Genomic DNA, 126,701 nt, shown 5'->3' on the forward strand with positions numbered 1-126,701 from the left:
TTCAAATGTCCTTCAAACGAATACCAGGGTAGAATGTGGAACCTACAGGTTGTGAAGTTCTCAGCGGTTTGAGTTCATCTCAAAGGCTTATCTATACTACTATATTAAAATGATAGACTCGAATTATGGGCTTTAGTACCGAGAAATCGGAAGTATACTGTCTTTTGTTTTATATATTTTTCACATCATTGGTACTTGGAGAGACTACCAATTTGTTTTTATTTTTTCTCAATCAGGTTTCGCTAATTAATAATCATCGAAAATTCCTTTTAAAAATCCGGAAATCGTCCGAATTTTTCGGATCTTACAATCTTGTGCATGCGCATTACATTCACGCTAAATCATGGGATGCTATTTAGTTTATATATCCACAATGTCACATTTGCATGGATAAACTCAAAAACGATAATACAAATACGTGTGAATTTTTATAAAAAATATGCAAAATATCCTTTTCATGAAAGAAAATACGGGAGATAGCTCTAACTCTGTGCGTTTAATATGAAAAATTCCGAGATATCTGAATGTCAACATGGTGTGCAAATTTGATGTATCTATTTCGTAAATGCCCGACATAATATGCAATGCCAACCTGTGCATGCATGGGTCAAAGTCTAGTATCTTGTTAGTTTTAGATCACAATACCTTAAAAGATTTTTATCACAATATAACTGCGCTTTAGAAGTGGACGCACAAATGTATTCATTTAAAAGTCATTTCAAATTCTTTTAGGGGTCCGAGATGACTTAAATGCTTATTATGGATACAGCTGAAGGCCCACTTCAAAACCCTAGTGATTAAAAGCTCTTGTGGTAAAAATCCTTTGAGTTAAAGACTTGAAAATGAGCCCAAACCTCTGGAACCCCTGATAGTACCCCTACATGCCAAAATCTAAGGGTGAAAAATGATAGCCCTGTAGTTTCCTATACTTTCGTGACATTAGTTTGATGCACACTTCAAAGATAAGGGGGAAAATGGACCACCTTAAACCCCTATATCACAGTGAAATGCTAAAAATACATTAGTTCGGGTGAGCTTACTGGACCTTTTTAAGGGTTATAGGCACCCTCTAACGCTCATTATTAATACCTATTGAGGTCCTCTACATAATCCCAGTGTTTTCTAGTTCTTGTGATCAAACTTAAGTGAAATAATTATAACCACTGAATTGAGCCCGGACCCCTGGGAGCCACTTGATGGTACCTTTACAGCCCAAATTTTAGACCGGGAAATAATAGCCCTATAATTCCTTTAACCTGCTTTGGTATCCGTTTGATACACATTTTAAAGTTGAGGGAGAGAATGGAGAATTGTTTACTCCTAGATCATTGTAAAATGCTAAAAAATGCCAAAGTTTGAGTGAGCTAAGTGGACCCTTTTAGGGGTCATAGGCGCCATGTAAGACTAATTATTAATTAAGAAACTCAGGTGAGATATAAACCCCTGAAATGAACCCGAACCCCTGGGAGCCACTTGGTAGTACCCAGTGGCTCCCAGGGGTTCGGGTTATTTGGGCTAGTGATCTGCATATTCGGCTGTTGTTTTTGTCTACACATGATTGCCACAAATACTACATATTTACACGTGTCTGATACTTACTGATTTACTGGTCGTAAGAAGGGAGTGGCGAGATATCGTCTACAGGCGTAGTTGCTGTCGCCCAGTAAACCCCATCAACATCAATCCCTCTGTGATGTACCTCAAGGTCTGTTCCAACATTGGATCCTCGGAAAATGAAAGAATCATGGTTTGACACTGGCCACTTGGCAACTATGTTGGTGAAGTGTAGGGAGAATCGATTAATTAATTAATTAATTGAGAGAGAGAGAGAGAATATTCTAAAATTGTACGATTTAATTTTTTAAATTAAATTATTATTTATTTATTATTATTATTTTTAGTTATTTTCTTTCATATAATTATGCAAACCCCGCCTTTACCCAAACAGCTAGACACCATTTGCGTTATTGATGAAATTGACTATACATTACGATTTGTAGTGTTACTATAAACAAAGACACAAGAAAAAATATATATATTCATTTCGAATATTTTAGGATATATTAAAACGTATTGCTAATTCACCTTCATGATCACAGATGGCCTGGGTATTGATGGAATGAAATCCTTTGCGGTTAACATAAACCGATTCATGCTCAGAGGGGTCAAAAATTCTAACATAGGTACCATCAACCGCTCCGATTACAGCGGGAAATCCAGCAATAGCACAGAAACCCATCTTGATGGCCATCTTTTCCCTGGTAGTTGAGGGCCACTTGATGAACTTCGAAGAAACACCAGTCAAGGCCTGCGAAACATCGCGCACGCTTCTAGATACACTTGACTTGTTGTAACCAAGGGTATTCCCCACAGTTTTCATATTATCACCTGTGGTAAAGTACCTTAAAGCGATTTCCGATGCATGTCATTTCTGAAGAATAGTAAACCGATTCGGGGGTCAATTTTTAAGCATACAAATAGACAAATACCAATGTTGAATTGAATTTCATTAGACAAACACACATTTATAATTGTTATCCAGGCAAGCTTTACTGCATCCGAAGTTTTCAATGCTCATAGAAATTTTTCATGGATAAATCCACTTGATATTAGTTAAAATATGACGATAATAAAGTAAAATGTAATTTTTTGTTCGAGTACTCTTAGTACTTAAAAGATTTTCTTCTACGGGCTTAGTGGCTGCTTATAGTGGCTGCTGGCTTCAGCCTGGTGAATATAATATGGAAGACTTAATATGTATTTTTCTAGAAGTTACATATACAGTAACGGTCAAACCCAACCTAACACCAGAGTAAACCCCAACTAAACCACGGGTGTACTTTTGGGTTTTATTGCGGTTTTACTCTGGGTTTACTTTTTGAAAATTTAATTGGGTCCACTTGGGGTTTACTTTGGGTTTACTTGGGAATTGCTTTTGGGGTAAACTGTACGCACTGAAGTGTGGGGCAGACTCGTCTCTTATCTAACCATTTAACTGTCTGTAATTCCTGCCCCTTGTATATTCCGAATACACATGTAGCATCTGCTTTCAGGGTAATACATCTGATCGGGGTTTACTCTCTGTGTCCACTCTGGGTTTACTTTTGGTTTACTCTGGGTCCACTCTAGTAAACTCGGAGTAAACCAAGAGTAACCCTGAAAGTAAACCCAGGGTTTAGTTGGGATTTACTTTCTGTTAAGTTGGGTCTGATTGGTACTGTAAGCACAGTGACGTGTATTTTTCTCCTTTCATATATAGGTAAATTTTGACAAAATACATTGATAAGCTGAAATAGAAAAATGATAGAAATAGAAAAAACACCTATATATGTTTTTAGAAATTAAAAAAAGAATCTTAAAACTTTCAATTCGACACTTTTCCAGAACCAGTTACCCCCTCATCGTCGGGCTCGTCGGCAACAGTGGCAAATCTTATTACCAACGCCATATTGCTTTTGTTTTACTTAACCTACCGATGAACAACAATGTGATTGAATTTTTTCTTGGGTGAGAAAAAGGGTTCTTTATATATATATATATATATATATATATATATATATATATATATATATATATATATATATATATATATATATATATATATATATATATATTCCGGTATCTACTTTTGCCTATTTACTGGAGTCGTATTTCACATCATCTGTGATTAATGCTTATCAATTTACACAAAACGTTAAAGGGGTTTGGACACGATTTGACTTAAAATTTTCAAATTTTATTTTTTCATTTTCAATGTTTATACTGATAAATATGAAAGCTTATAATGCTATGTAAAAATTTGAAACTCAAATATCAAGTTATAAGCAAGATACAGAGTTATTAATTCTTTGTATTGTAAACAAAGCTCGAATATTGTCATTTTTACATCTTCGTTGTATTGGTGTAAACAATCAAATGTTACTTTCTTTTGTTGATAACAGTATTTTAGAAGATATTCAATTAGTTTGAATTGTTTTTTTATAGGTTATTTTGTCTAAGAAATGGTAATTCTCTACATTACATTTTTTGTAAACAACTAAACTCGAGCTTTGTTTACATAACTATCAATTCTTACCACTGTATCTCGCTTGTAACTTGACTTTAATATCAAATATATTGGTAAATCATTTAAAATGCACCAATTACGCATTTTATGCATAAAAAATAAAAATAAAATTTTTGATCTCAAATCATGTCCAAGTCCCTTTAACTTGTGAAATGATTGTACAAAACTGGCTTCCAATATCCGATAATAATTTAATTCTGGTTGTAACGCGCTTTCTGATTGGCTAAAAAATTATTTTATATTGTATTTTAAAAGAATGTTGCCTACGTCATAGTAAGACTAATGTCAAAAACGTATCAATACGCCTGACGTACGTTTGAATTTTGTACAATTTTACGTCATTTTAAAGGACCGTTTTTATCTACAATGAAGGGTAAACAAATTAAATTATAAGCAAAGAATTAATATTTATTAGTTTAATACGATATAAAATGGTTTGAAACAGTTTACGTTTTTTTTATAAACCGCTGTGCGGTTTATAAAGCGTAGGCTGCCCCAAACCATTTTATATCGTATAAAACAAATAAATATTGAATTCATTCCTTAAATATTGATAAAGATTCAACATATTCATGTATATATTATTGAGTTCGAATTCATTTTATTCGCTCAAACCCGGTATTTTGGTTCATGAGGAACAAATATACTATCAATTTTGTGCTTTTTTCTTTCTCTCTTTTTTTGTGAAAGAAAATAATACATTTGCGAAATAAAATCAATTGAAATGTGATGCTGGAAATTCTTTTAGCTTCTCTTTTTAAAAATGGATTGAACTTGAAATTTAGCCAAAACATAACATTATTAATGAAAAAGTGCATCCACATAATTGAGAGAATATTTCCTTGTAAAGCGGATTCTTGAAATGTTTACAGGAAACATCATGATTCACAATATCTACATTATTTCAGATATAAGTTTTATTCTAAATTTTCGTGAAACAATGCTGAAGAAATGAGGACCCTATTTTGAAAAAAAAAACAACTTTTAGAAGTTCACTTTATATTACATGTACAAACAAATACAAGTAATATAACGTGAACTTCTAAAAGTTTTCTTTGAAAAAAAAGCGCCCCTATTTATTCTGCATTGTTTCACGAAAAAAAAAAATAATAAGAATATTTCAAGCAGAGATAATGCAAGAACCAACTGTAGAAAAACGATGTACATGACTACACGGTCCACTTATGAATAAGTTATAGGTAAGCGTTATATTTCGTGCTACTTGTTCCCAGGAACAACTTTGTCGCTGAACAAGAAGGAAAAACTTCACGGTTCATGATTTCTTTATTGATTACAACTTTTAAAAAATGTGATTTTGCCTAACAAATGTATATTTTAAATGATGCTGACTCGCACAGAACATTCTGTTATACCTTGAAGTTACATGTAAAACTACATTTTTGCGCTTTTAATCGATTCATCTTTTTTTTCTATTATAAATAGAAGCTCAATTTGCATAAGAGCTCACGTTTTCGGCGTGTTTGTTAAAGAAGAAAATAGGAATTTCACGATCCACTGAATTCAAATTATATCGAAAGTCGACGAGAAAGAGGAAGTAAAATGCATTATTTTTGAAGATCAACATTTCGTTGGTACTACAGAGGATATTAACATAAGACACTTAAAGGTATGTTCTAAATGCTGTAACTACTTGCACTTTTCTTTGAATATATTTTTGTGTGAGTGCATGTGTGTTAACACATTTATAGCGAGCGCAGCTCGCCGGCGCGCAGCGCCGGCGCGAAGCGAGCTCTACCGGCAAGGCGTGTGTGAATAGAAAATTCGGACTAGTTGCACATTCATTCAACGGATTTTTTTGGCGTCAGTAAATCGGACCAGTAATGCATCGTTTTAATCGTCCCAGTAGTTCCCTGTAATCATGGCAATTTTTATCACTTCACACTCTCACGAGAATCAGCAAGACAAATTTAGACAGTAAAAACAATAACGATGTAAGCGACATACAGTCAATGTTACCTCTAAAGTTCACCTCAGTACACTTTCAATCAAAAATAATCGTGTGACGTCACAAACGTTTACACATTGATCCGATATATTTTTTCGGAGTCAGTAAATTTTGACCCACAATTCATAGTACCAATGGTTTCCAACCTCACGTTCCAACATCACGTTCTCCCGAGAATCAAAGTAAAACCTTTGAAAAGCTTATAAGATGTGTAATTTTAGCAACATCATGCTTTTTAAGTAAATAAAACAATATACTTCGCATACTTTTATTTCTCAGGGGAGTTTTAAAGAGTAAGACGACACTTAACCAACGTCAGCTTTGACGTCACAATAAGCACTGATAAGGGGAAATTACTCTAATTGAAGTTATTGTAAATCTGCTGAAATGACCAAAATCCTCTTAAAATCTTGCAAAGGCTAAGATAAAGAACAGCTGACGAATAAGGACATTTCTTCAGATACAGGAAACGGTTGTAAATTGCACTAATTTGGATGAATGCTCACAAATATTTTATTCACTATAATTACGGTAATTTCCTGAAACGTAACGTTATACGTAGCAACGCCTTTTTTTAAAGGGGGTGGGTGGGTGGATGGCAGCCTCATCCAAAAAATCTTTGCAAGCAAAAAGAAAAATAAATCATGAAAATTCTAATCCTTCAGCTCTTTAGCAGTTCAATGGTTTCTTTATTTTCACTTCCATTTATTACATGCGGGGGGGGGGGGGGGGGGGGGGAGACAACTATGAATAATGAAAATTTACTGAAAAATATGTATGTTTTATTTTTTGGCATTGAAATTTCACGTTGTTAATTTTATTTTATTAATTTATTGTAATTCATTGTTTGATCACATGCTGTGCTCGCCCCAACGGTCGCACCGTAAAACATATTACTATTTGTTATTAAAATTCATAGTCAACCGTTTTTCACGAATGATGTGTTTTCGTCCAGTTTATTTTCGATAAAAGATTGGCGTGCTTGGAGTTCCCTTTCATAAATTTTCTTTGGAAGATACTCGGACAGTTCAGCATTACTTGTTATAAATTCTTAAAAATCAATACCTTAGGGAAGGTTCATTATTTTGTACCTTCACGACACAAACCATTTCTTTTTAATTGGATTTATTATATCGAGTCATTTTGCAATCTTTAAATTGAAACAGGGTTAGAACAGGGGCGTACAAGGCCTTTAAAACTCCCCGCATTCAGAACGTAAAGCGACTATGTGTAAAAGAATTTCTTTGCAAGAAATTTGAATAATAAGCAATAATATATAAGGTCAAAAAATATGTTATGAAAATAATGCATCAATGATTCATTACGGCGGAATTCTAGTGTAGAATTCTTTCGCTACGAGACAAGACTGACAATCAAAATAAGTTGAATGACCTCAACCGGACGTTAAACAGTAAACGATATTTACACTTTCCAGTGCCTTTGTCTGTGATAATACAAGAATCAATTTTGTAACATCAAGTTCAATATAGTTCATCAGTTTAATATCATCATCTCGTAACACTCAAGGAATGATTCCTTATTCTTTAAATAAATCAACATTTTCAGATTAAAAATTCATTCTAACAATCTAACACCAAATCACTTAGAAGCTTACATACTTTAGTAGACCACTAATTAAAATTGTGCATGTTTGAGATGTTTAGAAAGAGTTCGTGGAATGATGTCTTAAAAATACGAAGTCGAGAGCAATAAATTTTATTGTAATACTATCAGTTTTATCTGTCTATAAGTGTAAATTTTTATATAGTTGATTCATGTACAAATTAATTATTATAATACGTATATTTTGATCAGTGACATAGTAGCAAACTATTCGCTTGTTATAACGTCATGCGACATTAAAATTAGCAATTAAAGACACTACTATAGCATTGAATCATGATTTTTTGAAGTATACACTCTCATAACTGCCGCGGTGTGTGCATACAAATTGAGTAACGCGCGTTAGCGCGTTATGAAAATTTGTATGCACACACCGCGGCAGTTATGAGAGTGTATACTTCAAAAAATCATGATTTAATGCTTATATTTACATTTTTTAACTTCTTGCCTTGTCTGCAAATGTGAATTATACCTTAAAATTCCGATCTTATCCTAAGGGTAAGTTAATATTAATGGAAGAGCCACAGTAACAGCCACGAGCGTGCACTTTGATTTTCGCTTGTGACGTTGCAGTTTACAGCGTTCAACGTTTGTGACGTCATAATAAAACTCGTCAATTTGACCTTTGACTACTTGTTGCATTTAGAGGCATTTGAAGATCACAGAATTTAATGGAAAAACACAGTAGAATGTAAATATATTCATTTATGGGAAACAAATTTTAGATCTTTATTTAACGGAGTCACTCATAATAGTCTAAAATAGTGTACATGTATTAAATTGACATTAAAATTTGCAATTATATGTAATAAATGAAGTACTTTATATTTGTAACGTTTCACAAACCTTCGTCAGATTCAAATAATATCCCTAGATTATATCTTATCACTGTAAACAAGATATTGGAGAATGGATTTGAGGTAAAACCAAGTCGACGTAAGACCAATTGTTCTAAAAGTTACCATAAAAAGTGTATACATGTAAGTAAAGAATTTGATAGTGTGTAATGTCAATCTATAAGTCTGTTATTTTCCTTTTATTTCTTTAAGGATGTGCAAGTTTCTCATCTCTAACATGCATATAGTGACCATAGTATGGATGATCAATCTGCAGTATGTAGTGTCACAAACAGGTATACATGTATTTTGATTTTGCCATACATGTAGATTTGAGCTCATATACGCAAATTATTCATTTTTTTTTCTGAAACTAAATAAACAACACCCTTAACATAGGAAAAATCTAACCTACTTTTTCTCCAACATCGGTTCAAACCTTACCTGCAGAACTGTAGCTCTCTGGGAAAAAAAAATATTGACAGACCGGAGAGCTACAGGGCCACCCATTGAAAAAATTGTATATTTATTGCGCAGAAAAACGTGCGCTAGTTTTGGACTGATTTGCCTTATTTATACGCAAATTCTGTGAAAACAATTAGTACCATTAAATTCTTCATGCAATTTACTACTGATATCGTCTCTTCACTTGCCTCGGATAGTCTTTTAAACACCATCACCAGTCCTCCCGTAAATTCATGTGGTGCACTTTGTTTACATGTAAAAATGGCGACTCTCGATCTCGATGTAAATTCAACATACTTGATTTTCCGAGGTCGGTAGCGTGTTTCGGAGAAAGTCTGAGGCAAATAAAGAGGCATTTAATGGTCCTTTCAGTGTATTGAAAATTGAAAAAAATAACGGCAAAATTTGCAAAAAAAACCACTTTTTCTTCTCTCTTTTTTAAAACAAATGTACAAATTACAGTTGTATTTTGTTACTCACATGTAACTACACTTTATACAATATATTTAAACAGGAACTTCTCAAACCACTGTAGCTATTAACATCAGTGAAGATAAAAATGCACCAGTGTTCCTGAACTCTCCCTACTCTACCACAATTAATGAGAACTATGTGGTAGGAAGAATGGTTATTGCTGTGACAGCTGTAGATTCAAACCCACTGGTGAGTAGCTTTCATTTCTTTATCAATAAACAATAAATAATTAAATACTAGATGTTCTAATTCTCTGCATGAGTTGTTTTTTTTTTTAAATAACCAAATTGTTCATGGTTTGCTCATCATTCATTCTCTAATTTTAAAAGCATTTTGAATCTGTGAATTATTTCAGTAACAGTGTCATTTATTTATACAGAATTATTTTATTACCAGATCTGAACTTAAAAATATATTGTTCTGGTGTTGTGCCATATTATGCAAGTCAATTTTGTCTATTAAAGGATTTTGTACCACTGGCCAGCACACTTATAATCATTTTTTTTTATATTATAAGAAAAGACCATCTTTTTATGTTAGAATTTAAATAACAAGTATATGTATTTGCCTTTTAAAAAATAAGATAGAATCTTTTTACTTGTTAGTAATTATAAAGTAGTGGATTTTTTTTGCTCAGGAGATTATATTTTTAAAGATATAAGTCTATTACTGATGCATTAACATTATTTAGGTGATGAATAATTTCGGTGTGTATTTTAGCAATGTCACTTTAAAGAACTGTTATACTAATGAATGTCTCCTGTATTACATGATTAGGATGGAAGTGTAAGTACTTCAATGTTTAAGGACAAAAATACCTCAATCATGTACTCAACAATATGTACCGTTACACCTCTATAGATAATGATCCAGTAGTTCAAGGAACAAGCCACTGCCTGGAAATATCTATTGCAATCGCCTTTTTCTTTCCATTTACTTCATGTTGCTTTTTTGGTGAATTGTGCATAATTGTTAAGACTGAAAGAAGTTGACTGTTAAGGAGATGTACTGTTGCAGTAAATCGGCCATCATGGGATTTAAGAACAATATGGATTAATAAAAATGCATGAATTTTGCTTTTTAAGATCTACTGCAGATTTGGGTGATATTTGCATGAGAAAAAAAAGATGCATGAGTGCTTTGGAATAGAAAAAATTGGGATTTTTCAAAATATCCGTTCAACATTCACTTTAACATGAACGTTACATCCAGCAGAATTCCATAATTATTATGGTTACCATGATAAAGTGATTTTACTTAAATTGTACTTTTTTCTGACTTCGTAGATAACAAAATAAATAAATGTTTATATTTGTGTTCCTAAAACAGTTTTATGTTGCAGTAAAATTTTATATTCTGTTAAATGATTGTAATCACTAACACTTAATGGTTTGTCCAACCCTCCATCATTTTCAATTAGTACCCATATATATCGTATACTGATGTCCACAAAAGAGTTCTTTCAATGAAATCCAATTCCTTTTTCCATACTTTATATAATTCCTATAGATCTGTTTTCTACTGGATAATATAAATTTGTATACACTAAGTATAAAAATGATATCCTCTTTCTTAAATCCCTTCTAGAGCAGAGATTTCTGATTATCAATAAGAGAGTCTTTTTTCCAATTTTCGAATCAAATTTATTGACATAATGTTTGGCAATTAAGTTTCAAGATGTCAAATTTTGATTTCCAGTCTTCCATCCGATACATGATAGAACCCCCTGGGCCTAGATATTTTACTATCAACGAGGCAACTGGTAACATAACAGTGGCCAAGGAGCTCAACACATCACTGGAAACCACATTCCAGGTAAGTCTTCTCTATCTTACATAGCCAGTAGTGCTAAGTACTTCGTAAAATGATTGGCTATGTGTGTCATATTTTCTATCAGACTAATGTGTCAGTACATGCTGTGTAAGATTCCACTGGTACATGATGTCCCTTTATCTTTTTCATTGCCGGTTTATTCGAATTTATGTTTACACGCAAAAATTAACGACTAGATCAATTAAGACACCCCCCCCCCCCAAAAAAAAATCGAGTTGTTTCTCTTGGCCACCACTTCAAGTCAAACTTTACTGCTATATCTAAATGGGAGAAACTCTATATTCCCCCGTGCAAATCTTGAAATTAAACATTAAAATAAAATACTTTGATTTTCTTTTCTTAGTTTAAAGTTTCAACATATGACAGCGGAGAGCCACAGTACAAGTCGACGGCAGATGTCACCATCTTTGTCATTCGAAACTTGAATGCTCCTCGATTTATTGAAAACCCAATCAGTGTGACAGTGGATCAGAATGCGAAATACAATTTCATGGTGGCTAATACCACTGCAGAGGATGCTGATGGGGTACGATTCAGTCTCAGATTGATGATTTCTGCTAACCATAGTTTAAAAAAGATTATAACTGAAAATAATTTGAAAATGAAATTATTCAAAGAGAATTGTGGTGCATGTGTTGTGTGTGTTTTATAGGATATCCTTCGGTACACTATGACGGGTAATCCACTGTCTGAGGTACAACAATACTTTGGTATAGATCCAGACAATGGAGATATTTTCCTCAGAGAGTTATTGACTAACCCTCCAAGGCAATCTTACCAGGTAATAACACTTAGTTTGCCCATTTCATCTGTTATTTTGAACCTTTTTGGCTCTATACTATTTTGCTGTCAAATGCGAGAAATTTTTTTTCGTGATCAAAACCAAATCTTATGTCTTTATTCAATTTTTTTGTAGTTGTTTGTGTTTGCCAGAGATCAGCGTCTTGTGAATGAAAAGACTGGCACAACCACAGTAAATGTTTTCATTGACTTTGATGATGCACCACGCTACCTTGATAATCTGCCATATACCGCCAACATTCAGGAGTCTCGGAGTATCAATTCAGTTGTTACTCAGATGCGCGGTAACGACCCAGATTTGAAGGTAAAAAACTTGGGGATGTGAGTTTAACAAATATTAACTTGTAAATGATATTATCAAGAAGACCAATAGATATGGAATATGCCATTTGTTCAGAAGAGATTTAATTGACAGGTACATGTATATACATATGTGCTTTTGATCGCACAAAATCTTCAGTACTATGTAAAAGTAACGGTGCTGTCCTAAATGTAAATGCATGTGGTATGCATTAGCATATTAGAATTGAACATATATTTTATTGATTAAATCAGATGGATTAAACACAAGTTCTAAATAACTTATATAGTCTTCTCCATTGATTTATAACATGTTAATGTCAATGTGAATTACCCGCACTCCTTCATTAAGGAAATTATTAATGTGAACATCTTCAAATCAATACTTGGATTATAAAGGTTGTTTGTTTATTTCAGTTTACTTGTGTTTTTAGGGTAATTTGACATATGAATCCATTGGAATGTATCCAGCAGAAGATTATTATAGTGTTGATCCGTCATCAGGAACAGTTTCCTTAATCAGAGACCTGAAATCAGACCCATCAGCATTGCAGACCTACACTGTAAGAACTTATATACCTTAACACATCTTTTTATTAACAATGATAATATCTTTTTGATAAATGGCTAGGCTTTCTAAAGCCCTTGCATATTTGACAATTGCATTTGTTTAAAGAAGTTACGTACAGTGGCATTATTACATGTAACATCTATCTTAACTTTGTAAAATAGCAAACCCAATGCAAAAGTTTTTGGGGAACGTTGGTTAGACAACTTCTTTTAACAGATTTGTTTTTGGCTATGTTTTTACAGCTAAGGGTTGTGATATATGACTCGATGTATCCAAGATTAAAAGCAACAGGAGACGTAGTGATCAATGTGGCCAGGAATCCATTTGCCCCGCAGTTCTCTCCCAATGCAGATTATCGTGCCACAGTCCAAGAGAACGTCACTCTGGGATACCAAGTGCTGGACATCGATGCCACTGACTCTGATAATGTGAGTTGAACCCATTGTTTATTAATACAGCTAATGATTGGTTTTTGTACAGAAATTTTAATGAGAATCTAGACTTCACTGGTAGTAGATGAAGAATGAATTCATTTATTGTTTTGGTGGTACATGTAATTGTTTTTTATTTGTAGGATCCAGTAACATTTGAGATAGTCATTTCTGCTCCATCGGGTGGTGAAAATTTCTTCTATCTCGATCCTAACACTGGAGTTTTGATGACCAAAAGGTTGCTGACAAACACACCTGAAACTTTCTATCAGGTAAGAAAGAACATTAATTTAGTAATTTTATAGCCCACTATACAATAGAACTTTTGTCAAGTTGAAAAATCGATCATATTCAAAGCTTTACATGTTAACAGAGTTTAAAAAAAAATATTTTCAGCTGACAGTCCAGGCTTCTGATGGCAGAGGGAGAGCAGCCAATGCCACGGCCAGTATCACGATTACTCGTATCCCGTCAGACCAGAGGCCAATCTTTACATCTACTCCCAATGCAACCATCACATTTAAACAGCCAGTCAGCAGCTCTATCATAACTGTTGCAGCTCAAGATCGTAATCCTGTGGTAAATATTATGTATATTTTGTGCATTTGAATTGTTTTCTTTCTTATACTCCATTGAACAACATACTGTGGTGTCATCATTGTTTGTGGGAGACCAATGTTCGTGGCTCTCGTGGTAACCCTTGCCTCCAAATTCACATCCGTACGAACCTTAACCAATAATTTGTTGAATATATACTAAAATTATCCCGATAACACTACTAACGAAATTACATCTCCACTAACCAGAAAGATTTTGGCTTTTCACGAACATTGACCCCCGCGAATAAAATGAATCTACGGTAATTCTTGTAAGGTGTTTCATGGATTATATAGTTATTATGCAATCATAACAGTGACTACCTTCTAAATCTAAATATAACACAAAAAAAAGTAATTTACTGTTCATATATAAAACAATCAATAAATCATTTAATGAACCTTTAAAAGTACATCAATTACAATTATCATCGAAAAGCCTGTTCCACAAAAAGAACAACCAATTTTTGCATAGATGTTACCATTTTGTTTGCCACTACTTCTTAGACGTCTTAGGTTGTTAAGCAATTTGTAGCCTCTAAATTGCTAAAATAGTAACCCTTGCATTTATACTGGAGCTCCAAAAAGGGTTAAAAATTTAAAATAGAAATATATACGGATAATATTTCAAATCTTCTTCTCAAGAACAACATTGCTACAATTTGTGAAATTACTATGCAAGCATCCTCAAATAATGTAGATTCTAAATTGTCTAAAAATTTTCCACTCAAAAAGTACAATGCTACTCTTTGTATGAAAACATTCTAAGAAAGTTTATATTATAAATTGTTTAAATTGTGAACCTAGACTGCATGTAATAATTGGGCTCAAAGAGGGTTTCAATGTTTAACTTTGAAATAGAGAAATGTTTAAAAACTACAGTAAAAGGATATGATAAACTGTTGTACACGCGAGCGATGTGGCTCAGAGCTATCTTGATATTCTTCTAAGTTCGATCTCAAATTTTCTTAAAATATGTTTAAGTTTTCATTTTTTCTTCATATCGAAAAGCTTTTTATTAGGTGAATGAATTGATTTATTCTATTTATTTGTTCTTTTATGAACAACAAATCTTGAACGTACGCTATATATAATTATCGATTTCGCCAACAATTTACCCCCGACAATTTCAGAATTGAGGCGTAAATTTTTAATTTTTTGGGTTAGAGTCAGGGGTTATGGTTAGGGTTGGGGTTAGGGTTGGGTTGGTAAGGGTTTTTAAGTCTTTTCAAATACACAATTGGATTTATGGTAATTTGGTTGGTAATTTCAATGGACGTTTACTGAATAGAAAATGCAGTTCTTTACTAGTATATTATCAAAGTTTTTTCTTCATAAAATAGTAGAAAATATAATACATAATTTTAATCTTTCATATTGATAAACATATTTTCATTTTCTACGTTATAGTTCATCATCCCTCTTAGCTATTAATATAAATGAACTTAGGGGTCTAACTTTCATTTTAGAATAAATAGTATATGAATAATTTGTAACCGAATAATTGTTTTGAAATACTGAAAAGGTTTTAAAGCATGCAATAATATAAAGCAGAATAAATCTAAAATAAACAAAGAGTCAATGATGGAAAAAAATTGGTCAAGGCCCAGTTTTATTTTAACGTTTTAGATTCTGACCATGCGTTTATCTCCGGTTGTAAAAGGCTATATCGTTTGCTAACAAATTTTGAAAACTGTAAACCTTATTTTTTTTATGGATAAATTGTATTAAAACATATCGATCAAATTGCGGCTTAATTGCGTAAAAATAGTTCCTGTAAGATTTCCAAACGAGCCCTTAAATGTCATTTTCTCATGAAATTATTACGCCCAGTCACTTGCTGGCTGATCAAAAGTAATGAGGAAGTTATTGAAGATCCCCAAGCTTTGCAGTTTCAACTTCAAACCGATTGCCCTCTCCCTCTTACAAACCGAATTAAGTCAAGAGGGTCAGAAAGTTTTTAAAACGCTCTAATTCATGTCTTTTTATGAGTAATTGATGTCATCTCAATATTTCGAAATATAGCATGACTGGAATGGAAAAAAGGGAATCTACTATACAGTAGGCATTCTGTTTGGGAAATCTGGCTATTAAAGGTGGAACATCTCACAAAAAAGCTACCTTTCCATCTCAAAAAATCTAATATATAGCCATTTTTCGGATGAAAACTTCTAGATACTTCCTTTTATCAGGGGAAAAGGAAGATGGATAGGGGAAAGACTCGATCTATACAACACATATCATAGCTGAATCATGTAGATACCTGTGATCAGCCATATTAGTTTTTAGTGGTTTACAATTGATTTTTATAAGAAATATAGGATATTGATGTTTATAAATAATTTGATTTTAATAACACTTGTTGTAGTTGTACATGTAAGTATGGAAGAAAAAGCAATATTCTTATAATTCTAATAATTCACAAACAAGTACACATTTATTCTATAATTTTAGTCTTTAACCTAGAAATTTTTCATTTTCCCTGTTACTTGTATTCATTTAAGCAATAAAGTGCTTTCTTTGGTGAATCATGCGGGATATAAAGGTGGCAAAATTGCAGAAAAAAATATATAACCCGCTAACGCGGGTTATGTTAATTTTTTATGCAATGCTTGTTACCTTCATTACCCGCATAAATCATCAAAGAAAGCACTTAATTGTTTTTATTGTGACATTCTTCTAACAAATTACATGTTATAAATGGATTGTAAAAAGTAAGTTTAATTAACTAAATTACTTTTAATATTCATCAGTACTTTTTCTTAGGTCGCTGAAGGTCTGACCAATCGATAAACGGGGTGTGTAGATTTCAGTTCTCTTAGTTTCTATATAGAGCTATGAATTAATAAAAAGTTTCCGCAAGAAATATAGAGAGAATCATACTCGGTAGACGTTAATTTACAACTTTATAAGATACAATAAAACAAATAGGTATCGGTAATGGTTTGTTAGAGAACATGCAAAATATAGTTGTACAGGTAATTATTAGAAAACATGCAAAATAGTTGTACAGGTAATTATTTTTCATCAGGGTAACATAAGGTACGAACTTGTTGGAATTTTCCCAGCCCAGGATTTTTTTGCTGTCAACCCAACCACTGGATCTGTAACTGTCACACGAGACCTTGCTACTGATTCCTTTGAAACCATGCAATACACAGTAAGTAGAATGTCAGTTTTATCATCGGTAACGTATTGAGAAATTGCATGAGGAAAAAGTTGTTTTATTTTTCCAATAAAAAGAAATACCTGTTTTATGGCATACTTTAGCTCCGACTTGAAGCCTACGATACAAACAATCCCAACTTACGAGCTGTCGGTCTTTCCTTCATCACAGTAATTAGAAACCCTGCCGCACCTGTATTTAGTGCCGGTGATTACAGCCATGTAGCTGAGGAGACTCTACAAGTGGGAGCCAAGTTGTTTGATATCAACGCAACAGATGCTGATGGGGTGAGCATCTTTTATGTCTCTGTCATGTTTTGATAGATTTAAACAAATGCTTATAAAATTTTACAGAACCTAAGTTATGATGTCTTATTTTGTGATACATGTATGTATCTGTAGGACCCTATTCTGTATGATATTGTACAAGACCAAAATGGAATAGCAGGCAATGAGTTCTTCTTGCTGAATAGAGACAGTGGAAAATTCTATCTCATGAAGGATCTTAGACTGACTACTCAAAATGCCTTCTCAGTGAGTAGAATTATTTGTATCCGACTCCTTAATATGGTTCCAAGAATATAGAGCAGGCTCTGAACTGTTGTAATTCATTGTTGAAAACTTCGTCTTGTTTTTCATCAAATCAATCATAATTTGGTTTGAAATATGCAAGCTAGAATTTTCAGTTTGCTTTTCTTCTCTGAATAAGTTTTCATCCATTCTTCCGACTTTCATAGTTCCGAGTCAAAGCCCGAGACCAGGGACGTCCTGAGAAATTTGCAACAGCCAATGTTTTGATCAGTGTTACCAGAGACAATGGTCCTCCCACTTTCATCCAGAGAGATTATATCTTTGAAGTCTCTGAAACAGAGCCAGTGAACAATATAATTCCATTTGCCTCCATTAAAGCTCAGGATGTTCCCACAAGGGTAAGATGGACTTTAATTTAGATCTGATAGTGAATGTACTATAAATGTAAGTGATCCACAATGGAAGAAAATAGTACCCTCATTTCAGTGCAGAAACCCGTATGCAAAGACTGTTATTATACGTTTTGTATTAAGGTGATATGGGACATCTGTCGATATTAATGTGGATTTAAGTACATTTTAATTAAAAAGCTTCACTGGTTTAGAATTTTCAAATTTAACAATATTTAACAAAAAATAGCTTTTAAATATATTTGGAGAGGTAAAGTGCAAAACCCCCAGCAGGATTCGAACTTATGAGTTACAGATTCTTAGTACACCCTCTAACACACTGTGCTATGATGTTAGATGACAAAGAGCTTTGGGAAAGAAACTGCTTATTTAATTACACTTGGGTTTATTTTTATTTCGATATACAGTATGTCACAACATGGAAATTGCCCATACCACCTTAAGTGCATTGATTTGCATGCTCTATTTTTTGTGTAAATGTGTCAATACTATGCCTCTGTTAATTCTTGTAAAAGTAAATAACAGTTGATTGAATTTTCAGGGGTCTCTGGTTTATGAAGAAGATGGAGATGGATTTGCTATGTCCTATTTCGCATTGGACAGAAATACCGGAGCCATCAAAGTAGAGAAGAGTCTCCTTACCACCAATGAATCATACTTTGAGGTGACTAAAAAAAACAATTCTTTTCAATTACATTTTTAGCTCACCTGAGCTGAAAGCTCAAGTGAGCTTTTCTGATCACCTTTTGTCCGTCGTCCGTCTGTCCGTCTGTCCGTCTGTAAACTTTTTACATTTTAAACTTCTTCTCTAAAACCACTTATCCAATTTCAACCAAATTTGGCACAAAGCATCCTTATGGGAGGGCGAATATAAATTGCAGAAATAAAAGTCCGATCTGTATTCAAAGCGGAGAAAACCTTGAAATTGTAGAAAAAGGGGGGTGCATTTTTAAAAATCTTCTTCTCAAGAACTACCGAGGCAAATTCAACGTAGTTCAGCATAAATTATCCTTATGGGAAGGAAAATATAAATTGCAAAAATTAAGTGGTAATTCTGTTTCAAATCTGAGTTATTACGAAAATAACAATAAAGGAAAGGCGTGTTTCAATCAGTTTAATAGGTTCGGGTTCGGCATACAATAACATGGGTAGACAAGACTTGGCCTGGGTAAAACAAAATATTAGCAGTTATTAATCTGCCAATCTCATTAAAATTTCAGGATATTTGATGGACTAGTATATTTGTATTCGCTGTAAATATTGCTGCAAAATAATGCGTTTTTGGAATTGACGATTGCCGATCTGCCCCGGCTTTTATTTTGCAACGGCCCGGGTTTGCATACCCATTTTACCAAGACTCGTATTCCATACTTCTAAAACGAGGTTCTTTGTTTAAAGCAGCCATGACATTATACGAAAAAAGTTCGATCTGACTATGATGAATTTGCTTGTTGTGCAACAGTTCGCGTATGAAGGGAAATTTTGAAACATGCAAAATATATTGGTGCCGATTTTGTGAAATAAATTGAGGCTAGATATTTCAATGCGTTGACAGTTTTCACACATGACGTTGGTGCTAGCTTGTTCTAATTTTCGTTTCGTTTTCATTATTTATGCTTTGTTACCTGGAAACTATCGTCTGTATTTCGTGATTTTTACGTATTAAATCAAACAGAGAATTCGTTAAATCAAACAGTTAACTGTTTACCTGCGCAAATTAAGCAAAATCTGATGTAGGGGTAGGTGCCTACTGAAATACAATTCATTCTATCGGTAATTCGGCATTATCTTTTGCGTAATGGCAGATTAATGCAATAGGTTTTGTTGAGATGCTCGGCATTTTCTCGAGTTTATTCAGTTTAAATAGAGTTTGATATCGCTGACGGAAATATGTAGGTATATACATGTAATATATATATGAATAATTTCGAAAAAATAAATTGTGTTCTTTATTTGTCATACATGTAGTGCATGTTTCTTGTGTTTAATTGTTTACAGTTTCTATTTACTAACCATATTTGAGTGTTAAGCTTCGAATTATAAGCAAGATACAAAGATTTGCTCACAATTCTATGTTTGTACACATATCTTAAAAACTAAAGATTAAAAAAGTAAAAAATTTGTCAATATTTATTAAGAAAATTTTCAAAGTCTGTTCTTTCAGAAACCAACGTATTGTAAACTTAACCTTTTTAGCTCACCTGAGGGTGGGGCCACAATGGGGGGGGGTCGAAGTTTAACAAATGAATATATAGAGTAAATCTTTAAAAATCTTCTTCTCAGAAACTAATCAGCCAGGAAAGCTAAAACTTGTGTGAAAGCATCATCAGGTAATGTAGATTCAAATTTGTAAAAAATCATGACCCCCGGGGGTAGGGTGGGGCCACAATGGGAGATTGAAGTTTAACATAGGAATATATAGAGTAAATCTTTAAAAATCTTTTTCTCAGAAACTAATCGGCCATGAAAGCTGAAACTTGTGTGGAAGCATCCTCAGGTAGTGTAGATTCAAAGTTGTGAAAATAATAACCCCTGGGGGTAGGGTGGGGCCACAATGGGGGTCGAATTTTAACATATGATTATATAGAGTAAATCTTTAAAAATCTTCTTCTCAGAAACTAATTAGCCAGGAAAGCTGAAACTTGTGTAGAAGCATCCTCAGGTAGTGTAAATTCAAATTTGTGAAAATCATAACCCTGGGGGTAGGTTTGGGCCACAATGGGAGGTCGATGTTTTACATAGGAATAAACAGAGTTAATCTTTAAAAATCTTCCTCTCAGAAACTAATCAGTCAGGAAAGCTGAAACTTGTGTGAAAGCATCCTCAGGTAGTGTAGATTCAAAGTTGTGAAAATCATAATCCCCAGGGGTAGGGTGGGGCCACAATGGGGGTCAAAGTTTAACAAAGGAATATATAGGGTAAATCTTTAAAAATCTTCTCAGAAACTAATCAGCCAGATGATTCTTTATAATTGTTAAGACTTTGGCCCCAGGACAATTCTTTGGCCTCACGAGAAGGTTCAGAGGTTGATGTACGTTTATATCCCATATATAAACTATTGTTAAGGGTCTTTTTGAGAACTGCAATACTCAACATATGATATGACTATAAAATCATCCTGTTAGAAAAGGGACTAATGATTATAAACATAAGAATATCCAGGGGAAAATGGATTTTATTTATACAGGATCTACATGTATTATTGTACATTGTCCAGATAGTTTGTATTATGACTCCATTAAGCTGATTTTACCATACCTTTTGTTCCTCAGGTGAGCGATGTGGCCCATGGGCCTCTTGTTTAAATTTTCTGTTGGTCCATTTTGTTATGTTAATTTTGTACTATTTAATTTTATTGTGGTTCGGGAAGTACGTACTACGATGAAACAATTTTTTTTGTTTATTAGAATCAACTTGCACCTGTATAACATAATTATTACAAAAGTATATATAAAAATATTTGTATTTTTTTATTAGTTGAAGGCAACAGCTTACGATACCTTCTACCCTGATAACAAAGCCAACACTACAGTCAAAATTACTGTGAGGCGCAATCAGAATGAACCTCAGTTCAGCCAGAGTGCATACAATACTGAAATAAATGAGTACCATCAATTTGGTGTGACGGTATTTAGAGTATTAGCTGCAGATGCAGACAGAGTAAGAATTCAAGTCAATTCATATGTTTTAGACATTTTCCAATAACTTGAAGTATGTTTCTTTGCTATCTAATTAAAAAAGAAATTGGAATGTAGAAACAGTTTGACAATTAAACCCATTTTTAATGTTATTGATTTTTCCTTTCAAATAGTGCTTAACTTCTGACACGATAAGTGTGATAATGCATTTTTCACTCATAATTTCCCAAAAGGCTTTAAACCTTGAACCCAATAAGGTGTTTTCACTTCACCTCAGTTGGCCTAAAATAAAAAAATCCACCAGGCAACAGTTTATGGACGATATAATATACTTGATTTTTCAGGATGTTGTGCTTTTTTCCATTGAACCACCCAATGACTTCTTCTATATTGAGAAATACAGTGGCAGAATCTACCTTCGCAGGTCTCCGAGTATAAATCCTACAGTGTCAGAATATACTGTAAGCTAAAACTTGTTTTTTTTTTTACATATTGTTAAAACTATTGATAGATTTTATGTTTATTTTTTTTTGACTCATGAACAGGCCTCATGGCTTATGTATACTTATATACATGTACTGACTTTACCTTATTAGATAAATCTGACTTTCCAAAACATAGGACTAATTAAATTTTGGAGACTCAGCATTGTCTTCTGTATTATATAGAACTATATATAGTGGGTTTTTTTAGTTCCTGGTCTTAGCCAGTGATCAAAGAAGTCCACCAAGGATCGCCAATGCTACAATGACCATCAGAATTAGACGAAACCAACCACCCGTGATCTTAGAACTACCTTTAGTAAATTCCCAGTCTGAAAATACTCCTGTAGACACAGTTGTGTACACAGTGAAGGCTACAGATCCAGATATGAGGGTAATTATTTCTAAAGATTAAAAAACTTACGTGACAGTAAAAATTTGAGGACCTTTGAGGATCTTATTGTGTTAAATAGAAGAATGCATTTTGAAATTTGCTACATTTCTAGGAGCTCCATTCTATTCCCCCCCCCCCCCCCCAATTTTGACCTTTTGGAATAAAACTGTTTTCTAATTTTACATGGAACAAAGATTATGAATAATAAAACAAACATTGTTTCTGTAGCCTGGGTCCAGACTTGTGTACACATTGATTGGAGATGGCTCAGGTCCTACATTCTTCAGTTTGAACAACTTGACTGGAGAAATCCGCATAAAGGCAGGATTTTGGAATGACATAGCATTGCAATATGTGGTAAGTCTTACAGGAATATAATATAGGAACCAAAAAGATGAATGACATGTATGTTCAGGTAAAATACCCTGAGATTTGTCTTCACACAAGAACAAAGAAGGTGATATCTTATTCTTTTAATTTGTTTTGTTTGGCTCTTTGCAGTTGCGGATATCTGTGTATGACCAGGAAATCATGGATATGCGAACCACAAGCACATTAACTATCAATGCACTGAGAAATACAAATCAGCCCCGATTTAATCAGCGTTTCTATGTGTACAACATCACAGAGACAACACAACCAAGTACTGTTGTTGGTCAACCAAGCGCCACCGATTTCGATGGAGTAAGTATTTTATTCTTACTGTGGTGACTGAGAAAGTGTATCAAGATAGACCAGTAGAATTAGGTTTTAAAGAATTTAAACTTTGAAAATGTCTAGGTAAAATCAGAAGTATTTGAGAGTAGTTTGGAATGTACAGATATAATCATTAATGTTGGATTGTGTGGTTTTCAGGATTGGTTACAGTACTTTTTGACTGGAGATGCCACAGCGAGGGAATACTTCTATGTGAACAGAGACACTGCCGAGATCATTTTAATCAAGAACTTGGACACAACAACTGTCAATACATTCAATGTTGGTATCATTTCAGTGTAGACCTATCTAACATAGCTAAAAAGCGATCAGTGGGCTTAATTGATTTTTTTTTAAGATTTGAAGTTGCATGGCACTTGGTCAAGTTTTGAACTTTATATATGTGTCAAGTAGTTGATGATATTAACTGGTGATAGGTTGATATTTTGTTTATAGACCAAAGTATTCCAATAATTACTCCTTTAAACCTGTCCTTTTTCATTAGAAGCTGTGTTGTTTATGAAAAGTTCTTCTATGATAAAATTACAAACCAGCAAGCTTGGGATATATTGAGATATGCACAAACTACAAGATATTGTTATGATATGTGTTTCAGCAATAATAAACTAGTCAGAAGTGTGTACAGAACGCTTTATTCTTTCTACAGCTTCAGTTAAGAGTTGAGGATGGACGAGTGCCTCTAAAAACGGACACAGTTCAAGTGACCATCAACGTGGCACGTGATCTGGAACTACCAATCTTCATCAATGACCCGTATAACTTTAACACTGATGAAGAGAGACCTGTAAACCATACCTTAGGAACTGTCACAGTTATAGATCCTGATATACGGGTAAAAAATATCCCTGTTTACCAAATACACTTAGAACTGGAATATTAATGGGCTTTTTTTCATCTTAAACATTATTAATATATGATTATGTTATTGATAATAAAGATGTTTGTTTTCAATTTAGCTGGATCCTTTTCTTTTGATTAATGCATTAGATTTAATGATTATTGATTGTTGAACTTTGCGTGACATCTTATGATACGATTATTGATTTGCTGTGTTTGATAGGATGGATCAGTAAGTAGTAATGTCTGTCAGGATGGCAGATCAGGCAACAAAGCCAAAGCATCTTGTATACACTTTGCTGCGATAGAAAAGTATCTGTTCCATGTGAACAACTCCACTCAAACAATTTATAGTTCTTATCTTTTGTTTTAATAATGTAATGTGATTGAAGGAAACTAAACATGAAAAAAAAATGAGTAATTGGTTTTTAAAAGTGGAGATGTCCATGTGTAAATTGGCTTCCTTTTTATCTTATGGTGCACATATACTTGAGTGCATCTGGTCTAGCGCTTTCTGGCTTTATGTAGGTCCTTGAATGAAAAACTGTTTTATGAGAATACTGTTAGCTGTCAGACCTGCTGTCAATCTGTCAATGGGGTGATAGTTTTGGGAATCTTAAAATTGCATGTCCATCTGTATCTCATGAGAGATTGGACTTTGGTGTCTTTATCAAGAGTTTGAACGTTTCAACTGTTTGAAATGATAGTGGAAAAGGTTTCTTATGTAAATGTTTCTAATGTTATGCATGACTAGCTACGATATAGCATAAATATGGATAAGGTTGCATGTTAAATGATATATTGGTAATTGTGCATACTATGTGGAGGTTTGCATGATGAACGGGTACTAGAGTTGTTAAGTATGAGCTATTGTAAAAAATTTCCCCTTGTGAAGAAATAGCATATTTTTTTTTTTAGATATGAGCGACTTGAATTGTGTTTAATTGAAATCCATGCATACTTAAAATTATACAGACTATTAGACTTTTAAATATAGATGATATCCTGTCATCTCCCTCTTTGTAGACTATTGCAACTAGCTTATAGATACTGTGTACATATCAATTCCAATGTCCCATGTTATTTACAAACTTCCTTATATCAATCCTGCTTGATCATGTCAGATTACAATTATTTCAATGCATTCAAGTTTTAAATAATATGGCTCTTTCCCCAATCAGAAAAATTCTTTCAAAATTCTTCAATTTTATATGAGCAAAGGGGCATAAGAAAATATGAATACTTTCATAAACCAATTTTCTGTTTATCCGCTAATTACAAGAAAAATTCATGCAGCTTTGGATTTGAATTTACAGGTGTTGTTTTAGTTTTTTATCAACATTTCACTGTATTTTAGGGCCGAATACAGTATGAAGTTGTTGGAATTTATCCAGCACCTTCATTTTTTGATGTGGATAAAGATTCAGGAGTTGTCAGAATTATCCGTGATCTCAAGGAAGACAAATCCGCAACTGGAACCTATGTGGTAAAAAAAATTTTTTAACTACTATTCATCAAAGACATTTTTGTACATATGTATAAAAAAATTTGATTGTTTAAAATTGTAGTGGTTAATAAAAATTTTAATAAATGGTATGGCATGCTGAAATGCCTAATCAAAATACATGTATTTTTTTTAACAGTAATTTTATGTTCTCTTAAGAATGATACATAAAAAATGCACATTTAAAAGTTAAAATATTTTTTTTTTTAGCTGAGAATATCTGCCTTTGACTCTAGAGATCCAAGCAAAAACACTTTAACAGATGTAACAATAACAGTGGCCAGGAATGTGAACCCACCTGTGTTTGATAGAACTACGTATTCTACCAGAATCACAGAGTTATACTCTATGGGAATACCAGTTCTTAACATCACAGCAACAGACCCTGAGGGCGTGAGGATCAGATGTTATTTTACAAGATTCAACAATTCAAAAAACATTTAACAGCAAAGTCAATTTTGAAAATGATTAATTAGTGAGCAATTTTTAAATAAGAACATGTATTGAAATGATTTGGAAAATGTTAATGGTAAAGATCTGATATATTTTGTAGACTCAGATCTCATACACCCTTGTACGAGATAACACAGTGGGAGGCAATGCCTTGGTCTACTTCAACATTGATGCAAATGGAGGCCTGTATCTTAGAAAACCTTTGACTGCACCCGATGTACCTGGACAGTTTAATGTAAGATTTTATTGGAAAAAGAAAATAATATTATACGAGGGTCAATCAAAAAATACGAAGACAATGCGGCTGTCTATCATATATTTTTCATGAAAGTCATACTTAACAGATTAATCTGTGCACCAACACTTATGTTATTGATATGCGAAGTTTTAGTCCATTTGATGAAAGGGTATTTTTGTTACCCCTTAATAAAAACAACATGTTTTGTCACCACGGCGCACGGTAACGTTCAAAACAAGACGTCAAAATTAAACACGCACAGTCTATAGATATACCCCATCTTTATATCACGCTTAATCTCTTGTGCCTTTCTTCTTACAATTTAAAATGGCACTGAACCACTTAACATCTTATTTGCTCATATTTGCTCGAGAATCATAAGTTAGTTCTTCAATGTTTTCATTTTCTAACCGTGTATATCTTAGTTTACAGTAAGGATAACCCTGAACGTCGGTTGACGTTACTTCTTTTATGACCAAATATTTACAGATATTCTACTCTCTTTCGGACTGTTTTATATTCAAAATACAATGACCACCACCCCCACACAATTTATTACAGTTAAACACAAACTTGCAAATAATTGTTGACTTATTTTTTGCACCATTGAGCATTTTCACAGCTTGTATCGGCTTTTTCCTGAGTTAAATCCATTTTATTTGTACTTCTCGTTGCGCCGTGACGTCAGGCGACGTCGATGTTTTTAGTCAATTCTAAAGAGGACAATCTGACTTTAGTTGCTAATATCTGTTCGACAAAACAATATATCCCATCATTATTTGGTACATAGAATACCATGACTATACTTAATTTGAAGTTTCAATATAATTTGGTTTTAAGCCAAATTTATAGAGATAATACTTTCAATATTATATGGTTTATTTTTGACATAACACACATTTTGACCGTGCGCCGTGACCGCATTTTTGCAGGATTAAATTTTAAATAATTTTTAGAAATAAAGAAATTTATTAACTTTTTTTCTTGCAAATTGTCTGAAACTATTGCTAAATTTTGTCTACCAAATTTAGTAATGATATGACGTTAAGTTACATAGCTATGACAAAAGTCTTCGTATTTTTTGATTGACCCTCGTATGTCTCAGAAAAAGCAAATAAGAATAGTTATACCCGCACTTTCTAAAGAAAGTTCGGGTTTATAGCTTGATTTTATTGTTGTTTGCAATATTCTTTAATAGATGACAATAATAATGTCATTGTCAAAAATAAGCAAATGTGGAAAAGAAAATCAGATTCTGCAATTAATTATGTACCAAAACTGTTACAGTTTTAATTTTTTTCATTGGCATAATGTAATGTTTTTTCATTGGCATAATGTAATGTCACCCCCACCAACCCACCCACTCACCCCCAAAAACAAGATTTTTGATTTAATTGTGTCGCACAACTTATTTAGATGGTGGTTGCAGCCACTGATTCAGGAAGACCATCAAGAACAACGGAGGTCAATGTTTTCGTTGGTGTGGACAAAATCAACCCTCCAGTATTCCTGGGCATCCCTTACACTAGACGGCTGGAGGAGAGGACACTCAATGGAACCAGTATCATCACCGTTAGGACTAGCCCCTCTACCGACATTTTGTATGAAATTGTGGGAGAACCACTAGCTCCATATCTATTCTTTGTGGAACAGAACGGAGACATTCATATCAAGAAGGATTTGACCACAGACAAATCAATGGAATACAAGGTACTGTATTTAGGTGAAATATATTTTTTATGTGATGCAATTTAACCACTAATAATGTAAATATTTTATCTTTTTTATTTTTTTAATTCTTTTACTGATATTTGGTGAATGATTATGAACAATGTTGACGACACCTGACATTTTTTGATATAGTATTTAAGATGATTCCAAAAAGATAATCTAAAAAAAACTTTTTTTATCTCAACTTTCTTGTTGGCTAAAAAGAAGGGATAACATGCAAAACCAAGCAAGCACATTTCCTATTAAAAGTTAAATTGATCCTCAAGTTGTGTATGCATGAGGTAAAATGTATATATTTTGTGGAAACATTTCAGATAAGAGTCCGGGCATACCAGAGGAACACTCCCTCCAAGTACGCTGAAACAGATGTGGTTGTCATAATGCTGAGAAACATCAATCCACCAACATTTACCCCTGACAGCTTTAGCACTTCAGTGAATTATGATGATCCCGTCGGACAGCGAGTCCTACAAGTTCAGGCTGCAGACGTTGATCAGGATAGTACTGCACAACTTAATTATAGCATGCAATTTATACTTTGAATTTCCTTTCTATATTGCCTTGAAAATAAAAAGGAATCTTTTCGCATGAATTTGAATTAAAGTTATTTTATGATATCAAAACTGAAATCAATGTGTTTTGTTATCAACATTTGTTAAAAGAGAGAAATGATACTTTTAAATGCGATTAAAAAAATACTGAAAAAATAATGTGTTATAGATACAGTATAAGGACGATGAAAATGTTGATGTTAACCCTTATCTCATCCCATTATTTAGGATGTACTTCAATATAGCATAAGTGGCGATGCAAATTGCCAGAACAGTTTCTACATAATCAGTGCAACAGGGGAGATAATTTTGGTCAAAAGTCTTAAAACCACCAACGATGTCTTGTTCCAAGTAAGTCATTCAAATTATCTTATTTTTTTCAACTTGAAAACATGACTATTGATTAAGGTGGCTCTAAATACCTACAGTTTATTCCAATTTTTAATAGAAGACCACAAAACATATACTTATTAAATATTAAAATGATGATAGGGATATTCTAGGTATTTTAAAAGAATTTTTTAATGTTTTTTTGTCGTGTTTTTGAAAAATACAGCAATTAACAAATTGAGAGAAATTTTTATGTCATATGATGAATATTTCCTTCGGACACAGAAAAAAATATAACACTTCTTAACATTCAAAATTGTTCTTGATGTTATAAAAAAATGTATTTTAATAAATGTGACATAACATTTTGAATGAAAATCATTGCAAATAAATACAAAAAATATTTAAATTTTATTTGGTATGAAATTTCCTCACGTAAGTGTTATCGTTCTTATGTCCCAAGGCCCAAACACCTTGGGGACTTTTCATTTCTGAGTTGAAGAAAATTTCCTAAATATAATGTTGGAATGATATATACATGTTTCATTATATAAGTGAATATATTCGCTTTAATGCAAAACTAAGTCAAATAAATAAAGGGGGAACTTGACAAGGCTAATAGGATTTATGTATCCAAAGCTAAGAGAAATTCAAAGCAACCCTCCCATCCCCTTAAGGTGTCGATATTAATGTGCATTAAAATTATGATTGAAATAATTTCACCGGTTTAGAATTTTCTTTCACAGTATTCAACCAAAAAAATACGTTTTAGAAGTTTTTGGAAAGTTAAAAAATGTATTGTTCTCAACCGAACCGAACTCATGGCCTAGAGGTTTGTAGTGACCCACTAACCCACTGCGCTACAGTGTTAAAAATATCGATGATGGGAAAGATACTATTTAAAAATTATACTTGATTTTATTGTTTATTTCGATAAATAATACCACACAACGTGCAGGTGTCACATGCCATATTACGTGAAAGTAATGATTTTCCAATTATCAAATGAAATCTATTCATTTAACAATTTTTTCAAAAGAGCGGTCCCCATGCAATTCGCCTCAGTTTAAATCAGCCAGTACCTTAATTGCATGCTTCCAGATATACTTTTTTGAGTACTGCGTCATTAAAAAGTGGTGTATAGAGCCACCTTAAAGTACAATTTAGATTTGTGAAACAGTCGGTAACATTTTATATTTGGCAATTGAACTTATAATTTGATGGAATTAAAGATACATGGACATTGAAATTACAACCAAGCAATTAAATTTTCTTTGTTTTATTAAATGTGTGGGTTTCCAATTTCATAGTTCTCATCTCTGCTACAAAAGACATGCATTCCCACTAAAATGACTTGCCTCTCAGTGATAATATTTGACATTTCAGTGTACTTTGAGTGTGACAGACAATGGTTATCCAACACCCAAAACAGACACAGCTACCCTGGTGATCAATGTAGTAAGGGGAACTAATCCAGTGTTTGGTAACCAGAATCTGAACGTTAATATCAGGGAAGATGTGCCTGTTAATACCGTTGTAGAAAATCGTATTTCTGCCACCAGAACTCCAGCACCTCATAGTCCCGTAAGCCAAACATTAGTGTTTCTGTTGTCAAAAAGAAAATTTAAAATTTAAAAATAAGATTTATTTGAAAAGAAACTGCAGGCACTGTATTGGTTCTCTCATCTCTCATAAGCACTTTCAGGATCAGCATTACAACATCAAGATGTTTATGCATTTTGATTCTTCAATGTACAACAACAGAAATATAATATATACATATGAAGATTATGTTCTAATAATGTATTTGAAATGTTTTGGTCTTAATGTTACATTATGAGTGCTTTTTCCCTTCAAAGGATACATTGGTCTATGAGATCAATGGTGAATATCCAGCTCAGAGCTTCTTTGGCGTCGATCGTCTCACAGGACAAATCAGTGTTATTCAGGATCTCCGCTTGGATGGATTGAAGACCACTCAATACAAGGTAATTCATGCTTGTGAATTCAACAAGTCTTGTTGAAGTCAGAAGTGAAAATCTTTATAACTCTTTTTCGAAACTCATCATTAAGAAATAAAAAAAATATTGTTTTTTATCATCTATAGTTTCTTAAATGTGCTGTCATAGATTGAAAACCAAGAATACAGTACCTTAGATAATAATAATGTGCTGTGGATTGAGATATTGAATAACTGTTATGTCCTGCAATGTTGTGAATATATTTTTAGATTCTAATATTGACCTATGGAACAGATAAGCCAGACCTTAGAAGTACAGCTACAGTGACAATAGATGTGCAGAGAAACTTGAATGGTCCCAGATTCTTTCCACAGTCTGACTCTATCGAGCTTCCCGAAACAACAAGTACAGACTTCTGGTCCATGCCACAAAATGTTACTGATCAAGACAGTGTCAGTACCATTAAGACCTAAGATTTAATTTACCACTTGTAATCTGTGATTTTTACCCCCCCCAAAAAATTTGTATAAATATTGAACGAATGGATAATTTTTCTGTGGTTGGAAATAGTAGTGTAGATGCACTCTTTGACAGCCAAATTACTAAATGAAACGTGCATACATTAATTTTGTTATCTATTTATCATTCTTTTTTTTCCTAGTCCAAGATCACTTGCTCCATCATTGGAGATACCAAATCTGTTGAGTACTTCCAAGTTGATCCCAATACCTGTGTTCTCTCCCTGAAAAAGTCTCTTAAAGATGACCCAGACCTTACTACAACTTACAATGTAAGTTGAGGTTTTTTATGTGGAAAAGAATTTAATTCTCCCAACTTAAAAAAACTTTTCGCCACTGAGAATGGGAATTCATATATGTTACTTTATTGTTTCATTCATTGATAATACATTTTTTTAAAATCTGAAATTGTCCTTCTAGGTTTTGATTGAGGCTGTAGATAATGAACAATCTCCACTAACCAACAGAAAGACCATAACAATCACTGTTTTCAGGGATGCCAGCCCACCAAGTTTCCAGAATCTTCCAGCTACAATTACCATTAGTGAGACCAGGACAGTTGGTGATTCAGTTTATGCTGCATCAGCAACAGAAAATTGGAGGGTTAGTTGCTAAAGATTACATTCTAATCAACGTTGATAAATATATTAGGATTATATAGACTGCTCCTATAACATTTGAAAATATGTATTTTATAGGTCAGATATTGCTATTTGATTTCGTCCTTCCTCTGCATCGTCTGTCGTGCGTCTTGTGTTTATATTTGAAAGTTGTTAAAGTTCTTCCCAGAAGCAATTAATGTTAAAAAGATTAAACACCGCTCTTTTTATATCCTCCCTTTGAGTATCATTTAGCTTTTTCGCTCACCTGAGCTTCTCAAAATCTACTCGACCAATTTCTACCAAACTTGGCACAAATCACCTTTAGGCAAAGGGAATTCAAAGGTCTGAAAACTAAGGGCTACGTCCTTTTTTCAAGGGGAGGTAAATAGAAGTTATTGAACATTATTGAGAAAAATTCAAAATTTTTTCAAAAATCTTTTAATCAAGAATTTCAAAGGTGTGAAAACTAAGGACCACACCCTTTTACAAGGGGAAATAATTAGAAGTTATTGAAATTTTTTGAGAAATTTATAAAACGTTTTGAGCTTTTTCTCAAGAGCCATTAGACCTGGAAAGCTGTTTTACATAAGAATATATAGAGTAAATCTTAAAAAATCTTCTACTCGGAAACTAATCATTCAGGAAAGTTAAAACTTGTGTGGAAGCATCCTCAGGTAGTGTAGATTCAAAGTTGTAAAAATCATTACCCCCGAGCCGGCAGCCCGTGGGTAGGGTGGAGATACATGGGGGTTCGAATTTTTACATAGGAATGTATGGAGTAAATCTTTAAAAATCCTCTTCTCAGAAACTAATCAGTCAGTAAAGCTAAAACTTGTTTGGAAGCATCCTAAGGTAGTGTAGATTCAAAGTTGTGAAAATTATGATCCCCAGGGGTAGGATGCGGTCACAATATGCGGGGGGTTAAAGTTGTACTTGTATAAACAATTGTAAAGGATATATTTGAGAACTGCAATACTAAACATGTGATATGACTATTAATATCATCCTGTTAGAAAGGGAATAATTATAATAAACATAAGAATAACCAGGGGGGAATTTACTTTAATTTATACAGGATCTACATTTATTATTGTACATTGTCCAGTTTGTATTATTACTCAATTACGCTGATTTTATTATATCTATTGTTTCTCAGGTGAGCAATATGGCCCATGGGCCTCTTCTATCTTTTGGGACATTGATATCTCGTCATGTTAAATTTGAAACAGTTCAGGTCCCGGGGCTGGGATCCTAAAGGGATATTGTCAGTGGTTGTTAATTATAAAGACTGTGAAAACAACATTGCCATGTCTGTACAGCTTTATCTAAAATCACTGTTTAGTATCATTATAACTATCGTTAGTCAACTTACTTTCAATGTGTTTATTTTACATTTGTTTAATATTTTGTCTATGTTTTAGGCAATCCTGTAACTATGATCATAAAGGATAATAAAATTACTTCCTTCAATTTTCTTCACGCGCACCATCAATGTACATCAATATGTTCACATTTGTTGGTACAAAGTCAAAGGTACAGTATAAATTCTAAAGATGCGAAAAAAAAGTTGAAATATTCAAGGAGGGCTATCCGATTAACAAATCTTAAGTAAAAGTAAACAAAATTGAGTTTATAAAGTACTAGTATTAAAGTGAACATAAATTTAAAAAGTATTGGCCCTTCTCAAAATCTAGGATCTAAGTATTTTTTTTCTAATAAATAAAAACGCATTACATTTAGGTACAAAATGCATTTTATCTGCTGTATGATTACATGTACTAACTCAAGGTAAAGCGTCTTTCATGAGAAGAAATGCCCAACTAGCAACAGTTTCTTCTGAAATTTGACGGTGATTTGACGTTTGAAAAGTAAACACTTTTCGAAATTTTTATGACATATCACTTATGTACTTTTATCACTTCATCAAATGATTTTCTTACTCAAATTAAAATTTGGCACAGCATTACCACCCTCCATATTTAGAATACCACTTAGAACAAGGTCAATATACACATATACTCAGTACCTTTTTTAAATCCTTACATTGTAAAATAAGGATTGCTTTTTACCCAGTAGATAATGAGATAGTGTTGCTTAGTAGAAGAGTGCATGATTGAGATTTTCACAGCACAGCTTTATAAAATCCCTTGCACGTACGTGACCCCGTATATTACTTTACTGTCAGCTAAAGATTTAAACCGGAATTGGCGAGTAGAACACATCGATTGAATCTATGCAAAAGAAAAGAGTGCAGAAAGTTTTAATGTATTTAAGTTATTATAACATCAAAAATACGCAAATTAAATCCTCTATAATCAGAAATTTATTTCAGACAATAAACACTGTTATTGGTTAAAATATTCTTGCCCGGGTTTAGTAGTTGGATCGATTTGTCGATTTGTGGAATGAGATACGGAACTTAAGGCAAATAATAATTGACCGTTTAGTTCGCGGATGAGTTTCTTAAGCATTAAAGGGATTGACGGTTGAATCGTACATCTCTTCAACCACAGCAAAGTTCACAACTCATTCTGCTATTTTATTATTTAATCACATCAATACTAACCAAACTTCATGATTGAGCTTTGCATCTGAATAGGGTAAACACGGCTGTCTAATATATCAACAGTGTAACGGATAGAAAACCCGTGGGTTCTGACGATGGAGTGATCAATAAACCAAACAATATACAAACATACAGATTGAAGAACCTCGTTTTATGACCTTGTTCATGTTATCCGGCTCTGTGGGAATGTCTATGTAACTGTTTTACATGTTTTGAAATGTTTGTACTTAATGATAAAACGAGTCACATTTCAAACTAATGTAAAATTAATTCCTTCAAAGGTGTCTTAGTGTTAATCATCATAAACTTACCTGATCTTTCTACAGTTGATGAATATCTCACACCAATATAATCCTATGAAATAATGCATGGCTGTTGCATGTATGTTGAAAATAGAATTTACCTTGTGGCAGTAAATAAAAAAAGTTTTTATCTCAATTCCATGTTTATGAAAATTGAAATTCTTAATTATATCGTTGTTTTTAAATCTGATTTTGAATTCCCTTTTTAACAAAAACAACAGCAAATCAGGAACAGTCTACCTCAGAGTATACCTTGAATCATTCACTGTCGTCCTCTTTTGCAGTTGGAATTCTGAGTATGTATAGTATTTAATTAGAAAAGGTTGTCGTCAAATTCTGTGGATAATGCTCAAGTTTAAACAGAAAGTAGTAGGTAGTGAACCTACGAAGTACTTATCAAATATGCAAGAATCGCAGCCAGAAAATTGTGGCATATAAGCTTGCCTAAAACCAATCAAACTTGCGACCATGACGAACCTTGTTATTATTATAGGACGGGAAATCATTGTATTGTTAAAAGAAATATTTCTAAAGTCAGGCGCCTTTGTTTGTTTACTTATCTATATACAAATGCAAACTTTGTTCAATTATTCGGCAATTTTAGAGCGACAGTCAAAGCACTCTCACCACTACATACCGAAGCAGCGGAATTTTGTATAAGTTTCGGAGTTTTTTATAAATCTTGTAAATCAGATATCGAGTTGTGGACTTTCTGTGGATAACATTGTTATACAAATCTAACGATTTAAATAATCTAGCTAAATGAATATGATGTTTTTGGTATTTCTGCTAGGTGTTTTTTTTCTCTTTTGGGTCTTATTTTACATAAAATATCATTGTGCCAATTTTCTGCAATTATAAAGGAGTGTCCCGGTCGGGATGAAGTAAATATTTCAGACAAAATATGAGGTAGAAGGCTGTCTTCAAATAACATTATTTAGTTGATAAATATTGATTCACATCTGTGAACTATAATTTACATTTGTTAACTATAGTTAAAGCAATATAAGCTGCAATTTTCATGCTGAAATTTTGTTTAACGAAAATATTATTTACTACAAAAATGACTGAAAATAGCGTGTTTTTTAAAATTTCTGTTAGCCCTATTTTTTTTTATTTTAGGAAAAAGCCATTAAGAAGCTTATTTGAAGTAAAATATAATTATTGTCGTCCTGTACAAAAATTGACTTGCTATATATTATTTAGAAGAGAAATCTTTCTTTTGACAAAAATTAATGATATTTTTTTATTATAAAAGTTCAAGTTACATGCAGACTTATCCTACAAAAGAAGTTTTTGCAGCAAAATAAAATTATAAAAAAAATACAGCTCATATTGCTTTAAGAGTGGTTAATCATAGTTTCACAATCTTGAAACTATAATTATCAGATAAATTATGTTTTGTAATCGCAAATGGTTTTATTCAGTTTAAATTATAGTTTTTCACTTCTAAAACATAGATGACTGCGTTTAGTGTTGTTTACAGATGTGGAATATAGATTAACGGCGTTAAATAAGTTTTCACATATGATAAACTTGGTTTATCGACTGTTAACTATACCTGTAGTTAACGTACGCTTAACTATAGTTAAAAATAGTTTATTGTTAACTATAGTTTACGAACTGTAAACTATAGTAAACGATTCATTTACTATAACTAACGATCCGTTAACTATAGTTTTCATCTGCAAAACCATATTTAACGGTTGTAAAGTTTATCTGTCTGTGAATAACGTTAACTATAGATTTTTGTGATAAATGTAGATTCACATCTGTAAAATAATTTACATTCGTTTAGTATAATTAAGAGTTGTTAATCATAGTTTCACAATCGAGAAACTATATTTATAAGATAAACTATGTTTTGTAATTTAAATTGGCTGTTTTCAGTGTTAATAATCGTTTTATTATAGGGTGGGGTTACAATTGTGGGGAGGGGTGTGTGTTAAATTCTTGCAGTGTAATTTATAAATAAAAAGTAAGAAAGGAACCTTCGGGTCAAAATCCAATCAGCCAGAAAAACTCTTACTTGCATGGATATATCTTGAGGAAGCTTGAATTCAAGCAAGTTTAAATCATTATCCCGGAGGTCGGGTGGAGATAGAAATTAGAGTTTGAATTTTTTGCATAGGACTTTATAGTGAATTTTTAAAAAATCTTCTCAAAAACTTATAGGCCAGAAAATGCCGAGGGGTAGTTTGAGGCCACAAATAGTGGAGGTGTCAAAATTTAACAGAAAAACACATAAGAATACATGTAATGTATTAAAAAACTTTAAAAAACATTTGCATAGAAAGCTGTTACTCTAATGAAAGGAACAGATAGGGTTGATTCAAGTTCATGGGGGGGGGGTGTCAAATTTACATTAGAATTTTATCTCAATTTATCTCAAAGACTCAAACGTTATTATACGTATGATACATTGTTTTCTTAATTTTTTGACATATTTTCGATTCACAATCAGTTTGGTTAAGATCTTGAGAACTGTAGTGTTCAATATGAATTCGAAGGATCTATTCTACTACGTTGTCAAGATATTTAATATATAAGCTTATAGTTTTATGGCTATTATGCTCAGTTGAGCGATGTGGCCCATAGGCCTCTTGTTTAAGAAATTTGTCTTACTCTTTTTCAGGGCAAAATTCAATATGAAATTGTTGGCGTTTATCCAGCTCCTTCATTTTTTGATGTTGATAAATATTCTGGAGTTATCCGAATTATCCGAGACCTCAAAGAAGACCGAATTGCAACTGAAATATACACTGTAAACCACATTTTAAAAATATTTATTTTAGAATATACGTGTACATACTATTAGTTCAGTACTGCGGAAGACAAAAAATTGTTTCAAGCATAATAATAACACGAGAATTTATTTCATTATTAAGAAAATTATACTGAAAATAATGTTTTGAAAATGCATAAAATATTTGTGTAAGACTGTTTAATTATATTTCAGTTATTAATTGCTGTGTATGACACAAAAAATCACAATAGCAAAGCAACATCAGAAGTAATAATCAACGTCAAGCGCAAGCCAGCAACCTTTGAATTTTCTCAGACAATTTATGTTGTGCAGTTACCGGAAATCACACCTGTGGGCAGCAGAATTTTACAAGTCTTTCCAGCAAACGCAAGTGTAAGTTAGAGAAGTATAATAGGGTTGTCCAAAAAGTTGCGTAAAGTGTGTTTGGGAGGGGGATTCGAGATAGTGTTCGATTAATGTTATAGAAAAAGAGAAAGGAAAACAAATTCTGAATAATCAAAGTAACTAAAGTACTCACGAGATTTTTTTTATTTATTAGTGAATAATTTCTGGTTTAAGGAATGAGTATTCCCATAATGTACAAATAATGTGACTCAAAGCTTAGGATTATACGCATCCAAAGTATTACAATGAAGAATTCAGTTGTTTACTCAGGGTTTGAGTTCTCAAATTCGGATTGTTATAAAGTTCAATGTCATGAGTAAAATTTGTTCTAAACACTACAAGTATTTATGAAATGCATTATTACATACATACCAATCGATATTTTTACTATATTATGCAATTAGGCTAAAAAAGGTTGGATTTTAGCCAGAAAAGAGAAGATTTGGACTGAAATTTTCAGATAGTGATTTTCACTGAAATATTGTTGGTAGTAGTGTAGTATTCAAAGTTGGGATTTTATTTGTTAGTCAATATAATTTTTCATATTTTCTGTTGGCTTTATCTCACTATTTTGTTTAGATAATTGAATGGCACACACTACAAAAATATTGAAAAATGTTTAAGAACGATAAAAGAGACAATATATCAAAATTTTGATCATAAACCTCATATAAGTTTTCTACCTGCAGAGTAATGTCAATATACCTAGTTAGATGATATAAATGTTTTAGTAATTTCATCTTTCACTTTTATGTGAAAGTGAATCAAAATGGTAGGAATTTTAAAACTGATTGAGGAAATTCGGACTGGAATATTTATAAAAATTGTAAAAGAAAACTAAATGCTTTGTGTCTGTTTAGTGTCATTGACATACATTAACTGTATTTCATATTTAAAATAGTTAAGCAATATGTATTATTTTCACAACTACGAAAATCTCAACTCAAAGTGTAAATTTTTTTAGGGATTTTCAAAAAAAATATTCAAAGGCTATTATCTCAAAAAGTAGGTCATTGATCTACTTTTTTGAAAGTGAAAAATAACACTACAATGATAGGTTTTTAACACACAATAGATGGTTTTTATTATTATCAGTAAAATTCTTTTTCATTCTGAGTAAACGTATACCTTATTAAATCCACAAACTATAGAAATTTTGTGATTTTTTATAGTTAGGAATTTTATGTTTTGATGAACCCTTAAATTGGCATAAAAAAACCCTTTTTCTAATGAATATTTATAGAAAATATGTGAAGAGGGGGGAGTGGGGGTTTAGTGTTTTGCGGCCATATTATTTTTAATCTCCTATCCATAAACAAACGAAAATTGAACAGGGGCATATTTCAAACCCCCTCTCTAATAGCAATAACAACGAGGGTGGGGGTCAATATTATGTGAAAATAATATGTTGAACCCCCAATCGGACTGGAATTCTAAAAAAAAAAATGCATAGGGTGGTCAATTCTTCACAGCTACCACGGACGGGTTCTAAAATTTAAAATAAATGAATTATTATTAATTATTTAAGGATTAAATATCTTGCAGTGAAATATTGAACCTTGATAGAGAATATCGCATGATATTTTAATCCCAGATTCAAAACTTATCAAGATTTAATGACACTGGTATAACAGATCTCATGGCTTTCGAATATTACAGAATAACAATGCACCAACAAATTAATGTATATATAGAAACGTGTCTAAACGACAACATTTTTTTTCGTAATATTTAATATACTCTGTAATTAGAACTACGAGAGTTCGAGATATGTAAAAAAAATGCCTTCAAAAGTTAACGGATATGAAATATATGAAACTAAAATTCTAGGACTATATCAATACAAACGTATAAATAAACTGCTTACGTATGAAAATTAATCCTAAAATTGTACATCCTTTTGTGATATTTTTTTTTAATTTTTGAACATTACAGATTTTTTAATCCACCAACAAATGTAACATGAAACATAATAATAAAAATAAATGTCAATTTCGAAAACTCTAGTTTTTAGCTTACCTGAGCCAAAGGCTCAAGTGAGCTTTTCTTATCACAATTTGTCTGTTGTATGTCGTTGTCGTCGTTGTTGTCGTCGTTGTAAACTTTTCACATTTTTATCTTCTTCTCAAGAACCACTGTGCAGATTTCAACCAAATTTGGCACAAAGTACCACTAGGTTAAGGAATTCAATCTTCTTCAAATAAAGGGCCACGCCCTCTTTAAAGGGGAGATAATTGTGAATTATTGAAAATTTGTTGGTATTTTTCAAAAATCTTCTTCTCAAAAACTATTAGGCCAGAAAAGCTCAAATTAAAATGGAAGCATCCTCAGGTAGTGTAGATTCAAGTTTGTTCAAATCATAGTCCCCGGGGGGAGGGTGGGGCCACAATGGGGGGATCAAGTTTTACAAAGGAATATATAAAGAAAATCTTTAAAAATCTTCTTCTCAAAAACTATCTGGCCAGGAAAGCTCAAATTAAAATGGAAGCATTCTCAGGTAGTGAAGATTCAAGTTTGTCAAAATCATGGTCCCCGGGGGTAGGGTAATGCCACAATCGGGGGATCAAGTTTTACCTAGGAATATATAAAGAAAATCTTTAAAAATTTTCTTCTCAAAAACTATCTGGCCAGGAAAGCTCAAATTAAAGTGTAACCATCCTCAGATAGTGTAGATTCAAGTTTGTTCAAATTATGGTCCCCGGGGGTAGGGTGGGCCCACAATTGGGGGATATATTTTTTTACAGGAATATATAGAGAAAATCTTTAAAAAAATTTCTTTTAAAAACTTTTTGGCCAAGAAAGCTCAAATTGGCGTGTTACCATCCTCAGATAATGTAGATTCAAGTTTGTTCAAATCATGGTCCCTGGGGGTAGGGCAGGGCCACAATGGGGGAAACATTTTTATATATAGAGAAAATCTTTAAAAATCTTCTTCTCAAAACTATTAGGCCAGGAAAGCCCACATTTGAGTGGAAGCATCCCCAGATCGTTTAGATTCAAGTTTGTTTAAATAATAGTTCAGGGGTAGGGTGAGGCCACAATGGGGGTGAATTTTTACATAGGAATATATAGAGAAAATCTTTAAAAATCTTCTTTTTAAAGACTATTTGGCCTGAAAAGCTTAAACTTGTGTAGAGGCATCCTCGGGTAGTGTAAATTCAAGTTTGCAAAATCAGAGTCCCTGGGGGTAGGGCGGTTTGAATTTTTACAAAGGAATATATAGAGAAAATCTTTAAAAGTATTCTGGGAAAGTTTTCGGTCCAAACTTCATTACTTAGTGTGAAAGCACAGGTTATGCAGATTTAAGTTTGATGAAACAATGATTCCCTAGAGAAAAGTGGGGCCACGAAATGGGGGGGGGGGTATATAAGAATAGAGAACAATCTTCTTACAGGTACAACAACAAAAGGGGCTTGGTATTTACAAAAAAAAAAAAGAGGTGGATAAAAATTGGCAGATTTTCAATTTTTTTAAGCAAGATCTACTGTTCTTAGTTGTCAAGATATTTTGATACTGTTATGCTAATTTGATCAGAATTAAGACAATTGTTGCTCAGGTGAGCGATGTGGCCCCTGAGCCTCTTGTTTAAAAACCAACGATATTCATATGCGATTTTTGTTCGTATGCGAAAAAACCGGAAGTAACTCAATTTTGTTTGAATTTTTTCACACATTTTTTTCTTACATGAATAGGATTCGGTTTTTCTTACATGATTTTTTGTGTATAAAAATGTAATTACGTCATCAAACTTGACCATGCATGGCGCATCAGTAATCAAAATATTTCCCTATGGTGGATAATTGATTTATTACACGTTAAAAGATTAAATTCAATTTTCAACAAACAAATAACAGTGGTTTTGTAGATAAAGGTTTAATAGAGTGTTCGCCAGTCACGATTTTATATTAAGATCGGATAGTATGCCAGCGGCGCTTTCGTAATCAATGACAGCAAACGATTTTTTTTACCTCACCTGAGCAGAAAGCTCAAGTGAGATCTTCTGATCACATTTTGTCTGTTGTCCGTCTGCCCGTCCGTTTGTCCGTAAACTTTTCACATTTTCAACATCTTCTCCAGAACCGCTGGACTAATTTCAACCAAACTTGGCACAATGCATTCTTAGGCAAAGGGAATTCAACGTTGTAAAAATTAAGGACCACACCATTTCACAAGGGGGGATAATTAGGAAATATTAAACATTTTTGAGAAATCTTTAAAAATCTTCTCCTCAAGAACCATTTGACCAGAAAATCTGACACCTTTGAGGAAGCATCCTTAGGTAGTGTAGATTCAAAGCTGTGAAAATCATGACTCCCAGTGGTAGGGCGGGCCCACAATGGGAGGGGGGTCGAAGTTTACAAAGGAATAAATAGAGTAAATCTTTGAAAATCTTCAAAGAAACCAACCAGCCAGGAAATCTGAAACTTATGAGAAGACATACTTAAGTAGTGTTAATTCAAAGTTGTGAAAATCATGATTCCCGGGGATAAGGTGGGGCCCACAATGGAGGGGGGTGTTTGGAAGTTTTACGTTGGAATATTTATGTAGAAAATCTTTAAAAAATCTTCTCAAAAATCAATCAGCCAGAACCATTTTGCCAGGAAAGCTGAAACTTATGTGGAAGCATCTTCAGGTAGTGTACATTTAAAATTGTGAAAATCATGACTCCCTGGGAAAGGATGGTACCACAATGGGGGCGAATCTTTCTGTATATAGTGAACAGTCTGTTAAAATCTTCTTCTCAGAAACTAATCAAACAGGATAGCCGATAATTGTGTGGAAGCATTGTCAGGTTGTGTAGATTCAGGTTTGTTAATATCATGATCCCCGGGGGTAAGATGTGGTCACAACGGGGGGGGGGGGGGGGAGGACAAATGTTTATGTAGGAATGTATAAAGAAAAATCTTTACATCTTCTAAAAAATCGTTTGCCTAGAAAAGCTGTAACTTTGTTGAAAGCAAAATTCAGATAGTGTGGATTCAAATTCGTTAAAATCAAAATCTTGAGGTGTAGGGTGGGGCCACATTGGGGATCTAGTTGTACAAAGGAAATCATTTTAATCATTCACAAAAACTGAAATGTTATCATGTATGGTTTTACTTATATGCAAGCATTTTGACAGATCTGTAAAATTGTTTTGACTTAAGCTCATGGACGATTCCGAGACCTCACAAGAGGTTCAGAGTGTAATGTAGGTTTATATACCGTTTATAAACAATTGTTTAGGAACTTTTTGAGAACGGCAAGGCTGAACATGTGATTTGACTAGAAAATCATCTGGGACAGGATGATAAACACAAGAATATCCGGGGACTTTTATTTATACAAGATCTACATGTAATACATACATTGTCCACATTTTTTTTATTATTACTCCATTAAGCTGATTTTATCATGCCTATTGTTGCTCAGGTGAGCGATGTTTGGGAACCAACTTATAGAACTTGATAAATTGTTTGTACCATATAAAAAAATTGAATATTTTCAATGTATTCATAAATAGATTTCCTTGCAAAATGTTTCTATGTACAATACATCGAATTTATCGATTATTTTCAAGTATTATATTTTGTCAGCCGTGATGATTTAACATGATTTGTGATTAGGTCCAAACATTGCTATGCTTCCGTTTTGTCAAAATAACTGAACAGGAGGGTTGATCAAAATTAACTCTCAAAAATGTTTTGCATTTACATATATGACACCATTGAAAACAATGAAGGAGAACCTACCCCACCCATCTGTACCACAGTACCATAATATATGGATTAAACTTGAAAACAAGTTTTTAAAAGGTTTAGTTAGCTGCATTGCAATAATAAATTTGTATTACAAGATTATAAAATATTAAACTTTTTTGTTTATATTTGTTTTATTATGCTTATCAGATATCTGGTTAAAGATCGCATGGTTTTAGCATACATTTCCAGTAATTTTCTCAAATCGTGTCCATCTTGCCCAACTTGTGCTTGCACGGATGAATGTCTAGTGTTCAAAAATACGTTGGAACTAGTATTTCACATCTTTAAACTGTTTCGTCAGTTTGTAGGAAAGGTGACACTAAATGTATTTTTTAACACTTCTCTCATTTATTTGTGATAGAAAACTTTAGTTTTTCAGTATAATATAAACATATAAATTCATTTTAGCTCCCCTGAACCGAAGGTTCAAGTAAACTTTTTGATCATCTCTTGATCGTCGTCCGTCCGTCTGTCCATCCGTCTGTCTTTAAACGTTCACATTTTTTACTTTTTCTCTAGAACCACGTGGCCAAATTAACCAAAATTAGTACAAAGCATCCTTATGGGAAGGGGATTCTAAGGGTGAAACTCTTTTTAAAAGGGAGATTAATGCGAACCAGTTAAAAAAAAGGGTGTGTATCATATAAACAACTTTTTCCTAAGAACCACTGCAGCAGAAATGCAAATATTTACACCAAATTAAAGCTTGTATATATATAGTGAAGAGTTTAAATTGTTAAAATTGTGACCCCTCGATCAATACTGGGGCTCCAAGAGGGAGTCAAAGTTAAACATAGAAATATAAAAGGAAAATATCTAAAATCTTATATAAGGATTACGTTTACTCAGGGGCGAAAAAAATCCACTAATAGGAACGAAAAACTACTTATTGTTCATTGTAGCCCCACTATTGTGGTGCTATTTTCACTTTCAAATAACTAGGTCAATGACCTACTTTTTCTGCTAGTGACCTCTAAAGGTTTTTTAAAAAAATTGTCAAAATTTGTCAATATTGTCCACCATTTTCAAAGTTTTCTTTATTTTTTAATTATCAAAAATAATAAATCAATTTGTAGGTTGGGAAAAGATAAAATATGAATAGCTTTACTAATTTTATAATTGAATGAATCGTTTTAAGCTCATATTTTAAGTTTAATTTTGTCAAAATTTCCTCTATCAATTTTCAAAATTGTACCTATTTTAGATCGAGTTTTACAAAAAAAAACTGACTAATAGGAGCTCCAAACGATTGATTGCTTAAAACTGTTTTAATTGTCTGTATTATTTTGTCATTTACATTATATAAGGTCAATGATCAAAATTTCGAGATATTTTATCTTGAATCGATTTTATGTATTTTAAAGATATTTCCAATCGCGTGCCAGCCAGTGATATAAATTTATATACGAGTAAATACAACCATAAAATATGTAAAATGATATGAAAAAACACATAAAACCTTAACTTTTGCAATTACACTGCAACAGAAAGTTTTTAAGAGAAAACAAGAAAATGAAAAAATGAAGTCCGAATTTCTTCTGTTTCAATTTTAATCTACCTTTGTCGGAGCATATCTTCCTCAAATAAACAAATAATGGATATTAATATCGATATTTGTTAATAACGTTGTTGTTTTGTGTGTTTAAAACAACTTTGGACTTCAGATATTGAACTTTGTAAAAATATTTTTCAAATCTCAAACCCTGAGTAAACGTAATCCTTAAGAACTACAGCAGTTAAATTTGTGAGATTACTATTTAAGCATCTTAAAATAATGAAGATTCTAAATTGTTAAAATCATGACCCCCGCACTAATGCTGGGGCCTCAAGAGGGGATCAAAGTTAAACATAGAAATATATAGAGAAAATGTTTAAAATCTTCTTTTCAAGAACTACAATGATAAAATTTATGAGGTTACTATGCAAGCATCTTCAAATAATGTTAATTCTAAATGGCTACCATCGTGACTCCCGGACCAATACTGTGGTCCTAAGAGGGGTTTAAATTTTAACGTTGAAATATAAAGGAAAATTGTTTAATAAATCCTCTTCTCAAAAAATACAATGCTACAATTTGTGATATTACTATTCAAGCATCCTAAAATAAAGTAGATTCTATATTGTTAAAATCACAGGGGATCGACTTTCGGATAGTGGAGTTCTGTGTTATTTAATCCCGAAGACAAAAACGATTAAAATTGGTAATTTTGTGTGTATTTCTGTCGATCGCAAAAAATTAAGATTTTAAATTGTTAAAATCATGATCCCAGACCAATACTTGGGCTCCAAGAGGGATTCAAAGTATAACAGAAATTTAAAGGGAAAATATTTTTTTAAAACTGATATAAAATAATTCAATAAACTGTTGTTCAAGTGAGCGATGTGACCCATGGGCCTTTTGTTCCAATCAGAAACAAAAAGAACAGACTCCAATACAAACTTTTTTCAGTCATTATTGATCTTTTTTTTTTCTTGGATAAACGCATCTTTCATGTGTACAGTGTTTTGTCCAGCCTACCCTCAAATGCGAAAAAAGAAACTATCTGAAAAAAGCAAGTTTATGCCAGTTTTGTTTTTCTAATTTTAGGTAATAAAAACACAATGGAAATCTAAATTAAGTTATAAACTGTGTACATATAGGAGCATGTAAGCCATAATCATGTACAATCCTTATTCTTAGTAAAAATGCAAAATAGTCACAACAGAAACAGGATCTCATTACAAACGCTTTCGGCATTCCTGTATCATTAGGCAGTGATGTTCAAATTGTACATGATAATTATTTATATAATTTGTATAATTTATTAGTTATGTCCACAAATTTTGCACAACATGTTTTGAAAGACTAAACAATTTTTATCATTGTCTCAAATTTTCCACAAACAATTAAACATTTCTACGCTCATTTCTTTTTATTCTTTCTATTTCTAAAGGATAGTGCAACATATGCCATTGAAACCTCATTTCCTTTGTCTGGAGTAAACATCTTTAATATGGATGCATTTAATGGGATCATTACTACAAGGATGTCCCTTCACAGTGGAACAAATTACTTTTATCAAGTAATAATTTGATTTTAGTTATAACGTGCTATTTGATTTGATGTAAAAAAAAACAAAACAAAAACCGTGAATGTTACTTACGTTACAAGAAGACGACCGTCAAAAACGTACTCATGTGCTTGACTTTACATTTGAATTATGTACATTTAAGTATCCTTCTTAAAGATGAAATGGCTTTATTTTCTGCACTAAATAACAAAAACAAATGAATGAATTATAAGGAATGAGGTAAATAGCTACCAAATGTATATTATTCAATATAAACTGTCCCCTCCCCGTCACCAACATTTTCAAATCACACAAATTGAGGTCAATATTGATTTCACACTTTAGGCTGAGTATTGACTTGAGAAAAGTTGGTGACATGAGGGTTGATGTTTAAAAAGTGACAACTTCGTGGTTTTCAAAGCAGTGACTTCCTATGGAACACAGTTTATACTCTTATTAACTTATTTACCTATTAAATTCATTTCCTAAATATACTTTTATCATATAAACTGATGAATAAAGATATGCCCTCACTAGATTAATTGCTTACACTGTTGGTATTTTAATTCTGTCCGTGAACTATAATCGAATCAACCCTGAAGTAATTATTGTGAAATTAATTAAAAGCCTAACTTTTCGTTTTCGATAAACTATCCCAAACTGAGAATAAAATGGCGGATCAAAGTTTTTACCAAAATATATCCTTGCAATGAAATAATATTGAATAATTGTGCAAAGAGTAAATATATTTAGCGGAATTATTTTAGACTTTAAATAGAATTTAAGATTTGTAAAAATAAAATGAGCCGATTTGTTTCTTGATTGCGCAATTTAAGTTTTGATGGAAAGAACTTTCCAGAACGGAGTAATCAGGACTGCAAGCTGACTATTTAACATCATGGAGGAAAGTGAAGGGCAAGTTCATCATGCATCCGGCACATACTTTAGATCTGACAAATTAAGTTTAAGATATTCACATAAATAAGCGTTTTTAGATTGAATACATGTACAATTTTTATACCACTGATTGTTAATTAATGAATTTGTGAACAAGAAACATATTGTGTTGACCACTCTACGGTACATATGAAATACATCCTATATTCCTATATGAATAAATGATGTACGTATAAAGAAGATGTTGCGTTAGAAGGAAGGGAGAGGTCAACCACCTCCCAACAGTTTTTGTTTCAAAAACATGCTTTTATATGGAATTAACATATAGAAAACTTATTTTGACAGTATAAAAAATTAAAGTGAAATTTGACATAAAGAATGAAATTTAAAAAAGAGATACGACGCACTATTTACCCCCCGTTTTAAAATAAAAATCTTTGGGCATGTAATGCGGTTGACATTTAATAAAAAAGATAGTGCAAAAAATAACAATATGTTTAATTACAGGAACAAACTGCATGCTAAATACACAGTTAAAAACCCAAAAGTTTGTAATTTTTTCTGTCAGGTACAACAAAAGAAATTTATGCAACATAAATAATCAAAGTCAGTTTAAATTTTCATTCCAGGCCGCTCTTCTTAATATCATGCATGATTGCTTTATGATTTTAATTTTTGAATTATAGGTTAAGAAAAACAATTAAGAAAAAAATCAGACATGGTAAATAGCAAAAATGTATACAGAAACTACAAAGCCCATTTAGGATGTGTAAAGTGTTATTTTTCACCCCTGCGCAGGAAATTATTTATAAAAATGGTAAATAACATGATAAGGCAGAAGTTTTAATATAAAAACCATTTTCCTTTTTCTTACAGGGAATTTAATCTGATTTTAAATATGATACAAAGTATGTAGAATATGATAGCACCCTTTTAAACGTTTAAACACAATGAAATTGAGCGGGCAAAAGCAGGAACAAACTTAAGGTTTGATTTGTAATTACATAACATGATATGTAGTATGATAATGTAACTGAATTGAATGGATAACAGAGATGTTTGTTTAAACATTTGATTTAAGCTGGAAGTAAAAGCAACGGACAAATCCAACCCTCTCCGCACTGGTGTAACCACTGTATTTGTTATCGTGGAGGATTTCTGTTGTCTATCCAACAACAGGACGTGTGAACTGAACAGCAATGCACCAATCTTCAGCGCACCACTGTATTTTGTTAACGTGATGGAAGGGGACTATTCGACAAATAATTTACCGCTTATAGAGGTTTATTTGTGAATTCAAATTAATGATTACATGATTTTTTAAGTCCTATTCTTAATTTTTTCTCTGCTTTTGATAAGACATACATGTAACTAGTTTATGTAAATTTTCTTTCCTCTTTACACAGCCAGAATGAAAGGAATTTGTGTATTTCAAATCCCTTTGAATATAAAGTGTATCTTTCTCTGCACTTAAAAGAAATTAATTGCCTTTTATCTTGTTTAAGGTATCGGCAAGTGATAATGATTTTGGACCTGATGGTAACCTTGTGTTTGAAATACAAAGTGTGTCAAATAATGGGGATGGAAAATTTCAAATTCAACAGAAGCCGTCAGAAAAGAAAGCAACTCTTATTTGCATCGGTAAAATCTCAAGAGACTTGACCTATGTAATTGTGGTTCGTGCCTCTGATCAAGCAATCCACGTTTCTAGAAAAAGGTGAGTCGGTTGCTAACGTAAATCTTTTTTTTTTTTAGCAAATTTAGCATCATTTATTCTCATAAATGGGTAAAAATAACGCGTGGAGACCCCCTTAAATAACTAAAATTAGTATGTACATGTTAAAGAATTTTCGAAGAGATTTTAAATTTTTTTTGCTTTATTACCAAATGATAACTTTACATAATCACTTAGCTACACATACTTAATTTTTTTATTTGTAGAAGTTCCTCTGTTCCTGTAGAGATTAAAGTAGTACCATTTAGAAAATAACCAACACGTTCCAGTCTTGTAAACTTTCATATACCAATTTTTTTAATTTTATGGGTAATGCAATATGTGTAAAAATTGACAATTTCGACAGTTCTGGGTGATATCTTTCAGTTGAAATTAATATAAGATTGCCTTTTAATAGAAATCCCGCGCAAACATGGAAAATAACACTTAGCCATAATAATTAATTATGTCACTTCCTGAAGCAACGTCCTCGTTTTATGCGTATATCGTTTATCTCTATATATTTCATATATATACAGTAGAGTTGTGGAACACAATCTGTTCTAAGTTCACAAATTCATATTTAAGGCTAGCTGGGTCAGTGTCAGTGGTGTAATATTGTAATTTCAACAGGCGCGAGCGCGCATATTAACTGGTAATTTTAAAACAAAGTTGCCAATACAAAGTATCTGCCCGATGCATGATTAACTTGCCTTACATTATCCGCCATAACATTATAGTTAGTCAACCCGCGGGTTTGTGTACCCCGTTTTGAAAATTTCTTTTTATCAACCTAAAATCGCGTACTCAAGAAACGAATTGGCTCAATTTGATTTTTCAAATTTTGTTTAATCCTAATTTCTATGTATACTAAAAAAAATTACCGATGAATATATCTACCCGTTGCGTAATCATTCAATTTTTTTTTAATTGCAAGTATACAATGTGATACAAACTTTAACAGACTTGGATCTAGGGTTAGGGTTAGAAGCGTTTAAAGCGTGTCCACCACCCTCCTCTCATTTTCGATATTTCGGGCCAGTGTAAAGAAAATTAAAGTAGGTTTTTAAGATAACAAAATTATTTCTCTCTATTACCATTTGATTATTTTGTTTTACTTTTTACCGATGACTGAATTGATACTGGTTTCCACAAGAAGTTTTTATTAACATACTTGTATTAAGATTAAGAAGTACAATTACAATTTAGTATATATCCAAAAAAGTTCGAAGATTTTTTTTATCTCGTGTGCAGATTAATTGAAAGTTAAGAGATGACATTTTTAATCTCTATAAAAATGTTTATATTGTATATATGTTCAAAACTTATCCAATATACCTAATGAATAGACTGAGAGATATTGATTAGGACTAAATACTTTATTATGGTTTGGCGATACTGGCCGCAGTGACTTAAGGCTACCAATGGGCTGCCTCATAACAAATAAAAAAAACTACAATACGTGACTGCCAATCAATAGACTCATTGTGGGTAAGCGCAAATGCACAAACGTCACACAATATAATATTCTGTACAATAGGTAAGCGAAAATGCACAGATATACAAACGACAAAGTTATACACAAGGTTTGAGCTGGTGGGTAAACGGAAATGCACAAGTTTCAAAGTTCTTAACACATTAAAATTGTCAAAGTTATTGTGCAGCAAGTATGTGCGCGAATGCACAAGCATGAATAAACACTATTTGAAACACATTATCAGCATTATAAACACAGTATACGGACAATTGAAACTGTACACTGTAAAAGTCGGTTATAGCGAATTCCTAGGGACCAATGTATATACTTCGTTATATCCGTTATTCGTTATATGTGTATAACGAATTCGTAATAATGAATTCCTTAAAAGTATATTTTCTTTCACCAGACTATAATCTTTGCTAATTGAGGCTTAAAACAAAAATCCATTACTAAAATACCTTTAATAATCGGATTGTGAATTGAAAAATTTATTTGAATATACATTCATTCAAACAAGTATCTTAAATTGTAGTGCAAACTTTTTAATTTTTACAGAAATTCGTTATAAAAGTGTTAAATTTTTGTTATTCCTCAGATTTATGGGACTCAAAATCAGTCCGTGTTCGTACTAAACGAATTTTACTGTACAATGATAATTTGAATGATTGCGCTATTCAATTGGAGTATGGTTGCAACTATTGCGTCACTTGCAAGGGTCATGAACGTTTGTTTATGACACTACAACCGCCACCAATGGAGTGCACAACTTTCCGAAAGTACATTGGTAACGGCAGCAGGACCGTAACTCTAATGGTACCACGAGCCAGTAGTAGTTAATTGTGATGTGGTTGGGCCGGAATGCCAACACCGCCACAGTTTAGTTATTCTTGCAATGCACCTTTAATGGTATTAAAAAGGTTATCATTACCCAGCTGGGTTAGATGTACTCCATCAAGGTCAAACAAGGTAGGTTGTTTTGGGGAAAACTGAGGATATTTTATGTAATGACTGCCCCTTATTGATACCAATTTTATTGCTTTTCGGTTCCTTTGACCCCTTATTTCATTCATTGCTTTAACATTGTCTGAAAAGCGCCATATCAATCTAGGCAATGCAGAAGACCAAACTATTGTTGTGGTAGGGAACGTGCCACAGATTCGAGACAATGTTGTGGAAAGAAGCTCCTGCAACTCCTCAGTTGTTTTTTGGCCAACATTGTTTGCTCCACAATGAATGATAAGAAACCGAGGACGATCTTCTAAAGTTAGTTATGTTGAAAGCCTTGTGTAAAGGTCTTGTAGCTTTCAGCCACTGTATCCTTGCCATAGGACTGAAGTGTTCTCGAGAAGGATTAAGCCTCCCCTTGATTTTGCACACATGGCTGCTCTTTTGACGATAGACGATCCAACAATCCAAACTCTGGCAGGACCTAGAATTAGCTTGTGTTTGGTTAGTAAGATAAATATTGTTGGAATGGTAAAGTGACCGAATTTATGTACGAAATGCGTTAGATCGACCCTTGAATGATGTCACTGTGAACGCCTTGAATTGCAATGGTTGTAGCTGCACCTATTTTAAATGAGTGCGAACTATAATTGGGACTATCAACTCCTTGTACATTAAGACAGCGCTTCAAAATGGTAATAAATTGATAGCAGTGTATTGGTTGACCTTCAAAATGAATGAACAATGGGTCAGATTCAGATGTTGATATCTGTAAGTGGGCATGCAGGCGGTGAAAGGACAAGCAACATCATTTGGAGCAGGAATGTGCAAGTTTGCCCCCACACCTTATTGGTTCGTTTTTGAATGATTGATTGTCAATGAATTTTGATCTGCTGCATTGAAATATCATCAAATAGTAAGATAGTTGCTGGTGTGTTGCCTTTAGACACGGTGAATTCACCTATGCGCAAGAGGGCATGAAATGCTTTGGTGAATGCTGCAGTGAATTGTTTGGTTTCATATACAGTGTTGCATACAGTTTGCAGAGTTGGCATAATTTTGTTTAAGAGGTCTAATGTCATTAAATTAAATGCAGTTAGACAAATTTATAAGCATTTGCACATTTCGAACGAAAATTAACGTTATCATTTTTGTAAGGGACTGTAATAATTATAAATGATCATTATAAAAGGCAAATGCTTTTTTAAAAATGGATGATTCTTGTAAATTTGATGTGGTTAAAGTAGTGACAAACCTTCTCTGTACTAAATGTGATTTTTGTACAAAAATAGTTTTAAACGACACCAGTAAAACGGCACACTCCTAAACCAAACGAACACGAAAATGAAACCATTTCAAGTAACTGTTTTAGTGACCAATGTAAATGGTTTTAATTTAAAGCACAAGTGATCTACAACCTCACCACAATATGAAACATACGTTTCAATATCGGTACACCTGCCCGGTTTGTCTAAGAGGGTTTGACAGAAAATGGAATTTCAGCGGACATCTGGCAACGCATCATGAGATCTTAAAGGAATGAAATATTTTTTTCAGATTTTTAAATCTTCAAAATATGTCTGTTGTCTGCAGCTGTTTTAAAAAGGCATTGTCCTGTTCTTGTATACATAATTTGCATACAAAACAACATGTAGATTTTCATATTCATTGCTTTTATATTTTTTGGCAACAGTTTTGGTCAGTTTCGGACAGAAACAAGCTAGTTCAAGAATGCCTATATTCTTATACTCAAATGTAAAAAAGAGCCGCACATCCCCCTTAAATACCTATTCCACACAAACAATTCTGTACGCAGAGCAACTTAACTTGTTCGCTCGCTTTGATGAACAGCGCTACCTGAAACTGTATACTTCTCATCTTGCACTGTCTACGTGTGCTTTGGTTGTAATATCAATGGTTATCTAAGCATGAACGTTTCTTTTAAATGTTCCCTTTTAAACTTGTGTTGCTATATATTGAGGATACATGATTTTAAAAAATAACCTTGAGGCATGGCAAAGAGGAAGTAAAGTAGGTGTTACATTCACCTACCGTTTAAAGTTCAGCGTTTTTATTCGATACATCAAGACACCGAGTTCCAAATAATTGCATCAAGGTAAGTTTTATTTTTGTCTTCTTTTTCACTTCAAAGAAATTAAATATTTGGAATTAAATGGGTTAAGGCAAAAGTTCTAAACATATATCTCAGACAACCAAAGGTGCATAAAAGCTTTCGATTCTAAATACACATATGAGGATTCGCTTCTCTTTTCATTCGAGAAGTCAATACTAAAATATGGCCGTGATGCGTCTAAATTTTTGTTGTCATCTGACACTTATATCAACTTGACCTAGCTAAAGAATTTTAAACCCCGTTCTACTTTTAAATAAGATTCATTTAAAGGTATTACCATACAGTAGTTTTCTATTTTACATTAAGAATTTTTTTGTTGCAAAATTGCGATCTTACACTTGTTTACGAATTCTACTAGCTGTGTATGCATGTAAATGAAACAGCCTTGCATTTTTTTAGGATGTGGACGAGTTCGGTATTATTTTTACAAACTTTGATATGGACAACAAATCTGCAGAGTATTACAGGTATCTTAGCATTACTGTTTGCTTACTATATCGTGTAGGATATTTAAAGGTATTCCCTTAATGAAACTAAACCAATTAAAAAAATATACAGGGAAATTGCTTACAAACTTTGTCTATGTAATAAATGAAAAGAACGAAGGCTTTCAAACCAAAAAGTTAAACTCTTTGCGGTATACAATACAATCTCTAACAGATTCTTTTTCTTTAACGAATCCTGAATGCTTAAATACTTTTTACTAGAACTAATCTGTAAGTATCCCAGAAACTTCAGAACAAATCATTGATTGGCTTTAATGAAAATAAGATAACAAGAACATACAAGAAGACGCAATCCATAAACGTTTTTCTCTGTCAATGCATATACATTAAATAAAACGCCATGTATAATGCCTATACACAATTCAAATCACGCATATCAGAATTTGTCATTTTGTTCATAATAGGAAACAGTTTTGCACCAGAGATTTTGTCTGTAAATGTCAACGAAAGAATTCCAGAAAATACGAAATTTGGCGTTATTGTGGCAACTGTGTCAGCGTCAGACAGAGACACCCAATTTCCTGACAACGACATCAGATTCCAGATGTTTGCTTCACAATTAGCATCGGAGTTTTTTGCAGTAGACAGCCTGATGGGAAATATTTTTGTGAAAAAAGATTTAACTTTAGATACCTCTAAAATATATCAGGTACAAGAAAAGTTGAAATTTCTAAACTACAGTAAAATAATTTAACATATTTCTTGCATGTAGTTTCTAGGGAAATGTCAGTAGAGTATGCTCACTCCTTCTAAGCACCTGATCCCACCTCTGTCTTTTAGAGGTCCGTGTGACTCTGCGCTGAATTTGTATTTCGTTTTATGGATTTTTGAGATGGTTGACAGTTTGTTATTGCCATTTTTTATAGAGAATAAAACCTCTCCTCAATTGACAATATTGTTACAGTTGACTGAAGGTTAACAGAGACCTTTTAACTTAAAGAGTCATGGTTACAATTTTATCTTTTTATTTTTATTGTTTACATGATGATATACCATGCTTTAGGAATGTGTTTATAATGATGAACTAAAATGTGTCAGTCAAAGAGTTATACATGTAAGCAAGACACAAAGCTCACAATTCTTTGTTATGTAAACGAGAATCGTGTTATGTATTTGTTAACAATAGTTCGATTCCGATAAAATTTCTTTTTCAAGCTCATTTTCTATCTTCTGATTTCATTTTAAAACAGTTACTAGCGTTTATTATATTCATTTTATGTCCAAACCTGGAGTTTTCTTTTCAACATTCAAAATATAAACAAAACATGACATAAGCTTTGTTTTGATAACAAGGAATTGTGAGCTTTTTTATCTGACTTATAACTCAACGAATGTCTTTTCAATTTGATTGACTATTAGAAAAGCCTATCTGAAGTTGTAAACAATTAAAACGGTAAAATGAATTTTGACCAAAGTCCCTTTAAAACCCATTAGATATGTCTATTTTCGACAATATTAACTTAATTTTCCACCTGTTGTTTAAGCACTATTCTGGCTAATGGCTAATACTATTTTTAGGTATTTGTACAAGCCTATGATATGGGATCACCCTCCAGGTCTTCAGCTATAAATGCCACAGTAACAATAGATGTATATAGGAATTTATTTCACCCATATTTTACTGGTGAACCATTCACCACAAGTATTACTGAAAATATTATCGCCAACACTTCAATACTACAAGTCAACGTTGGGGATGACGACACTGACGTAAGTCATAAATCTAATTTTGTACCAGCAGGTTTTCTGCAAATTTGCATGATTTGTTTTGCACAGCATATGAAACTAATGCAACTGTATACTAACATTCTCATTTTTGTTGGAAAACATACCAAAACAACTATTTAGATGTTTTTAGTTACTGGACACGTTGAACGAGATTAAGGGTAATCTGCAGCCATCTTGTACATTTGAGGACAAGAATGTAAACATGCATTTCTTGACCTGCGTTGTTTCTGTCAAAAACTGGCCTAAATGTTGCCAAAAGATATAAGAGCAATAAATATCGAGTCCTACATGTCATTTTATTTAAAAAGTATGCATACACGATCAGGACAATGCCTTTCTAGTCACTCGGAACAGCTGTCGAACTGCGCAGCTACAGACTTAATTTGAACATTTTAAAATATGAAGAAAGTTCATCGGTGTCCTCTCTACTACCATTTGTTGAGAAAAAATGTGTGACTTGTAAAACCATAGTTTTGATCCACTGATCAAATCAAATGCTGGAATAAATAAAAGCACAAAATAAACGTTTATAATAAAATGCAGTGCATCGCAGAGGAGGGGGGGGGGGGGGGTTGTCTTCAAGCACTGTATACAGAGTTATTTTCGCCCTGTATAATTTTCGTCCTTTGACCCTTGCAAACTAATTTGCCGCGTCTTAAATTCCTCTTGACACTGTTGAATATACAGATATGTATGATTTTTTGAATTCTGGATGTGTGCCCAAGAAATTTTATCACTTAACTTTTTTTTCCATTGATGCATGTGGTGATATGATTCTCTTGAATGAGTATTGTATGGCATGGGAACTTTCTGTGCAATCCAAAATCGTAATTTTTTGTAAGCGTGGTCCGTATGATGAAAAATTAGTTTTCAGAGACAAAAATCTAGGATTGTTTAGGAGTTTTACATATTTAGATATAGTTTTCAAGTGTACAATTAAAAATACTAGCCCCGAAACAAAGACTTAGCGAAATTATTTAAAGAAAGATATCACAGAAATGATCTGAAGAGAAAAATGAAGTGGTCATACATATCAAAACCATCAAAGTCTTGCTTGCTTTTGCATCGGAAAACCTGTATTGATTTAATCTCTCTTTGTTTTTTCAGTTGCATTTCGTTCAATTGTTTTTTTTTACTGGAATATTGTTGAATATTATTGTTCATGTTTAATGTATAATTTGTACCGTTTTTACAACAATAAAAAAAATTAAGATGTATTATTTTCTATAGTTGGTCCTTAACATTTTTGCTTAATTAAGGTCTTCCGTTTCCAACGGAAGACCTTATTGTTTTTCTTAGGTTTCTTTTTCCCTATTATTAGGGTCTTCCGTCTTCAGCGGAAGACCCTTCTATTATTGTAATGTTTCTTTTTCACTTTTCTTATTAAGGTCTTCCGTTTCCAACGGAAGACCTTATTGTTTTTCTTAGGTTTCTTTTTCCCTATTATTATTATTATTTTTTTTTTCTTACCGATTTTGTGCACGCGATTTCTCGGAAACGGCTCAACTGATTTACGTCAAATTTTCAGTTCTGATAGGTATTGATCTGAACCTTGTTGGAAATTTTTTTTGTTTATGACGTCACTTCCTGTCTTGAGATATCATGGATTTATCGGTTTTTATAGGGGTATTTTGTCACGAGAACTCCTCTTTTACCATTTAAGATATGATGTTGATCTTTTCAGGGCTGATAGACGAAAGACTGAAATAGTGTCTAATGGTCATTAATCATCTTTATCTCAAAGAGCGCCGAAGCTCGCCCGAGCTTGAAAATTAGGATAAAAAAGGCGTCGTGATTTTTCTTGGTTTTCTTTGAATATCCCTTTTCATGAAAACATTTTGTTAAAACATGTAGAACAAAAAAACTTAAATAAATCAAGAGCTTTCATTTGAGATCATGAAAAAGGGGCTGGCCCTTCAAATAAGGGGCTGAGGGGGCTCTAAAGTATTTTAATGATAACTTTTTACCGTGAAATATTTTGTGATGCATTATAGAAGCAATTATGTTTATTCGTAGGTTATTTACCTATACATGGCAATCATTTACTTCTATGTTACGTAATTAGGGATTTTAAGGGGCCAAAAGTCCAAAACTTTGATGCTCAATATCTCAAAATGAAGAAACATTTGGATAAGCAATATATAACAAAAGATGCTCAAAATATAGAGCTTAACAACCTGAAACCATAATTTCCTTGTTATGCGGTCCCTAAAAGGATTTACAGGGTCGGCCCCTAAAACGACCCTCTCAAGATATCTCGAGAACGGTACATAATTTGTAAACACTTTTTGAACAAAATGTGTTTGAATTGACAAAAGCTTTCATTTGAAATCAAGAAAAAGGGGCTGGCCCTTTAAATTAGGGGCTGAGGGAGCTCTGAAGTCTTTTAATGATAACTTTTTACCGTGAAATATTTTGTGATGCGTTATAGAAGTAATTATGTTCATTCTAAGGTTATTTACCTATACATGGCAATCAATAACTCCTATGTTACGTATTTAGTAATTTTTAAGGGGCCAGAAGTCCAAAACTTTAATGCATAATATCTCAAAATGAAGAAACATTTGGATAAGCAATATTTAACAAAAGATGCTCAAAATATAGAGCTTAACAATAATCAACTATAATTTCTTTGTTATGCGGTCCCTAAAAGGAGATACAGGGTTGGCCCCTAACACGACCCTCTCAAGATATCTCGAGAACGGTACAAAATTTGTAATTACTTGTTGAACAAAAAGTGTTAGAATTGACAATAGCTTTCATTTGAAATCATGAAAAAGGCGCTGGCCCTTCTAATAAGGGGCTGCGGGGGCTCTTAAGTCTATTAATGATAACTTTTTACTGTTAAATATTTGGTGATACGTTATAGAAGCAATTATGTTCATTCTAATGTTATGTACCTGTACATGTCAATCATTTACACTTATGTTACGTAATTAGGGATTTTAAGGGACCAGAGGTCTAAAGCTTTGATGTTTAATATCTCAAAATAGAGGAAAACTTTGGAAAGCAATATTTAACAAAAGATGCTCAAAATATTGAGCTTAACAATGTACAACCATATATATTGTTTTTATCTGGCCCCTAAAAGGAGTTTTAGGACCGGATATCAAAACGATTTTTCCCAGATATCTCATAAACGGTAACCAATTTCTAAATACTTATTAGTGGTACACAAAAATACCTTTTGACTAAAATGAATGAAAAGGAGCTGATCCCTCAAATAAGGGACACCAAAGGGATAGATAGTCTTTCACCCATTACTCATAGATCCCGCCTCCTTTTCCGATTACGTTTCGTTGATGAAGGTCAAGAGTAAGGTCATTGCATATTCTAAAAATCGGACGGAAGACCTCCTCGATGCTCGCAACGAGATCGTGTCTAGTTATTATTTTTTTTCTGTCACGTTTTCTCAAAAACGCTTCAGCCGATTTTCGTGAAACTTTCAGATCTTACTCATGACAAAATTTGTAAGAAAATTACACGAGATTTTTTGGTCGTCACTTCCGGTACCGAGATATTAAAGATTTTATGTTTTTGCTTGTTCACAATTTTTCTCAAAAAGTATTCAAGAGAGGACTTTCAAATTTTCAGAGAAGGTAGAGAGTGAACGGCCGCAGTGCCCTTCGCATATTCGAACGTCCGCCGTCACTTCCGGTCGTCACCGGAAGGAAATGAAAAACCTTAATTTTTTAATTTTTTGGATTTGAATTTTTTTTAGTTTTTCATTCGATAGAGACGCTCTCAAAACTTCAGAATATGAAATTCGTATTAAAATCAATCCACGCATTCTTGAGATTTTGGACTCCAAAGTTCTGAGTGCCGAATCTTTATTCTCTCTCATTTGTGTTTTGATGAATGGGTTTATCTTTAAAATGATGGATTTGAATATTTTCAGTTTTATTTTTGTCATAAATAAAAAAAGATAGCAGCTTTTTTTAGTACAAATATAGAGCTCTTTTCTGTCAGCAGATCTCTATATTACGACGCTCGTCGCATCGCCGACATCAAAGACATGCCGCCGAAGTGCAGTTCGCCCGCATTAGAGTTCGCTTGGTCGCTTTGCCGGCATCAAAGAAATGCCGCCAACTCAATGACTGTATGCACACAACATTTAGCAATGCACCCAAGTTATTCTACTCGGCTTAAAAAGGAGGACTGCTTAGTATTTAATCCCATATATAGATACACACATGCATATATACATGCGTTTATTGACAAAGGTTGCTTATATATTGATTTCCTGAACATTATAAAACGCTATGTAATCTCTCTCTCTCTCTCTCTCTCTCTCTCTCTCTCTCTCTCTCTCTCTCTCTCTCTCAAGTACAAATGTTTTAGCATTTGAATAAGAACTAGTACAGGTAACGTGGAGTAAATTGGAAAGAAGCTAAATGTACATTGGCGTCCAAAAACTATACATATTTTATATCAAGTTACGGGATAATGTCTATGGATTCAAATAATTCGAGTTTCGATTGGCGTGCTTGACATGTACTGTAGAAAAAATTCTAACTCCCGAGCCCCTTACTCAATCCGAATGAAATTTTGTGTAAATGTACCTCGGACCCTATTCTTATTGTCTGCCAAATATGCAGCAGATTCAACAATTAAGAAGAAATTCCTGAGATCAAACGGCGAGTATAGCCTGTACGGGGACTTAAAATTTACACAGTACATGTAAGCTGCCGCGTAATATTTCTGTTGCGTGTATATTTCTTGTTTTCCGTTTAATCTGTATCTACGATAGCGTGTGAACTACTTATGAATGTTAGAACTGTGGAAATTACTGTCATCAAATTTTTACCGAATAAATTTACGTGTTACTGATTTCGTTATTTCTACATTTATAAAGATGTTATCAATCCTGCTGAAATAAAACAGTCAAGCATAATAGTAAACGACACGAAAAAACGTTCTCAACACTGAAATACATGGGTAAAATGCATCAGTCATTGTTTTAGGACTTCCCCTAATTGTTGTTAACCGAATCCGAGATCCACACCTAAAAATTCTATTTTCGATTTATTTAAGACGAAAAATCAAGCTCGGGTCTTTTCACCCCCCCCCCTCCAGACACAAACACGCATCAATATTTCAAATGACCTCGCACTGTTACCAAACCTGAATAGTCAGACATCTTACACGTTGTTTTTCATCTCATACAAAAACTCAACTCCTCTCCCGGGCGGAAACTCCCAAAATTCAAAGACAAATTCGGGAATTATTTCGCGTCAGCAATGTTTTGAGACACCTGCAAAGGCTGTGTGTTCTAATCTCGCCAGAGCCAAGATTTGTTCTTTCTCTCTATTTCTTTCTCTCCTTTTTGTCTAATTTTCTTACTAAAATGGGAATTATTTCGCGTCAGCAATGTTTTGAGACACCTGCAAAGGCTGTGTGTTCTAATCTCGCCAGAGCCAAGATTTGTTCTTTCTCTCTATTTCTTTCTCTCCTTTTTGTCTAATTTTCTAACTAAAATATTCAACATAAAAGGGTGTTTGACTGTAAAACAAGTTGAAAAACACTCTTTAATTAAGATTTAGACAAAAACAGTGTTTTATTATTAGGGTCTTCCGTCTTCAGCGGACGGAAGACCTCCTCGTTGCTCGCAACGAGATGGTGTCTAGTTATTATTATTATTCTTTTTTTGTCTTACAAATTTTGTGCAGGCGATTTCTCGGAGATGAATCGTTCGATTTCTTTCAAATTTTCAGGGCTGATGCCTAGTCATATGAATTTTATACTTCCGGTCCCGAGTTATCGTCGTTTTACGATTTTTAAAAGTCAATTTTGTCGGCGATGTTTCTCAAAAACGAGTAAAGATAGAGAACTGAGATGATAGATCTAGCAATATCCTCGTGTACCTCGGTCAAGAGAATGTTGACCGTCACTTCCGGTCGTCACCGGAAGGAATTTCAAAAATGAAAATTTTGAACTTTTTGTTTTTATATATTTTTTCCAAATAGATGATAGTGACCCTTTCACTGATTCAGAATATGTAATTTGTTTTAAAATCGGTCAAGGCGTTCTCGAGAAATTAAGCGTCAAAGTTCTGAAGCGGAGTCCGAGTAGCTCAGTCGTTATAGTCGTGGACATGGCCCAGGCGACCCGGGTTCAAGCCTCGAGTGCCGCAATTTTTTTTTTCGCTTAGATCTACGATTATATGTTTGAATTGAAAAGTTTAAACTTATCTATTCAATAATTGGACGGAAGACCCACTCGTTGCTCGCAACGAGATCGAATCTAGTTATTATTATTTTTTTTTTTTCTTACCGATTTTGTGCACGCGATTTCTCGGAAACGGCTCAACTGATTTACGTCAAATTTTCAGTTCTGATAGGTATTGATCTGAACCTTGTTGGAATTTTTTTTTGTTTATGACGTCACTTCCTGTCTTGAGATATCATGGATTTATCGGTTTTTATAGGGGTATTTTGTCACGAGAACTCCTCTTTTACCATTTAAGATATGATGTTGATCTTTTCAGGGCTGATAGACGAAAGACTGAAATAGTGTCTAATGGTCATTAATCATCTTTATCTCAAAGAGCGCCGAAGCTCGCCCGAGCTTGAAAATTAGGATAAAAAAGGCGTCGTGATTTTTCTTGGTTTTCTTTGAATATCCCTTTTCATGAAAACATTTTGTTAAAACATGTAGAACAAAAAAACTTAAATAAATCAAGAGCTTTCATTTGAGATCATGAAAAAGGGGCTGGCCCTTCAAATAAGGGGCTGAGGGGGCTCTAAAGTATTTTAATGATAACTTTTTACCGTGAAATATTTTGTGATGCATTATAGAAGCAATTATGTTTATTCGTAGGTTATTTACCTATACATGGCAATCATTTACTTCTATGTTACGTAATTAGGGATTTTAAGGGGCCAAAAGTCCAAAACTTTGATGCTCAATATCTCAAAATGAAGAAACATTTGGATAAGCAATATATAACAAAAGATGCTCAAAATATAGAGCTTAACAACCTGAAACCATAATTTCCTTGTTATGCGGTCCCTAAAAGGATTTACAGGGTCGGCCCCTAAAACGACCCTCTCAAGATATCTCGAGAACGGTACATAATTTGTAAACACTTTTTGAACAAAATGTGTTTGAATTGACAAAAGCTTTCATTTGAAATCAAGAAAAAGGGGCTGGCCCTTTAAATTAGGGGCTGAGGGAGCTCTGAAGTCTTTTAATGATAACTTTTTACCGTGAAATATTTTGTGATGCGTTATAGAAGTAATTATGTTCATTCTAAGGTTATTTACCTATACATGGCAATCAATAACTCCTATGTTACGTAATTAGTAATTTTTAAGGGGCCAGAAGTCCAAAACTTTAATGCATAATATCTCAAAATGAAGAAACATTTGGATAAGCAATATTTAACAAAAGATGCTCAAAATATAGAGCTTAACAATAATCAACTATAAATTCTTTGTTATGCGGTCCCTAAAAGGAGATACAGGGTTGGCCCCTAACACGACCCTCTCAAGATATCTCGAGAACGGTACAAAATTTGTAATTACTTGTTGAACAAAAAGTGTTAGAATTGAGAATAGCTTTCATTTGAAATCATGAAAAAGGCGCTGGCCCTTCTAATAAGGGGCTGCAGGGGCTCTTAAGTCTATTAATGATAACTTTTTACTGTTAAATATTTGGCGATACGTTATGAAGCAATTATGTTCATTCTAATGTTATGTACCTGTACATGGCAATCATTTACACTTATGTTACGTAATTAGGGATTTTAAGGGACCAGAGGTCTAAAGCTTTGATGTTTAATATCTCAAAATAGAGGAAAACTTTGGAAAGCAATATTTAACAAAAGATGCTCAAAATATTGAGCTTAACAATGTACAACCATATATATTGTTTTTATCTGGACTCTAAAAGGAGTTTTAGGACCGGATATCAAAACGATTTTTCCCAGATATCTCAAAAAACGGTAACCAATTTCTAAATACTTATTAGTGGTACACAAAAATACCTTTTGACTAAAATGAATGAAAAGAGCTGATCCCTCAAATAAGGGACACCAAAGGGATAGATAGTCTTTCACCCATTACTCATAGATCCCGCCTCCTTTTCCGATTATGTTTCGTTGATGAAGGTCAAGAGTAAGGTCATTGCATATTCTAAAAATCGGACGGAAGACCTCCTCGTTGCTCGCAACGAGATCGTGTCTAGTATATAATTATTATCAAATAGAAAATTTATTTACACAATGGAATGTTTTAACATGAAGAAAGCTCTTCATTTTATTTGCATGAAAACAAACATTAGTACAAATAACATGGAACATCTTTAAAACCATTTGAATGTTGGCTTCTAAATAATTGCTTTATTGGTTTAAATTTTACACTGATTAAAATGCTATTTTAAATTAAATCAAAGTACTGAAGTACTGACGGGAGTTGATTTTATCGATTGTCAATTATTCAAAATCAACGATATGTGATTTTGCATGGCAAGAAGTATCAGTAATCGAAATATTTCTGAGAAATTGTATGGATCCAGGCAAGATTGAACTCTTGTATTGTTCAACCAAACGCTCGGCTGTCTCCGTTTATTTCCGACAAGCAAGAGAGACTCTGTTTTGTCGGATATTAACGGAAACAGCCAAGCGTCTGCTTGAACGAGACTACATTGAACTCTAGCGTAGGAATACATACGACTTTAAAAATATCTAAACTGTTCGTACTATTTAAAATCTATCTATTTCCAAGGTATTTATAAATAAGTTTTTCTTGAAAAACAATGCTCCAGAATACATAGCATCGAATTTATCGTTTATTTTCAAGAACTAAGTGTTGTCAGCGGTATTGATTTGTGCTTAGGTCCAAACACTGTTTCACTTTCGCTTTGCTCGAGTAAGTGCATAGGAGAGTTGATTAAAATCAACTCCCAAAAAGTAAACGTTAAAATGTGTACCCTTTGTCACAGAGAAGAGAAAACTATAGAACATATATTATGGGATTGTGATTGTGTTCAATCTGTTTTAGAAAATTTTAAACAATATTTAGAAGAAAAAATTAATTTTCAGGTTACATATACCAAAAAAAACTTTCATTCTAGGCATCCTTGGTAATAGCAAACATTTCCTTATCATCATTTTTCTTTGGTTTAAGTACTATATTTAGACAGCAAGGTGTACTGAGACACAGTTGGGTATTTCTTATGTAATGTAGTCTTTAAAGCTCTTCTATGAAACACAGAAATTTATTTCTTATAAAAATGGTGAAAGTGAGATTTTTGATAGTCATCAGAACATCTGGAATCCAATCTTTACTTGAATTCTCCTTTCCTCTCTCTCTCAAATGAATTTTTTCTGAATTATTATATTTAAAGCATCATAATTATGCATGTATGTCTGCAGAATGTAAGAAATAATGTAGTGTTTTACATCAAGGAATGCAAGCTTTAAGATGTTTGCTTTTTTAGGCACCATTCAACACAGTAACTCTATCTGCCATTGGAGATGACAAAGCCCCGACTTATTTCAGACTGGATAGTGATGGGCGCATTGTTGTCATCGGTGATCTAAAGGCAGATTCAAACACTCATTACCTGGTGAGTTGCGTATCATAAACAAATATGATCTTTTTGTTCCTCTGATAACTATACTTGGGTCTTCAACTCACCTGAGCTGAAAGCTCAAGTGAGCTTTTCTGATTAGTTTTCGTCCTTTTGTCTGGCCGTCTATCCGTCCAGCTGTAAACTTTTTACATTTCCGACTTTTTTAAATAAAAAATTACTCGGTCGATTTCAACAAATCTTAGCTGAAAACATTATTGAATAAAGGGAATTCAAGTTTATTTTTTTCAAATCAAGGGTCACTGCCTCTTCTTAAGGGAGATAATTAAAAATATTTAAAAGTTGTTGGCATTTTACAAGTCTTCTTATGATTCCTGGGGTCGGAGCGGGGGATAGAGTTGGACCACAGGAGAGGGGAGGGGGGGGGGGCAATTTTTCTTTGAACATAGGAATATATTCGGTACAATCTTAGAAAATCTCCTCAAAATTAAAGCGACCAGAAAAGATGTAGCTTGTGCGAAAGCATCCACAGGTAGTGTAGATAGAAGTTTATTAAATTCATGATTCCTGGCGGTAGTGTGGGACCACAATAAGTGGGGTCAAATATTTGCTTAGGAATATATTATTTTTTTACATTTTTGTGGCCAGAAAAGCTGTACCTAGGTTGGAGCATCCTCTGGTAGTGTAATTTGAGGTTTGTTAAGATCCTTATCTTTGGGTAAGGGAAAAATTGGTCTACAATTGGCAGGGGGTCAACTTATACAGAAATATATAGTGAAAAATCTTTTTAAATGTGACTGGAGTGAAAGTATTTTCAGGTAGTGAATATTCAAGATTATTCAAATCATATTCCCCGGTGGTAGGATGGTGCTACAATTGGGGAGGGGGCGAACTATGAAATAGGAATATACTAAGAAAAATTTTCCTCCCAAAATCCAGGTATCCAGAAATGCTGTTACTTATGTGGAAGCATGCTCAGGTAGTATAAAATCAAGTTTTTAATTCATTATCCCTGGTGTTAAGGTAAAATTCGAGGGTAGGATCAAATATTTGTATTGAAATATATGTATATAAATTAAAACTAAAAAAAAATCTTTTTATGAAAAAATCCTATCAGTCATAATTTGTTCAAAGTTTTCCATAAGATTATTCAGAGAAAATACATCTTTAAAAATCTTAAAATATCAATAATCCAGAAAAGCTGTAACTCCTGTGATAGCATCCTTAAATGATGCAGATTGAAAGTTGTTCAAATCATGAACCCCATGGGAAGGTTGGGGTCACAACAGAGGTTAAAGTTCTACAAAAAAAGTGTAATAATCTATGGTATTACTTATATACAATATTCTTGACATATTTTTGATTCTGAATTGTTAATACTGTAGACTGACAAGAGATTCAAAGTCTGATTTATGTTTTGTACATGTGTACACAAGCATTTGTTTAAGGCCTTCTTTTGAACTGCGATGCTTAACATGTGATATTCCTTTAAAACCATCCTGTTACAAAAGGGAATTAATGCTAAACACTTCTTATACAAAATGTATTCTACTACATTGCCCAGATATGTTTTATGACTACATAAAGTTGATTTCATTATGGCTACATGTATTGTTGCTTTTTTGAGCGATGTGGCCCATCGAGCTCTTGTACATTACATTATATTTAGTAAGAAACAAATAGCTCTAGAAATGAACAAATGTTAATAAAAGACAGCAGTATCTACGTTCCACATAAATTACTTGTGTGGAGAGCTACTGCAGATAAATATGTAACACCATTAAAGAGAAATGATACCTAAAGGTTAAATGATAAGTCACAAACGTTAATCACAAGCAAAAATGAAAGTTCATGCTTGTGGATGTAATATTGGATTTTCCATTAGATAGCAATTCCTAAAGCACGAAATTTGAGGTATAAATCTCGTTTGCAGGAAAGAAAAGATGTAACATGTAACAAAATGTAAATAAAATGCATTAAATTGTTTTATTTTAACATATATAGTTACATAACTGCAACGGTGTGTGCATAGAAATTGAGGTCCGTTTCTTAACATGCATACACACACCGTTCGAGATATGATTTGATTCTTAAATTTCATTTATAAAATTGTTATTTTTTGCATTCAGTTGAGAATTTTGGCTCAAGATGGTGGATCCCCTTCTAGAACAGCAATTACAATAGCTTCCATAACAGTGCAGCGCAATCTTTATGCTCCAGTCTTTCAGATACTGTCTAAAAATGAGACAATACTTGAAACACGACAGCTAGGCCTTCCAATCCTTCAAGTGAAAGCAACTGATGGTGATAGAAGAGTAAGTTCTTGAACATCCAAAATTTTCTTAAATAAACATTCATTGTTACAATTTGTTTGGGTGGTTGTTCTACGTTACTTTCGTCCAAAAATATAAATTTCAGCAAATTTAGTATTAAAAATAAACTATTTTCTTATGAAAAGCAAACCTGGAAAAACATTCAGATGATTTTTAAGATAGAAATTGAAGTGACAAATTGATTAGAGAAAACTTGTTATACTGTAAATTTAAGGCACTTGTAATCTTTCGTGAATTTGTGTCATGAAATGAATTTCATCTTTCTAAAAATTGAAAAGGTCTTACAAAATAATTTAAAAAAATAAATACTCTACATTATTGTAAATTGAAAATATAATGACCAAATTTCAAAGTTGCTTTACACAGAATTTTTAAATATTTTTACATATTCTTGTTCACTGCATGAAATTATTTAAACTTTGACTCTAAAGGTGCAATATATGATATAGTGAATATAAACTATAGCACAGATGAATCAATTTTTACGATGAAGCCAAGGTTTCTACAAACTCTGCTGCAGTTTTCTTATTTGTGTTTAACAGGCACCAAACAATGTTGTGAGGTACTCTCTGACAGAAGGAGCTGATGACATTGAGTGTTTCCTGATAGATGCCCAAACAGGCAGTCTGTCTTTGAGGCGATCCCTTCTCTATGCTCCTTGCACTGGCATTAGATATCGGGTAAAATGGAGTGCAGAAAAATTAAGTCATTGAAAATGCTTACTTACAGATCTACTTTAGTGTAATGTACAATCTATATTGAGTTACTTTGTTTGATTATTTTCACAGATTTTTAGATACCGGTACTAAGTGATTTTTTTTAACAGATGACCGTCACTGCCACGGACCTAGGTTTGAATCCTTTCTCCAGCACTATAACTGTTACTGTGGATGTTGATCGCAATGCCAATCCTCCCGTCTTCGAGAACATCCCAGCAATTGCACCAATCAATGAAAATCAACCAACAAGTCAAGGCTTTTTCACTGTCAGAGCTACAGATGCTGACACAGTGGTATGACAATACCATCAATGGCTACAATAATCTATGAATAAAATTGAAGGAGATTCTTCATCTAATTATTTGAATTAACTTTTTTTACAGACTCCATTCGGAGATATCACATATTCCTTGGTTGGTGATGGAACAGCAACCATTTATTTCCAAGTGGATTCTTCCACTGGTGTATTGAGTCTTAAACAGAGCATACAGCCTGATACAGCTTCTACATACAGGGTAAATATCTCTTGACAGGCTAGTCCCATCATAAAAAATATTTGTAAAAATATTGTTACTTGATTTTGAGAAAACTAATTTTAACCATGAGGTTGTAGATAAAACTTTAAATTTTGACATGTGTTTTTATTTGATTGATTTTATCAGACATCCCATGTGTGCAATTTGAATTATTCAAAGCATAGCTTCAATCAAAAGTAAAACATTTTATATTCCACAGAGATGTAAACAGTTCCAAAGTAAGTTATACATGTGTTTATGATAAACGTATCTATTTTTATAGCTAACATTCAGGGCTACCGATGGAGGCAACCCTCCTAAGTATGATGAGAAAACTCTAACTGTCAACGTCAATAGGAATCTCCTTGCTCCTGAGTTTGTGCACCAGATCTATGAGGTTACAATCTGGGAAATTCAGGCCTTGGATATTGTAATACAAGAAGTTTCTGCACGTGACAATGACACCAAAGTAAGGATGGAATATATGACAGTTGACTTCTAATTGCAACTGATATGTTTGAATTAAAATTTTAAATTTAAATTGGTTTTCAATATATAAGAAGAAGTGATGTTAATTAACTGCTATTTATTTTGAACAGGCTCCCCACAATGAAGTAACTTATGAAATAGTTGGTGATGCACTTGCTCAGACTTACTTCAGAATTGACAATGAAGGAAGGATTTATGTCAGGAGGCCTCTTACTGATGACAATGCTGACACAGGACTCTACACTGTAAGAGTTATAGAATAATCATGATCTGAGTGTTTCATAAATATCAGCTATCAAATATAAAAAGCTGGAAATTAAACTGCGCGAGCATTCTTTGAATCCTAGTAACATTCACACCCTATCAAAATTTTGAGAAATGAATTGCTATTAACTACAATTATTATTGAAAGACTCGTAAAATTTACATGTCGGCTATCGTCATTGTTTTCAGGTATCTGTACGAGCCAATGATAAAGGAACTCCTCAAAGATCCAGCAGCACTCTGGCCACAGTGAGAGTGAATGTTTTAAGAAACAGGAACTGTCCAACATTTGCATCTTCTGTTGTCGACATTTCCATTGACCAGTCTTCAGTCAGCAGGGTTATTTATGATGCCAATGCCACTGATCCAGATGCAGCAGTAAGTCAAGTAGCAATTAAGATAATGAAAAATGTTATTGCTACAATATTTCAGAATGAAAGAAAAAAAATTAAAATCATGTTAATTTGCTTTCTTGCAGAATACTCCATTCAGTACAGTCAGATACAGTCTCATTGGAGATGAAAATGCCCAAGTATTCTTTAGAGTTGATGACCAAACTGGGCAAGTTTTCACAAATGGGCCCTCATTATTCTCAGATCAGGGAACCATTTACCAGGTAAGAAAAGGCTGGCTGTTGAAGTCAAAGGCACTGTTTGTTACTTATAGATCCATGCATGTTTATCTACAAAGCTGTCACAGTGCATTTTATTTCACAATGAAAAGGCATCTTTAAGAGGTATTATCCTTCGTCCTCCTACGTACATTCATAGCTAAATATGCAATATCCCACGCATGCGCAGATTATGACCACTAATTCACAGAAACGTAGACGTAAACTTTTAAGGTCTGCAATATAGTTATACGTACATGGAATTGGCAATTTTTTGGATTGACTGATTTTAATGTATTTTTACAGTTGAGAGTGAGAGCCGAGGATGCAGTAAATACAGTCACAAGTTGCTCGGGAACCCTTGTGCTCCGTGTCGCTGTTAACAGAAACTTGAATTCCCCACAGTGGACAAATGTGAACACAGCCAATAACTATGTCACAACAATATCAGAAACTCACAGTGTATCCCTATCTGTGTACAGAATTCAGGCAATAGATGCTGATGACAAGGTTTGTGGATCTAAATACTCTTAAGAGTGAGAAAAAATGTGCTGGTTTCATTGTTCCTTAAGTGACTTACAACTCATGAACTGTTATTGATTTGTTGTCAGTTTGTAATACCGGTATGTTTATATAAAATTTACATTTTACCAGTATATAAAATTACAAAGACAATTGGTTTTTTTTTGTACCACAGGTGCCGAACAATGTTGTCAGCTATGCTATGACAACAAACTCCCCTAACAGGAACTTGTTCTTTGTTGATGTGGATGGCTTTGTTTATCTGAGAAACAGCCTTGTGGGAATTACAGGAGACCCATTCACGGTAAGATTTCCCCATCTCTTAATGAATTGCAAAGCAGTCAAAATGCTTATGTTTGTAAAGCAAAGTGACAGTGGCCTATTGTGCATGGCATTGATTCTAATGTGTTGAGTATAAGGTTATATATAAAAAAAAAATTATTTGTGTAAAATGTGCAGAAAATGAATGAAAGAGTTATCTTAAAGTTTTTAAATACGTATTGAGTATTTGTATACATGTATGCATGCAGTGTCCTGCAAATTATGTCAATAAGAGGCAAGGAATGTTATGAAAAATACCTATCATTAAAGCACCGGGCTTATGAATTTGTTTTTTTTATAATGTCTGATAAATACATTTTTGGGAGTAATGTCTAAACTTATTTTCTGTTTTGAAGGTAAGGTTTGTCGCAACTGATGGAGGTAATCCTGCTAGAACCAGTCCCGAGGCAACTCTTACAGTAAATGTGAATCGTAACCAGTTCCCACCAGAAATTCTGAATCTTCCCGCAGAGAAAGAAATCCAAGAAAATCAACTCGTCAATGAGGAAATTTACAGGGTCAATGGCAGGGACAATGATACTTTTGTAAGAGTTTCTCTCTTTCTCTCCCTGTATAAGTCAAATTTTCATTGATGTCAATTCATGTACAATCAAACATAAATATGATCTTCGACTGTTATAATACTGTAAATGTATTACATTTGGCTGTGTATTCTTTTTAATGCTTTTGATGGAATGCGGATTCCACTAAAACAAGTACATCGCCAAATGTCATGCACACACACACACACACACACACACATATATATATATATATATATATATATATATATATATATATATATATATATATATATATATATATATATATATATAAAAAAATAGTTATATTCAGGAATATGCTAATTCAAATCTACGCCAACTTGTTCCGCTTAATATCATACGTGCCAAATATAATACATTTACAGTAGTACTGATTTGTATTTGAAGGCTCCATTCAACGCCTATTCCTTTGAACTTGTGGGAGATGGCTCGTCAACGACGTTCTTCCGAGTTTCACCAAATGGTGCAGTAACATTGCGACAGTCTATCTCATTAGACCCTGCCAACACATTCCAGGTTGGCAATATTTTTGAGTACTGTCATGGATAACACAATTTTGAAAGAGTTATTTGGGATGATTGAAAAAATTTCAAGTTGGTTATATGTTACTGAATTCCTTTTAGGTTCCTTCTTTTGTAAAAAATGCTTCAAATTTGTCTTAAAGATTTGGGATAGGGGGACTCTTCACACTTGGATATTGATGAACTTGTACAAAATGAGATATGCATAATACTTATCTTTTTATTGCTTGGCTTAATTACAGCTGCGTGTCCGCGTGCAAGATGGAGGTACTCCTCGAAAGCAAGACGAGGGGCTTCTAACAATCAAAGTGAACAAAAACCTTTTCAGTCCTGTGATGACTACCGGCCAATACAGCAGACGAATCCTGGAAACCCAGACTGTTTCTCTGCCCCTGGTCACTGTCCTAGCCACCGATGGAGATCAGTTTGTAAGTTATGTTACATTGTGCAACTTGATGCTGGTCCTCAGAGACCTCAACTCTCTCTCAATATCCTGATTAGTGAATTTTTTAAAGGCATTCCTCTAGTGTTTAATTTAGTATCAACAAAGTTTAATGTTATATGAAGAATTCCTCTAAGGGCATAGTTAATGATAACCTTGACTATCATCATTTTATAATTTTTTTGTTTCAAAGAACTATTACCACTATCAATCAAAAAACTTATATTGTCATTTGAAAACTTTTTAGATAATTGAAATGCATATACTAGGTTCAAAATGAAAGAGAATATGGAGTATTAGGTATATCACTATGGGTGATATTTACCATGCACAGAAAATTATTTAGTTCTTGGGTGAAAATAGAAACTGATTAAATAATTACAAGGAGTTTTGATTATTTTATACTTGTCTGGAATAGATATACTTCATTTTTTATGTCAGAAATTAATAAGTAGTGATAGTATGACTCCTTCACAACACAGTTACACAGTGTCATGTTGTATCAATATAGGCACCCAACAACCAGCTGAGGTATTTCATAGTGGGTTCCAACACAACTATAACTGATTTCTTCATGGTGAATGAGGACTCCGGTGCTGTTATGTTAAGGAGATCTATGCTTGATTATCCAAACACAGCTACAACGTTTACAGTCAATGTAAGTAATTGTGTACAAGACTAGCTGTCTAATGTACATTGTACAAGCATGAAAGTAAAAAAAAAATAAACATGTATGCAACTAAAGCTATGACTTCTTTTACCTTTCAGTTCCAAGTCAGTGCAGAAGATAAAGGAAGTGTACCCCGACAAGCCAACAACCCCCAGCTAGTGGCCATCACTGTGGTCAGAAACACAGCCCCATTCTTTGAGAATACATTCACTTACAATGCTGAGGTTCAACAGTTTGCACCTGGAGGTGCCCCGGTATTCACACCTATAGGAAGAGATGCCGACAGTGATGTAAGATTTCTAAACTTTATGTGAATTCTTAAACTGTAATCAATTTTAATTTTCTTGCATATTGCTTTACATGACAGACAGCTAGATGTAAACACTTTAAATTGATATTTTTTATTTTAGTCAATAAATTATTTGCTCTGCCCACATATTTTTCTTCCCACAAACTTTTGAATACATAGTCAGATGCTATTTTTACATGGACTTGTATATAAATTCACAGTTGGATATAAAATAACATCCCCACAAACCAGTTATTACTGGTAGTTAGTGCTATTATAACCCAGATAGATGAGAAACTCAATTACTTCTTTCACTTTACTTTTTTTAAGTGATCAAATTTACCTTGTGCATGTTTATCTTATCCTTATTCAATATTTCCTAATCTTGACCATTTTACAGAGTCCATTCAATGTTTTGACCTACTCTTTGATTGGTGATGATGCTGCTACAACCGTGTTCCAAATCAATCCAAACACTGGAGCTATCTCTACTAGACCAACAACAAATCTGACTCAAACTATTGGCAACTTTGTGGTAATTTTATTAATATCATATATAACATTGGTTTAATTTAACAAGATTATCCAAATCTTTAAGACAGTGGCAGCAAACTGTAGTTTTATCAAATACGTAGAACTCCAATTCAGTTGGAAATGATGTACTTGAATTACCAACTTGTTAAAGTTACTGATTTTGAATCATTTGTGATTGATGATATTAAATAATGTGACAAACATTAACAGTAATTCACTAGTCTATAGAATTGACATTCTACTTGAACTCTAAACAGTAAACCCTTTATCTACTTTAAGGCTCGTGTACAAGTGACAGATGGTGGGTCGCCTCCCTTGTCGGACACAGCCACGGTACAGATCACCGTCCAAAGGAACAGGGAAAACCCTCGTTTCCTACACGCTGTGGATCTCACCAGAAACATCCCAGAAACTCTGCCAGTAGGATCAGAAATCATTGACCTGAATGCCACCGATGATGATTTCTTTGTATGTAATGCTTTCAATTAGAGATTCCTTCATCTATGGATTTGTTTTTAGAGCATTATTTATTTTACAACAATTTGTTCAACATTTAGTAGATCCTAGTGTTTGTAGGGATCAAGTCTTTCGACAAATTTACTTTGTTTTTGTACTTTCCATATTAAATGAGCTGTCAATTTAATTTGTTGAGTTGATAATCTTCAGGTTCCAAACAATGTGATCTCATACGTGATAACTGGGGGTGATGGAAATCCACTGGAGTATTTCTTCATACATCCCAGCACTGGTGTAATTGTGCTCCTGAAATCGGTTAAATCAATCTCCATCAGTAATTTCAGGGTAAGAGTTGTTTGCCTCTCTCTCTTTCTCTCTCTCTCTCTCTCTCTCTCTCTCTCTCTCTCTCTCTCTCTATATATATATATATATATATATCGGTATATTACATCAGTGTTAATTGAGTTTTATATCATTTTCTTCTATGATTAGGCCTGTTTAATGATCATTGCTTGTTTTTTGATTAGAGAGCTTGTTGTTTTGATCTAGTTGAGTGTCGAAGCCAGGGATCAGGGAGCACCTATGCGCTTGGCCACTGCCACGGTCCGTATCAATGTTCTACGAGACACAGGGGTGTTAGCATTCAGTGCCAATAACTACAATGTGACAATCAGTGAGAACACCCCAGTAGGATCCTCTGTTACCAACACAGTCGCTTCACCAGGGGTTTGTCTTCTCTTTTTATTTTATTTGTCTTTAGCAACCATTGATGATAATGAAAAAGAAGTTGAAGTTTTAAAGAATTTTTAAAATAGTACATATTCTGTGGATAACATTGCTTAAAAAATCTAAAAATGTTTTGTATCACTATGAATGGCCAAAATAAAGCAACTAAAGACGTTAGGAAGTACAGTACATGAATTGAATTTAATCGCTAGTCTCCATAAAGTATCCACTAATAAATTGTGTTTTTATCATTTCTAAGGACCTTATGGTTTTACTGCAGATACTTTAAGTTATTGTTATTTACTCGTACTATACTTTTTTTCTAAACAGATTAGCATTGAGTATTCCTTGCTGGGCGTTTCAAGTGGACAAGATTACTTCAGTGTCAATGCGGCAACGGGACTAGTCACTGTCAGACAGCAGCTTACCAGTGATCCAGCCAGCCCTACCTTCTACCAGGTGAAGTCCACCAAAACCTCTATATGGCCTAAAAATCTTGTGACTCATCATGTTTCTCATGCACGGATCGGGGGGGGGGGGGGGGTCAAGGGGGTCCAGACCCCCCTTCCTGCAAAATTCAAATTTCTTAAAATATAAAGTAAACAACTACCGAAAATATGCTCAGACACCCACGGCGACCCGCTCAAACATTGATCGGAATTCCCCCCCCCCCGGGCATGCTTTTATAAAATGTTTGCCAAAATAAGGCCTTTAAAAATGAGAATTTCTACTTTTAACTTTGCTGTTATTGCTATTCATAGCAAAAGTGTGTCTTTGCTTGCTTCAAAAAGTTAAATAGTATTTTATGCATCTTCATTCTATCCTGGTTTTTTAAAGCTGCGTGTACAAGCCATAAATAGAGGAGTAACAACACAAACTGCAACTGCCACAGTCAACATTGGTGTCGTTCGTAATGAAAATGGTCCTGTGTTTAGACCCAGTAATACATACTCCACCACTGTTGAGGACACGATTCCTTTGGGTTACAGTGTTATTTTTCTCACTGCAACAGATGCTGATGGTGTAAGTGCATATTTGTATGAAATATAAAGTTTTATTTAAAATGTTTACCTATGGGGATAAAGATTTGACTGTATAATGACTGTAGAATGATTAGCATACCAGTTGGTCAGTGTAAGATTTTATCTGATATATATATATATATATATATATATATATATATATATATATATATATATATATATATATATATATATATTCAACATAAAAGTTTAAGGGGAATATGCGGCCATCTTGTACATTTACTTTTGAGAATTAATATGTAAACATATCTTGAACTGGCTTCTTTCTTCCAAAAAGTGACTTAAAGATGAAAATGCAGTAAATTTTACGTTCTACATATTTTTTTTGTATGCAAATTACGCATACAAGAACAGAACAATTCCTCTTTATTTACTTAGATTAGCTGTAGAATTGTGCAGCGGCAGACTTTTTTTGAAGGTTTAAAAATCTGAATAAAAGAAAGAGGTTTATTGATGTCCTCTCTACAACCATCTGTTGAGAAAAAGGTTAAATCTTGCACATTATTGTAGTTACTTTGCCTCAAAAGAGAGTACTTTTTTTCAGTCGACATAGGGCCTATTTTTAGAACGGGATAAACCCAGTTTACACATGTATTTAGAACTTCTGTGTCTATGGACTCACGTTGACGTTATATCTTTATAGGAAAAAATTGACAGTTAACGTTCAAAACCTTCTATGTTGAAGGCGACAGACATCTCTGTACCAGTTCCAAGGAGTATTTTTCACTTCTATGAGTATAACTTAAATTTATTTCATTTTAGAAGTAGGGAGTGAGTTCAATAAGATGTTAAATAAAAATATACATATATTTTTCAATGAAAATATAACTTCATCGCACTCCCATAAACACAAAATATATCTTGCTAATTGATGTTTTTTAAGACTCATTTTAAGAATAGGGTACCCTAGTTTGAGACAAAATTGCAACTTAAATAAGCAAGTTTAGTCCTTTGTCTCCACAAATGGTCGTAGAAGGGACACTACGGACCTCTTACATAATTTTCAGATTTTAAAATCATGAATTTTAGTCAGTTGCTGAGCAATTCTAAGTAATTAAAAAGGCGTCGTTCTGCTCTTGTATGCGTAATTTGCATACAAAGTAATTGGAAGAACCTCATATCAATTTTTTTTATTTGTTGACAACAGTTTTAGTTAGTTTTGGGCAGAAACAAGCCAGTTCAAGAAACGTTGAAATTGTTATCCTCAAATGAACAAGATGGCTGCACATCCCTCTCAAAACATTTCGGATGGTTAATGTGATGGCTATCTAACCTTCTCAACATTTTTATTACTTTGAATGTGCAAAGTTAATTTGCTGAGCGGTAGAGTAAATTGTTCACATTAATAGCAAAGGATATTTTAAATTTAAAGGCTGAGACTACACAATTGTTGCGGGAATTGTTTTGAGAGCGTGAACAACAGTTATTCCTAGGGGGGAGATAAAACTATTTTACTCTCTCACGATTTGCTTATATTTACAATATACATAAAACACATAAGCAACCAATTCTGGGTCATCTCTCCATGTTTTTTTAAACAAAATATTTTGTTCAAATATGTCGTAATTACACATTTCAAATTTCTGAAGAGAAGGTCCAGAGACAGCAAGCATTTAAAAACAGCTTTAAATATGTAGGATTTGCATCAGTTGCGTCATGTTGCTATATCCAGACCCGTTTAATAAAAAAAACAATTTACATTTCAAACATTTTTCTACCCATTCCGCGTCCAAAACAAATCAACTACAGGGTATAATTAGAAAAATATTGCAAAATTATTTGAGGAAGTTTTCACTCTCCATGTTTGCCCGGTGTTGTATAGCAGTTTTTCCCCCATAGAAGCTTTTCCCCCCGGAAAACCTACTATATAGTAGCCTTTCCCCCCGGGGTGAAAAGCTACTATATAGTAGCTTTTCCCCCATAGTAGGGTTTTTCCCTCACGTTTTTGGGTCAGATTTTATAAAAAATATTTATGAAAATCCAGTAAGGATTAAAATCAATGTTTCTACACTCCCAGGTTGCATACATGTATATCTGCATTCATCTGTACAGGTTAAGTTCCGTTTTGCCGATTTATTATTTTTATAGACAATGCTGAAAGTTGAACATGTGTGTTATATGCATAATTCTGTGTTCTGAAATTGTATTAAACGAGAATGTTTTAAGAATTTCTTGATAAATTTATCGGACTGTTTGTGTGTTTGTGAAAATTTCATCCAGGCTAAACCTCTGTTTTAGAGAAGTTTTGTTTCCGATGTTTCAGAGCCCGATTTTTAAAATCCTATTATAATAATTATAGTGCATACTTTAGAGTCCAATGTCTTATAAACTAGAGATGACCATATCACCATATTTTTATAGTGGCAGTGGTTTACCACTTAAAGATGACTCTGAAAATTTCAGCTCCCAGGGTAGGGGCCCTTGATGTTTCAGGGCCCGATGATTAAAACCCCATTATAATGATTGAATAGTGTTCTATAAGTGGGGACCCGAATTTCAAATTCTAGAGATGACCAATTAACCATATTTTTACAGTGATAGTGGTATACCACTAGTAGATGACACCGAAAATTTAAGCCCCCATCCATGTTTGAAATCCAATTATAAAGAATATGTATTTTTTGGGGCCCCATATCTCAAAAACTATAGAGGACCACATGAACATATTTTTACGGTCATTTAAAAGTAAAAACATCATTTAAAAGTACACAATCACTCATATATTTCTTTATCAAAATGATTAAAAAAAATTACGTTTAATTCTGCTGCTTTTTTTTTAAATTTACGAACAAATTTTTTTAAAATGGTAAGCGGGTAAAATTCATTATTCTTCAAAACATTTCATCAATTCATAAGATCACTAATGATATAATAAATAATTAGATAATTAAATCAAAGAACTTTTATTCATAAAAGGAAAAATTGAAAATCAAAAATAAATAACCAACCTAAGCGCATATACGACTTTTTTACTTGTTAGTTGATTAGAAGAACAAGCTTATATTTAAAAAAAGTCAGCTCATCACAATATATGTGTTGGTTGTTTTTTGTTTTTGTTTTGTTTTTTAATTACCCTTGTTTAATTGTTCGAAGAAAAAATATGGTACACAAGTAAATCTTTATTGCAAAAATATGAAACAAAGAGTATAAATTTTTTAGGTAATTTAATCGTATATCTTGATTTATATAGCATTTCAAAATTGTATATTTATAAATCACGTTGCAAACTTAAAAGTGGAAAAATTAGCAAATAGTGAGTGACAATATAAACATAAAGTTAGTTCAGGCTCCATTTCACATTTTCCAAAGTAACCAGCAAAGATACCGACATTGTTCTGGTTGTGAAGACATTTCATTGTTTTTTTTTTAAATGTTTACATCATAATATCTCGCGTTTCGTAGAAATGTGCTTAAAATATGAATATGCGTAGCTTTAAAACGAAATGGTAAACACTAACTTTACACATGCTTTTGATACATAATTAAAATACCCCTTAACCATGATTTAGAGCCCCATCAATCAAAGTAAAACTAAAAAATTTCAGTTTCTCATCATATTATTGCATCCTTTATATTTAGAAGTGTTTTTAAGATCGTCAGTTCTGATAGCCTTTTGGACGAAGGGAGTAATACATTTCCACTTTTTATTCCATTCCTCTACAAAATTAAGTCAAGATTGGTCAGTTAGTTCCCTAGGAGAAGCTTTGATGGTAATACATTGGAAAATTAAATTTCCAAACCGGCGTATTTTCACTCAAATATGTTCTCACTTGTTCATAACGTCGAAGTCAAAACTGTAGATAAGCATCGATTAGATGAAAAAGATTCGACGTATTCCGAAATCTGTGTAAAAGGTATTCCAAAAAGGGGTGAGAACAGGTGAAATAAACGATGATGACACATGCCTTAGTTAATATTTGGGGTTGAAAAACCATGTATTTTATTCTATGTATTAATAAATGCCATAATTATCCTTTTTTGTGAGAAATTAATATCATATCAGTTATTGCAAATTATTGTCACGAATGGTCCGCAATAAACATGACCAGAAAGTAGAAATGGGGGAAAATCCACTATAAAGTAGGTTTTCCGTGGGGGTAATCTGTCTATAAAAAGGGGGAAAGCCCACTATAAAGTCAGCTTTCCGTGGGGGAAAAACTGCTATATTTTTCCGGGGGGAAGAACTGCTATATAGCCATTTTTCCGGGGGAAAGATAGCTAGGGGTAAAAGGCACTATATAACACCGGAATCCTGTCGAATCTTCATCCTATGTACCCCTTTTCTTCAAACAGATTGTGTTAGCACCAAAAATTTCAATGGAATTTTCCTTAACATTGCATATTTCCACTTGAGCATGGGTTTTACAACATATAAGGATTTCATCATTGCCACTTTCCTTGCATTTAACAGAGATACTACAATAGGAATCGCCACAACTCTTATTTCTGGAATTTTGATTTGTATGACAATTTCTGTTTTAAAACATCAAGAAGCGATACAAGTATATTCTTTGGTTTCATTTATTACTTTATCAGAATAACAATTAGAATATCTATAATTACATATTGAACCACTTATGATTATATATATTTACATTCCTTTTTCTCTCTCTCTCTTTTTTTTTTTTTTTTTTTTTTTTTTTTTTTTTATGCATATTTATAGATAATATAAGCGACTCAATCAACTTCACACTGTTCATTACTTTAATACAATGCATTGTATAATAACTGTCACGTGATTAACAAAATTCACATGATCAACATCCTTTCTCCACTTAAGCAGCTAATATCTATTTGTGGCCAAGATCTCTCGATTTTGTAGATCATTTTTTTTAAATAAAGTACTTAGGCATGCACATACATGAGAAGACCAGTTTAATTTTTGAATTGTTAAATATCAATTTAGCTAGTTATTGCATTAGGTGTTGTTGTAATTTAAGTAATCATTTCAATAATCATCTCAAGGCGTTTGCTTTCATAATCATTATCGTACATAAGGCATGAGACAGTGACATATATAGCACGGATAAAGACACATTTAATCAGTCCTTACATGGTAAGTAGCTAAACTATGTGTTAGCGTCACGAGAAAAAAAGTAAACTCCAGTAGGCCTACATTTGCTATCGGATATCATATATTAATTTATATCAAATCAAATAAGTTTAGGTATATGTGATTACACGTTTTTAAATGAGTTAAGGTACCGTTTATGTGACAATAGCAATATTGATGCACAATTTCAAAAAAATGAAATAGTACTTGTCTATCGTTTGACTAAAGTTATCTGGTTAATCTAGTTATATAAACAGCTATTAGCCTAAATTCATTGCTTTTTATCATTTGATTCTTTAAAAGGAAACGTAGGCGAACTAAAGAATGAGGAAATAATAATTAAGGTCTTCCGTTTCCAACGGAAGACCTTATAGTGATTGTAAGGTTTTTTATTATTATTATTTTTTTTTTCCTTTTTTTGTCCACAAGATTTCTCGGAGACGGCTGAATAGATATTTTTGAAATTTTCTGGAATGAAAGAAAATGATAATATCTCTAGGCGATTTTTTCATTTTGTCAAAATTCATTTCCGGTCGTGCGTTTCCTGTCCCGCGTTGAAAAAGCTTGTCACCTCGAGATCTCAAAAACGGTAAAGTTTTGAACACCCAAACTTTGATGGATAATAGACCTATAGCTGTAGATGTGTTTAAACTATTTTTTTTTGTTCGTCGTATCTTCCGGTCGTCACCGGAAGCACTTCAAAAATTATTATTTCTACGCATTAAATTTCTTTTCCATAGAATAAACATAAAACTATAATTCTATACATAAGTTACCTATGCGATGTTATATCAACAAAAAAATCTACTTCCGGTGAGATATCTCAATTATCTCAGGTAGCTTTTTTAAAACACATTTTGTACCCGCGAGATCTCAAAAACTATAAATGATCAAATCATGAAACTTTCATGAATGATAGACATTTGATTGAAGATGTGTTTAACCGGTTTCATTTGGTCTTCCGTCACTTCCGGTCCACACAGGAAGAGTTCAAACAAATCGAGCTGTTTATCAGTTTAACTGTTTTCCTTAGATATTTTAAGTATTTTTAATTATCAATTACGTACAAAAGGCAAGTATACAAGAAATATTAATACAATTTACACTGAGCACTTCCGTTTGTCCGTTTCCTGTCCCGAGACAAAAAACCTTATTTCGTCGAGATCTTAAAAACGGTAACAATTTGAACCGAACATTGCGGGATGATAGATTTATGTATGTACATAGGTTCACATTCGTTTGTTTTATCCGGTGTAACTTCCGGTCGTCACAGGAAGTACACCCAATTTTGATTTTTTTGAAATATTTGGTTAATAAGCATGGAAGTAACATTTAAGCTATAGAAATACAAAAGGTCATATACACATTGTAAATAAACAACAAAAAGTTCTACTTCCGGTGAGACATCTCAAATAACTCAGGTAGCCTTCTTTTTAAAAAACAAAGTACCCACAAGATCTCAGAAACTGCGAGAGATCAAGAGACAAAATTTATATGTATAATTAACATTTGATTGAACATGTGTTTAACGGGTTTCATTTGGTCGTACATCATTTCCGGTTTTCACTTGAAGCGTTCAAAGAATATAAGTTTTTTTTTAATTTTAGATTTGTTTTAATATTGATTCATTATTTTTAATGTTTTAATATTGTTTTAATATAAACTTACCGTAGGTAAATGTACTAAAACATCTTCTTTTAATTTCTTAAATCACTTCCGTTTGTTCGTTTCCGGTACCGAGACTAAAAACCTTTTTTCAAAGAGATATTATAACTTACAAAAACTTGAACATCAAAACTTCGAGAAAAAACAAAACAATGTATGAACATATGTTCACTATGTTCTAAATGATCCGGCGTAACTTCCGGTCGTCACAGAAAGTACTCAAAAATTGACATTTTGTCTTTTTTTTTTAATTTCTTTGGAATTCCTTTACAGTATATGTTATATCCATTTTCTGTTTACAAGAGAAATGGACTTTTTGTACAGATTAATACATAAGGAACGGAAGACCTTTTTGTTGCTATAGCAACAAGAGTCTAGTTTTCATTTATAATCTAAACACATTTTAAAATTAGGGTATGATGGTAAAAAAGCCATGACATAACTTTTTCAGAAAATATTTAATCTAAGAACTATGCAATAAACTGATTATTAGTACATTAGTTTTGAACACGAGATAATTACAGAATGCATGATGTTAACTGAAGCGTTCAATACTTTTTTTAATTTATCAACAATATTGATTTTACATTGACTGTAAATTGTGAAAGTTAGTTATAAGCTTTTAATTAATTTTAAAACTTTTAATTAATTTTAAAACTCCTTCCAAAACATTCTGAGAGTGGTTCAAAAGAGGAAAGATCAAATGTTTGCTGAAAAACAAGCAAACCTTCAATGTCAGAACAACATACTATCAAACCTACTATAATTTAGATACAATATATGTATTGCAGACTTTGTTGCTAAAAAAGATAAACAATTATCACGTAGAGCGATATACACTGGTAGTTTTCTGGGGTTTTTATGGCACTTCACAGAAATACTAGTGTGTGACATGGGCCTATAAACAAACCAATAATATTTAAACATTATTGCAAAGCAACTATATGAACATATGATTTCCTGATGTTTTCAAAGGATCAACTGAACTACAGAATACTGAGCAGGTCGCCATTCACGGACCTGTTCTATCTTAACCCTGTTACTGGACAGATCGCCTTAAGAAACATCCTGCAAGGAAGAGCTGAAAACCAATATTCGGTAAAATGTTAAATTTTTAAACAATATTTTAAAAGAATATCTCTTTAAAAGTAGAATATATAGCAACATTTAAATATGAAAACTGTTTAACAATTGCTAGTAGTTTGGCATTTTAGTGGCAGAATTAAAAATACATACACAAAATGATCGGAGAGAAAGATTATCATCTGTTTATTTTCCTGTTTTCGTCTTAGTTTCAAGTTCAAGTTAGTGACCAGAGAACTCCTGAGCGCACAGCTGATGCTTTTGTCATTGTCAACGTTATCAAAGACCGGTTCGCTCCACAGTTTATCCGCACCCCATATCTCTCGGCAACCACAGAGAACACCCAAGATGGCACTATCATCTTCAGCACAGAAGCTATTGATCAAGATCTGAGAGTAAGCACTAGCGAAATTCGGCTGAGAAATATTAATACCACTTTGGATAATCCAGAGATTCAAGATAAATGTACTTGATTTGCATGAAATGTTGGTAATTTTAGGGGAGAATTGAGTACACTGTCATTGGTGACAATGCAGCCCCAGCCTTCTTTGTAGTGATTCCAGACAGAGGGAACATTACCATCATTAATCAAGCTCTTCTGAGGAAAGATGTGGGAACCAGCTACACGGTAAGGATCCATATATATATATATATATATATATATATATATATATATATATATATATATATATATATATATATATATATATATATTGTCAAGGACATTAATACACTCAAATCATAACAATTGCATTTTATTATGAATGTCTGACTAATTAGTACGGCTTCTTTGCAGCTTCGACTTACCGCCCACGACACACAGTATCCCAACAACAGAGCCAATGCCACTGTGACCATCCAGGTGACAAGGAATCTGAACTCGCCTGTATTTTCTCCACCAAGTTACAGTAGAACCATACTGGACACTGTTCCTCTGGGATATCAAGTAGTTCAAGTGAACGCTACTGATGGAGACAATGTAAGTATAGAGAGCAGCTGCCTGCTGCCAATTTATTGATCTGCTGAATGCAGTGATTTAAAAAAGTATTGTAGGTGTTCTTGCTTGAATGAAATTTCTCTGTGTCATTCTTACATTCATTAAAGATTTATAAAAACAATGAGTGGGATTGAGAAATATATTTTAGAAAATATTCAAGGCTGAAAAGACATTTGAGATGGGACTCTTTCATTTCTATTGTACACAGGATCCAATCCGATACAGCATCATAGGAGACACCAGAGCCCAGACTTACTACTACATCAACCCAGAAACAGGCTGGATCACTGTAAAGCAACTCCTGACCACTGGAAACTGGCTTCAGGATCAGGTAAGGATATATGATCTTAGACTCTGGAAATGATGGTACTGTCCAATAAAAGGTTTTAACTTAAAGTTTGATAATTAATGTTTTAGGTTGTTGACCATACATAATTATCTGTGACATATTACATTACGTTGCATTTTGTTTTTCCTTTAACCTCAGATTTCGGTCCAGGCCTGTGATTTGAGAGACCCTCAGAACTGTGTTTCGACATTTGCCATAATAACAATTGATCGAAATGAACAATCTCCATTCTTCACAAATACTCCATATTCAGAAAGTTTGGGACAAGGCAGAACAGCCTCAGAGACTGTGATCTTCACTGTCACTGCTAGAGATCCAGACTTGAACCCAAGTACAGTGAGTCCCATTTAATCCTGGATCAAACTTCTATATAACCACAGTAAATTGTCTTTGAAATTTGAGAGTTTAAGATATGTATGTCAGTTTACAATCATGTTATTTTTATATCTATTCAATCCAGGGAAGCCTCAGATATGAAACAATTGGCAACTATCCAGCTCCTTCATTCTTCTCCTTGAATACAACCACAGGAGAAATCAAGGTTGCTCGTGGTCTAATGGAGGATGGTCTACAGAGATCCCAGTATAACGTAAGAGCTCTCTCTCTCTCTCTCTCTCTCTCTCTCTCTCTCTCTCTCTCTCTCTCTAACTCTCGTGCAATGACAAGACAAATATTTAAAATGATTTCAATAAGTGTCTTTTATTGTTTGATTACAACCTATTCTATATTTGCTACCTTAGCTGTTTATATATTCCAGTTCTGATTATGGACTGTAAATGAAACCTTCTTTTAACAGCTGGTGGTGATTGCCTATGATACCCAGTATCCAGCAGACAGAGCAACAGCTACAGTCACTTTCAATGTCAACCGTAATCCTAATTCACCTGTCTTCACACAGTCAGGCAGATATCTTGTTACTGTTCCAGAGAGTTTACCTTTAGGCAGCATTGTTACACAGGTCCTAGCATCAGATGCTGATAATGTAAGTTTGTGTAATGTAAAATGCCTATACTTCTGTATTATTCTTAGTATTTACAATTTGTAGTTAATCAATTAGCTTCATACTTGAGTTGGCAAGGATTTTTTTTTTTAAATCTGAAGTGTCAGCATTTGGATTCTAAAACCAATATTGAAGATACTTTTTAATACAAATGTTACACACAGGACTGTAGGTTTTGTATTTGTAAAACAGTTACTATAGTTTTCAAGACATAGTCTTACATAAGATAAGTGCATGCATCTTGCTTTATATTCTTTTAAAAAAATTAATTGATATCCTTGTTTTGTCAGGATGTAGTCAGCTACTTCATCAGCCAAACAGGGAATACAGGACAAGAGGATCTGGATTTCTTCTATCTGAATGCAGAGACAGGAGTGATCACTCTCAAGTCTCTTCTCACCTCGACCATATTGAATTCATTCACGGTCAGAATTTAGAACAATTTCCCCCTTGAACTATACTGTGAAACCTATGCCATAATAAAATTTTATCTGATTTATTAAGTGGTGATGAAATGTTAAGTATGGGAAACTTATTTTAGAAAAGTATCACATTTTACATCTGCTATGTCATTTTTTGATTGGAGTCTATATCTTTAAATGAATTCTGGTGTACTGTCTGAGTTTTCAAAGTTGATGTGACTGGATCTTTTATTTTTAATTAGTTTGATGTGGTAGCTAGAGATCCAAGTGGAAAGACTGGCAATGCTGTTGTCACTGTCACTGTTACACGAGATCAACCTCCAGTCTTTGTGTCCACCCCTTACAGAACATCTGTTGTTGAGAATCGGCAAATCAATTCAAAGATCTTCACAGTCGCTGCTAATGATCCTGATAGAAAGGTGGGTATTCTGTACAGGCCCAGGGACAAGCAAATTAAAACCAACTATTTCCTTGTACATAACATAGCAATATGTGCATGATTGTCGATGTAACAATCAAAATAAAGTATTTTAAGAGTAATTTTAAATAATATTTATTTCAAAACAGTCATTACCATATACTGCATATTATTTTTATTCCATGAAAATTATTTTTGCATCATTTGTTGAGGAAATTTAAATAAAGTATAAACAACATAGTGATTTATATATGTATTGACATATTATTTTGCCATGCACATTGATTAAAAGACTGGCCTTACACTTTTCAGGGTCAAATTGTGTATGGAGTGGTAGGGTCTCTTAATGCCCCCTTCTACTTTGGAGTGGATAATTCCAGTGGGGAAGTTGCCGTCATCAACGACTTGAAAACTGACATTAGACAGCAATATGATGTAAGTATTACTGTTCTCTTTAGCTTGTGTGGTCATGCATTGTACATGACTGTATTGTAACCATATTCATAGAAGGATTGATGGATATACTTGTACATACTAAAATGAAAAATCTACAGGCTGCAAATCAGTGCAATTTGTTGATGGTTGTTTCTTTTTACTTCCCTTTTAGCTCGTTGTAACAGCATATGACAGTGGTTCCCCAGGAAAGACCGCTACTGCTACTTTAACATTAACTGTTGTCAAAAACCCCTCCGTACCAGAAATCACATCTGGTCCCCACAGAGTCACAATATGGGAGGACAGAGCTCCAGGATCTAATATAATGAGCATCACAGCAAGGGATAATGATGGAGTAAGAATCTCTGGAAAATAAGTTTACATTGTTACTGATAATTCTAGTTTCTTTTTTTACTGTATCTTGTCATTTAACTTAATTTATGTTCCCTCAGTGTGAAGGCTTTTTTGTGACTACTCATATGGTGTTTTTATTACAAATCTTTATCTCATATATAGAAAAATGTGTTTGAATTAACTTGACTGCATGCCCAAATAACAAATTATTATGCTTTCATTCCCAACAAATAGTTATAGAAAAGGAAAATTATGCCATTTATATTTTGACTTTTAAGGATACCTTAAGATACGAGTTGTTGAGTGATGGCACAGCAGAATCTATCAGAGCTTTGATGTACTTCACAATTGACCCCAACACTGGCCTGGTCTATGTAGCAAGAACATTGATGGATGATCCAACAAGGGCTGTCTTGTACAAGGTTTGTTACAGAAAAATGGTATTCAGTTTTCACTGGTAATATAGAAATGTTCTATAATTTTGGAGAATATAAACTTGGTTTGTTACAAAAAATCAGCATTCAGTTTTCAGTGACAAAACAGTGTATTAGAGGTAGACTACAATTTTCTATTTTTTATTACCTTAAAATAGATGAAAGTTCGGGTGAGAGACCAGCAGTACTATGAGAAACAGACAGAAGCTGATGTTGAGATCACTGTACTTAGAAATCAACAATCTCCATTCTTTTTGGGTACCTATGCCAGGGAAATACCAGAAAATACACCAATGTTGACTTCTATTCTTCAAGTTACTGCCCGAGACACTGACATGAGGGTATGTTATGCATGCATTGAATGTACATGTAAATAATGTCAAATTAAAAACAGGGGGATTCAAAAAGGGTACATCATCTCATATGTTCAAGTGTGTTAAAAGATTTTAATGTTTATTTTTTGTGATTGATAGCTAATAACATGTACATATTCTAAAACTACATGTTAATTTTTCTTGTAGCCAATAAGTTCTCTTCGCTATGAGGCTACAGGATTTGGCTCAGCACCTTACTTTTTCTACCTGTCACCTACAAACGGATCGATATACGTACAGAATGACCTGCGATCTGAAAAGAATGTCTTCACATACATTGTAAGTATTTTCTGATCTAAAAAAAAGTCATCTTAAATTTGAAAGCACATATTCTTAATTTGTGTTTTCATTTATATCAGCACAGAGAGAAGCTCCTGTTAAAAGATGTTAAATCTGCAATTGTCTTGTTGTTCTTTAACTCTGATTGACTTGAGCTCATAAATAGCACAGGTCGTGATATCCTTAACAAATTATCATAACTTTACTACTAGAATAATTTCTTCAGGATACAATGTAATAAGACCAGCATTTTTCCACTTATTATAAGTGATTGGTTTTGTTGAGAACAATGTTATTACCAGAGGTGATGTCAAGTTTGGAGCAACCATGTAGTCCTTCAAATGATGCTAATAATCTAGCTCATATGTAGAGAAAGCTTCCTTTGAATTTGAATTGTTGGCTCCTAGCTTTTAAAGACCATAACTGACATTATGTTATATATATTTACACTTTCATTTACAGCTTCAAGTTCAAGCGTATGATGTGGCATATCCCTTAGACAGAGCTGTAACAAATGTGACCATTACCATCAGACGCAATGAAAATGCACCACAGTTTGACCAATTCCAGTACTCTGCCAACATCAGTGAAAACACTCCTAGAAATGTAGTGGTTCTACGCCTCAATGCCACAGACAGGGATGTTGGGGTAAAATGACGTCTATATATGATAAGAGTTGAATCTGGCCCCCATAATTCGCCATTTTTTAAGTGTTTCGGGTACAATAAAATGTTAAATAATTTTTTAGAAGAGTTGATATAAAATATATTTTTCATCTATTTATTTGATTTATTTGCACTCACTGGCAGTATATGACGTCAGAAGTGACGCCATTTCTATAATTAAATCAAAATCAGCCAAAAATTGACATTTTTCTTATCTATTTACGAATGGGAAATAAAGAGCGCATGCTTGAACAAGGAACATTTTTTTGTCACTTATTAGTCTTGGCTAGATACATCTCTGATTAAAATATCTTATTTGTTCAAGAATGCACTCTATGTTTTCGGAAGGAAAAACTACTTGAAAACAAGCTGTTTTACGCTAAAAATGCAAAAATGGCGGGAAAAGGTTGTCTTTACAATGTCATATTTCTAAATTGTTGGCACTTGAACCAAAATGAATATTATGTAAACACATCACATACATATCTGTACTAAGAAAACAAAGAATGATAGTAAAATGATGATGTTCATTTTAGGGGGTCATTTAAGGCCCTTATCATATATAGTCCTTTGAGAGTTTAAGATATGTATGTCAGTTTACAATCATGTTATTTTTATATCTATTCAATCCAGGGAAGCCTCAGATATGAAACAATTGGCAACTATCCAGCTCCTTCATTCTTCTCCTTGAATACAACCACAGGAGAAATCAAGGTTGCGCGTGGTCTAATGGAGGATGGTCTACAGAGATCCCAGTATAACGTAAGATCGATCTCTCTCTCTCTCTCTCTCTCTCTCTCTCTCTCTCTCTCTCTCTCTCTCTCTCATGTGCAATGACAAGACAAATATTTAAAATGATTTCAATAAGTGTCTTTTATTGTTTGACTACAACCTATTCTATATTTGCTACCTTAACTGTTTATATATTCCAGTTCTGATTATGGACTGTAAATGAAACCTTCTTTTAACAGCTGGTGGTGATTGCCTTTGATACCCAGTATCCAGCAGACAGAGCAACAGCTACAGTCACTTTCAATGTCAACCGTAACCCGAATTCACCTGTCTTCACACAGTCAGGCAGATATCTTGTTACTGTTCCAGAGAGTTTACCTTTAGGCAGCAATGTTACACAGGTCCTAGCATCAGATGCTGATAATGTAAGTTTGTGTAATGTAAAATGCCTATACTTCTGTATTATTCTTAGTATCTACAATTTGTGGTTAATCAATTAGCTTCATACTTGAGTTGGCAAGGATTTTTTTTTTTAATCTGAAGTGTCAGCATTTGGATTCTAAAACCAATATTGAAGATACTTTTTAATACAAATGTTACACACAGGACTGTAGGTTTTGTATTTGTAAAACAGTTACTATAGTTTTCAAGCATAGTCTTACATAAGACAAGTGCATGCATCCTGCTCTATATTCTTTAAAAAAATTGATATCCTTGTTTTGTCAGGATGTAGTCAGCTACTTCATCAGCCAAACAGGGAATACAGGACAAGAGGATCTGGATTTCTTCTATCTGAATGCAGAGACAGGAGTGATCACTCTCAAGTCTCTTCTCACCTCGACCATATTGAATTCATTCACGGTCAGAATTTAGAACAATTCACTCTTAACACAAGTTTATCTCATTCATGGAGTGGTGATAAATATTAAATGTTAAAAAAAATTCAAAAAATTAACAATTTTAAACTGTCCAATGACGACTTATTTTTTATTTGATACTAAATCTGCAGATGTATTCTTGTGTATTATCTAACTTTTTAAAATGTATTTGACTGTCTTTTATTTCAGTTCGATGTGGTAGCTAGAGATCCGAGTGGAAAGACTGGCAATGCTGTTGTCACTGTCACTATTACAAGAGATCAACCTCCAGTCTTTGTGTCCACCCCTTACAGAACAACTATTGATGAGAATGGGCAAATAACTTCAAATATCTTCACAGTTTCCGCCTCTGATCCTGATATTCGGGTGAGTGATTTGTGTAGGACTGAGGATCAAATTGATGTCGTCCCCTCACACATGTGCACACACGCACAAGTTTCAATTATATATCTAAGCACAATTGCCTGTATTTTCTTTGGAAGCACAGTTCCTTACGTGATGAAATGATTCCGAAAAAAATGCGCTAGTGTTGGACTGATTAATCTTATTTTCGAACACATTTAGTAAAATATTTGTTTAAAATTTTTTATTGCAGATTCTACTACAGTTATCTTTATTAAGTGAAGTGGTGTAGTTTGTTTACATCTTTATCTGCACGTTAGTTTGTCATGCTTTAATATCCGATTTAAGGAAAGTTTAAGCTAAGTACAGCGATGACATCACTAGTTCAGGGTCTTTTGTATCACGTAAGGAAATAAAGCTCCCATGTTGATTATTTGAATTTTTTAAAGCAATTTTTGTGGAAGTTGCTGATCGAAATAGAATTAGTTGCCATGTTTGCTCTTTTTATTTAAGGAGGTAGATTCAGAAAGAATGTAAATGTCATAATAGAATGCTCTCTTTGGTGTTTGATACGATAAAGGAAGGTAGCTGCAAGTAGTATTAAAAGCTTGCATTTTTTACGCTTTTAGGATGAATTATGTCAATGATTAGATATGATATGCATTGCACATATCTGACAGAGGAAACTAGTATCATTATATAAATAGTGCCTGTTTGGGAGGGAAAGAGTTGAAATTGACACCCCGAGAAAGCCATTGTCAACGCGAAGCGGAGGTTGACAATGGTTTTCGAGGAGTGTCAATTTCAGCTCATACCCTCCCAAACAGGCACTATTTGTTTTATTATACTGAATGTCTTAGTTCTAAGAAAACTTTACGGAATAACGCGAATTCTATGGCGAACCGTGCGCGCATAATTTACGCGCATGTAACAATTTGTTGTATTACCCGTTGCCAAGTGTAATGCTAACGCCGAGGGTAATAGAACGGATTATAAACCACGTCTTAACCAATCAGATTTCAATATTTATTATGAAAGTATAATAATATACTTTAGCCATTGTTGATCAGGTGAACGATGTATCGGGTTGTCTAAATCCTAATCTATACTACTATATTAAAATAATAGACTCGAATTTTTTGCCTTTAATACCGAGAAATCGGAAGAATACTTTCTTTTGTTTTATATATTTTTAACATCATGGGTACTTGAAGATTACCAATTTGTTTTTATTTTTTCTCAGTTAAGCTTCGCTAATTAAAAATCAACGAAAGTTCCTCAAAAAATCCCGGAAATCACCAGGATTTTTTTGGATTTTACAATCTTGCGCTTGCGCAAAACATTCACGCTAACGGGATCTTTAGTTTATGTTTCCACAATATCACATCTGCATGAATAAACTCAGAAATACGGGTAAATTTTCATTGGACTTTTGCTATATATTCTGTTCATATATATTTGAGATTTCATATGAGAGAAAGTATAAAATAACAAATATAGATGTACATTTCAACGAAGTACTTACTTTTGTCTTCGTGATGACAAAAAATATTTGATTACATCCAAAAAAGTTACATTATATTTGTTAGGAGAGTGAAGAAGATAGAATATGTTTTATCATTAAAAATAATGTCCTACGGACCCAGTTTTACAAAGAAAATACGTGTACATTGGTAAAAAGGTGTTGAATTCTTCCATTCTATGGATTGAAATTTGTAGTTGAAAGGTATTTGCAGTCTCAAAAATGTTTGTTGTGATGAATTTGACTGTTATTTTTTTTCAAGGCAACTTCATTAACTTTCTCCAAAAGCGTTCCAGAGCGATTCTGCAATTTTCTGCTACACTACGGGCATTCTATCTGTGATGAGGGCCTTTTCCGAAACACAGATTATTCAAAAAAAAAAGGAAAGTGTAGTGAAATTAATTGCATTATTGTAGGCTTATAGCTTCGTTATGTAAATGTCAATAATAAGGTGTGTCGATGTACCTATTTCGGAAATGTCCGATATGCAATGTCAACCCGTGCACGCACGGGTCAAAGTCTATTTTAATCATTAAAAAGAAGAGGCTTTTTTAAGCACTTGATATTTGGTTTGACGAAGTTGGTCTTTGAGTGAGAAATAATACAAATGGGCTTCATTTTTTCTTAAAATCCTACTCTATTTCAGGGCCTTATTCAATATGAAACCGTTGGCATTTATCCAGCTCCCTCTTTTTTCGATGTGGAAAAATATACTGGAGTTATCCGAATTATCCGAGATCTAAAAGAAGACCGATTTGCAACTGGAACTTATAATGTAAAATAATACTTTTTTCAAAAAAATCTTGCATAATACTGGTAATCAATCTGGGTCTTTATACTGGAACATAAAGGCACTAGAGCTCATTAAAACGGTATTCTACAAAAAACCACAGCGAAAATGTATTTTGAAAATGCATGTTAATATTTATATTTGTCTGCTTACTTGTATTACAGTTATTAATTGTTGCGTATGACTCAATATATCCAATTAAAAAAGCAACATCAGAAGTACTGATCAACGTTCAGCGCACACCAGCAGCCTTTGAATTTTCTCAGACAATGTATGCGGTGCAAATACCGGAAATCACACCCGCTGGCACCATAATTTTACAAGTCTTCCCAGGAAATGCAAATGTAAGTTATGAAAATTGAATCTAATTCACATGATATATGCATGTCATTTTTAGTTGGAGAAATATGTAGGGTACATAGACCATTAAATTGTTTGACCATAAAATCACATTTTAAAGTTTTATGGTATTTAAATTATTTTGTTCTTTTGTAAGAAAGTTAACATAAAATCTATTTTTTTAAAATTGTCTGACATATAACTTAAGTTTGGTAGTAATATTATCATGTTTTTCTAGGGGGAAATGGAGAGAACAGCTTCTAACGCAGACACAAATTTTTTTTTCTGCCATTACCAAAATCTTGTATATTGGATAAATTTATTTCAAAGCATACAATGCTCTGAAGCCTGCTCTCTGTTTTCTGTAAAAAAAATATCTGAAAAAAAGCCTTTTATGCCAATATTTTTTTTAATGAAATACATAGTTGATATGAACAAAATGGGAAAAATTTTACTTAAAAATATATGTACATATTTCTATACATATTTCCTCAAGTGAATGTCATTGATTAATTTCTCCATGTTAATATATCTTCAAATTTTTCGCAAAGAACAATTTTTTTTATGGCCTTTTTTTTTTATCTTTCCAAAGGATAGTGCTATGTATGCAATTGAAAGCTCACTTCCTTTGTCTGGAGTTAACATCTTTAATATGGATGCAGTTAATGGGATAATTACTACAAATATTTCGCTTCGGAGTGGATCAAATTACTTTTATCAGGTATGATTATGCTTTCTGTAAGTCGTATTAAAAATCTTTCGCTCATTTATCTTCGCATAGTATACAAACTGTTTATAAAGCGTAAATATATTATGCCTAAATAGAATACGGTAAATGTTTTATAAGGAAATCTTAATAAAGCCGATAGTGGGTGTCGAATTCTCGACCATAAAAGCATTAGCATATTGCGCTACCATTATGCCACAGCATCCGATGACTCCGGCTCAATGGTAGTGTCAGGTTAGTTGTGAAAACACTTTTTATTGTAGAAACGGTAGATAACAGGTTGGACACAAGTGTAAACAAAAAATTCATTTTTCCTCTTATACTGCATATATAATCTACATGTAATTTAATGTCATACAAAATATGAAAAACAAACCTTACAACACTATGAAAGCTCGAACAAACTTAAATTTAATAATAATATGTTACATGCATGTATAACGTGCGAGTACCCATTATTGCCGAAAAATACATAATTTTTTTCTACTACTCTCTTCATGTAAGCTGTCACGTAAAAATTTCTAGGCGAATCTCTGCACTGATCATTTAATTCAATTTTTATTTTATTTTCATTAATATCGACTTACGTCTGGCTAAAATTAAACCCTGTCCATGACCTTCGATTTACCGGAAGTTCGAGTACCCATTATTGCCGCTCATATCTTTTCGTTATTTTCCAGTAATTAATCGGTAAAAAGGTCAAACTTTTAAAAGAATCTATCAATTTAAGATAAAATATAAGAATATAACATAGAAAATTATATCATAAACGCAATATTATAAGCAATATTCTTTTCAATGTCCCTGCGGCCACATGCACACAAACGGGGGAACATGTGCTTCACATGTCTTGGGACAAATGATGAAAAATTTAAGAAATGCATTGTTCATTTATTGAAAGCTTTTTATATATGTTTTAGTGTATCCAGTAAAACAAATAATAGGTGTGAAAGTTAATAGCAACGCCCCTGATTTACACCGCAGGTGCATGTGGATAAATCTTTCATCCGCCTCAGGTTGCAAACAAAATGGCATTTTACAAGCAAGCAGACGCTCGGCTTCCTTTCTTAAATATTGTGTAGTAGGAATTGTATCTTGCGTATTTTTGTCAAATTTCATAACATGGAGGTAAATATTCTTCGAATTTGGACATAAACAAAAATGCCCTGTCATAAAAATGGATTACAAGTCAAAGATTCAGAAGCAGGTGTCACCGCACGGATACAGCTGAGATACGTTTTCATAGGCTTACCTTTATTACGGTGAGTTCCAAACTGTTTGAAGTAGATTTTCTTCATTCCCACCTCTTAAAGTGTCTTAAAAATTCTATTATTTATTTATTTTGGTTTGTAGCTGAAAACTACGAATAAATAGCGGAAATCTTGCTGTTTGAATAACAATCGGCAATAATGGATTCTCGGCAATAATGGGTACTCGCACGTTAGATATAATCTTGCAATAAAAAAAAATACCTATTGCACTAGAACTCATTGAAAACCATCACAAAAACGGAAACCTTGGTCAATGCAGACAGTGTTGATTTTTGCATTGTTTCACAAAATTAAAAAAAATATAGAGATGTTTGCTTTAAACATTTTATTTTAGCTGGAAGTAAAAGCCACGGACAAAGCCAACCCTGCCCGTACCGGTAGAACCACCGTATTTGTTATCGTGGAGGATTTCTGTTGTCTATCCATCAACAGGACGTGTGAACTGAACAGCAATGCACCGATTTTTAGCGCACCTTTGTATTTTGTTAACGTGATGGAAGGGGACTATTCGACTAATAATCAACCGCTTATAGAGGTTAATTTAAAATTCAGATTAATGATAACGATTTTTTTTTCTTTTCTTATTTTTTTTTCTCTGCTTTTGATAAGAAATACATGTAACTACTTAATAAAATGGCCTACGTGCGGTATTATGCATTTTTTCGCCCCCAAAAATTTAAGTTTTTGAAAATCTTTAAAAATAAGATGGCAGATAGTTGAAATCATATTGAAAAATAAGTGTGTAAAGGGTTATCACCATAGTGACGTCATAATGTAAAAATAACGTCATGAAATTTGTCTTATTTTGATAAAATCAATTTTTGTAGCAAAATATGGGCGTTTTCCGATGGTTTTTCGACTGGGAAACATCGGGTGCAGGCTTGCTCAAGTATCATTTTTATACCCCCCGCAAACGAAGTTTGGGGGGGGGTATATAGGAATCACCTTGTCCGTCCGTCCGTCTGTCCGTCTCTCTGTTCATTTCGTGTCCGGTCCATATCTTTCTTATGGAGAAACATTGGAAGATTTTACTTCACACAAAGATTGCTTATGGCCTAAGGGTGTGTCATGACCTTGAACAAAGGTCATTTGGACAAGGTCAAGGTTTACTGACAGGAAAAGTGCAAAATTTGTGTCCGGTCCATATCTTACTTATGGAGAAACATTTGAAGTCTTTACTTCACGCAAAGTTTGCTTATGACCTAAAGGTGTGTCATGACCTTGACCAAAGGTCATTTGGGCAAGGTCAAGGTCACTGGCAGGAAAAGTCCAAAATTCGTGTCCGGTCTTTATCTTCTATTGGAGTAATATTTGAAGTTCTTAATTCACATCAAGATTGCTTATAACCTGAGGGTGTGTCATGACCTTGACCCAAGGTCAATTGAGGAAGTTGAAGGTCATTGTTTAATAGAAAAATCGGGCTCAGTATACCAATGATTCAAATTTTTATGATAAATGGCCGCTTAACATGTCGAATTTTGTTTGATTCGAGTCATGTTTGTAAACATAAGGATGCAACTGTCCTCATGCATTAACACTTAACTTGATCTAAAATGGAATTATAAGAATAGAAATTGGTTTGTGTACTCATATAAGCATTAACAGTTTTAAAAAAAATAGAGCAGTTGTCATTTATAGAAAATGGAGGGTGAAACATATTCATCCAATATTTTCTATAATAGAAAAAATACATCAGTTATGATTTTTTCTTAACGGGGGGTATCAATTGTGAGCTTGCTCACAGTACCTCTAGTTTAGTATGATGTGTATAACAATAGGAAGAAAAACATAAGTTAAATTCGTACTTGAGCAGACTTGCGCTCTATATCCGAATGCAAAATATAAAAAAATGACAATGTTTTCATTTTTTGTAAAATTGCGAGAATTGGGTCATTTAGGTGACGTCATAGATAAACAACGAATGAGTAATGAAGACTAAAATCAAGATAAAAGTGATAGGCATCCTATGTACACTGATTTATGAAGATTTGATTTTTATACGGCACAATTTTATAATTGGCGAAAATTGGGGGCAGATATTAAACTATACCAAATATAGTCCTTTTCTTTCTTCTGTACACAGACAAAATGAAAGGAATTCGTGTATTTGAAGAATATCTTAAAGGAAAGGTATATATTTCTTTGTACTGACTTTTTAAAAAAAGTAATTGCCATTTATCTTGTTTAAGGTTTCGGCAAGTGATAATGATTTTGGACCTGATGGTGACCTTGTGTTTGAAATACAAAGTGTGTCAAATAACGGAGATGGAAAATTTAAAATACAGCAGAAGCCGTCGGAAAAGAAAGCAACTCTTATTTGCGTTGGCAAAATCTCAAGAGACTTGACCTATGTTATTGTGGTTCGTGCCTCTGATCACGTAATCCACGTTTCTAGAAAAAGGTAGGTCGGTTGGTAATTTATACGCACAAATAGGAAAAGTAAAAGCACGGAGAATCAAAACTTAAAATACTTAATTCTGATTAAATAGCTACATTTTCAAAGCATCTCCTAAGAGTTCAATGTTTATGCTATGAATAATATATGACATTTTTTTCCTTCAATTTTTACCAAGTTTCACAGAATTTATTAATTTATTTGTAGAAGTTCTTCCGTACCTGTAGAGATCAAAGTAGTACCATTTAGAAATTAACCGATTGAATCGTCTGTTGTATTTACACTGTGAATTATCAAATATTATTTAAATAAATATGTAAAGATTGTTATACATATAATACTTGTTATAATAAAGAAAAGAAAATATGTTATGCGATTTGAGTAAATAACTAAGTCTTAGTACTAAAAGTACTGAAAAGCGCTAACATAGCTTGGTTCAAAAGGAGATTTACTTTGTGCAAGCTTAGATAGAAATGGGCTTATTGAAATGTTGGCATAATTATCTTTAATATCAATTGAAAATATTCAAGGCCAAAAGGTTCAAAATGGCGTTGAAGTTGTACTTATATACATTTTTCCTTATTCAATTTATTTTTCATAAAGAAAATTAAGTCAAAATTTACATTCTTTTACGATATATATTATGAATTATCATATACACTAAAATTAATGTGAATTAAAGCTGAATACGACTTGTAAATGAACGCTTGCCTAAAACAAGGTATACAGTATAAAAGCCTTCGATTTTGTTACATTTGATTTCACACGTACCTCGATCTTGTTTACGATGTTTGTTTGTCTAATGTTTGCACTTTGATATGGTTGTTATACGTGCATTTTCTTTACAAATGTATTGCATCACCATTATTAATAATTGGTGTTCTGAATCTCCTTGTGCATAAGTACTGCATATAGCTGGTATGTTGTTGCGTCAAATAACAAATGTTAGTGAGGTAAGATACACGTCCACACTGGTGAGATTTACATTGCAAACTTGAAGTGTTTAGTCAAGTCCTTATGTATGTGCTGTAGGGCAAGCGGCGAGCACAAAAAACTAAAATGGCCATTTATAAGTCGTCTTCAGCACTTTTAGGTGGAATACCACATCATCACAAAAATGCTGACATTTGATAGAAATGCCATTTAGTTTTATAAACGGGATTTATCGACGGTAACGTGCAATTAACTCCGTACCTGAGTTGTTAGAGTGTCGGACTTATTTGAATTTGAATCCTGCTGCGGCTTTTGTTGTTACATGTACGTACTAAATTGAATTATTAGATACATGTATTCATTTTTTACCCCCAAATTGCAAATGTTTTGCTTAATTGACATATGTATTATTTATCATGATATCTTTCATATTCAATAAATATACTGCCAATTTTTTCAGGTGTGTTATTTCACATTAAATACAGTGGGGGTTCAGATATCCGGACGCTTCAGTCTACGGACTATTTTTTTGGAAACAAATTTTTATACGTTATTTCGTCTCATTTATCCGGAATTTCGCCTTCCGAATCCGGACGGTCTGATCTTACCACAAAACACTGTTTAACTATAAATTTTGCTTCATTTAAATCGACGGTGAAATTTCATGATACCCCGATAAATACCCAATACTTTTCGTCAGTCTGGGCACCACACACTAAGAAACTTAAAGACAAACTAGAAAATGTACAAAGACGAGCAGCACTTTATGTCACACATAACTATCACAATACCACTTGTGTATCTAATATGCAACATCATCTTAATTGGCCGGCATTAGACCACAGAAAAAAGCTGCATCTTAATCCACGGACAACAACCATGTAATACTAGTCCCCTTCACACTCATACCTTCAGTACACGTTCAGATTACTACAAACACAGCTTTTTTCCTCACACATTAAATCCTTTAAATTTCACACCCAGTGGTGTCAGCAGCCTCTTTGGGACAGTTTAAAACTGTAACCTAAAATGATGTCCCATAGCTCTAAAATTTCTATAGAGTGTTATGTAAATACATATGACATACATGTAAACATTTTCATGTCAATTTAACTGATGCAATACAATAGAAAGACTACGCCTGCCAATTGAGTTTCACACCCTTTTTACCTGCAAGCACCTACGAGTAGCTTGTTTAAACACTCTGACTTACCAAATCACTTTCAAATATTGCCGACATAGCTGGTTAGACAGGATAAGTCACGCCTTACTCCACATCTTGTATCTTTACACTGTGCACCTGTCAAGTGCAATCACTTTTAAAACACCCCTTTATTTCAAGGAGGAATGTGCTTAATAAATCTGTAAAGATTTTCATAGCTTTATGGTATTTATATTCAAAAAAGTTTTTCAAACGAAATGCCTTGTAATATTAAGTCAAAACCGGAAGTATAGGAAGAAAACAAAAAGGAACGCATTCCATCTGCTCAGAAGTGTATTGGTGAAAAATCGACCCGTCTAAATATAGATTGTAAAAAACAAAACGTAGATAGGCACATTTTCTCACTTATTATTTAAGTTTGGTTAAAATTCCCTGACTAAATAACAATATAAAGCAGGGTTCCATGTATTAAAAACAGGTAAATTTCAAAGGACAACTCTACTTTGTTGCCATTTCGTATGAAAAGCCAAAAAACCAAAAACAAAAACAAAACAAGACAAAAACAAACTAGATGCTGTCTTTAGACAGTAATACCCGCACCAAGTGTTTGCCCCTAAATAAAACTGTTTTGTACCAGTTTAGTTAAAAGTGAAGGCCACATGCAAGTTCCGGTAATACATTTACAAATTATAATTTTCATAACAGAAGGATAAGATCCCTTCCCATATGATAATACACATGAGCAGCACTTTATGTGGAATTTGGGGTTAGGTTGTGTGCATATGAATCTTAAGTTAATCAATAATCTTAACATTTCATGTCCTAGAAAGTATAATGGTCTATATAATTATTACAAACAAAATTAAATTATGCCCCCTCTCTGCGGCGGTTGCCGGCTTTAGATTTGCTTTTGTGTGCTTACATGTACATATATCGTGTGCACGGTTTAGAAAAGGGGTGGGAGTGAGGGGTCCAGACCCCCCCCCCCCATGAAAATTGATTTATATCAAAAATAAAATTACCAAAACTACACCTGGGACTCCAATGCCCTTACAGACATGTAATTGCTCCAACTCATTGTGCTTCAATGTAAGGTAATATTATTTAAATATCATATTTATACTTCATTGTTTATTTCAATAGGAAGAATACATTACAATATGCAGGTACCCTGCACCACCTTTAAGTTATTATTTACCTAATAAAATAGTGCAAGGGGTTTTGAAGAATAGGTCATAAAAAATACATGCATGTTACAAATAACTGATCTTTTTTTCTGAAGTTACGTACACAACACAGGTTTACAGGTCTCAGTAGCGGGTACTAGTTTTACCCAGCTCTTCGATTAGATTGGTCTCACGTGGTGTATATATATATATATATATATATATATATATATATATATATATATATATATATATATATATATATATATATATATATATATATGCGTTTTTCATATGCAGAAAAGGATTATTTAACATGCATAAACCTTTCTTTTGTGATGATCAGCTAAAGGGATTCATATTTTGCTCTAATTGGATTATCATTATGAAGTTGACCAATATAGGAAAGCATAATACATGATTAGTTAGTATTATAGTAGCACAATATTATGAGACACCGGTATGTACATAAGTATTATTTTCACTTTCTAAATAAGTAATCTCCCTTTGCTAGCTTACTGTATCATCATCTTTTAACATTTATCGTTATCTATCCTATTGCATTTGTAAAGTTTCTGTCATTTTAATTGCAAAAATTATTTTTCATTTACCAGACTTATTCTATTAAGTTGACCCTGTAACAATTTCGTATTAAATTTGTGTAAACATGTATAAGTAAATGTAGAGACGTATCATCTATAATACATGTATATAGGAAGGAAGGGGTCTTTCTTTCTTAATTTATTACTAGACTTTGACCCCTGCATTTACATTTACATTAACGAAATAGGTACATCGACACTCCTTATTATTGACATTTACATAACATAACTATAAGCCTACAATAATGCTATTAATTTCACTACACTTTCCTTAGTTTGAAAAATCTAACTGTGTCTCGGGAAAGGCCCTAACCACAATTAAAATGCCTTCCTTATACCCGTAATGTAGCAGAAAATTGCTGAGTCGCTCCGGAACGATTATAGCGAAAGTTAATAAAGTTGCCTTGAAAACAACTGTCAAATTCATCCCAAAAAACCTTTTTGAGACTGCAAATACCTTTCAACTAAAAACTTAATTCCATAGAATGGAAGAATTCAACACCTTTTCACCAACATTTCACCAATTTTCTTTGTGAAACTTGGTCCGTAGGACATTATTCATTTTTACGATCTTCACTCTCCTAACAAATATAATGTAACTTTTTTTTGCATCAAATCAAATATTTTTTGTCATCACGAAGACAAAAGTAAGTACTTAGTTCAAATGTATATTTGTTATATTATACTTTCTCTCATAAGAAATTATTAATATATATGCAAAGCCATAGCATCACTAAAGAACAACAATGCACCTGGAGATGACCAACTACCAGCTGAGTTATTCAAAGCAGATCCAAACCTAGCAGCTGACATTTACACCCATTATTCACTAAGATCTGGAATAATAATACTGTACCTACAACATGGTCCAAGGGAAATATCATCAAACTGCCTATAAAAGGAGATCTAACCAACTGTAATAACTGGAGAGGCATCACCTGACTGTCAATACCTAGTAAGATATTTAGCAGAATAATAATCGACAGAATTAAGACTGCAGTGGATGCCAAAATAAGACAAGAACAAGCTGGTTTTAGAAAAGGAAAAGGTTGCTGCGACCATATCTTTACTCTAAGAAACAATATAGAACAATGCACAGAGTGGCAGAGACAGTTCATAATAAACTTTATTGACTTTGAAAAAGCCTTTGAGAGTCTTCACAGAGAAAGCTTATGGAAGAGCTTGATACTTTATGGAGTACCATCAAAGATCGTGGAAATGATTAAACCTTTTTATCTGGAATTCAAATGTTCTATAGGCTGTTCATCAGATGCATGCTTCATGGTTAAGTCTGGTGTGAGACAGGGATGTGTGATGTCAGCTCTCCTCTTTATAATAGACATCGATTGGGTAATGAAATACACTCTTACAGTACCCGCAACTTTATTTTTTACAGTACTATCCTATCGTATCGTGTATTAGTCCTATCGTATCGTGCGTGTATACTGTTATATCGTGCGTTAATCATATCCTATCATGCGTTATATTTATCAGGTTTGTCGTTCAATTTTAATAGTTTTCGTTTATACTATCGTGTTAATCGTTTCGTGCCTTTTCATAAGCAAGGTAATTCATTTCAAAGTTGCAAGTCGTTCAGTGCACCGTAAACGAAAATTTATCGAACAAGAATTGTAAAATCCTTTCCAGCATTCTATCATGATACTGATTTCTTAATTTTTTAGATCAAAATTAAGCAATATTACATTTAATCATATCTGTAGGCATTGAAAATGAAAAAAATAATGTAAACTATCGAGATTCTTAGGAACAAGGTAACATATTTACCTGTATATCGAATATTTTAAATCCTACGCGGAGTGTATACTTGCGAAAACATTAAATTTTATGCAATATAATTTGTTTTTATGCAACATAATTGACAGAAACAAAAGTATTTATGATACAATTTATATTTAATTAAGGTAGTCCTATACTCGGCACTAAATAAGCTCAAACTTTGTAAACATGGTTTTAAGGTAGCTCCATACTCGTAAAATTCTCTGAGGAAAGTTGAAAAACCGAACTGATTTCAACTTAATAGACTTAAATGTCACCAATTGTTAGAAAAAATATACATGTCATCACACTTTTTGAGATGCGAGATAAACATAAACTAAAGCATATTTTAGCATCAGAAAAATGTATTTTTTTTGTTAAAAGTAAATCTTGTAGGCAGAAATTTGTTTTTCTTGTTTAATTTTAATGTCAACTTTATCAGAAAACTAAAATTACAAAAATATTTTAAAACTAGATACGACCTCGTTACGAGTAACGAGTAGGTCTTCCGTCCGATTTTTTTTTTTTTAGATAAAATGATACCATGAGATATCGATACAATTTCAAAATTACCCCCCCCCCCCAAAAAAAAAATTTGAAGATAAAGAATAAAAACCCTAATTACGTCAGACATGGGCCTGACAATGACTCTTTCAAACCGATAATGTAGAGATCAACAACTTTGATTTTCATAATGCATAACAAAATATTTATCGTTTTCAAGTTATTCGTAATATAATTTACGAGTCTCTTGGTCCCTAATTAAAGGGGCCAGCCCCTTTTTCTTGATTTTATTGGATAGAACTTTTGATTCTCTACTACTTTTGTTCTATATGTCTTGTCAAAATATCAACTGATAAAAAGATACTGATCAAAACATATGGAAATTTTGATTCGAAATCTGTACCCCATTTTTGTGCCTAAGCGAGCTCCAAGGAATAGCGCCACTGGTGCAAAACAACTAAATAGTGCACAACTTCAAACCATGCTCTACCTATCCTGAAAATTTCAAAGTTATATCTCTTATAGTTTCTGAGATCAACTCTGCACAAAATTGGTCGTAAAAAATTACAAAATCGACCGTAAATCCGGACCGGAAGTGACGACGACAAAAAATTCATAAACATATAAAATTCAGATAATTTCCCATCATCTGTGAAAAAATTGTTCAGATCGGTTGAGTAGTTTTCGAGAAATCGCGTGCACAAAAGTTGGAGAAAAAAAATAATAATAAACAGTACGAAAACAATAAGGTCTTCCGTTGGAAACGGAAGACCTTAATTAATCGATGGAATAAGAAAAACTATAGCATTTAGATATACAACTGATAGAAAAGTCAGAAAAAGAGTTATTTCCCCTTTGCATAGATAAAATATATAAAAATTTGGAAATTTAGTTTAAAATTAAGTGCAAAAATATCTTGAACCTACCAATAATTCTAATTACATCCATGTGATTATATTCACATAAAATAAACAAAACTATCTTGCACAATTTTTAAAGAATTCAAAGGTTTACAAAAAAGTGTGACATCACAGAACACTGGATCTACTTTAAGGTAAGGTTTGCTCTTACAGGGAGATAACTCACACATTTTCATTGTGACGTAACACCAACTACCCTTTATTTCAGTTATGACGTCAAAATTTATATGACGTCATAATTGATTTCAGTTTTTTTTATTTCGCGGGGTTTTTTAGTTTCAGTGAAAAAATAAGAGGACACAATCATTTTATCAATTTCCACGAAAACGAAATCCGCATCATATGGTTTTGAATAGTGTTTTAGAAACATCAATTTACACATATTCTAAGATACGTTTTTCCTGAAATCGGTGGACTTGGAAAGGTTTCAAATAAGATGTTTTCGTTTACATAATAGTAGTCCAAAATTAAGACTTTTGTTGCATTTTATTCTATTTTTAGATAGTTCATCAGAAATTAATAAAAGTGAATCATGATATTAAAAGTGATATTATTTTCGAACATTTTAAGCATAAATAACCCCCATAATAGTCACATATAAAATGTACATATTTTCACGTTATTTTTACATTTCATCAAAATGAAAATTGGAAATCATGAACTTTGACCTTTTATAGTTATAAAACGGGACGGGCAAAATTCATTTGAATTTCATGAGAAAAAAGACTTTAGTATAGTGAACAAAATGGTATGTAACTTTGGTACAACCTCTAAAAAATGCAAGCCGCAAACCTTACCTTAAATGATAGTCATACATCCTAGAAACTGATAAATGAAAAAACAAGATAGGTCCACATGCTTATTTTTTTGTTATTGGATGTAATCCATTGCATCCATGTTTTGACATTTTTGAAAAAATATATATTCTCAATCTCCTCTTGTGAATTAATATTTATTCCATAACAATTGAAGTCTAATATGCAAAATGGAACATATACATTTATTTAATCATATATAATCATTTTTTGGAAAAATGTTTATAAATATTCTTCTAATATGTCATATATGAGGCAAAATTTGTGAAAATAAATTGCAAAATTTTACATTGCAAAGATAAATTCGGGTTTTATTTCAAGTTTTATGGTCTCAAAGTGAAATTAATTGATTTTATTTCACAGATTAGCATCTAAGAAAAGAAATTTTCTTAAAAAAAATATATGTTGACGGATTACTTTTTGTGTTATAGACTATATAACAAGTAAACCCCCCAAATTTTTTTTCTTCCAAAAATCATGAAATATCACTTCTTTCAATGTACATGAAATCAGAGTTTATTTAAAATGTTTCACAGTTAATTTAAGTTTAAAAATAGATAAAATGAAATAAAACTTTGCAATTTTTCAATTAACAATATTTTAATAACTTTTCGGGGTATGTTATGTTAGCGATTGTACAGCACATATAATACAATATAAATTACATGTTGTACATAATAAAATACAATGTGCCTTAATAATTCATCATGCAAATGGAACATGGTAAATACCTTAAGAAAATTAAATGAATATTTTCTCATTACCATATGCATTTTATACCAACAGGTCAAAGCAAATGAAGGCATGTTTAGTCACAAAAATTTACATGATCTTAATTCAACACCATTTACAAAGAACTGCCTTCATACAAGCTGCAGAAAAGCTTTTGATTCAACCATAATATCTAGAAGCGATAAATAATTGCACAGTTCACTGTAAAAATTTTACATTCTTGTATTTGATTGCCACCTTGACAAAAACATGTGTAAAACAAAATTTCTAATAAGCTTTAGTGTACAAAATGCCTAAAAGCATTTCAGATGTTTAAAAGATATTGCACAACTTTCTCAAAAACTGCTTTTGATTTTGACAACTTGCATCTTCTGGAATTAGCAATTGGGTCACTGAAAACATTTCTGATGCCATTGTTGGGGTCGCGCTTGTGAATAATTTTAAGCTTGGCTAAATTCAAGGAAAGTCCCACTAGCTTACTCATAGTTGCTGCAGAAATAACCTTCATCTTAACACGAGGCTCTAACGATGACTTTCAGCTGCAATAAGACGGTCTAACATTCTTCACCATTACAGTTATCTTTAAGTTAACTCTCAAGTAGGTTGTGCTTGGAAAGATTATGCATAAGCAGAGGGATATCAAAACTTATGATATTATGTCCAATCAAAACTACTTTTGGAAAAGTCGAAACAAATGCAATAAACTGTTCAAGTCCTTCGAAAATTGTTAACGAATCAACAGCTTCTCCCTTCAGCTTTAGAACTCCTCCATAATATGTTAATCCTGTGGTAGCTGAGGCACCAATACTGATGGTACAGGTTGGTCTTGTATAGACGCTAAACTCTCTATCCCCACACACACAAGCGATTTGGAGGATGTCTGATGTTCTTGCTGCAATATAATGTAAAAAGATCACTTATCCTTCCAAATAATCAATTACGCATACATAACAAAGGTTACTACAAACTAACCTAATCCCGTAGTTTCTAGGTAAAAAACTATTAAGGAACCGCTGTCTACGGAGAACTCTTTTGACGGAATGGTGATGTCCTCTATGTCATTACATTCATCAAATCCAATATTTGTGCTGTAGGTTTCACCTAAAAAAATTAGAACAACTTTTATGCAATCATAATATGAAATGCTCTAGCTTTTCAAAAATCGCCATTAAATACAGTGTGAAATAAGTACATATACATGTATTTTATTTACACTCAAGCACTGAGTGAATAGCATCTTTTGATAACCTTTCACTCTTCAGTTCTAGACGTCTTCGTTTGGCACTGCGTTGGGCTTGAAGTAACCGCTTCCTTTTTAATGAATTTGCCAGTGTTGTGGTGTATTTTACCGTAAATCTGCCGGGGGACATCTGACACCTCTTGTTGAGCTAATTAAAAGACAGAAAAACACTTATGTATTAATTACTTCAATTACATAGAAATTAACACGTAGTTCAAATTTATGAAGGATAACTATTCATTACATGTTAAAATGTCATGAACATGTATTATTTCTAGCGATATACATTTATTAAACATAAAAATCAAAAATTCATTTAAAATTACATGGAATGTTGGATTAAAAAAAAGGCTCTCTGAAATTATTTGATATGTAAGTAATAATTAAATAGCAAATATTATGATTTCAAATAAATGAACAACTGAAAAATAAAGGAACAAAATACATTCATAAATATTATAAGCAGGAATTTTGGGTAGCACTAGGTAACAAGATATATATAAACATGTAAGTGTACATGTATGTGTGCAGATTCATACACGTATTACAATCTGGCTATCGAATATTTATGAAATCAAAATTAACAACAATAAAACAAACAACTGGTGATTCTAAAAAAAAAGTTATTAAAACAATCTGTCAATCTAAACTGCATCTGCAATTAACAGTTCTACCTCAGTGATATATTTGTAACCCTAATTCTTTTGGCATACAGTGGCAGAAACTCTTGTTTTTAGACTCTCAGATCCGCCATAAAACCTGTCATCATAATTGTGTGGATCTCAAATACATGTACTTAAAGCATGTAGTATGAAATATTATTTACTAGAATACTTGCACTTGTGATTCTTTTTCAGTCAACTTACATTCTTTTTGGTGCTTTGCTTGCTACCATATGGTTGAAATTTTCGTTAGATTGCGTGGATCCTAAAGTGGCCAATTCCTCGACTTTTCCAACTTATACTTTAAAAAGGTCCTCCAAGGCTACACGTAATGGCTGATCTGGCAGAGGCTTACCATATGGCAAATTCTTTGGCTTGTAGCCTGATTTTTCACTCCTGCACCATGTCCAACATTTGTCAAGTTCACCTGAAATCAAATTTGATAAATTGTAGTCAAGATCTAAACAAGATGAACTTTAATACATGTACTAAAAATGTATTTATATTTAATTTAGCTTTGTTTCAAAACTAAGCACAGATCTATTTATGCATATATAAACATACCATACAGATGGGGAACAATCTTTTGCAGATCTTCTTCAAGCTGTGTTGATTTTCCTTGATTTTGTTTGACACAATACATGAAGCATCTCTCCACATGACCCCGAACTTTAACATTTTTCAATGCTTTGAAGGTGTTACTCATATCAACTAGCTTGCCTGTGAAACCTTTGCGAGTATGATTACTATCGCACTTCTTTCTGATGTTAGGATACACAGTGGCTTTGACCCTCGCAATCGTGGTAGAATCATTGTCCATGACCAACGTGTTGACCTTCAATTCATCATTTTAAAAAAAAAATAAAACCATATTTTACATTATCATATATACATCAAAAAGTGATACTGTTTTCTTCATTTCAAAAATACCTGATTTCCTGCATTCATTATGTCTTGAAGCATTTCACAGGCCATAGCTGGCTCCATGGACTTTGCCGAGGCAGTCCAGTTGCATGAGCATGCATGTTTTCTTGGGGGGACTCCCTTCTTCTTAGCATTTGTACAAATCCTACAGCGTTTACTGTACCTCTTTTTTGCCACGCTCCGTCGAAACTTGCTGTTAAATTTCCATCACTTCTAATAAAGTAAAAAATACAAATTTTCTGGTTATATATTAAATATGTGGTTTCTGTGGTAGCATATAGAGGGAAAAATTAAACAACAGCAGTCAGTGATTTTTAAATAGTACTAATATTTTATTCAAACAAATCTTAAAAAGTTAACTCAATAATATACGTACAATCTAACTTCTTCCTCCAAACTTTTCCTGCAGGTCTCCTCTGCCATGTCTGCTAGATGAGGTACAATTTCTCTTTCTCTGCACTTAATGCTCTTGGGTGGTATTGTTGGAATATTCATAGCAGACAATAAACTATTCACATGCATCTCTCCAAGACCAGCATCTATCATGCCTTCAATCATCATTATATTTTCTTGTGAAAATCAAATACAATTTTCTTTTGTTTACTGATGTATCCCTAAGATTCATTTATTTGTTATCAAAATAAAGTCTCATTCCAAGTTTTTAAGTTGTCCTTACCTGCTGCCAACTTAGTGTTAACATCCCAAGCAATACCACCAGCAATAGTTTTATGCCGGTGTAATGAAGAATAATGACCCCCGTAAAATAATGACCGGGACTCATTTTTCGACATAGAATAATGACCCCCTTTGTTGTAGAATAATTAGAATTTTCTGAAGAAAAAAGACCTAGGGGTATGACTTTGAAATTTCTGGAATTTTCACTCTGTTCAGTTGATTTTAAAGTTATAAACACCGAACTTGTAAACTAATCACTGTATATAGTTTTTAATATCCGTAGCAAACACACACAAACACACTTACATTGCCACAAATTGATTGTTAATAGTTACGTCTCTTCTCTTGTCGACATATGGCGGGAAATAACGCTGCACTTGTGTAGAGATCGGCTGAACTATACTTGATTCTTTACCATGAATAATTCTTAACAACATATTGAATAGCTTTATTATCTTAAGACGATATTTCATTTACAAAACGTATGCACAGCTTGCTTAACTTTATATATCGCGATATTCGGCAACAAATTGCCATGTCTGCAATTTGTAATAATTAACGAACAATGAAAGAATAATTGTTGTAATAATATAAGCAATATTAAATGGTGAATGAATTGTCAAACAAAGAATGATATACATATTTTCGTGCTGGCTGAAAGAGATTATAAAGGTAGAATGTCCCTATGATAAGAAAGATAACTTCTGTAGAAAATATTATCACTTTGTTTCTGAGAACTCGTAGTTATTAAGGCAACAAGGACAACAAGTAACCAAGAAGGCGATACGTACTGGGCCCAATTTTATGCTGGTGACATTTATTTTAATTCAAATATTAAAAGATGAAATTTGAACGGAACGAACTGAACCCCAACTTTTCAGGGGGTGGGGGCGCAAAAAAGTTAGAAATGTTTTACCAGAAAGTACAAGGAATTTACACTAATCATATTGATCAAATTTTATGAGGTAATATCTATAACCCAACCCCCCCCCCCCCTTCTCCCATCCTCCGATGCATTTTTTTTTTGTTTTTATCAAATATACCTTAATTATATGTACTAGTACAGTCCATCAACAATACGCTTTTTTGATTTTTGAGAATCCTAGATGGAACATTTTTAATTCTCTCTTAATCGCTCGTTCACAAAGGTAAATGAATTAGAATTTGGAAAAACATACTAAGACCACTAGACTTAGTCAGCATTATTTGAAACTTATAACATTTCAAATGTTTAAAACTGATTCAGGTTTTCCTATTCTAAAAGATCAGATATGGGGAAACAAGGTCATTCGTTTGATCCCCTTTATATGATATATACAACAAAAAGCTCTGGTTTGAATTTTTTTTCATTCTGAAACATATAGATCTTTTCAGTGTTATCTTATCCAAATTTAAAACAGAAAACCTTTTATGAAAAATTAAAACCTATTGTATTTATCATATACTGTATGTAAAACACAGGTTTTACATACAGTATATGATAAATTACAATTGTTTTGTAAAACCTTCAATAGTTCGTATTAAAGAAAGATAACTCTTGCTATTTAAAGCAGTTTTTTGTTACAAACCTGAACAACAAAGTGCTATTCTGAACTAAAAAGCAGCGCTTCACTATGTTTTGTAAAAAGATTTGACATTGTATATAACTAAATATTATTTTCATATGCATTTAATTTTATACTACGATAATAAAGTTAAATTGATTCACTGTCTAATTTTCTTCATATCATGATTACACACATTGTCAATTTCATAGAAATCTCTAACTTTGTTTCATTGGAATCACTTGGTAATGAATTTGATGAAAATCAAAACGATTAAAAAAATATATATAGTAAAATTCATAGCGGAGAGATATTACACCTTAAAAAACATTTTACGTTAGTTTTGTTTTCTTCTACGAACATGTATATGTAATAAATACACATCAATATTCTAAACATTTGTAGTAATGTTGTATTTGTGATCATGAATAAACTTTTTTTGAGCAAATTTGTGAAAAGTACCTGACTATAGTAAATCTTATATAGATAATATACTTTGAACGAATATAATAAGTGATTTTGATCACATGAACTTAGAAACACACGCGTTAAGTAGAGGAAGTTTCTTAATATTTATAACAAGGGTCTGAGGGCTTCTATCATATCTAAATGTGTCTATTTAACACACTAGAACTTGGTCTTTTTAAAACTATTTTCAACGATATTATGGTGAATGGTGGGCCGTTATCTCCCTTTTCTTTAAAGTGTACATCAAACAAATTACAGGGCAGTGCAGGAGACCTACATGTATAGGGCTATTATTTCCTGGTCCCAAATTTTGGCTGCACTGGTACCACCAGGTAATTCTAAGGGTTTTTATCTCCCTTGATCTTAATCACACATCTTTACTGCCTCCGAAGTTGTCAATGCTCGCACAAACTATTGATGTATCTTAACACCTTGATGTTAATTAAAGTATGCCGATGACAAAGTAAAATATATTTTCTGTTCGAGTACTTTCAGTTCTTTGACGATTTTCCTTATTGAATGGCTGCTGTAATTGGTTGTTAACTTCAGCATGGTTATAATGCCTAACATTGGAGTAAACTTTTCATAATTTTGGTTTCATCATTAATTCTTGGTGATGCACTTGCATACTCAGTAGTAGGTGAAAATCGTCAATGTAAGTCTAATTCATGAACAATATCGAGTTTACTCTTTTATAGCCAATAAACATAATTTTGTTTTATAGTGTATTGTATCTCAAAATAATTCTAATGTGTTTCCACTCGTTATAATGAGATATATACATGTAAATGTAACTTGTTAAGATGACAACCATACCCCTATACAATACGTCACTATTTCGTTATAACGGAAGGATTTTTATTTTCTAAGATATCCCCTTCTTTCACTTTAAGTTTATTTTAATATGAATAATAATTTTTGTAACTTTCTGTAAACTGCAGTAAAAATTACAATATTGTAAAGACTATTTTATAAATAATGAAAAATTATACTGAAAAACTTTAATCTATAAGGGGGTCAATATTCTACAGGGGTCACTTTTCTTCATGTAGAGTGTGCTCATTTTTTTTAAAATGACACTTATTCTTCAGGCAAAAGGGTCATTTTTCTATATAGAATAATGACCGGGGGTCATTTTTTATGTAGAATAATGACCGGGGGGTCATTATTCTACGTTGAAAAATGACCTCCGGTCATTATTCTACGGGGGTCATTATTCTACATTACACCGGCTGCCAGTCGGGATCTCATTAACAAGTTGTCAATAGTTACATCTTATCAGCAACATATGTCCTAATCCAAATTTTTTCTCACCAGTGCAATCGTTCAGATGGAGGGGCTGACTGCATAGCTGGCAAGACTTTATTCCGTCTGCCAAGATTCTTAAGTTAATTTTTAACAACAAACTTAAGATATAATATTCCATAGCATATAAACTAAAATTAATGTATATGGTCCACACAAATGTTGTCTGTTTTGGTTTGTTGTTATTACCTAGTTCTACAACTCTTCGCTTCACGCCATTCCCCCTCTTTCAAGTTTTCATCAAGAGGAATTTCAATTTGCTGATTTGGATAGGGGATGTCACATGCAGCATACTCGTGATCGTAGCTAATAATTGGTACAACGTTAGCAGCTGAGGCGGTTTTTTGTCTCCATCGCGATTTCCTAACAGCTAACTATCGGATATAAAAAAACGCTGAGTAAAAGTCGAACCAAAACCGTAAAAAATTCACATCTCGGAATACAAAAGTGTGGTTTATCGCGGCTCTAATTTTACATGTCGGTGTGACGTAGCGCGATACTCGGACTACTTTAAAACCAGAATTGTATTTTAAATGAACCCATTATTTTCTGTGTGATAGTTGATTTCGTGCGTGTTCTTTCTCAAATTCTGCCATTATCAGTTTATTCGGGGAGATCGTTTAAAGTGATTATATTTTTATAAAGAACATCGTTTATCATTTTCTATCATGTTTAAATCATGATCTATCGTGCGTTAATCCTATCCAATCGTGGGTGAATACTGTTCTATCGTGCGTTAATCCTATCCTATCGTTCGTGAATCCTATCCTATCATTTATCTTGTAAAAAATAACGTTGCATGTATGGTAGCAGCGACAATACAGGAATAAGCTGGACTCTTTTCACCAGTCTTGAAGACCTAGACTATGCAGATGAATTGGCCCTACTGTCACATCTAGAAAAGCACATGCAAAGCAAAACATCAAAATTACAGAATAATGCAGAAAAAAATGGACTGAAAATAAAACCAAGAAAACTGAAGTTATGTAATTAAATAGCACACACCCAGCAAGAATACAACTACATGGAAGTAACCTTGCCAACACAACATCATTTACATATCTTGGAACCATATTTACATCAGATGGGGGTGCAGACAAGGATATAAAGACCAGACTAAGTAAAGCTAGGGGTGCTTTCGTGAACCTGAGAAACATCTGGAAAACACATGACATAAGTAGGAGGACAAATTTAAGATTCTACATCAGCTGCGTCCTGTCTGTCCTACTCTATGAAGCAGAATGCTGGAGAATGACAGAATGTGACATAAACTGGCTCTCCAGTCTTTACAACGGATGCCTCAAAAAGATCATGAGAATTTTTTGGCCTTATGAAATATCAAATGTGGAACTTCATAAAAAGGCAAACAGCGAGGACATGAGATCTATGTTAAAAAGACGGAGATGGCAATGGATAGGGCATGTGCTAAGAAAACCTACCGACAACATCACAAGAATAGCACTGCGATGAACACCAGAAGGGAAAAGGAAACCTGGTCGACCCAAGAACACCTGGAGAAGGACCGTGGGGAAAAAAATGAAGGAACACAAATTTACGTGGGGTGAACTGGAGAAGGTGGATCAAGACAGAGACAAGTGGAGGAGTCTAGTCCTTGTCCTCTGTGCCCCCGGGCATAGCAAGGACTAGGTAGGTATGTAGGTACTGTACACACGTAAGAATGTAAGAAGACTGAATCTTTAGAACCAGGTTTGATTGGGGGGGGGGTGTGGATGTGGAGTATAAACATTTATAATTTGAATCATTTATTGTTATTAATTTTAACTTGTCGATGAATTCATTGTATATGTTATTGATCCCAAGGTAGAAATATGACTTCTGATCATATCTCAATAGATCATTTGTCAATTATGCAAGTAGTAATGTGAATTTTTTAAAGAATAACATTTATTACCAGTTTATAAAACTTTTTAACCCCCAAATTATATTTTGATTTTAATAGACCTTTCGACAATGAAGAAAAGTGTAAACGTAAGGTTATTTTCATTTTAAGCATAAATAAATAAATACAAGTTTTTTTTAATTTCATTTCATTTTTAGTTTGAAGAGAAATACATTGTCGGATCCAGAAAATTTTCCGGGGGGGGGGGGCGACGTTTATATTTGAGTTTGTTTGGGGTGGGGGTTCCAAGTCATTTATTTGACAATTTTTAGATGCAATTTAAAATAAGACCAAGCCACACTACAGTCATGAACATATATAGTATAGAACAAAACACCAACTAATACATATTACATATATAATTAAATACATGTACATACATGTAGGTAGTATTTCCAAACATGATGATAGATCTATATCTGGGTTCTTAAATTGAATCATATATGGGGTATAATATTGAACCTTATGGGAAGAATCGTAGACTATTGTATATGGTAACTTGAAACGGACAGAGATAATAATATAGGGTTTTCATAATCATATATTGACTGTTACTGGCAATATATAGGGTTTATTAGATCTGACCCCTTGGGTTATACCCACCCCTAGGAATTGGAAATTACCATATATCTCAGAAACTGTTATAATCATGACCCATAAACCATATATATTTATTATGTTTCTGATGTCAAGGGGCATCAAATGTTATGTAGGTCATAGGCCCTGTAGGTGGTCCTGACCCCCCTAAAGATCCTTACCCTTAAACCATATATATTCTTGTTCCTTGTGTCAAGGGGCATCAAACAATATGTAGGTCACGGGCCCCGGGGTTGGTCGTTACCCCCCTCGAACAGGAAGTGCACAAATATCTCGAAAACGGTTGAGATCCCCACCCGTTAACCATTTATATATTCTTGATCCGTAAAGGGCATCAAACGGTATGTAGGTAATGGGCCTCAGGGTTAAATTTAATTTTTCAAAACCGTACTGCACATCTATAGAACAGTCCCGATCATATCCCAAGATATGATTTATCTATCCATTAAATCATGAGAGGAGTTCTAGGATCTGTTTTTTTTTCTTGAGGGATAAACGTCAGTTTTCTGTTATTATTTGACTCCCTATATGAAATTTAAATTTTTAAAACCTTACTACACATCTAAAGAACAGTCCCTAACATATCCCAAGATATGAATATCTATACATTACATCATGAGAGGAGTTCTAGGATCTCTGGTTTTTTTGGAGTAATAAAAGTCAATTTTCTGCCACTATTTGACTCCCTCGATGAAATTTAAATTTTTAAAACCTTATTGCACATCTATAGGACAGCCCCAATAATATCCCAAGAGATGACTTAGCTACTCCAAAAGTTGTAAGAGGAGTTCTGGGAACCATACTTTTTTTTGCAAAAAAACTGGCTTTTTTTTTACCCACTGAACCCCTTAATACAAAAAAAAATTCTTGAACCTGATCACATTTCAATATGACACCCCAAATCATCTTCTAGAAGATCATTTGGCTACTGCCAAAAAAAATTACTTTTTTGAAACCAGTTTTTTTTAAAAAAAGAAAAAGAAGAAAAAGTCATTTTTCAGCCATTTAATGACAAAACTGAAAATTCTGAAACCTTATTGCGCATCTATAGGATACCCTAAAACATATTCCAAGAGATGATTTGTCTACTGTTGAAAATGTGGGAGGAGTTCGAGGAAGATGGTTTTTTTGTGAAAAAAACGTCATTTATACCAATTATTTGACCCCCAGGACTACCATAGAATTTTTGAAATCTTTTTACAAAACAACATGACACCCCAAATCAAACTCCAAGAATTCAGTTTGCTGGTGTATAAAATGTAAGAGTAGTTTGAGAGAGTAAAACGGACGGACGAACGGAACAGGGTAACAACAATATACCCGAACTTTCTTTACAAAATGCGGGTATAAAAACAGTATTAACACTCATTCTAAACATAAAGATTATCATTTATGACGACAATAGACTCATTTCAGATATTCGGACGCCACACATATCCGGAAGATTGGACTTTTGGACTTTAGAACGAAAGAATCTGGATAACTGAGACTCAAATGAAACACTACTCTATTTTTTTTTGTTATGCTACTGGCGCTGTGAAAGTTTATTTTGCAGCATCGCTAAATGGCTACTAAGCATAGCTCAACTTTAAACAAGAACATTTTGTTAATTCAAAAATAAATAGATTTTAAAAACATATGTGATAAAAGTTATCGACGGTGTGGTAAAAGTTGATTATTAATAAATGACACAAAATAAGAAAACTTAAGATTACTTTTATTTGCTGATGACAATCATGTTTCGAATTAAACCTTGTACAACTCATTTTAGAGAGAGAGAGAACATATAAAATTAGTGTTTTTACAAGCCAAATTTCTTTAATTTATGAGTTATTTATATACAACATATTACAACATGCAGTAAAACATAATATAACTTCCGTAAGTGAAAGATAAAGAAGAAATATACGTGCATGTGATTTTTTATGCAATTTGGAAATCAGAAATTGAATTTTAAATGAAAAATGACAAATATATCTACTTGTTGATAGATTACCTAAGAAAAAAAAGTGAATTGTAGGCAGCACTGGGAGAAGAGAACATAGAAATTTCGTCTTTGGATAACATCATGAAAATGAGAAGTAGTGTCCATATCTTTTTAGAAAAATTAAATAATCGGAAGTTGGCATGTTTATATTCATAACATTTATAATTCAGTTTTTATCATGCCTCTTTTGAAAACAAACTTGTACCGTTTCTATTTGTGCACATTGGAAATGCAGAAAAAACTGCGTAGCAGCCCCTGCAATTATGTACATAAGCAGCGCACATTAGATTTACAATAACCCGTGCGATTATTTGCGTTAACTTCTGAAACAAGTTCCTCAACCAGTTTAAATTATGCATAAATCTGCTCACAAGGGCGTTTATTAGATGCAGCGGAAGTAGAGGTCTAACGACAATAAAGCGCTAAGCTATGTTTAACGCTTTAAAAATGAGTACTCCAACATAATAATGGGTCATATCGTTCAACAAAATATCAATATAAAACTAAAATTCGCTCGCTTGCGAATATTTACAGAAAAAAAAATACAGTCATGTTTTAATTTTTCAAAAGTTATATGATGTTAAACACTGGTCATCTTTCTGTCCATTGTCCATGAAGCAATGGGTTTTCTATTTATTTTATTTGATTTACCAAATGAATTATCATAATTGTATATGCATGTAGGAAATGCTCCAGAGAAGCATATTCGTATTATCTATATTTGTATTATCTATATTTCTCCAATTTTTAACAATGGATCGTTGAAATATAAATATGAAACTATAGCGCGAAGTAAAAAATAAACCTGCTTTGCCTTCTTGCTGAAAAATGAAATCTCCGATGCATTCAATAAACTTATCTAGGAAAGGGAGTTGTTTAAATCAATTTAAATCAACTTAAATTTACACAAATGAATCTTATTAAAGGGATAGTATTTATATCATTTGATAAAACGTAAAGAAAAAATATTAATGTTCGTCTTAAATTAATATTTTAACTATCTAAATTAGGTGTGTTCCTAAAATTGTTTGGAACGAATGAAAAATAGAAAGTGTATTGGTTGTTAACAATGCTCATTTGAGCACGAAAGCTATCAGAATAAAATCTCCAGAAACTTCCGACTCGTGTTGGCCACCTTATCAGATCTACACGGACCTTAACTTATGCATCAGCCGACCAAAATTTTGACAAAATAATGAGATAATGCGCATGACACGGTGTTTATCGAGTGGGGGCAAGAAAGTTGAATATGGCTATAATAAAAACCGTATTTAGGTACGGATGACAAAATCTCATTCTAAAAGTTTATTTATTAATTACTTTACAAGTAGATAGGTTCTTAAGAGGTCTTAAGTTGCCTTTTTAAGACTGAAAATAATTTCCTAACAAAGAGAGCTCTGTATAAAGTTAAAGCAATATTTTTAAATATTTAAAAAAACTAAATATTAGTTAGATAGTGTATGACAATGCTGCCAAAGATCTAATGGTTGTTCTGTTGACCACCAATCCTCCTTAAAAAAAATTTTATGCATAAATCTGTTTTTACTATAGGAAAAATGTATGTAAATGCTTAAATTTGGGGTAGATTTATATAAATATACCACAGAGTAGCCCTTTAAAAAGCTAAAAAAAAATCAGCGAGCGGAATAATAATTTAAAGGGGCATGGTCACGATTTTGGTCAAAAAATATTTTCCTGATTTTAATGTTTACAAAGCTTCGGTAAGGCATTTTTAATAGGCAATCAAAATTTAAGTGCCATTCCTTGAGCTATAAGCAAGTTACAGAGCTTACAATTCTTTGCTATGTAAACAAAGCTTTTGCTTACTTTTTGAACGTTGAAGTGAAAACTCCAGTTTTAGACCGAAAATGAATGTAGTAAACGTTGAGATTTGTTTATTTATGCTTAAAATGAATAAGATGATGGAAAAATTAGCTTGAAAAAGAATTTTTACCGGTATATTGAACTAATGTAAACAAAAACACGGCACGAGCCTTGTTTACATGACAAAGAATTGTGAGCCCTGTATCTTGCTTATAACTTCACTACTGACTCTCCAATTTGATTTTGTCATTGGAAATGCATCTCTAAAGCATTGTTAAAAATAAAAACAGAAAAATAGAATTTGACCAAAATCGTGACCATGTCCCTTTAAGGTCAAAGTAAATGTACAAATCTATTAAAACACATTATATAATCTCCAGAACAATCATAAAGTGCTGTATTTTCAGTTTGCCCACTAATTTTTTATGACTGTATGTGAAGAGACAAGCGTTCAGCGGTGAACATGCAGACTATGACAGCATAACCACTTACATGTATCTTTCTAATGTAACTGATAATATGTTACAGATGCGGTATTGCAATGACACCCCACCCATTACCGATCAAAAAAAATGATAACTCGTGTGCATGGAACATTAATTCTTTCTCATTGTCGCCTATTACATCCCATATCACGGTTTTTTCTTTGTTTATCATTTAAAAATAGACATATGTATCATGTATATATTTTTAAGTAAAATACTCAAAATGTTAGTTCCCATTGTCCGCATTGTTTCAGGGAATGCTACATTCAAACATAAGATGCGCCTGACGTCTTGATGTCGGGCAATAACATGAACTCATTCATTTTAAATGTTTAAACTTTTTAAAAAACAAAATCTGGTTATTGAAATGGTGAAAATAACCCGGGGGGGGGGGGATAAATTGGCGGCTACCAAAAGGGTTTCCCTGTTGTATGGATAATAAATAAATAACTCCTCATACAGTTTTGAAAATGTTTTGCAAATCAATTGTATATTTACATATGTTTTAGAATTGTGCATATTAGTTGGAATTTGACTTTTGTTAATGTATAAAAAAAGGTGCCACCTTTAAATATAATTATTTTTCGCAAAATACTGCATATTCATGTAGAGTACCTCTTCCATTCAGTGTTTTTTTTTACACATTCTGCAGATATATATATATATATATATATATATATATATATATATATATATATATATATATATATATATATATATATATATATATATATATATATTAATTCAGAAGTGCAAATTTTATTTGCAAGAGAGAGAGAGAGAGAGAGAGAGAGAGAGAGAGAGAGAGAGAGAATTCAAGTAAAAATTGTATTCCAGATGTTCCAATGAGTATCAAAAATCTCATTTTCACCATTTTTATAAGAAATAAATTTCTGTGTTTTATAGAAGAGCTTTAAAGACGACATTGCATAAGAAACACTAAACTGTTTCTCAGTACACCTTGCTGTAGTTTAAATTTATAGTACTTTAACCAAAGAAAAATGATATTAAAGATTCTTTGCTTTTACCAAGGATGCCTAGAATGAATGTTTTTGTTTGGTAAATGTAACCTAAAACTTGATTTTTTTCTTCTAAATAATGTTTATTTTTATTTAAAGATTGAACACAATCACAATCCCAAAATATATGTTCTATAGTTTCCTCTTCTCTGTGACAAAAAGTACACATTTTAGAGTTTACTTTTTAAATTTTTAATAAAAATAGTTTGTTGCTAAAATTTTGTTAATTATTCTGTATTGGAACCATTAAAGTTTACAGTTTTTTGTTATTATGAAAGGTAGTTTATGGATTAATTTCCATTCCATGTCCTTTATATCTAATAATTCATTCTACCTTCTTTTACCTGTTGTCATAAAGGTAGTACTGTTTAAAATATCATAAAAGAACTTTGACTTTACATTTCATTACTTTATATATGTTTTCTATAATATGCGGGTTTGCTAATTTTCTTAAAGTTTCTGATGTCTTTACAGAATGGATTATACTTGCATATTCTTAAAAGTTGACCTTTACATTTGTAAACGGGAAAAAGGAATTGGTGAAAGAAATTAAAGACATTGAAAAGAATATTTCTGAAGGCAATGTAGATTTACTATATAACAAAAATCAGGAATTAGAACAGCTTAAAAAACATGAATTATACAGGGCAATTATATAAGAAGTAGAGCAAAATGGATTGAAGAAGGAGAAAAACCATCAAGTTATTTTTGTTAACTGAAGTCCAGGAATTTTATAAGTAAGATTATACCAAAATTGGAGTTAGCTTCAGGGGAGGTAATAAATGACCAGACAGAAATCCTGACTAAAACTAAAAACTTTTATACAAAATTGTATGAAAACAAGTAAGATAGTGTCAACTTTGGTTTAAATAATGAATTAATATTTGATGACATTCCTAAACTGTCCAAAAACGGAATCAGATTCTTTCGAGGGTGAAATTACTTTTTACGTGAGGCTTCAAAACCACTTTCTATTATGAAAGCTAACAAATCACTTGGATCGGATGGTTTTTCTGCAGAATTTTAAAAGTTTTTTTTGAAAAATATTAGTGTTTTTGTTGTTAGATCTATAAATTATGGATAAGAAAATAATATATTTCCAGTCACACAAAGACATGATGTAATTTCTTTGCTACCTAAAGGTGACAAAGCTAGACACTATAGTCTAGTCCGATTTAGTCGAAAAAAGTTTTTTAACGGCAAATAATTATTATTTGGTCCAGCATGGTTTTTAAACATAATTTAAGTGTGCTAATTCCAAAAAAAAATATGCTGGCCTTCATGAAAATGGCGTTAAGTAGCTCAAAATGGCGATTCAAAATGGCGGACAACCAAATATATATATATATATATATATATATATAAAGTCTTTTTATTTTTGACAAACATTAATGAAATGATCCAGCTTAGTATTTTATCATATCTAAAGTGTGTTAAGTTTGAAACAAGTATTCCTTTCAAAGGAATGATCGGCAATAATGATATATAGATAGCTAGAAGCAATCAACATGATCAGTTGGATGTAAAATAATTAAAAAATACTGTATTTTTACAAAATATAAAATATTTTGAATCTGTACACCATAATTTCATTATTATAAACCGTCAACAAATTTAATTTTGAAATAAATTTGGGGAAAGCCGTTCGTAAACTCCTGGTCTAGTTTTATATTTTTAACGTAATTATTAAATGTTAATGTATCTTCTATTTCTTCAGAATACTGAGTAGGGCTCTTTAAAGAGCATTAACACGTATACAAAGAAAGATGTATTAATAAAATTTTATGCGACTGAAAAAATATGAATGCCACCATAACTTGCTATTGAGGTCGCATTATAACGTAACCTTGTTTATAAATCAAGCCGTCTTCTTAGCTACTATTATGCAACATCAATACATCGAGGTCAGTTCATGGAGCATCTTCTTATGATCGAGGTCAGTTCATCGAGGTCAACTGCATTACTGAATGAATCTTTCGATCGAAATTCATACGCGTGAGACAAAATGTGCATTCTTGAATTAACAGGTCGATTTTATGTATGTTTGCATCTCTTAAGGTAAATGAATTGAAATAAAACTGAGTAAAATGTTATATAAATACTAAACCAAAGCTTCAAGTTTTTATAAGAACTACTTATGCAAGCGGAATGTGTGCGCACGTGGAAGCATTTGCCGGATGCCTCATATGGACACAACAGTGATCGACCGAAGCCAATCACAAAAATTTGCTGGCCTTCCCAAAAAAGCGTTAATTAGGTCAACATGGCAAATCAAAATGGCAGATAGCCAGATTTTACAATTTTTTCCTAAAAAATTTAAACTAGGGTAAACGCATAAAAAACAATAATAATTCAATCCAACACAGTTATTTTTGCATATTAATTAAGGCGTGCTTAGTCCGAAAAATATGCTTTGCCAAACAGTTTAAAATCTGCAACAAGTATAGCCAAATTTAAGCAAGGCTTGCAAAACAATAACCTTGTAGATAAAATAAAATCTAAATTATACAACCATGGACAGAAAAAATTAAGTATACTTCATTGCCAGTTAAGAAATTTTTCAAGTAACCTTAATGCAGACTTGTATAATCATAATTAAGTTCAATCATCAACATGTTTAAGATGTGGGTACTCCTATGAAGATTCATTTCATTTTTTTTTCATTGTCAATGTTATAATCCTCAGAGAAACTCTCTGTTAACGATAGATGAGTGATCATGACATACCAAAAGATATTAATATTTTACTACATGGTTATGATTGTCTATCTCTAGCAGAAAATATATAATTTTTTGACCAAGTTCATCAATTTATAAAAAACAGTAAAATATTTTAAAATGTAAATTAACAATGAGTAACACTGTGATAAATGTACTTTACATATACTAATTACTGAGCCTATTATATTATAACTACTATATATGTGTATATTTTCTCCTTTTTTCTATCATTATCTTATCATTTATCTAAATCCTTTATTACTAAATTCTTTATAAGTTAGTAAATGTCCATGTAAATCTTTAGAAAGTATATACTATTAGTAATATAAATATTTATACCTTGATCTCAGATGGAGAGAACTAATATAGGCTATTTTTGCCTGCTGTTCAATCCAGATTCGTTTATATACTTATCTGTATATTTTTGAATAAAATATTTCTTAAACTATAAATATGCTTGCTATGACAAAAATGGCATTAATTAGGTCAAAATGGCGGTCCAAATGGTCGACAGGCAAATTCTTTAATTCTCTTAAGTCTTAAAAATTGAGGTAACAAACGATTATAAATTGGTTCAGCACATCATTTTATCATAACTAAGGTGTGTTGAGTCCAACAAAATATGTTGATCGCGATAAATAGTTAAAAATGGTGGACAGCCAGATTTCATCATTTTTCGTCTCATAGTCTCTTTAATGGAAAAAAATAAATAACAATACAAAATCACAAATTGGTCTAGCAAACATATTTATCATAATTAGGTAGTGCCAAGTTTGATGAAATGTGTTGTTCTTCGTAAAAATGACGTTAATTGTGTCAAAATGGCATTTCAAATTGGTGTATACTAATAGCAAAATTTCATTGATCTCTAAATAGACTACTAAAGGCCTCTTAAATGGGGAAAATGTTTGAATATCATAATTCAAATACTAATTATGTAACTGACAATCAAATTTGAACACTTGTATTTATAGGAAAAACTCCACCAGCTTTTTATTTGAAAAGCAAATTCTGTTTTCCCTTATTAAGCTACATTATATAATTATGTCATTTATACAATGTTTTTTTGAATGATAAGATTGTGATTGAAATTTGAAAATGTCTTTACCCTGGAAGTAGGCAGTTTACATTCACACATAAAGGTTCTGCAACCTGTGGAGCAGTTGCAAGCTATCAAATCTCAGAAAGCTTTAGGTATAAGATCTTAAGGTCATTAGTTCCAGCAACAAACAACCATTACTAAATTTTATGCTAATATATGCCTGTCTCCCTATCATTACCTTGGTGTGTGTTTGATTCATAAGCAACGTAAGGCAAATCCCAAGTTGGGACATATTCCTGGGCTTTGATTTTAGGAAGAAAGCAAATTAAACCGTGTCAGTGGGCAATGTGTCTTGGTTATCCATATAACTAAAGAAATTCTCAAAC

At 32.9% G+C, this 126,701-nt stretch overlaps 4 protein-coding genes across 6 annotated transcripts; all 4 read left to right on the plus strand.

Moving 5' to 3' along the window:
* The first annotated feature begins 5,573 nt into the window (after positions 1–5,573).
* LOC105324626 (protocadherin Fat 4) lies at positions 5,574–31,324 on the plus strand. The gene is made up of 31 exons (XM_066065614.1): positions 5,574–5,693; positions 8,705–8,787; positions 9,471–9,619; positions 11,129–11,245; positions 11,607–11,789; positions 11,916–12,044; positions 12,180–12,368; positions 12,799–12,927; positions 13,178–13,363; positions 13,510–13,638; positions 13,763–13,945; positions 16,994–17,122; positions 17,233–17,415; positions 17,530–17,661; positions 17,865–18,056; positions 18,610–18,732; positions 21,546–21,728; positions 22,051–22,167; positions 22,400–22,582; positions 22,811–22,939; positions 23,084–23,266; positions 23,438–23,560; positions 23,946–24,131; positions 25,494–25,622; positions 25,851–26,033; positions 26,194–26,328; positions 27,748–28,041; positions 28,377–28,964; positions 30,330–30,527; positions 30,803–30,931; positions 31,174–31,324. The coding sequence occupies exons 2-28, from the start codon at positions 8,706–8,708 to the stop codon at positions 28,602–28,604; spliced, it is 4,308 nt and encodes a 1,435-aa protein (XP_065921686.1). The 5' UTR covers positions 5,574–5,693; position 8,705; the 3' UTR covers positions 28,605–28,964; positions 30,330–30,527; positions 30,803–30,931; positions 31,174–31,324.
* On the plus strand, positions 29,737–33,457 carry LOC136269674 (protocadherin gamma-B7-like). The gene is made up of 7 exons (XM_066065095.1): positions 29,737–29,775; positions 30,330–30,527; positions 30,803–30,931; positions 31,174–31,356; positions 31,566–31,694; positions 31,843–32,025; positions 33,446–33,457. The coding sequence occupies exons 1-7, from the start codon at positions 29,737–29,739 to the stop codon at positions 33,455–33,457; spliced, it is 873 nt and encodes a 290-aa protein (XP_065921167.1).
* LOC136269892 (cadherin EGF LAG seven-pass G-type receptor fmi-1-like) lies at positions 31,884–51,340 on the plus strand. Its single transcript, XM_066065615.1, has 8 exons — positions 31,884–32,025; positions 33,446–33,557; positions 37,528–37,656; positions 37,852–38,031; positions 46,718–46,846; positions 48,813–49,013; positions 49,237–49,448; positions 49,673–51,340. Exons 2-8 carry the CDS (start codon positions 33,516–33,518, stop codon positions 49,719–49,721), a joined length of 942 nt encoding a protein of 313 aa, XP_065921687.1. The 5' UTR covers positions 31,884–32,025; positions 33,446–33,515; the 3' UTR covers positions 49,722–51,340.
* A 2,449-nt stretch (positions 51,341–53,789) lies between these two features.
* LOC105320372 (protocadherin Fat 4) lies at positions 53,790–100,701 on the plus strand. Of its 3 annotated transcripts, none has more exons than XM_066065616.1 (52): positions 53,790–53,986; positions 54,404–54,471; positions 54,915–55,159; positions 56,029–56,220; positions 65,680–65,808; positions 67,902–68,087; positions 68,648–68,785; positions 68,932–69,117; positions 69,208–69,339; positions 69,623–69,808; positions 69,939–70,073; positions 70,282–70,470; positions 70,571–70,708; positions 71,009–71,212; positions 71,400–71,528; positions 71,902–72,090; positions 72,496–72,624; positions 72,872–73,057; positions 73,583–73,729; positions 73,840–74,031; positions 74,431–74,565; positions 74,844–75,032; positions 75,231–75,365; positions 75,570–75,746; positions 76,077–76,205; positions 76,584–76,769; positions 84,483–84,605; positions 84,800–84,985; positions 85,090–85,218; positions 85,387–85,569; positions 85,796–85,918; positions 86,075–86,272; positions 86,397–86,525; positions 86,733–86,918; positions 87,227–87,361; positions 87,601–87,777; positions 88,089–88,211; positions 88,384–88,566; positions 88,844–88,987; positions 89,158–89,340; positions 89,521–89,652; positions 90,115–90,300; positions 90,951–91,079; positions 91,289–91,474; positions 91,776–91,910; positions 92,117–92,293; positions 94,438–94,566; positions 94,746–94,925; positions 95,513–95,641; positions 97,253–97,453; positions 99,108–99,319; positions 99,521–100,701. In XM_066065616.1, the coding sequence occupies exons 2-52, from the start codon at positions 54,405–54,407 to the stop codon at positions 99,567–99,569; spliced, it is 8,097 nt and encodes a 2,698-aa protein (XP_065921688.1). In that variant the 5' UTR covers positions 53,790–53,986; position 54,404; the 3' UTR covers positions 99,570–100,701. The 3 variants fall into 3 exon arrangements, with proteins under 3 accessions (XP_065921688.1, XP_065921690.1, XP_065921689.1); XM_066065617.1 differs by lacking the exon at positions 53,790–53,986 and adding an exon at positions 54,088–54,274; XM_066065618.1 differs by lacking the exons at positions 94,746–94,925; positions 95,513–95,641; positions 97,253–97,453; positions 99,108–99,319; positions 99,521–100,701 and having other exon boundaries at positions 53,791–53,986; positions 94,054–94,566.
* Positions 100,702–126,701: the final 26,000 nt, after the last annotated feature.

The sequence above is a fragment of the Magallana gigas genome, chromosome 7 (assembly GCF_963853765.1).
Source record: "Magallana gigas chromosome 7, xbMagGiga1.1, whole genome shotgun sequence".
Classification (NCBI taxonomy): domain Eukaryota; kingdom Metazoa; phylum Mollusca; class Bivalvia; order Ostreida; family Ostreidae; genus Magallana; species Magallana gigas.

Coding starts and splice junctions, on each gene's coding strand:
- LOC136269674 (XM_066065095.1), top strand. CDS start 29,737: ATGTATTGTTCTCAACCGAACCGAACTCATGGCCTAGAG. Junction 29,776..30,329: donor ACCGAACTCATGGCCTAGAG/GTTTGTAGTGAC, acceptor TTGACATTTCAG/TGTACTTTGAGTGTGACAGA. Junction 31,695..31,842: donor ACCTTACTACAACTTACAAT/GTAAGTTGAGGT, acceptor TTGTCCTTCTAG/GTTTTGATTGAGGCTGTAGA.
- LOC136269892 (XM_066065615.1), top strand. CDS start 33,516: ATGTACATCAATATGTTCACATTTGTTGGTACAAAGTCAAAG. Junction 33,558..37,527: donor TTGTTGGTACAAAGTCAAAG/GTACAGTATAAA, acceptor ACTCTTTTTCAG/GGCAAAATTCAATATGAAAT. Junction 49,449..49,672: donor ATCCACGTTTCTAGAAAAAG/GTGAGTCGGTTG, acceptor TTTTATTTGTAG/AAGTTCCTCTGTTCCTGTAG.
- LOC105320372 (XM_066065616.1), top strand. CDS start 54,405: ATGTGGACGAGTTCGGTATTATTTTTACAAACTTTGATATGGACAACA. Junction 56,221..65,679: donor TTGGGGATGACGACACTGAC/GTAAGTCATAAA, acceptor TTGCTTTTTTAG/GCACCATTCAACACAGTAAC. Junction 91,475..91,775: donor TAGCATCAGATGCTGATAAT/GTAAGTTTGTGT, acceptor TTGTTTTGTCAG/GATGTAGTCAGCTACTTCAT.
- LOC105324626 (XM_066065614.1), top strand. CDS start 8,706: ATGTGCAAGTTTCTCATCTCTAACATGCATATAGTGACCATAGTATGG. Junction 21,729..22,050: donor TAGCTGCAGATGCAGACAGA/GTAAGAATTCAA, acceptor TTGATTTTTCAG/GATGTTGTGCTTTTTTCCAT. Junction 22,940..23,083: donor ACATAGCATTGCAATATGTG/GTAAGTCTTACA, acceptor GGCTCTTTGCAG/TTGCGGATATCTGTGTATGA.